The 134,118-nt window shown below is 40.3% G+C and overlaps 1 protein-coding gene across 1 annotated transcript; it reads left to right on the top strand.

Annotated features, from left to right (window-relative positions):
• Positions 1 to 36,491: 36,491 nt before the first annotated feature.
• Positions 36,492 to 132,262, top strand: ALDH1A2 (aldehyde dehydrogenase 1 family member A2). The gene is made up of 13 exons (XM_025999348.2): positions 36,492 to 36,865; positions 76,573 to 76,677; positions 76,862 to 77,002; positions 79,904 to 80,033; positions 92,360 to 92,421; positions 94,456 to 94,584; positions 94,713 to 94,826; positions 118,243 to 118,345; positions 120,070 to 120,254; positions 121,635 to 121,799; positions 122,468 to 122,625; positions 122,999 to 123,073; positions 130,429 to 132,262. The coding sequence occupies exons 1-13, from the start codon at positions 36,749 to 36,751 to the stop codon at positions 130,499 to 130,501; spliced, it is 1,557 nt and encodes a 518-aa protein (XP_025855133.1). The 5' UTR covers positions 36,492 to 36,748; the 3' UTR covers positions 130,502 to 132,262.
• Positions 132,263 to 134,118: the final 1,856 nt, after the last annotated feature.

Here is a 134,118-nt window from a genome sequence, read left to right as displayed (position 1 = left end):
CCCATAGAACAGGCTTGTAACTGGGGCCCATGGTTGCCAGAGTGCTTGGCTCCAGAAGTCCCAGGGAGACGAGGTTTGGCCACTGGCAGCTGACAAAATCCAATGGCAGAGAGATGAGTGGTGGCGAAACCAGATAAAGGAATTTCTTTCAGTGAGGCCAGCATGGGGAAGACAGCAGGCTAGATCCCAAAGACAGTCTCCAAAGTTCTGAAAACACTTCTGGGGTCATGTAAGGAGAATGTTGGACAGAAGTCGGTGGGCACATGCAGGTGGACAGTCCAGGTCAGGTACATCCTGGTCTTGGCGTCAATTTTTCGGGCTCTTGTTGGCTCAGGGCAGTCTTTATCATCTGCGGGGAGAGTTTCGGTTCCCCTCAGGGGATGCTTTGCCCACCGCAGGGTCTTTTGCCTGAATTAAGAGATAAGCTAGAAAGAAGAACTTACTTAATCAGTTAGAAAGTACAGACCGAGGTCAGAATGGAGGTAGTTGAAGTCCTCTTTCAGGCTCTGTATCATGGGTGTTCCCCCATAACTTTTCCCAGAAAACTTTCTTGTCTTTCCACTTTCTCCATTTCTTGTTAACATTCTCTTGGTCTCACAGATTTACACACCTTCGATGTGTGTCTGTCCTTAGACTGCATGCTTAGCCTTTTACCCCAGTTACTCACACATTTATGTCATCTTTTCCTACCTCATTGTCATAGCCCTAAGCCTTTTCATTATGTGTATTAAAATAATCTGTGAGCTCCAGATTTTTTAACCTAAGAACCAAACACCCCTTACAAAGTCAGTACATGAGCTTTAATGGGTCTGTAAAACCCCTGAAATTATTATTTTTTTTAATGGTGATGTGCTGGTGTACATACATGCATTTTCCCTTTTTTTTCAAGTTTTTATTTTAATTCCAGTTAGTTAATATACAGTGTAATTAGTTTCAGGTTTAGAATTTAGTGATTCATCACTTACATACAACACCAGGTACTCATCACATGAAGTGCCCCCCTCTATCATCCATCTAGCCCATCCTCTGCCCACCTCCCTCCATTAACCCTTAGTTTGTTAACAGTCTATAGTTAAGAGTCTGTTTCTTGGTTTGCCTTTCTCTTTTTCCCCCTGCCCTCATTTATTTTGTTTCTTAAATTCAACATGAGTGAAATCATACAGTATTTGTCTTTCTCTGACTTACTTATTATATTCTTTAGCTTTATCCACATCATTGCAAATGGCAAGATTTCATTCTTTTCCATAGCTAAGTAATATTCCAGTGTGTATATGTGTGTGTGTGTGTGTGTGTGTGTGCCACATCTTCTTTATCCATTCATTAGTCTATGGGACATTTGTGCTCTTTCCGTAATTTGGCTACTGTTGATAATTATGCTATAAACATCAGGGTGCATGTAATCCCTTTAAATCAGTATTTTTGTATCCTTTGGGTAAATACCTAGTAGTACAATTGCTGGATCATAAGATAGTTCTATTTTTAACTTTTTGAGGAAACTTCTTACTGTTTTCCAAAGTGACTACACCAGTTTGCATTTCCACCAACAGTGTAAAGAGTTCTCCATTCTCCATATCCTTGCCAATACCGGTTGTATCCTGTGTTGTTAATATTAGCCATTGTGACTAGTGTTCGTATTTTCCTGATGATGGGTGATGTTAAGGATCTTTTCATGGGCTCTATTAGCCATCTGGACGTCTTCTTTGGAAGACATGTCTATTAGTGTCTTCTGCCCATTTTTTAATTGGATTATTTATTTTGGGGGTGTTGATTATTTATTTTGGATACCAACCAACCCTTTATCAGATATGTCGTTTGCAAATATCTTCTCCCATTCCATAGGTTGCCTTTCAGTTTTTTTTATTGTTTCCTTCACTGTGCAGAAGCTTTTATTTGATGAAGTCCCAATAGTTTATTTTTGCTTTTATTTCCTTTGCCTCTAGAGAGATATCTAGGAAGAAGTTGCTATGACCTCAAAGAGGTTGCTTGCTGCCTATCTTCTCCTCTAGGATTTTGATGATTTCCTGTCTCACATTTAGGTCTTTCATCCATTTTGAATTTATTTTTGTGTATGGTATAAGAATGTGGTCCAGTTTCATTCCTTTGCATGTTGCTGTCCAGTTTTCCCAATACCATATGTTGAGGAACTATCTTTTTTCCATTGGATATTCTTTTCTACTTTGTCAAAGATTAATTGATCATAAAGTGTGGGTTCATTTCTAGGTTTTCTATTCTATTCAATTGATCTATGTGTCTGTTTTTGTGCCAGTACCATACTGTCTTGATCACCACAGCTTTGTAATATAACTGAAGTCTGGAATTGTGATGCCTCCAGCTTTGCTTTTCTTTTTCAAGATTGTTTTGGCTATTCAGGTCTTTTGTGGTTTCATACTAATTTTAGCATTGTTTGTTCTAGCTCTGTGAAAAATGCTGGTGGTATTTTGATAGGGATTACACTAAATGTATAGATTGCTTTGGTTAATGTAGACATTTTTACAATGTTTGTTCTTCCAATGCATGAGCATGGAAAGCTCTTCCATTTTTGTGTATATGTATATACGCTCTTCATTTTCTTACATCAGTGTTTTATAGTTTTCAGAGTACAGATCTTTTATCTCTTTAGTTAGGTTTACTCCTAGGTATCTTACGGTTTTTTGGTGCAATTATAAGTGGTACTGATTCCTCGATTTCTCTTTTTGCTGCCTCAGTATTTGTGGATAGAAACGCAACAGATTTTGTATGTTGATTTTATATTCTGAGACTTTACTGAATTTGTGTATCAAGTCTAGCAATTTTTTGGTGGAGTCTTTTGAGTTTTCTACATAAACTATCATGTCATCTGCAAATAGTGAAAGTTCTACTTCTTCCTTACAGATCTGGATGACTTTTATTTCCTTTTGTTGTCTGATTGCTGAGGCTAGGAGTTCTAGTACTATGTTAAATAACAATCATGAGATTGGACATCCTTGTCTTATTCCTGATCACAGAGGAAAAGCTCTCAGTTGCTCCCCATTGAGGATGATATTAGCTGTGAGTTTTTCATATACGGTCTTTACGACATTGTTTGTTGAGAGTTTTTATCATGAATGGATGTTGTACTTTGTCAAATGCTTTTTCTTCTCTATTGAAAGGATCATATGGTTCTTATCCTTTCTTTTATTAATATGGTGTATCACATTGATTAATTTGCAAGTACTGAACTACGCTTGCAGCCCAGGAATAAATTCCACTTGAGCGTGTTGAATGATTCTTTTAATGTACTGTTGGATTCAATTTGCTAGTATTTTATTGAGAATTTTTGCATCCATATTCATCAGGGATATTGGCCCGTAGTTCTCCTTTTTGGTGGAGTTTTTGTCTGGTTTTGGCATTGGGGTAATACTGGCCTCATAGATTGAATCTGCAAGTTTTCCTTCCATTTCTATTTTTTGGAATAGTTTGAGAAGAATAGGTATTAATTCTTCTTTAAATGTTGGAAGAATTCCCCTGTGAAGCCATCTAGTCCTGGACTTTTGTTTGTTGGGAGATTTTTGATTACTGATTCAATTTCTTTGCTGGTTATGGGTCTGTTCAAGTTTTCTATTTCTTTCTGTTTCAGTTTTGGTAGTTTATGTTTCTAAGAATTTATCCATTTCTTCCAGGTTGTCCAATTTGTTGGCACAGAATTTTTCATAATATTCTTTTACAGCTGTTTGTATTTCCTTGGTGTTGATTGTTATCTCTCCTCTCTCATTTGTGATTTAATTTATTTGGGCCCTTCCTCTTTTCTTTTTAATAAGTCTGATTAAGGGTTTATCAACTTTATTAATTTTTCAAAGAACCAGCTCCTGGCTTCATTGATCTGTTCTATTGCTTTTTTAGTTTCTGTATCACTTATTTCTGTTCTACTCTTTATTATTTCCCTTCTTCTGCCAGCTTTGGGCTTCATTTGTTGTTCTTTTTCTAGTTCCTTTAGGTGTAAGGTTAGGTTGTTTGAGATTTTTTTTTTCTTCTTGAGGTAGCTCTGTATTGCTATATACTTCCCTCTTATGACTGCTTTTACTGCATCCCAAAGGTTTTGGACTGTCATGTTTCCATTTTAATTTGTTTCCATGTATTTTTTTTTTTTACTTCTTTGATTTCCTGATTGATCCATTCATTCTTTAGAAGTATGTTATTTAGCCTTCATGTATTTGTGATCTTCCCAAATTTTTTCTTGTGGTTGACTTCAAGTTTTATCGTGTGTGGTCAGAAAATATGCATGATATAATCTCAATCTTTTCATACTTTTGAGGTCTGATTTGTGACCTAGTATGTGATCTGTTCTTGAGAATGTCCCATATGCACTCGAGAAGAATGTTTATTTGGGGCACCTGAGCGGCTTAGTTGGTTAAGCATCCAACTCAATTTCAGCTTAGGTCATGATCTCCAGGTCGTGAGATCGAGCCTGGGGTTGGGCTCTGCACCCAATGGGTAATCTTCTGGAGATTTGTTCTCTCCCTCTCTCTCTGTCCCTCCCTCTGATCTCTCTCTCTCTCTCTCTCTTTCTCTTTCCCAAATAAATAAATAAATATTTTTTAAAAAGGAAAGAATTGTATTCTGCTTTAGTACATACATGCATTTTTCTATGTACGATGATAGTTTTCATCAGTCTCTCAAAGGGAAACATTTTGATAATAGGTTTGCATGACAAATAATAATTTGTCATGACAAATTATTATTTACAGGCCTAAAAACCCGAAAATTTATTCTCTTACAGTTCTGGAATGACAAGTCTAAAATCAAAGCATTGGCAGGGCTGCCTTCTTTCTGAAGGCTATGTTCTGGTGGTTTTTTGGTTTTTGGTTTTTTGCTTTATTTCTATAGGCCACCTGCATCCTGTGGCTTGTGGCCCTTTCCTTGCACCTTTCCAACCTCTCGTTTCTGTTGCAATATCTGCTATTACTCAAATTCATCTTCTGCCTCCATTTTAGAATAACTCATTATTACATTGAGCCCACTCAGGTAATCCAGTATACTCTCTCCCCACTAAAGATCCTTAACTTAATCACATTTGCAAAGTCCCTTTTGCCATATAAAATAACATTTATAGGTTCTGGGGATTCGAATATGGACATCTTTGTGGGGGAACATTATTCAATTTACCACAGGGATTAGTGCTCCAAATATGCTATCTTAATTGGCTTCTTTAATAACTCCACAAATATTTCTCAAACATCACTCTTATCTTGTTATCTTCTGCATAAGTTTACAAATTTACGTGTGATTATCTATCGGATTAATGCACTCTCTGAGCCCAGCATTCAAGGCTGTTAGCGGATGAGCCCCAATTATCTCTCTAATCTCCTCCCTAATGTTCCCCAGGACAAGACACTCAAAGTCATTCCCTTAAGAATGCATTCTTATTCCCAGCTCTGCCCCTGTTCACCTGTCACACATAACCTCTTGACTGACTCCTCTCTACCACTGTAATTTCCTTCCTTTTTTATCCAAGACTTTCCTTCATATCATTTATCATCCATAATGTTTTCCTTTATGAAGCCTTAGAATCATTGCTGATCAAAATATAATCATGTATTATCTCTAGCTGAGGATGAGCAAATATTCTAAGGACAGAAGTTTCTTTTACATTCCTCAAAACAACTAGAAGAGCTTATAAATGAAGAGCTCCTTCTGTCTCTTCCACCTCTCCCCAGAAAACAACTCTATACTCCAAAATTACACTGTGTCCTTCTTTCTGGTTCTTTCTCCACTATCCAACAATAACTATTGTGAAATATGGTCCACCATGTGACTTACACAAAGGACAAAAGCTTGATGGATAAGAATTTTAAAAAGATTTTTTTTCAACTAATAAAACCATTTTTTTATTTCAACCTCTGATATTTAAAAGCCCAAGAGATGTTTTGCAGGTTTTTCCCCACTATAAGGGATGGAGAAAAGGTACAATTTAGAAAAGTTCGAAGGGGGATTCTTTTAATTTTACTACAAAATAATGTGTTGTTTATCTATAGTGAGTTGAAAACACACTCAGTCTATCTTTCCCTCTTCCCACCAATTGGAGATAGGCTTGGTCAAAGTGCTTGGACAGCTTCTTGAAAAATTCTCTTTAGAATCCTGAGCAAATCCCCTGGTCGATAACAGGACTCCTACACATTCACCTTCTCTATTTGCTTCTCTTCTTGGCTCTAAATGCAAATTGTCTTACATCTAAGAACCCAGTTACCTTTGTGATTCTATTTCCAATGCCTCATTCTTTTATTCCTTTCCTGTCTACATCTTCCTCTAACCTCATTCCACTGAGTTCCAAATTCTTTAGCCACATTATGTCCTAAAAACATGCAAATTCTCCATGCCCCGAACCAAACTGACTCTGCCCTATAAATCTTCTTCTCTCTTTTGTGCCCCCATCTCCATGAATTGTATCATCATTCACCCAATCACTTCATCCAGAAACATCCTTAAACTCGTGCTCTCCTATAAACTCTGTTTGCAATCCATCATCATGTTGCCTTCAATCCTGTCCCCTTTATGTTTCTAGAATTTGTTCCCTCCCATTGCCACAGATCTAATCTAAAATGATATATTTTCTTGTGTGGAATACCACAAGAGTTTTCTAATGGAACTGGCTTTTCCTCTGGTCTTGTTCTGCTCCAGTCCATCCTCCACACTGCCATAAGAGTGACTCTCCAAAATGCAGAGTAGAACATATAATTCTCCTATTGTCAACCCTCCACTGGTTCAATCAGTCTGTGTCTCATTTGAAGGATCAGGCCAAGTGGGATGAAGTAGAGTCTATGGGTGATTTTTCTAGGGAGCATTTCCTGGCCTTTTCCAGGTGGAATACACTCCTTCCTGCTTTGTACCTTGTCTCTCACACATACTCTGTATGTTCTTCTACCACAACACTCATTACACTACAACACAATTGTTCATATGCCTATCTTTTCCTATGCAAAGAAACCCTCTTGAAAGCAAAGACGATGTAGCAGACGATGCTGATGCCCTGCTTTATGACCCTTTTGCTGATTCTGAGCTTCCCTACAGCTACAGCGGATAGCTACTGGGCACACTGACACCTTCCTAGCTCAGGTGTTATGTTGCTCTATTTTGCTGCTTGAGGGCTTTCTCCTGTGCCATTAGAATTTGCTCTGTTTTGCTCTGGAGAGCAGTTCAGAAATGCCAAGGATGTATTGCTTTCAAGAGAGAAACCTTAGCCAACAGGTGAAAGAAATCTATGGAGAAATGCCCCACCTTCCTGGCCCTTCATAGGACAGTTCTGAAGCATGTTCTACATAGTTCCCAAGAGGATTCACAGAGGAACAGAAGACCTTTTTTATTTTTATTTTATTTATTTTTTTCAGAAGACTTTTTAAAAAAATCACTTTATTTCCAAAATATTATTGTCATTTACAACTTCGTAAAATGCCCATTGTTACAAAAGAACTTGACAGCATGTTTTGAGTCTCTCATATAATACTTTTAAATTATCTTGAAGAATGTAAATCATTCACACTTTGAGCCCTTACTTTTACTTTTGGTTTCTTCTTTAATTTTCAACTGAATGAGTGAGTGTGCCAGAGCACAGAGAATTAAAAGGATTAGAAGAAACACAAGGGTCCTGATAAAAAACAAAACAACAAAAGCCATTTCAAATTCCAAATCAAGAAGAGCAGGTCCATGGCAATTTTACATGTGTACATCCAAATTCTTATTTTTGGCCAACACTCATGTTCATACACCTGGCAGGAAATTCCATCTCTGACCCAGGAAACGTATGTTTCTAAACGTTTTATATTGATTTTCCTTAAGTAACTACCCAAATATTATCAACAGAGAGAGAGAGAGAGAGAGAGACAACTGATTGAATTGAGTAGAACCAACAACAAGGTCCTGAAATACTTAGATTTATAGCACAAGTGAATAATGAAACAAATAAACAAACCCCATAATGGAACCATGTTTGGAGACTAAACCAAAGGCCAACAACCTCTCTCCAGCATGAACTGAAAGGAGGAACTGATCTAGAAACTGACAAAATTTAAGTGTCTGTAGGGGAAGGTGACCTGAAAATTGTCAACAGAGTCTGACGAACTGCCCAGGTTCATTCTGGAGAAAAGAATAGGGTGGGACATAATAACTATCTTTGAAGGTATAAAGGACTTTGATGTGGAAGACAAAGCAGATGGCTCCAGAGGCAGGACTAGGATCAAGGGATGGAATTAATAAGGATGCATATGAGTTAATTATTAGGAATGGAACATTTATTTGTTCATCTCATGCCTGTCTTAGGCTTAATAGGAAAGATATGGGACTCAGCCTACTTAGGAGTCACAGAAGGGTCTATGACCCTTCTTCCCAGCGGGTTTGGAGGCAGCTTGCTCTTGTTACCCTCATCACCACTTCCCCCACTAGCACTACATGTACTCCAAAGCTGTCTCTTTCTGTTGCTACTGCTATCAGTGGAGGCACTTCTTTGCCATAACTTCCTTGCGGACTCTGCTCTGTCTTATAATCTAGGGTAGAATTCTGTCCCCAAGTGATTACAACTCTTTTGACCAATTTTACTGTTAAGTCTTTGAAAGACCTGAGAGCTGACTGCTGGTTTTTACATGAGGAAAACCAAAGATCGACCCTAGCTGAATCTATTCCAATATAAACAATAATTAGCAAAAATGTCCCTACAATACCTAATATTTGAATGCCACCTTTATAAGTTTCTAGCGCTGATTTATTTTATAAGATTTATATCCCGTGGACCATCAAGATTTATATCCTGTGGACCGTCAAGGACCATCCAATCACTATCTTACCAGGAGTTCACTTTATTTACCTTTGAATTATTTTTGTCCAACATAAAACCAGGCTCTTGGGCTTATAAATGCTGAGGGAATGAATGAAGTCTACAGGCAAATCTGAGGTGCTAACAGGAAAAGAAGAAATGAAAGATACCACGAGTACTCACTTTTCACTGTTTCTCATTGTTTCATGGTCCTGTTTTTGTAAAAATTCCACTCAGCCTTAAAGATTCAGGTTTTTTGTTGTTGTTTCTTTTTTGAATTAAAAGGGAACTTCTAAATCTTTTTCAAATAGATAAATGACTAGACTGAAAAGGGCACTTTGATGCAAATCGATAAAATACTCACCCAGTGGTGAGGACTGAGGTGAATGTGTATACCATGGGTCAGCTCGGGGAGCCTAAAGACAGTCTAGCTTCAGCTTGGAGCAAGTACCTGGAAGGAGTAGGTGGCAACACTTTTTATTAACTAAGCTTGGCTTGGCCTGCTTCATTCTTGGCTCCCATAGCAAAGCTTTCTTCTGGAATGCATCGGGCGCCAGCTCTTTTCCTACCTCTGCTAGGTTGCTGTATATTTAGAGTAATAAAGAGAAAAGATGAAAATTTAAAATTCTTTATCCTTCCTTTCTCTGGGTTTTGAAAAGATGCTTGGGGACCAATATCAGTCTCTGTCCAACATAGCTCATCTTAAAAGTTGGGAATCAATATAGCCATCTTTAAGGATAACGGAAAACAAAATAAAATCTTCAGGCATGTGAAAAGATTCTGCTCTTAAAAAAAAAAAATCACTCTACGTAATAGGAGCAAATGTCTTCTTATAAAAGATTAGCTTCTTATTTTAAAAAAAGATAACATTGGAAAATTTCTAATTCATGATTTCAAGATGATGTAAGGGCAAAAGAAGGAATTCCTGTGATCAAGAAATACATTCATGGAGGGGCAGCCCTAGTGGCCCAGCGGTTTAGCACTGCCCTCAGCCCAGGGTGTGATCCTGGAGACCCTGGATCGAGTCCCACGTCAGGCTCCTTGCATGGAGCCTGCTTCTCCCTCTGCCTGTGTCTCTGCCTCTCTCTCTGTGTGTGTCTCTCATGAATGAATGAATAAATAAAATCTTAAAAAAAAAAGAAAGAAATTGATGGAGATGAAAACTTAAAAATCACAGTGGAAGACTTCCAGGTAAACCTGGTGGTCTCGAGTAAGATCACTGATTTTTCCTCCCCCACCCACTTTCTTAGGAAATTTACTAAAAATAAAGAGTGAAAGAATCCTGAGCAGCAACCAGTCAAGAAAGGAGTAGGACATTCCACAAACGATCCTGAAGAAAAAAAAACATGGAGAATATGAGTCTGAGGCAGTCCAGTGTGGCACCTAACACAGCCCCAACTCTCAGAGGCCGAGTGGAGGGAGAAGGTGAGGGAACTCAATCCTGAGGATTCTCAGAACATTCTCCAATACTATAGCACCAAGTCAGGAACCTTTGTAAAAGGTAAGCGGAAGCCCTAAGAGCAGATGCTCTACCAAGTCACCGTGGAACCCTAGCGAAGGCTGGAGGGATTGCAGGACTTGCCATCATCTGGGGCATGTTGCTGGCTTGGGGGTAGTCATCTGGGATCCATGGAAGCGGTGCTTATGCCAGCCAGGAGGATGGAAGCTGATGGACGATGCATGCATTCGTTTCCCATAGCTGCTGTAACAAATCACCACAAGCTTAATGGCATGAAACAACATAAATTTATTATATTACAGCTCTGGAGATCAGAAGTCTTGAGCTATTCAGAATAAACCAAAAAGAAACATACAAGAAGGGGAAAAAAATGAGGGAAAGAGATTAAAGCAATTAGAGAGAAGGGAACAGAGGAAACATTCCAACATAAGGGCAACCCCTCTCTCTATTGCAGAAAGCCCAAAAATGAGACAGAGAGAAAAAAAGTTTTCAGAGAACGTTTTAAATGTCTCTAAAGTAAATGAAAAACTGAATCTTCAAATTGAAAAGACAAACCATACATACCAATAAAAATAATACAGAATGATAAGTAAGGGCATTGCTAGTTAATGAGGAATTCTTCAAAGCAAACAGGCAGAAAATGAGACCTATATTCATATACACAACACGAATATCCAATTAGTTGTTTATGTAAAGTATAAGGACGGATACTATGAAGTCTAAAATGTCACATAGTTGTTGAGGCTTCTGGGGGCATCCATGTGAGGAATATAAGACTTCAGAGGTTGACGTCACATGGTTTTTACCTTTGAGAGTTTGATGGAATCTGTAGGTGGGCAAGTTTTTATAACTGTGTACTAACTTATACCTGGAGAGGGACAGCGCAGCCTTAAAAAGTGCACGTAGTATGTGAACCTTGTTATGACCTAGGTAGGTGTAACTTTGACCTAAACAAATTCAGTTTAGCTTCAGCCTGGTTGAAGCAGGGAATAAGTCATTGGGAACTATGTCCTATAATTCCAGGAAAATTTTACCTCAAAATAGAGCTTCAAGGTACAAGTGTTTTAGGCGTTGGTTTGAGGAACAATTTTCATTGCTTTTATTTGGCTTATCAACAGAGTTAGCAACTCTTTAGTCTATAAAGACAGGCCAGTTCTACTTGGGCTATAAAGCACTAACACGTGAGTTTCTTGCCAGGCCCATTTAGGAAGAACCAGATAAGCCCCTTTCTGTTTGAGCTGTTGCTAGAGCCTAGCGAAGTAGTGGTGAATGAATTAGCCTTTTAGAATTACATCGTTTGTTCATAGGCTCAAGTGCTCTCTCAACCTGGCCCTGGTTCTGTTAACTTTGTCACTTATGGCTATGCTTTGGGATCTGTTTTCTTCTACAAAGTTATCCATCATTTAATTGTCTTCATGAACAAATCAAAATAGGACAAACATTATATGGTTTCACTCATATGGGGAATATAAATAATAGTGAAAGGGATTATAGGGGAAAGGAGAGAAAATGAGAGGGGAAAAATCAGATAGAGGGACAGAACATGAGAGACTCCTAACTTTGGGGGTAGTGGAAGGGGAGGTGTGTGGGGGGATGGGGTGACTGGGTGACAGGCACTGAGGGGGGCACTTGACAGAATGAGCATTGGGTATTATGCTATATGTTGGCAAATTGAACTCCAATAAAAAAAATCCAAAAAAAAAATAGAACTTTTATTATAAAGAGACTATAGTATCCTTCTTGGGTTACAGAAGAGAAATTTCTTAATGAAATTATTACAAACACAAAAGTAAAGAAGAAAACAGAAAAGGCCTATATCTAGGATATTGTCTTTGGAAATAAAGTATGTTTAGGAAATAAAGAAGGTATTGTTTGAAAGGACTAGATGTGGATGTGGGCTTGTGAAGAATGAAGATCTACAATTTGGGCGCCTTCTTTAAGAAAAAGAATACAGGGACGCCTGGGTGGCTCAGTGGTTGAGCATCTGCCTTTGGCTCAGGTCATGATCTTGGGCTCCCCACAGGAAGCCTATTTCTCCCTCTATGTCTCTGCCTCTCTGTCTCTCATGAATAAATAAATAAAATCTTAAAAAAAAGAAAAAGAATACAATATTTTAAAGCAAAATTAATGACTAAACATTCTTAAGTTTAAATGTAATCCAATTTATTAGTTTTTTGTAGTTTTTCATATCTTATTTTTTAAATCCTTCCCCTCAAAAAACAAACAAATAGATAAATGAATAAATAAATCCTTCCCAAATCCTAAGGTCACCAAGGTATTCTCTATAAGCTTCTTAGAGATTTCTAATTTTGCCTTTTATATCAGATTTTTAATTATCTAGTATCGATATTTCTGTATAGTGTCAGGTAGAAATCTAACTTCATTTTTCCTCATTTGGACAGGCAACTATTTCAGCCCTATTTGTTTAAAAAATCTTTTTTTTCCCCCTACTGCCCTGTAGCACCTGACAGTCAGTACTCATATAGATCTGTTTCTGGGCTCTCTATTCATTCCGGTTTTCTATTTCTTTATCTCTGAGCAAATGTCACACTAACTTAATTACGATAGCTTTAATATAAATCTTGATATATGGTAGGGTAAGTTCTACCATCTTGTTCATTTTTAAAAGTATCTTTGATCTTCTGGGTATTTTGTATTTCTACATACCTTTTAGACCCAGTCTGTTAAGTTCCATAAAAATTTCTATTAGGATTTTTACTGGAATTGCATTAAATATGTTAATCGTGTGGGCCAAATTGGCATATTTATAATATTAAGTCTTCTAAGCCATAAATATTAAATATCTCTCATTTGTATAAGTGTGATGTTAATATTAGATAAAGACCAGTTTCTCTTTGGTATTTGCCAGATGATTTTTTTAAAGATTTTGTTTATTTATTCATGAGAGACACAGAGGTAGACAGAGACATAGACAGAGGGAGAAGTGGGCTCCATGCAGGAAGCCTATTGTGGGACTCCATCCTGGGACTCCAGGATCACGCCCTGAGCCAAAGGCAGACACTCAACCACTGGGCCACCCAGGCATCTCTTGCCAGATGATTTTTCATTTTTTTTTTTTTTTGACAACTGTTGATTTTCTTTGAACAATTCTGGGAAAATTCTCAACCTCATGGCTCTTCAAATACTGACTCTTCCTCTCTGACACTATTATTCCTCTCTGAAACTCCCAATGACACATTCATTAGTCCTTCATAACCTAGACTCTGTGGCTCTTTACCTCTTTCATATTTTCTATCCTTTTACCTTTTTGGGCTACACTCTGGAAATCTTCTTTGACTCTATCTTCAAGTTCACTAGCTATCTCTTGAATTATGTCTAATCTTTAATATCAAACTTAAATTTTTTACTTTCAGTCATATTTTTATTTCCTAGAATTTCTATTTGACTCTTTTTTAAGTCCTCTTGGTTGTTTTTATAGTCTCCTGTATATGTTCAAATCTTTTTTTTTACCTCTTAAAGTATGTTAAACATATTTTAAATACATATTAAGCATGAATTTTATATTTTTCGCTAATTCAAATATCTGAAGTCTTTATGACTCTAATTCTGCTATGTATTATTTCTGCTGGCTTTTCCTCACAACTTATTTTCTTGTGTTCTGAGATTCTATGACTTCTTAAGTGGGAATTCTTTGAGACTCAGGCTTAACTCTTGTTCCTTCAGGAAGGATTTGAGCTTACTTATGCAGGTTGCTGGGAGGATTATCTTTCCAGGCTCACTATATTTTCACTTCACAATGATACTTGTATTTATATTTTTTAAACAACCTCAAATTTGCAGAAAGTTGCAAGAATTACACAAAGAACTGTATCTCTGAACTATCTGAAAGTGAGTTGCCAGGTGATGTTCCATCACTTCCATTTATCCTAGTGTTGCCTACACACAGGGACATTCTCCCACATAGACATGATACAACCATCATTGATATATTACTATTATCTAATCCTCAGACCCCATTTATGTCTCAGCAATTGTTCCAATAATGTATTTGATAACAGACAAAACCCATCTAGAATCATGTGTTACATATAGTTATCACAGTAATTCTTCAGTCTCCTTCAATTAGGAAGGGTTCCTCAGTTTTTTCTGGACTGTCTTGATCTTGACACTTTTAATCATTACAGACCAATTACTTTGTAGAATGTCCCATAACTTGGATTTGTATGATGCTTCTTTATGATTAAACTGAGAAAGAACACAACAAGCCAGGCAAGATTCTGGGACTGAGAATAGAAAATAAGCTCAATAATGAAGCTATAAGGTAAGCCCTAGCCCAAAAGAATGGCCTTCTTTAGAAGTAACTAATATTAATGAGATGATTTTTAAAAATCAAATGGTGAAGCTGATTAGGGGGAAGTTGAAGCACTCGTGTCCTGTGGCCTCACTCTGTACCGCCAAATATCTTAAAAGGCAAGTCTGCTTCCACTTCCTCTTCACCCACTCACTTCAATCCCATCATTTCAGAGAAGAAATTCCCCTTTTAAAGGTCACCAGTGAACTTTTAATCATCAAGTTCTAAGGTCACCAACAAACTTTTAATCATCAAATTCTATAGCCTTACTCAGTATTCATTCTCCTTGACCTTCCTGCAAAAAGTGACACAATGGACCACTCCCTTTATTATTTTTTTCTTCAGCTAGACTGAGATAATTCACAAACCATGCAATTCATTCAAATAAAGTATACAATTCAGTGGTTCTTATTGTGTTTACAGACTTGGCATTGATCACAATCCATTTTAAAATACTTCATTACCCTAAAAGAAACTCCACTCCCTCCAATCCTTCCACTTGCCCCCAGGCCTAATAACCACTAACCTGCTTTCTGTCTCTATGGATTTGTCTATTTCAGATAGTTTATACAAATAAAATCTCATATGTAGTCCTTTGTGACTGGCTTCTTTCACTTAGCATGTTTTCAAGGTTCATTCATATGTAATATGTAACAGTCCTCTATTCCCTTTTATGGGTGAACAATATTCCATTGTACAGATATATCACATGTGTTTATCCATTCATTGGTTGATGAGCATTTGAGTTGTTTCCATTTTTGTCTTTTGTGAATAATGGTGCTTCTCTTCACCTTAAAACCCTTCCTTCTTTTGTCTTTGACACCACTGTATGTCATAAATAGTTTTTCTGTTACCTTCTGAAGAAGGAAGGAAGGATGCGAGAGGGAGAGAGAAAGAAAAAGGAAGGAAGGAAGGAAGGGAGGGGGGGGAGGGTGGAAGAAAGGTATAGATTTGTTTTTCTGTCTCAAACTCTGCTCATCTCTTTTTTTGTTTAAAGATTTATTTATTTTTAGACAGAGCATGAGTAGGGGGCAGGGCAGAGGGAAAGGGAGGAGAAGAGAAGCAGATTCCTCACTGAGCGCAGAGTTCAATGAGAAGGTTGATCTCACAACCCCTGAGATCATGACTCAAGCCAAAATCAAGAATTGGATGCTTAACCGACTAAGCCACACAGGCACCCCTCGGCTCATCTTTTTTAACTGCAGGGAAACCATATCCAGTGATTTTAAGCCTGGATTTTTAGATGCTTTTTCATATGTTCCATTCCTGCCAAAGCCATCATTTTCTATCTTTCAAGGACCAAACAAAACCTTCCAAATCAAACAACAACAACAAAAAAAACTTCAAAATATTCAAAGTTCATCTCAAATGCCACCAGAAACTTTTCCATAACCCAATTTTTAAGCTAAATTTTTGCATGCTTTGTTTTTTGCCACTCTTCCAACACATTCTTCACATTATGACTATTTGTGTACTCACTACCTTCCCTACCAAACTTAGTCCTTGAGGGCAGAAACTAAGTCTTATCTTGTAGCACCTTGCAAACTTGACTTATTCAAAGTAGGATTTGATAAATATTTACTTGTGAAGCTACTTGAGGGAAATCATGTGAATTGTCTCAATATTTCAAAAGAATATATAGACATTTGGGGGAGAGCTATTTTGTGATTCTAAATTATTCAGAATTCAAAAAAATAAAAAAATAAAAAATAAATAAATAAATTATCCAGAATCCAAAACTTCAGTTATTTTTAATTTGAGGCATGACCACAGAGAAGACAGTTGTCTTCTGACTAATTCCTATCATATTTTTAAAAGATTTTACTTATTTATTTATTTGAGAGAGAGAGAAAGAGCATGAGTGAGAGGAAGAGCAGAGGTGGAGAAAAGCAGACTCTGTGCTGAGTGTGGAACCCACCAAAAGGCTCAATCCCAGGACCCTAAGATCATGACCTGAGTCGAAATCAAGGGTCAGACACTCAAACAATTGAGCCATCCAGGCACCCCTTCCTATAATATTCAATTTGAGACAATGACTCATTTTTAAAAATATACTGTGATTCGACACTACTTATAATTAAATATCTATGTATATAAAATGAATGGTGAGTGACTTACAAAAGTAGTTGATTCACTAGACGTAGGGGGATAATAGTTTCTAAAACAGTACTAGATTACAGCCTTTTATTAAAAAAAAAAAAACACACAAAAAACCAAACAACAACAAATGCTACAGCCACATTCAATGGCAATGTAAGTTAAAGAAGTTCTGTCGTCAGCTGAATGGAACTACCACCATGGCCATTATATGCCTGGATTTGTGGCAGAGGAAGACTTTTGAAATTGATTGTAAAATAGTGAAAAAGACATCATTAATCATTCTCAAAATTCACCCTTTATGAAGCATTCTTGTCTATACAATTTGGACATGAACATCCAACCACCCATTTACAGGAAATGTAGGAGATAGGTGAACAAGCTGAATAACACCATGAATCCAGAACAACAGCTGAATCCAGAATGTGAATAATTCTATGACACAAATAACATGTTTGTTTTTAACAAATCAGTGGCATAAAGTAAAAAATATTTTTTTAAAAAGAAGAAACTGCATTTATTAAAAGACATAATGAATGCAGTTTGTGGGGCTTGTCTGAATCCTTATTCCAACAAATTGACTAAAAATAGTCACTTGAAGATAATGAAGAACATTTGCATATCAACCAGGATATAGATGATATTAAAGAATCACTCTTAATTCTGTTAGGTATAATAACAATATGGGGGCAAGCTAGAGATGTGTACTAAAGTATTTACGTGTAACAGAACAGAAAGTGTTGAGATATAAAAGGAGTTTGACAAACTGTTGACATGTGTTGAACAGTGGGTAGTGGGTACACAGGGGTTTGGTATAATTCTTCTTTTTCCTTCTGTATGTTTGAAAATTTCCACAATAAAAATATTTTTTTAAAAATCCTAACACAACGGACTTGGATTTAATGAAGATATGCCATGCACTTTCTATAGGTACGGCCCTGTGCTAGGCGTAGCGTTGTTATAAGCTAGACTCTATGTAATTCTCAGTATAATCCTGAGAGAGCTATTCCTCTCCCCATTTTATATATGAGGAAGCAGAGACTCAGAGAAAGTAAAGAATGACATGGCCTCGCAGGGTTGGTAAAGAGCAGAATCAGAATGTAAATCTAAATCCTATGACTGTAAATTCAAAACTTTTCCACAGCTCTATTACAGCCATTTCATTATCTTATCACTAACTTTAACATGATTTTTTTGCCACATAAGTTAAATTGATCATTCTTTTATGTTATTTATTTTTTCTTTTTTTTTTCTTTTATGTTATTTATGATGGGAAGACAGAACAGAAGAGAAGGCTATGAAAAAATTCAGAGGTTCATTTCTTTCTTATAGGGGATAAAATCTTAAAAAGAAGGTGCGGAAGTGTTGAGTACTACTGATCAAATGAGAATCTACTTTAGGAGAAGGAGAACAAGAATGAGTGATCAATGCATTCTGGGAAAATGGGAAATCAGACAAGACAATTTTGAAGATCTCTCATACTGAACTGCACTGACTCCATTCCCCATTGCCCTGGTTGTACCTCCTCCCCTTAAGATAACGGTATTTTAGTGAGATAAACCACTTGCAAATGAGCAACAGGATGATTAGAGCTATTTGATTATGCCCATCCATTTAGGAGCATGTCCCTTCACGTCAATCTCCCGATGCCTCCAGGGATGACTGATACAGGAGATGTGAACCTACAGTTTTCTTGTCCTGCCAGCACATGCTTAGTTAGCTGCTTCCTCCAACCTCTGTCCTTTCTTTCTGTTCTTTACTGATTGCCTCCTTGAGAAAGCCAAGTCACAGCTATTTTCAAATTAAATGATCAAAAACCTTCAAAGTAAACCCACAGAAAATACTCTGATCAACCTTGGCATTTCCCAGCAGATCCACTTTCTGGGGCCCACCTGGTCCTGTGTCACACAAGCATAGCAGCACCTGGCAGGTCAATGGCAAGTCACACAAGGGGCTCACAGGGGTGGCTTATTCTTCTCACTTACCCTCCCTTAGAACTCAGCAATCCAGCCAAATGCCCAAGAGGATTTTAAAAGCTCTCATACTTCAACTGCCTATACAGGTCTACAGGTCTTCAACGGCCAGGGACAATATCCTCGGGAAATTCTGGGGATTTACATAATACTAGTAACAGACCACAGCTCCTATCCAGTAGATGTGTTCATGTAAAATAATCTAAGTAGTCACGCTATGCTTCCCCCCATCCCTGCCCCATTCATATGTTGAAGTCCTAACCCCCGCTGAGAATGTAACCATATTTAGAGATAAGGCCTTTTAAGAGGTGATTAAGTTAAAATGAGAAACTAATCCAATCCGATTGGTGTCCTTAGAAGAGGAAATTTGGACACACAAATTCATACCAGGGATGTGCTCACACAGAGAGAAGACTGTATGAAGAGACAACCAGAGGGTAGCTACCTTCAGGCCACAGGGAGAGGGACCTCAGGAAAAACGAGACCTTTTGGGACCTCGATGTTGGACTCCCAGCCTCCAAATCTGTTAGAAAATACATTTCTATGTGTAAGCCATCGATGGCATTTTGTTATGGCAGCCCTAGCAAACTAATACAAGTCATCACTTATTTTGTCTAGATACCAGGACGACTGAAGAAAGAGAGATTTTTCAAGTTCCAGACAATGGAATTCTTAAATTTTGGTTGGAAAATTAGACAGTGAAAGGAAAAAAACAACACAGCTATATACATATCCACACATAACCACACATAAATGTGTGCTATTAAATTGTCATACTGATTCCATACTGATTCCTTTACATTCCTGGAATTGTAATAATAGTAGTAGTAGTAGTAGTAGTAGTAATAGTAGTAATGTATAAATAGCATTTACGGGATCCCTGGGTGGCTCAGCGGCTTAGCACTGTCTTTGGCCCAGGGCGCAATCCTGGGGTCCCGGGATCGAGTCCCACATCGGGCTCCTGGCATGGAGCCTGCTTCTCCCTCCTCCTGTGTCTCTGCCTCTCTCTCTCTGTGTCTATCATAAATAAATAAATAAATAAATTAATTAATTAATTAATTAATAGCATTTACTATGTTTCAGGCAATGTTCTAAGACCTTTATCTACATTCACTCATTTAACACTAACCACAAACTCACAAGACACATACACTGCTTATTATCTACATTTCAAAGGCAAAGTCACTAAGGCACAGGAAGGTTACATAATTCTTCAAGGTCAGAGAACTAACAAGGGGCAGAGTTAGGATCTGAATCCAAAGACTTGGCTACAGAGTATGAGTTTTTAAGAACCAGAAATGTCTACAAATGCTCACAATTGAATGGAAAGTGATTGAGTGACAGGACAGTTGCTCACACAGCGCTAGTGAAACTGGCCACATATTTAGAGGCTTAGCAACCCAGATCTGAACATCTAACCAAGCATTTGGGTATGACCTGTCGGCCTGTCACTATGTGAATAAAAACAAATTAAATGATCATAACTGACAAAAGCAGTTTACCTCCAGTTACAGCCGCTGTAAAGATATGGCCTCAGCCCATCATACTTTCGGGTACAGAGTAAGAAGAATTTTGAATTTGAAAGCTAAAATACCTAACATCAGGGCCCTGCATTATTATTGAGAACCATTTAACCTTGAGCATGTCATTTAACTTAGAAACAGGAAAGTTTTCCTAACTATTAAATAGAGATAAAACACTACTTTGTGGACTTAATGTGACAATTGAGTAAGGTCATAAATATGAAAGATCCCGGCAGGAAAAAAAAAAATTGCTCAATAGGGGAATTCTGAAGAAGTTGAATAAAAAATTCTAACAAAATGAATAAAATTGCATGACAGCTCATGTAAGATATTACTGCCAACTACTTCCAGATAAATTTAGAGATGAATCTAATATTTAGTAGGAAGAATGAAGCATAAATGAAGTACAGGAAAAAATTTAGTTCATTTTATTTTGGGTCTGTATTGCTTTTCTAAATATCTCTTAGACTTTTACATTCTACTATATATACTTGACAGCTGGTAACAGTTAAAGAGTCTTTTTATAAGTGGTAAGTGATATTATACTGTGAACACACTATGACCAAATTATGTATATTAAGAAACACATCATTACTCCTTCGGTATTTACAATCCTCTTTGGCGTCAAAATGGTACTCAATAGTATAAATCATATAAGTCTCAGGATTATCGTTATTTTACTCATCTATATTGAAAAAGCCAGGATCTACCTCCCCAACAGTGGAGATCCTCTTTCCCTCAAACATGTCCTCCCACGCCCCCTACAGATCTCCATGACTAAGGTTTCCTCTGAACCCAGAAGCCCATGAGCTAGAGGCAACAGAAACTCTAGACTGTAAGACTGGCACCATGACCTTCTTACTTGGAGAGAAGGCAAGGAAAAGACACCAGCCAGGTGAAAAGATTCCTCAGCTAGGAGGAATGTGCATTGGCCACAAGACATCATTAGGAAGGAATGAGGGCACCATGAACATAGACCCTCAAAGTCTAGGATCTGTATATAAGAGCAGAGAGGAAGGCAGGAATCAGAGAGTGAAAGAGAATCAGCTCAAGTATTTTGCTATCTTTATTGACTGTCACTATTTGGGTACATAAAAGTAAGAGAATTCCCAAACCAAACTAAAATTAAGAAAGTTTGTCTAAAAAATAAAAAATGCTTTCCCTACCATTCCCTCTGGCCTGGATAACTGCAATAGCCTCCTAACTGTTTTCCCAGCCTCCAAACCATCCTTCCCCGGCCATCCTATTTCCATTTCACACCAGGGCTATCTTTCTAATTTGCAATTCTTATGCTACCTCCTTGATGAAAACACCTTCACTGGCTTAAAACCAAGTGGCTTAAAACTAAAGTAATCATTTATTGTTTCTCAGGGTCACCGTGGGCAGAAATTCAGGCACCATGAATATAATATACCCGGAATATAACAGGGATGGTTTGTTATTGCTTTGCAATGTCTGGGGCCCTGCAAGAAGAGTCACTGGCCAGTGTCATCTGAGGGCCTGTTCCTCCCAGGTCTGGGGTCTAACTCGGGCCAAGGGCCAGGCTTCTCCATTTGACCTGGCCTTCCTTACAACATACTGACTTCCAAAGACAAGGGTCCAGGAAGCAAGGGATGGAGGCAGGAGGAGAAGATAAAGAGAGAGGGAGGGTGGGTGGGGTGGAAGCACAGCGGGTGGAAGCCATATTTTATTCTATGAGCAAGCCTTAGAAGAAGCCTTAGAAGTCATGCTGCAGCACTCCTGCCACATCCTATTGGTCAGGGAGGTTACAGAGGTAGCCAGGTTCAAGGAGTGGGAACAGAGACCTCACCTCTGGATGGAGGATTATAGATCCTGTGGGATGGGATATATATTGATGAAGTCATTTTGAAAAATGATATCACTTGAAAAATACAGTCTGCCATATGGTAGACCCTTCACTTCCCATCTACCCCTTCAGGATCACTTCCTTCTACTCTTTGTCACTCACTCTAGATTTTCCATACTGAAATTCTGTTTGGCTTAGTTTTTTTCTTTGAACGTGACAAAGTTTTCTGTGCCTCTGTACCGTTGTGTATGCTGTTCCTTATACTTGGAATGTCCTTCCTTCTCCATGTTAACTCCCTAGTAAAAACCTTCCCATGCTTCAAGTCCAAATTCAAGTGTAGCATCTCTATAAAGCCTTCTTGTTTCAGCCCAAAGAAGGTTAACTATTCAGTTCTCTAGGATGCTGTGTATGTTACACATATCTCTGGCAGTATTCTCTGGTTGGCTTTTCATCCTCACTAGACTGTGAGCAAGTCAAAGAAAAAGACCAAGCCCTGTTATTTGTTATTATTATTATTATTATTTTATTAATAATATATCTCCCCGTTCTCTTCTGGTTGCTAAATATTCAACATAGTCCTTACTTAACACAAGGTCCCCACTCACTAAATATGAACTAATGGCTGAAGAAAAATTTAAGGCAACCTTTGGAAAATTATCATTTCAAGGGCAAGGTGACTTCCTTGACTTTCTGTCGCATTTTTTTTCTATTTCTACTACTGTCTGAAATAATTTACTTTTTTAAGTCTTACAGAGATAGAGAGAAAGCTGGATGGTACAAATGCCTGGTCTAAAGCAAAACAGTGCCTCAGTCAAAGTATGGCTGATGACAACAAAGCCATTTCTATGTATCTGGAGAAGAAAGGGTTGAGAACAAGGACTCACTGAGGGGATGAAGAGGTGAGGACACTAACAAGCCAGAAAAGGAAGCAAAAAGGGAAGGCTAGAAACGCCAGCAACAGATTCTGCTGCACTCACAATTTTGCCCTCAGTCAAATCTTGTGTACTTTCAGCTGTCTCTGAACAACTAGAAGCTGGGGGCAAAAGCTGAGGGTGTTGCTGTCACAGCCCCATGGGACTGATGGGAGTGGGAGAAAGGCCCCTCTCAGCCAGGATCATATACTGCTGAGAGCCCCAAGGTGGGCTTTAGATTAGGCTCTGGCACGGACACTCAGCTAACATTATCATGAGGTCTGCAGTCTCATTCACAACTCTCCTGCTTTCAGGTCCCTCCATTCTGGAATATGGCCTATCCTCATCTGTCAAACAAGGTCATGGACTCTCTCACTGTTTCCCCAAACCACCTGAACATAAGAATACTCTGGTAGAGCTCCAGTTGTTAAACACACACACTCCTGGGCCCTTTCTTCGGAGACTGATCCAGTGGGCCTGGGAGGACTCTGGGAGTCTATGATACTCACAAGTGATGAGGGGAGTTTAGGAAAGCTCAGACTGGGTGGCCTTGAGTTCTCTTGTCAGGCTTGAATGAATGGTCTACTTCTCTCAACATGGTTATACAATGGACCCTCCAAAGTCATAGCTCTGATCATTTTCTGCCACATCAAGGAATTTGGGTTTCATCCTGTGGGCACTGAGAAGGCGCTATGCCGAAGAGTAGCAGGTTCATAGTCGAGATCAAAAGGACACTCTATCAGTTGCGTGAAGGGTAGGACAAGACCAGAAGCGGTAAGGACAGAATTATTATAATAGTCCAGGAATCCTCTTCTCTTATCAGTGGCTCAAAGCATTCCTGCTTCCGACATCCCACAGGAACTGACCTGGTGTCACTTAATTTCAACTGAAATTCATTCTTGTCAATGTAAAACTTTGCAGAGCTACCTGTGCTATTCAGGACATGGGGAAGAGCAGGACCAAAGCAGTGGAACAGAGCTGGAGAGAAAGGGCTGGACAGGAGAATGGTAGTGAGCTAGAAGATAAAGAGTTTGGTGACGAGACGGTTAACACAGAGACCAGCCTGTACCTTGCAAGGTACTGTAGCCAGTGAGGTGGGAGTGACTCTTACCTCCTTAGCAACACCTCCAGGCATCTCACAACCCTTTCTTCATCACCTTGCCTCCTTTTCCTATGACCCTAGGAATTTCCCTCATTCCTGGGAATCCTTTGATTCATAGACCTTTTGGACCTTTTTCTGGTTTCACCTGGCTATTTACACTGTTGAATGGCAATAGCTTACACATTACACTTCTCTACCATCTATCTAACTCATTATATCCTCATGTAAAGACGTGTATGTGTGTGTGTGTGTGTGTGTGTGTGTGCATGTGAGAGAGAGAGAGAAAGAGACAGACAGAGACAGACAGACCGACAGAGACAGAAATAGAGACAAATAGACACTTTACTTGAGCTCCCTGTTCTAACCAATCATTTCTTAGCTTATCATCTAGGTTATGTCCTTACCATTGGTCTGCAGGTATGTTATACTTTTCTTTTCCAAAATTTGTTCCAGTCTTCCTACCATCATACTAGTCTTGCCTGTGTGCCCTACCTTGTAGGTACAGCTCAAATGCCATCTTCTGGTTGCCATGGAGATATAATTACTTTCTCTTCTGATCTCTGTAGCACTGCACACCTGTTAGAGCACCACTATGCTCCCTGCTGGTTTGAACACAGACCTCTTTCACCTGAGGCAATGGTTTATGCATCTTTATAGCCCTGAGTTCCTAATAGTGCTGTAGGTATATTTGTTGGATTATAAAGAAATATGTAATAATCATATTTCACATATACCATAACTTGTTTAGCTCAACCACATCTTAATTCTCTATTCCACAGTTTTGAGAGTGGCTTTGTACTATAGAAAATTGGCATTGTTTGCCTTTGTAGTTTAAAAAAAAATGCAGATCGCCTAATACAAACTTTGACACTTTCCCATGAGGATATACTCACATTAGCATAAACATTTTCTACTGAGGGAACCAGGGGATGTTTCAATGGCTAAAGCATAGTGAGTAAGGGAATATTCAGGAATGGAATTTAGGTTTCCTGAATCCTGATCCAGTGCCCTTTCCATATTGATATAGGGTAAACAAACAAAAAATTATCATGAAAATAAACAACAAATTTGCTTTTGCACAGCAAAGGAAACCATCAATGAAACAACAATGCAACCTAAAGAATGAGAGAAAATATCTGCAAATGATATATCTGAAAGAGGTTACTATCCAGAATTTATGAATAATTTGTACTGAAAACCCAAAAACCTACAAATAATCTGATTTTAAAATGGGCTGAGGACTTGAATATTTTTTTTCAAAGAAGACATACCGCTGGCCAACAGACAAATGTAAAGATGACTAGTGACAAATTTGACTATGTTTCATTAGAAATGTGAATTAAATAAAACTAGAAACTGGGTGATGGGCACTGAGGGGGGCACTTGATGGGATGAGCACTGGGTGTTATTCTATATGTTGGCAAATTGAACTCCAATAAAAAATAAATTTATTTAAAAAACTAGAAACAGTAAAATATTTCTCATAGATGCTTTCAAAAGTTATTTTTTCTAAACTATTTAAAATTTTCTATTAAAAAGGCAAAAGAGAAATTAAAATTAACGACTATCAAACTTAAATAAAATTACCCAGTTTTTAAAAATATAATTATATCTCATAAAGTACTTTTATAAAAATAAAACTGTTAGACTCTACATAATAAAGGTCCCATATGAAAAACCCATGGCTAACACCATACTCAATGGAAAAGAACTGAGAGCTTTTCCTCTAATGAGAGAAATAAGACAGTCCACTCTCATCACTTTATCCAAATAGTTCTGGAAGTCCTAGCCACAGCAATCAGTCAACAAAAAGAAATAAAAAGCATCCAAATTCTTAAGGAAGAATTAAAACTTTCACTATTTGCAGATGACATGATATTATTTATGCAAAACCCTAAAGATTCCACCAAAAAAACTACTACAACTGATAATGAATTCAGTAAGGTTGCAGGATACAAAAATCAACGTGCAGAAATCTGTTGCATTTCTATACACTAAGAATGAAGCAGCAGAAAGAAATTAAGAAAACAATCCCATTTACAATTTCACCAAAAATAGTAAGATACCTAGGAATAAACCAAACCAAAATTGTGAAAGATCTGTACTCTGAAAACTATAAAACATTGACAAAAGAAATTGAAGATGATATAAAGAAATGGAAAGACATTCCATGCTTGTGGATTGGAAGAACAAATATTGTTAAAATGTTTATACTACCCAAAGCAATCTACAAATTTAATTTAATCCCTAACAAAATACCAACACCATTTTTCACAATACTAGAACAAAAAAATCCTAAAATTTATATGGAACCACAAAACACCCCAAATTGCCAAAGCAATTTTTTAAAAGATTTTATTTATTTATTCATGAGAGACACAGAGATGCAGAGACACTGGCAGAGGGAGAAGCTGGCTCCCTTCTGGGAACCTGATGTGGGACACAATCCCAGGACCCTGGGATCACAACCTGAGCCAAAGGTAGATGCTCAACCACTTAGCCACCCAGGCGCCCCATCCAAAATAATTTTGAAAAAGAAGAGCAAAGCTAGAGGTATCGTAATTCCAGACTTCAAGTTATATTACAAGGCTATAGTAATAAAAAGACTATGTACTGGCACAAAAATAGACACCTGGATCAGTGGAACAGAATATAAAACTCAGAAAAAAAGCCCACAATAATATGGTCAATTGATCTTTGACAAAGCAGAAAGAACATCTAATGGGAAAAAGACAGTCTCGGGGATCCCTGGGTGGCTCAGTGGTTTAGCGCCTGCCTTTGGCCCAGGGCGTGATCCTGGAGTCCCGGGATTGAGTCCCACGTCAGGCTCCCGGCATGGAGCCTGCTTCTCCCTCTGCCTGTGTCTCTGCCTCTCTCTCTCTCTCTCTCTGTCTATCATGAATAAATAAATAAAATCTTTAAAAAAAGAAAAGAAAAAGTCTCTTCAACAAATGGTGTTGGGAAAACTGGACAGTTATGTGCAAAAGAGTGAAATGAAAATAATGCTACCTGGAAAATAATGAAATGGGACCACTTTCTTACGCCACACACAAAAATAAATTCAAAATGGATTAAAGACCTAAGTATGAGACCTGAAACAATAAAAATCCTAGAAGAGTGTACAGGCAGTAATGTCTCTCACATCATCTGTAGTAACATTTTTCTAGATATGTCTCCCGAGACAAGGGAAATAAAAGCAAAAGTAAACTATTGGGACTACATCAAAATAAAAAGCTGCACAGCTAAGGAAATAATCAGCAAAACTGAAAAGCAACCTATGAAATGGGAGAAGTTATTTGCAAATGACATATTCAAATAAGGGTTAGTGTTCAAAATCTAAAAAGAACTTACAAAACTCAACACTGGAAAAACAAATAATCCAATTTAAAAAAATAGGTAGAAGAAACAAATAGACATTTCTCCAGAGAAGACATACAGAGCGCCAACAGACACATGAAAAAATGCTCAACATCACTCATCATCAGGGATATGCAAATTAAAACTACAATGAGATACCACCTCAGATATATCAGTATGGCTAAGATCAAGAACACAGGAAACAACATATGTTGGTGAGGTGGTGGAGAAAAGGAAATTCTTCTACACTGTTGGTGGGATAGCAAACTGGTATAGTCACTGTGGAAAACAGCGTGGAGATGCCTCAGAAAGTTAAAAATAGACCTACCCTATGATCTAGTAATCATGCTACTGGATATTTACCTCCCAAATACAAAAACAGTAATTTAAAGGGATATGTGTGCTTCTGTGTTTATAACAGCATTATTTACAATAGCCATATTATGGAAGCAGCCCAAGTGTCCATCAGTAGATGAATGGTTAAAGAAGATGTGGTATATATGCAATGGAATATTATTCAGCCATTAAAAAGAATGAAATCTTGCCATTTGCAATGACATAGATGGAGCTAGGAAGTATTACCCTAAATGAAACAGAGAAAGATAAATGCCATATGATTTCACTCCTATGTGGAATTTAAGAAACAAAACAAATGAACAAAGGAAAAGAAAGAGAGAATGAGAGACAAACCAAGAAACAGACTCTTAACTATAGAGAACAAACTGATGGTTACCAGGGGTGGGGGCGAGGGGGGAGATGGATGAAATAGGTGAAGGGGATTAAGGAGGGCATGAGTTGTGATGAGTACTGGGTGTTGTATGGAAGTGTTGAATCACTGTATTATACTCCTGAAACTAATATCACACTGTATGTTAACTATACCAGAATTAAAAATTTAAAAAGTAAAACTATTAGAAATTCTTGAGTTCAATATCTGTCTAGTTGCCAAGATAAAGAATCAATATCGCACTTAATGCATGTAATGTCTAGACATACATATATATATGTTTTAGAGTATTACAAATTATTTAATATTGCAAAATATTCCTCAGTTAATTTACACAACTGGCAAGAACACCGTGTTAATTTGTGACTACTGCAAAAACCATCTACTGGAATACAAAGAGAAGCAAGAAAATGGATACTCGGCATTCTTGGGCAACGATGCTTCCACTTTGGGAGCCTATTGCATTCATGCTGTCTGGGGAGAGGACGTGATGAGGTAGCTCACTTATTCTCTATCTCACCTCCACTCTCGCACGGCTCAGACCCTTCCTGTACACTAACGAGGACCATGCTTAAACACACTAACCTTCCAGCACTTGAATATTGTCTTTTGTTTTCAGGAAAAAAGACAATAGAGATGAAGAAGAGCCTTTCCCAGAGGCCTGAACCGTGATCAAGGGTGACCGTGGATGTTCAGGACTCACTAGCACTGGAACGCCAGATCTTGACCCACCTAGGTGCCTGGTTTTTTTTTTTTTTTTTTTTACTAAATTGGCTCCTTTTGCATTTGTAACTTCAGGGACCTCTGTAGCAAGGGTACCAGGGCAGGCTTCCCTCTGACTCAAGTATTACGTGTTCTTCAAGGCCACCTGAGCCGACCAGGAGCCTTTTTTTTTTTTTTTTCTTGTATTTCCTTTTTTTCCTTCTGTTTCTTCCACTGGGAGTAGCATGGAGAAGATTTACTCACACAGGCACTATTTTTCAGACACCGAACAGGATAAACCACCTTTGAAACCCAGTAAATCCTGTGGGCCTGGGTATATGTGTTGTCAATTATAGAGATTTTTTTTATGAGGATCAAATTATTAATCCCTTGAGGTGTGACCAGAATTTATATTTTTCTTTATCATACTCCCAAGGAGTATGGCCAGTGCTAAGCACATAAGAGGCCATCAGTAATAGACATAATGAGTATCATAGTAATTCATTTTAAAAATACTTAACAAATATGCACTGGATACTACAGCAAGGATATTGGGACTATGCAATTCTATAATTAAAAGTAAGAAATGTGGCCTTTGCATGATTCAAATGTTAGCTTGAATGTAAGGAGTATAAAATGAAAAAAAGAATAAAAAACTTATAATCACTCAATATGGTAGGATGCACATGTCCTCAATTACTCATTACTGTCACATCACAGACACAAGTCCAAAGTCACTTGTTTAACTCTTGCTCCGACGTGGGACCTATCACATGCTTGGGAGGGAATCTGATTATTTTCCTCACAATCTTGCCATCTCTAAAAAGAGTCTTTCACATGAATTCTAGCTTCCAGCTGCCTTTCCTGAAACTCATGACTTTTTCATGATTACTAAAAATGTCTGTTTTTCATAGCCAAAGAAATAAAAAAAAAACCCAGAATTTCAATAATTGAAAATATTGTGGAAATTCATTTTAGACCCCTGAATTATCTAGACTCCCAAAATAACAGATTACTGAAATATCCAGTTCCTAAAATAACGTCTGGTCCTATTTTTAAATCTATAAAATCACCTGAGCTTGGAATGATCCTAAACTTTAACAGTAAGTTAAAGATTCTGTTTAATTTGTGACATTAGTTTTTCCATTGAATTTATTTTCTTAAGCAGTTTTCATGAAAAATGCAGGTTAGAAAAACCTCAATAATTTGAAGTGAAAATCTAGACCTGTATGGGTTTTATATCACAAAGGGTCTGTACATGTGTACTTCTCTCGCAATTCTGATTCTCATATTTCTCTGGAAAGGCAGTTATCTCTGGAGAACATATTGTCTTTCCTATGTCAGCAGACCCCTAAAACTCCTTCCGGGCATTATAGTAGCAGAAATGGGAAAACTGAAAGTTCAAGCTGTTTTAGTTATGTAACAGATTTTTCTTCTTTCATAGCAGAAAAGTTTGAGTCCTTTCAACTGGCAAGCAGATGTTGCCCTAGTGCTGCCTCCATATTCATTAGCCCATAATGAATCTATTAATTGAATATGTAAGTTTGGCTAATTAGATGTAAGACATTTCTTCAGTTTTAAAGGGTAATAATAAAAAATTTAAACTGCAACACCAGATCGAGCATTTAAGAGTTGATAAATGTGAACTGGAAAGTGCACGATTCCAATATAAATTAGTTAATTGCCTCCGTTAATTTAGGTGAAATACATTAGCAGAAAGGTCAATCCATTTGAGGCTTGATGTGTTTTTCAAATAGTAAATTAAAAATAGCAAATCAAAGAGCACTACAGAGTAGGAAGCATGGAATCCACTTTTCCAACCCAGAGGCTGCAGAGTGGACTCAAGTAACTCCAGAGCTAACCTCCCGTGGGTTAACCGGTTGGTTCTCCAAACAGGCTGTGTCTTATAGGCACCAAGAAGCTTTGTTAAAAGGAGTGCCTTGGGTGCTAAAAAGCAGTGTCTGCCTACCTTAGACTAACTGGTATCTTCGGAGGTGAAAGCAGGCCTCCATATTTTTTAAGGCTCCCAAAATGAGTATCATCGGAAGCTGGGTTGAAAACCACTGGACTATTCCATGCCTGTCTGATCCCCTCAGCTCAGCAGGAAGGAGTAAAGTGGCAATGTCAATCCATAGTAGGTATGTCAGCATTAGAAATATGACTTAATGTCATACTTAATGCTTTCTTTTCTCCTAACCTAATGAGGAAAAAAAAATCGGCTGCCCTTGGTCTTCTACTTTCTCTTCCGGCCAGGTCTGTACCGAAAGGTCTCATACTTGAACACATTTAACTCAGATTTGGGAACTGGGAGGAATCTCAGCTCTGAGTATTTGCTTTTGGGAATTGCCATTTTACAGAGTTAAGCTCTCCAATCACATTAGCTAGCTTTCCACCAAAAGCTATCAAAGGGGCTCTTTGGGGGCATGTTTTGGGGGATGCTGTCTTTACCACTTGTGTCTTATGTTCCCCATGGCACCAAGGATTACAAGGCCTGGGGATAGGCCGACAGAGGTATTTGCCAACAGCCTGTCCCCTGTCTGCCACTGCCTTTCGCTGTCGTTGTACACCGCATCTTCTGGCTTCTTTCCTGTCCCTTCCAGCCCTTGAATAGCTTCGCAGATGCAGCTCCTGCCATCCCACACACTCCTATTTTGTTCTCCATAGACTCCACGTCAATGCTTGGCTCATAAGGTACTGTCAGGGAATATTTGCTCACTCGGAGCTATCTGACCGGTAGAGGGAGGACAAAGTCTGTGTTTAGCACCAGTAGTCAAGGAGTCACAGATGCCCTGGAAGGGAGAAGATGTATGCCTGAAGCAGGAGATCGGCCTCTGCCATTTGGGGCAGGAGGTGTACCTTGGAAGTCAGTGTTCTGGCTCTGAATGTCTCCCATGTGTGCCCCGTGGCTTTCACAGATTGAACTGTGCTGCTGAGAAGAAAGGAGCGGCATTCCCCTTCTGTTGTCAAGACATCTACCGTGAAAAGATCTTCAGTGGCTCATTCTAGCATGTAAAAGAAGGGGACAGTGACTGTTCAATTAGCCTCGCTTTCTAGTGAACATGGATACGGATCCCAGTCCCAAATATCACCAAAGTTCATGTGACAATTCCACAAGGAGAAGGACCCTTTGGATGACTGACTGCCTAAGGGCAGAGGCACCTGGAGAAAGAGCTATGTTTAAGAATGGGAGAGCCCGAAAGTAAGGAGTAGCAGTTAAGAGTTACATGTATATGTGACGCATTTTAAAAGTAAAAGGAAAACTGCAAATTAAGGAACATGAAAGGAAAACAGAAAAGCAAACTTAACTTAGTTACATGCCAAAGAGTTCTTTTTTTTTCTTTCTTTATTTATTTATTATTTTTTTTAGGAACCCTTCCTCACCCACCATGATAAAAATAGTTGCTTCCAATATGAGACACACTCATGTGATTTTCTCAGGGATACCACATGTTCTGAACTACTGTGTGAGCAGTACTGGGGGCGGGGGGGTGAGTATTTTACTTTCTATGCTATCCTAAAAGCCAAAACCTTTTTAAATGAAAGCCCCTCTCCTAAATTAACTGTAGTTTGAAATAGGTCTGCATTCTGAGTTGCACCCCCCACCAGCCTGATTCAAATGAAAACTGTAACATCTCCATATATTTCTCATCAATGGTGGATAAAATACACTAAATTCAAACTATTGCCTTTTGACATTTCGCCTTCGTTTGCACATACATGCCATCAACTGCAGAGGGAGCTAATGCCTTTTTCCTGGGGCCTGGCAGAGAGGGTTGTAGAGCTGGGATTTTAATTTCTCCCTGTGCCTGTTAAGTATGACTATTGATAAAGTGCTGAGCTCATCCCTGCCCCTAGATTGATGCCTCTAAAACATATATGAGGTGGAACTGGGCTTTATAACAAAGACAAATCTAGTTTCCACTTTTAAAATAGTCTCTCGAGGCTCCCTAAAGGTAGAGGATATATTTTAAAAGGAAAGAACTGTGTTTTGTATCAAAACATTATTTTTGGAGTCATAACCAATTAGGAATCTAATCCCTGCAACCATAAATACCCCTTTTCATAGAATACAGTGACCAGAGGCCACACTGGGGTAGGAGGGACTTAATATATAGAGAATTTTTATGGTTAATAAATGCCACAATCTCAGCCTCTTTTCTTCTAGATGTTGGAAGGAACAGGATAATTAAATGAGTGTTTAGATCCCAAATAAAAAGTTAATATTCACGTTAAATAAAAATATAAGTATATTTGTTTTATAGAAGTTTTCAGAATGGATCCAAAATACTTCATTAAGCATTTCTGGATAAAAACATGCAACGCTCTTTACAAGCTTTTGTTAATAAATTAAATACCATCTCTCTATAAATATACTTCGCATTAAGCTTTCCTGTTAGAATTTTCAGGAAACATTTTAAATGAAGTAGCTGAGCATATCCCGTTTGAGATGAATGAGATCATTAGGAAACACTTATATCTGAAATAAGCACTGAGATCATTCTGCATACAACCCAAGGGCCCTAATTTTTTAAATATTTCAAACAATGTGCTCCTTTTAAATCACTAGACTTAGAGACATTTAAGGAACTGATTCAATTAACCCGGAAGAGAGAAATGCCATAACGTGTGATTTATTTTTGCAGATAAATTAAAATGCGAGTGTATCTGTTAGAAAAGGTAGGCTGTCAGCATGGTTAGTAATGGGAACAGGAAGGCAATTAAGCAGAGCCACCTGAGGCTGACACAGCCCCTGAACATAGAAGCTTGAAGTTCAAGCTGGACATTGTTGTTGTCAAAACCAGAAGCGTTCCTTGGTTGGGAGGAGGAATCTTTGTGCTCCGTTCAGTTTCCTTCATTGATTTTCTAAAGCATGTTTCTCAATTTGTTTCCCCATAACTGCCAACTAAAAATAAGCCCAGACTGCTATGGTTTCATTTTTTTTTTTTTTAAAAATCAAACTTCATATAAAGCGGATGCCTTAAAATTACAACTTTGCATTCTGTTATTTAGGTGAGGAAATATGAGGCAAGAATTTATTTTTCTCCTCTACAACTCCAGGATATTGGCTCCATCAGGCCTAATAAATTGTTTTCACAAGGAAATAGAGCATGCTGTAGCTTGTGTTCCCTGGTGCAAGGGGTTTTATAAACATGATGTATCCTAAACAATAAATAATTACAGATGGGAGGGGGTGGGAGAAGGAAACATTATAAGGGTGGGGGAAAATGTTTCTTAACCAAATCACGGAAAAGAGTGATTTTTAAAATGCTACAAATCTGAAGGTAGTTGTGGGGAAGATGGCCTCTTTAATGGTGGTGAAATCTACAGAGGAAATGAGAAAGTAATAGAACAAGAGAGTAAAAGAAAGAGAAAAAAGGCAAAGACTGAGAATGTGAGAAGAGAGGTTATGGCAGCCTTACAAGTAAGTAGCAGAGTTAAGTCCTATGAGCAGAAAGGAAGAAAAATGTACACTGAAGAAGTAATTATAATCCACTATTCTTTTCTGCAAAATCTTGTCTCTCATCTTGAATTGGACAAAGAACACAAAAAACAAAAACCAAAATAACAGACCTTTTGGAGTGGCTTAGGACAAAAAGCTAAGAGAGCCTCCTTTTCCTGCCTGGGAAGAGGGACTCTCTTTATTTGTTCCCCATCACTGTGCAACCAATGCTAGTGATTCCATCATACTTCCCTGGGAGAGATTTTCCAGCCGCGGTGCTAGAACCAGAGTCAGCAAGCAAGAAGTGAGGTCAAGGGTGAACCATCCTGTCTCATACTTTGCGAAGAAGATAGCTCAATGGTTTCTAGTTTGTGAGTCTTTCCTGACAATATTCATTCATCAGTCCAATTTATACAGATTACCCTTTTTCTCATCCTCAGAATCTTCTGATGGCATCTCAGTGTCTCGAGAACTGAGGTCCTTACACCCTGAGTCAACTGCCTTGGCAGCCTCATCCGCTGCTCCCCCAGCCACATTAATCCTACCCCCTCCCCCTGAGTTTATATACCTTTGCTATTGTGGACTCTACTGCCTATTCTCTCCTCTCCTCTGCTGGGGGTGTCTCAACTCTCCTTTTCAGGCCCAGCTCAAAGGCCGTGGTTCCCAGAGATCAGGCCTCTTCCTTAGCGGAGCCCCAGATCATATGGGTGATGCTCTGTTCTAAGTTTCCCCACAGACACAGTCAGTGATCCTATCTCCCTGTGGAGAAGGGATTCCAGCTCAACGATGGCAAAGGCTACTCATCTTGCTTGAAACCCAGCCTCCAGCCTCCTGCCTTGCAAAACATGTTGGCAGAATGAGCACCATTGGTTGATTCCTCCTTGTTTCTATCTTCTCCTTCTCTCCTCAACTAACTCTGGGACCTTTTTCTTTATTCCTCCATTGTATCTCCGACTCTCTCCAAGTCTTTAAAAAAAAAATCTGTATCTCACCAACATATACAGTTTACTAAAGCACAATTTCTGACCCTAGTGATCCCCTGTGAATTGAGATCTTTCTTTTGCCTAAGCTCAGGTAATTCACTCAGGTAGCCTCGGGTAGTTAACTTTGGGTTCTGAGGGGCTGGAATTTATTTCTACAGCCCTAAAACCAAAATGAAATATTTTTGTCTATTTCTGCTCTTGGTTAGCATCCAGGCACTGAGACTGTTAGGCACTTTTAGTTAGGGAAAGTACCTGAGGCGAGATCTCTTCTGTCTGTCCCTTAACATCCAAAGAAATGAGGTTCAAGGGACCCTGAAAACGGCATCCAAGATTAAGAATCAGTAGGCCCTTGTCACGCTCACACTGGAAATCTAGAAAGGTCTAGATTTTTTACCTGAAGCCCAGATTTGGCCCACCCAGCCCAAAGCCCATCCTGGGATGGGGTCTCTGGGCTCTTGATGTACATCTATATGCTGACCTCTAGGATCCCACAAACTAGAAGAAGGCCTTTTGGAGCTACGTCCATACCTAAGTGGGGGGCGGGGATGTATAGATGCGGCAGCTCAACACCAAAGGAGCAGCCTAAGTCAGGAACCCGCTCCAGTGCCTGTCGGGATCGTAGCTGTTGTGAGAAACAACAGAAAAAGCAAAACAAGCATATCCTTGTATTATTTGGGGCGAGGAGGTAAGGATTGGAAGGGGGGATCCAAGAAGCAAGATGCAAGACGACTCCGGAGCGCCCGTGAGGACCAACGCCCGCATCCCGGGGCGCAGCCCCGAGCGCCCGGGGTGGTCCCCGCCGGCAGAGGGCAGCAGCCCGGCGGCAGCAGCCCGGCCACGGCCGCCTTGCGGGGACACTCAATTTTGAGCGTCGGGCGAGGGACTCGCACTCGTCACTCCCCGGGCGGGATCCCGCGGCCGCCGCGCACCCGGGGCTCCGGCACCGCAGGGGCGACGCGGGTTGGGCTGGCCCCGGGACGCGGGCGGGCGGGCGGGCGGGCGGGCGGGTGGGAGGGGCCCTGGGTGCGCCCCGGCCCCTGCCCGGCCCGCTCGGCGCCCCAGGAGCCGCCCTCCGCCCGCGCCGCGTCCGCCCCGCCCGCTGTGCTTCTGGGGCCGCGACCTGCGCGGGACAGCGGCCGAGGTGCGCCCCGCGGCCCCCGCCCCCGCCCCCGCCCCCGCCCCCGCCGCCCGGGCCGAGCGAGGCCGGTGCAGCTCTCGGAGCGCCGCGGGTTCCGACTCTGGCCGTCGGGGCGGCGGCGGCGGCGGCGGCGGCGGCGGGGGCGGGCGCGGGGCCGGGGCGGGGGCGGGGGCGGGGGCTGCCCCGCGGCCGGGCGGGGGCGGGGCGGGGGCGGGGCGGGGGGGCCGCCGGGCGCCCTTGCCCGTGGGCGCCGCGAGAACCGGCCGCGCAGCGCGGGCTTTATGTAAATCGGGGCTGCGCCCGGGGCGTCCTAGGTAGGATGGACCAGCCCCCCGCGCCTCGGCCCTCACGTCCAATAAGAAAAGCCCCAGCTTGACACCTGCCTATATACAGGCGAGCGCGCCCCCGGCCCGCGGACCGCGCGCGCAGCCCCACAGCCCACGCCGCGGGCCCGCCAGCATGACTTCCAGCAAGATCGAGATGCCCGGCGAGGTGAAGGCCGACCCCGCCGCCCTCATGGCCTCCCTGCACCTCTTGCCGTCCCCCACGCCCAACCTCGAAATCAAGTACACCAAGGTAAGCGGCGGCGAGGACCTGCCGTCCGCCGGCGCTTTCCAGAACCTTCCTCCCTGGCCAGGGTCCGTTAGGGGGCGAGGGCGGCGTGTCGGGGTCGGGGACCGGCGGGGCGGAGGGTGCGCGCGTGTGCGCGTGGCCGGCTCCAGGCTGTCATCCCTGCGCAGCCGAGGGACGCCCCGTCCTGGGGCTGGAGCATCCCGAGGCCCGGAGGGTCGCTGTCAACGGCTCCTTGGGAGGCGCGCCCGCCGCCGCCTTCCGAGCGCCTCGGGGTGCGCGCGGCGTCGGCCCGCTTGCACCCTCCCCTGCAGGTGGGAGCCGGGGTCGCCGCCAGGTGGGCCGCGCGGCGCGGCCGCTCTTCGCCGCCGCCTGCGCCCCCGCCCCCGCCCCGGAGGGAGCGACCCTGCGCAGCGCGGAGACCTGGCCGCGGGCGCCCCGCCGCTCCGGGATCCGCATTTCGTTCGCGCGCTGGCGGCAGTTCTCCTGCAAGCTTCGGAAACTCTCTCAATTCGTGCAAAACGAACGGGGCTCGCCTTCGGACTGCAAAAAAATAAAATAAAATAAAATAAAAAAGGGGGCATTTCTTAGAACGAACTCTGACGTCTTGGGTTTGCCAAGCAGGATTTGTTGTTGCTGTTGTTGTTGCTTTTGCACCACATTAAAAAAAAAAAAAAAAAAAAAAAAAAGACTGTGCCATTCGCTGCCTTCGTGTAAATTGAATTGACTTCTTACGAATTTCACGTAGAGAAAAATAAATTGATTAGACACACGAGGGTGATGATAACGTTATAGCATGATGGAGGGGGGGGGGAGAGGAGGGAGATGGATGGGACTGAAAGGCATGTTGCTTGGGGGCTCATCTTAACAGTTCTCTTGATTTTCTGCCCTTTCAGTTGATTCCAACCTCAGATTTCTCCCGGTTAACTAAAACACGCGCTGTGCGCACACAATAGGGTTAAAGTTGTTTTCCGTCGTGCTGATTACAAGGTAAACCAGATCCGTTAAGGAAATTGTTTGGTTCCCGGCTTGATGGTTTAAAAGAGAAAGTTTTTTTTTAAAAGATCCGAATATTGAAATTTGACTTGCATTGGTTTAGGATACCAACCAAGACGGTTCTTGTTCTGAATGCCCAATTTATGACGGCTCTGATGTACCTGTTAGCTTTCCTTTTCTTTTTTTTTTTTTTTTTTTAAGATGGTGTGACAAAGTTTGGAAGGCCATTTTAATGGGAGGTCGTTAATGGTTACAGCCATTGAGACACGGTTTGCATAACAATAGTGCCAATGCGGGACCCATCGCTGGGTTGGGACGCAAGCAGGGAAAGTACACAGCCTAAACGTTTTGTTTTATGAGGGTCCCTAACCTCTTCAGCTTCTCCTGAAAGCTCTTAAGATCCAAGATCTACCGGGGAGACAGGACCAAACTCTCACGTTTGGGAGGGTTTGATTTTAGTCTTAACTTTTGTTTGGATTTTCTTCACAGCCCCGGAAAGGAGTTTTAGGTATGCAGTAGGTATCCCGGAATTTAATTTGGAGGCTCTTCCAGTTCTCTTTTTTTCTCCAACTACCCCCGCTCTCTTTTTCTCTTGTTCTCCCCCAGTAGGAAAGACAACTGATTTATAGCTAATTGAAGCCTTTAATGTGGAGTCTTTTAGCTCGGGAGAGACTTTTATCCAGGATCCACTTTCCCACTTATTACAAAGAAAAACAATCAGAAATGAAATAATGGATTGTAACTTGACTCTTTAATTTGTGGGGAGGAGGCACCTGATTTTTGGCTTGACAAACAACCCTCATAAACATTGAGTAATGCTAATCCGAAGGCAGGCTCTTTGCACAGAACCTTGTTAAATCAGGTATCTGTGAACGTTCCCAGCAGCTTTCCTCCTCAGCTTTTTAGCGAGACTTCTAAATTTTCTGAGACAAGCGTCATGGGCGAGCAGCTCTTTTAACACGAAGAGCAGAAGCTGCTCTTTTGGTAGCTGAGGGTAATGGGTAATGATCTTTTACTTACAAGAAAAAGATTAGTGGAAAGGTTTCTGAAAGTTCATTTCTGATCCGCAGTGCGGGATATTAGTAATTTTAAACAGGAGAATGAAAAAGGGAGAATGGACAGCTCGTCCTTTCGGACAGTAGTACCACACTCATCAGGAATTTTTAAAAGAGTAATGGCTTAGAAATTACTGTGCTGGAAGGCTGGAGGAATAGCATAAACAAATACGGTGTTTGTGTCACAAAGTGGTATAAGGCAAACAAGACGGATCCGTCATCCTTTTTGTCTTCTTAAACGAATACATCTTTAGGGAAGGCTGGTACGACAGGATTTTTAAATGTGTTCTGGGGACCAACATGAAGTTACTACCTATGGGTAAATGGTCAGAGTATGAGGATTTCAAGTAGCATGCATTTAGAAAACTTTGCCTTTGTGATCTTGTATTTCCTGTATTTTTCATCATTCTTCTAAAAGTATTTTGCATTTTTTTTAATAAAAGGGGGAGTGGAGGAGATCATCAGAAATAAAAGTTACAGCTTTGTCTGTCAACGGTCCAGTGAAAATGCTCCAGCATTACAGCTCAGTCCCCGTGGATGCTGAAGGGGCTAAGGCTGTGCTCCTATGTTGACTTTCATGGAGTTAAATTTAGTTTTTAATATAAACCTGCCTCTGTGAAGTTCTAATACCCAACTTAGACTAAGGATCAATGGCAGTACCGCTTTTGGTATATGTCTAATTTTATTTCCTTAGTGCGGTGAGCTAGATCGCAAGAATTAAAAATGATTCCTTATTAAGGAATATGGTGGTGGTTGTTGGGTTTTTTAAAAATTATTTTATTTTAAGACTGCGTTAGTCAAGAAAGTGCTGACTCCATCAACAAGAAGCAGCAAGGGGACCACTTGGAGGCCGAGAGAGTGTGTACTCCCTTGCTTGTATCCTGAGAAGCCTGCTTATCAACTGTCACAGGAATCTGATTGCTTTTAGCATGTTTTTATGAATTAAAGCTTTTCTGAATTGTTTCTCTTTCTTCAGGCTGGCTTAAAACTTTGTATGACTGAATATATTATAGGAGCTCACGCATTGTCAAATGGTAGCTAGCCCTTCACTGACTGACCCTAACTGCAGGGGAGATTTCTTCCAGATTCCCGAAGGTCTTTGGAATCTTCCTGTCTTTATCCCGGCCCTACCTTCTCTATTGTCTCTATCATCTTTTCTGGCACCACTAGTTCCTCCCCGCTGCCACATCCCCCTTCCACGTACACACACACACACACACACACACACACACACACACACACACACACATTGTGCTGTCTCTGTGTTGAGCATTTTCTCAGGGACAGTTTATGCCTATAACTAATAGTAATGCAAAGGGTGTGTTTTATTGCAGCATCTGATGCTGTGGGGAGCTAGAACAGGGGGAGGGAGGGAACATTTACAGAGTACTGACCTACTGAACTAGAAGAGAAAAAAGTAAAAGACAGCTGAAAATCAGCGCTTATGTGTGTTGGGTAACTACTATTTATTTATTTATTTTAAAACTTCTTATTGATCATCTGTTCTTTTCTAGAGTCCATTTCGATTCAGTCCAAAGGATGTTTGGGTGGTCGTTGAGTGTCGTTCGTGTTCTGAACAACAGTGCTTTCCATTATGTAGTTGGGCTTAGGGTCTTCTCAGAAAGACTGGGTGCCAAAAATTAATTGTCAGCATGGCAGGAGTTCAGTCGATCGATGTAGTAACAATAGTGATAATAAAATGTATAATGCCACTTACATAGTTTATAGGGCCTAATGGTTTACTTAGCACTTTCATTGTGTCTTATTTGATCCTTCCAAAACCTTTTGAAGGAGAGAGGATAGAAAGAAGTAGAAATAATTGGTAAGGAAGACCTCGGCCTTGACTTTTAAAAAAACTGCCAGAAGGGCCCCTGGGTGGCTCAGTGGTTGAGCCCATCTATGCCTTTGGCTCAGGTTGTGATCCCGAAGTCCTGAGATCGAGTCCTGAGTCGGGCTTTCCACAGGGAGCCTGCTTCTTCCTATGCTATGTCTCTCCTTCTCTCTGTCCCTTATAAATAAATAAATAAATAAATAAATAAATAAATAAATAAATAAATAAAATCTTAAAAAAAAAAAAAAAAACTGCGGGAACTTGCCTCGCCATACACTTTGTTTTTTCTAGCAGTCACATAGTTGCTTGTTTTGTTTTGGGATTTTTGTTTTGTTTTGGTTGTTTTTTTGTGAGAAAGAATTTAAATCTTTATTCTTTCTGTTGTTTCTATTGCAAACACGGAGAGACCAGGTACTGGCCCACTCCTTTTAAGAAGCAGCTGCATCTGTGGCTTTTTCGTTCTCTGACTTTAAATTACTAATTTTTGATGTGCCTTTGAGTTTTGTTGTTGTTGTTGGGTCTAGGGCAAGATTCTTGCCTGTCCTAGGGATTATTTCTTAAAAGATGGGGTGGGTCTAGTTCTTTCCAAACCTCTAACCAAGGCTCTCTTGATGGTAAATTGTGACTCACACACTTCCTTGTTTATAGAAACATCAGATTTTCGAAAGTATACTTTTTCATAATTGTACAGTTTTTTTGAAGTTTGTGTCATCTCCATTTAAGCTAGAGAAGCTAGCCATCTTAATTGTATGGCTTGAATTAGATAACTCTCCTGGGGTCCTACCCTGATGCCTTCTACTGTACAGGTGTATGCTACCATATGGAATCATCATTTGCTGAGACAATTCTGACTCCCACTTCTATAAAATGAGGAATGACAGAGTTTTTTGATAATTTTTGTATTAGAGGGCAGAAGATTCTCTGAGGAGCCTATTCTATAAGGTCTTATTTCCTTGTAGCAAGGCTTAGGAGAAGCCAGGATACGTAGTAAGTTCTCTGTTGCATTACCCAAGCACAGTGACCAAACCATGACCACACCAAAAAACATCTCAGAGTACCAACATTGGTAGTTCTGTCTCAAATCTTGCTCAGCTGGACAATGAAACAAATACTGATGTATATTTTTGTCTTTTTCACTTATCTTAGTGACATCTTGCAGTGGTTAGCAAACTCCAGACTATCTGCCTGATTTTGTAAATAAAAGTTTATCCAGCTACGTGTTAGCTGGAGCTACTTGCGCACTGCAGTGGTAGAGTCAGGTAGTCACAACAGAGATCATATGGCCTACATTTTAGAAAAAGTTTATAAGCCCTTGATTCAGAAAAAGAAAGGCTCGGAGTTAAACTAGGACTTTATTCAAACCTTAGTCAGACATGTACTTATTAGTTATGTGGGCAGTTAACATGGATTCAGCACCCAGGGCCACCTATGCATGCCTCCAGGCTCTGGAGATGCACAGTAAACGAGGTATGGATGTTGTCTCCTGTTGGGAGTTTCTTCACTGAGTGCCAGTTTCTACATCTGCCAAATGCCAGGTAATAGTAGCTACCCTATGGGGTTGTTGTCAGGACTAAATGAACAACTATGTGAAAGTACATAGTATGGCAATCAGCCAAGGGCTAATTCCATTTCATTTTTTCATTTGGAGCTATGGATTAACTGAGGCCCATTTTAAGAAAGATCAAAACAGTATGGTCAATAAAGTTTTATAAAACAAGCCACTGTTTACTGTTTTAATTAGTCATAGGAGTTTAATCTTATGGGTAGCTATGGATCCCTTACAGTTTTACACTGGATTTTCATCAAATGAGATATCTTGGAGGTTTCCCTACCAAGGGTCTTCTCTTTATTAAAAAGTCACTAAATCAAACAGTTTCCCAGCCAGTATTTTAATAAGCAAATCAGATGTCTTATTAGGTATTAATATGCCTCAGTATACCCAAGTGGCTGGTCCTAAGTGAAGATGGCAAACAGCCATTTCTGGCATTTTAAGTTGTTTGGGCAAAGATGTTCCCTTGTCTTTGGCACATAAACCTGGGAGGTACAGCAGCATTTGAGGACATTCTCAGAAGTAGAAGTGGGAAGGTATCTCAGTTCATATGATTTAAAACTAGAGAGACTTTGACTGATCCTGACTGCCCAATTTTGAGGCACTTCACCTTCCAGAAAGTAAAACCACCGTGCAGTGACTCTTTTGAAAGCCCTTCTAGCATTTCACTAGTTTCTTTATTCACTGTGACAGACCATTTCAAAGCCAGTCATTTCCCCTCAGACACCAAATCGGATGCATATAAAGGTGATTGCCACAATGTCACTTGGCACAATTTTTCCAAAGATTTTATTTGTTTATTTTGAGAGCGTGAGAGAGAACAGGGGTGAGAGGCAGAAGGAAGGAGAGAATCTCAAGCAGACTTCATGCTGAGCGTGGAGCCAGACGCAGGGCTCAATCTCATGACCCTGAGATCATGACTTGAGCCAAAATCAAGAGGCAGATGCTTAACCGCTTGAGCCTCTCAGGCCCCCCACTTTGGATAATTGTTAATTGCCTTTTCATACATCTTTGAGCTCCATTCCATTTTATCTTTCAGACACATGAGATTATCCACATTTGAGAATTTCTAACCTCTGGCATTTCTCCATTGCTCATTTGTTGGCCTTTATGATGAAGTTATGTTTAAATTGTTTCCCTTCAAAATCTTAGGTCTTAATGAGTTTATTTACAGCACGTCTCTGTTGTGTCACATGATTTGGAAATACTTCCAACCTTTGAAAATTCCAGTTGGAGTAATTGGGTGCTTTCACCACCTAGACTTTTGCTGGGCTCTCAACAAAATTTCCCTGGGGCTAAACACGGGGGTTTATTGACCTCTATAGAATGTGGTTAAAAATTAGAACGTCTGTGAGTGAACATTCAAATTTTTATTATAGAAGGAAGCTTTCTCCTTACTTCAGTTCAGCTCTGTTACCTCCGAAAGTAGTTAGCTGCTCTGCTTCCTTTCCTCCATCACAGGCTGACCTTTGGAGAGCCAGAGAAGCAATTGCTTTAGCCCTAGATCTCTGGAAATATAAAACTTACTGTCCAGCTAAAACTGGACACACCTGTCTCTTATTGGCGAAGAATTTAGGATATCACAGGTACTCATACACTTTTGAGTCTTGATTATAAAATACAGAAGGGAAATTTCAAAATAGTTAAAGATTATATTTTTATACATTTTATTGTACATTTTTTTCATTCCTCTAGTCTACATCTTCTGACTTCAAGTCCAGTGACTCACAAGAGTTTTTTGTTTTGTTTTGTTTTGTTTGCCCCAGGTCACTTCTAGAGATTTCTCAAAGATTAAACTTAGTCAAAAATGGTGGCTCTTCCAATAGTAAGTGGATCTTACAAAATATTGTGGGTTAAGTAAACCAAGAAATAGGCAAAAATAACCTAGTTCTTTCCCTAGTCCCCACAGCCAATACATACACCCATTCTGTGAGCTGACTGATAGGTGTGTAATGATGGAGTGTTTATGGTCGGAAGGAAAAGAGGACATAGGAAGGCCTTGCCTGATAAGACAAAATTATGAAATGTCTGTAGAAATCTATAGAGGATAACTGAAGTCATACTTCCCTACATGTGAAAATTGGACTTTTGCATAGAAGAGATTTTGGGGAGGAGATCAGGAATCAATATAACTGGTTAAATTCCCAAGCAAACCGAAGCCAGTGAATTTTGGTTTATTGTGTATGTTTTAGAGTCTGATACTCACTATACCAATATACCTTGATTTTCATAGGAAAGGGTATCTAACTGTAATCTCTTGAGGTCATTTTTAACTACAGCCAAAGCTACCCTTTGGCTTACCTGAAGTTATTAATTTGTTCATTCATTTGACATTTATTTGGGCCAGTTGTGTACAAAGCATTGTTCATCACTGTGAACACTGTGGCATGAAAAGTTACGCAGATGTGGGCCCTGCCCTCAAGAGGCTGGGGAGAATTTCCACTTGGATGCGGGGGTAAGGACATGCGCACAACTATGGTGCATAATAGAAGATGCAGATGCTTGAGATGAATGCACCGAAAGCACCATGAGCATCAGAAGGTAAAGAGATGCTTCAGGCTCGGCCAACCAACTGCACACTGTGTTGTTAGACCTACTTGACAGGAGATGTTTCAATCCTATAGAAGATTATAGACAATAATATAACTAGCATGTCCTGGCATGTCCTGTACCTGTACCCTGTACCCAGACTTGTTAGTTCTTAACATTTGGCAATCCTTGCTTCTATTTTTTTAAAAGAAATGCATTGAAACTCCACCTATGAACTTCTTCCATTCCTCTCTTCTTCTCCGTTCTTTCCTCAGAGACATTTATCTCTACCTTGGGTTATGTATCTCTACATCTATTTGTATTCATAAACAATATATACTCTTATTTTGCATGCTAATTCTATTTTTTTATTTAAAGGGTACCATGCTACAGTTTGCTTTGTTTGCATAGCATAATATTTTGAAGATTCCTCCCTGTTACTGGATGTATTTGCAATTCATTCATCATCATTCATTGATTCATTCGTTCATCGTCAGATCCGATTCTTTGAGTATATTACATTTTTTTATTCATTCTACTAGTGACTTTTTTTCACTTTTTAAACTTGATTTGTTCATTCTACTAGTGACTTTTAAGATACTTCCAGCATTTTGCTATTACAGTAAAGCTGCATTAAATATTCTAAGCATATCTCCTTATGTGCCTGGGTGAGAAACTTTTCTAGGATGTGTACTGAGAAGTGATATTGCTGGCTCATGGAGTATGTGGATCTAGATCTTAATTAGGGATTGCCAAATTTCCAACACTGTTAAACTGGTTTCCCCCTGCCACCAGCAGTATATCAAAGTACCTGCTACTCTATTTCCTCACCCATACTTGGAGTTCTCATACTTCTTACATTTTGCCAGTCTATGTGAAATGATATTTCATTGTTGATTTAATTTGCATTGCATCAATTTCTTGTGAGGTTTAGTATCTTTCCATATCTTCATTGGCCATTTGGCTGTTCTTCTTTATGAGTTGTTTAGTATATCATTTGCTCATTTCTGCTTGCATATGTGTGTATTTTAACTGACTTGTAGCAATTTTTATGTACTTGGGATTATAATTTTTTGACAGTTATGTACCACATGAAAATTTTCTACCCCTTTGTCCTTTTTCTTCTTCCTCCTTTCCTCCTTCAACCATAATGCCATATGGTTTTAAATACAAATAGAGAGGAATATTTCTTTTCTTTATGTTTAGTGCTTTTGGTGTCTTTTTAAAGAAATCTATCCTTATTCTGGGTTTTTCAAGATATTCTTTTATATAGTCTTCTGAATCTTTTTTTTTTTTAAGATTTTATTCATTTGGGAGAGAGAGAGACAGAGCACAAGCAGGGGGAGAGGCAGCGGGAGAGGGAGAAGCAGACTCCCTGTTGAGCAGGGAGCCTGATGTGGAATTCGATCCCAGGACCCTGAGATCATGACCTGAGCCGAAGGCAGACGCTTAACCATCTGAGCCATCCACGCGCCCCTGAAAGTTTTTTATTACTAAAAAATGTATCTTTCTCATTGTGTCTTAGGGCATCTGTAATTGGTATTTGTACGTGTATAACAACACAGGTAGATGTTAAAGACAAGTGATGTAACATATGGGAAAATAAAATGATACTAATATGTAAAGAATTTTTCAAAATTGCATTCCAGGCAATTTTTGAGATTAGGAGGTTCAGAATGTGTGGTATTCCTAGTCTGTAGTTTCCTACAGAGAAACCTAGTCTTCTCTGTAACAGGAAAATATTAGAAACTAATCCTACTTCCATGGATGATTTTAGTACATATTGGTTTTAAACTAAGAACAGTAGTACATTCTATAAACCTACCTCTAAGGACTCATTGTATGAAACTTTAAGATAATATGATCATTATAAGTTTTTCATGTCAAAACTTTTCCCCTCACTTTTCTTGTATTCCCTAGAACAGAATACATGCTCATCTTAGCTACTGTTCTCGCTCTCGCTCTCTCTCTCTCTTTCTTTTTTTTTTAAATAATATTTTAATGCAGTATCTTTTTTTTTTTTAAAGATTTATTTATTTATTGAGAGAGAGAGAGAGAGAGAGAGGCAGAGACACAGGCAGAGGGAGAAGCAGGCTCCATGCAAGAAGCCCGATGTGGGACTCGATCCCAGGTCTCCAGGATCACACCCCAGGCTGCAGGCGGTGCTAAACCGCTGCGCCACCAGGGCTGCCCTCTCTCTCTCTTTCACACACACACACACACACACACACACCCCTCACTCATTTATTGAAGGAGTATTACCAGGTAAATAGGCAAATTCCTCACCATGTGCTATTTGTTTATATGACTGGAGAAAAACTAGAGGGATGACAACTAATAAAATGTGAAAAAGAACTTCTATCTACTTTTCTCTTGAATGACTAATTCAATACTGTGCTTCATCCTGTTAGTTTAGAGAATTTAAATTATTCCATAGCACCCAGCTTGAAAATAACACTACTTTGTATTTCATTAATGTTTTAACTCCTTGTGTTTTAAGCTTAAAGCTGTATTACACATTCACATTCACTTTTGTGTTTGGATTTCGTAAATTATTGAATGTGTGCTTGTGTACCTCTAGCTCTAAAGAAGCTACCGAGGAAGAATGAAATTCTCCAACCATAAAATTGAATCTAGCCCTTTTGTGCATATTACTGATGTAACACCTGACGCTTGGCCCCACACTTTTTTTTGGGGGGGGGAACCCATTTTCTCCGAATGCCTAATATTAATTGTTTGCACTACTCAATAGTACGATTTTTTGCATGATGATTACATTTTCTTCATAACTCCCTACTCCTAACCTGTACTAGATTATAAACTCTTGCTCATCTTGGTATTGCTGAAGCTTCTAGCTCAGTGCCTTACAGGGAAATGCTTAGGAAATGTTTGTTGAATGAATACTTGTTATATTGTATTGTCATTACTGGCTACACATATTTCTTTTTAATATTATTACTGTAATATCCAAAGTGCTACGTGCATATGATTACATTTTATAATTGCAGCCAGCAGTCCTATGACATGGATATTACGTTAATAGTCTCACTTTATAAGTGAGAAAGTCAAGCGTATTGAAGTTAAAAACATTCTTCCTAATGGCTAGGAAGTGGCCATCCTGACTCGGTCTTCTTTCTCTGCTCATAACAACAGGAGCAAGCACGAGAACCACAACAAAGCCAATAAAATTGGAAATATTAGCCTCAAGCTCTGCCAAGTATTGCATAGGACAATCCCAAGCCCAGCTCTCTGACTACAGATCCCAAACTTAATTATAGGAGGCACTGTAGTAGCTACCATTAGCAACAATTTCAATTTCATATAAAGATGAGAGAGTTCATTGAAAAAAAAAACCCACAATAAAGTATTGATATAATCTTTCAGGTGGGTGTAATTCTTTGGGCTACGGTAAAGAACTGTTTTTGGATTCCTACTGGTTGGGTGCCTCATACTGCCCTTACCAACACCTGCTTGTTTGTTTGTTTTTCCATGCAGAAAGTGCTTTTCTTTGTTATGTGTTCTTTAGATTTACCTGGAAATAAGTATTTATGAGACCATTGAGAGTAAGTAGATTTCACATTCTTTCTAGTGCATCCTCTCTCCATAGGCCATCGTTTTTTGAGTAACTTGACTATAACGTATGTGGAAGAGATACTTGCCAGAAAGAGTCGGGGGGGTATGTTCCACCCTGACTTTTATAAGCCATCATTTCTCACTAAGGTTTAACCACATTAGATTCATCTGTTGCCTGCAGCCTCAGTGGGAATGCAGAATAGAGAAATAGAGAGTGGGCCCCAGAAATTCATCCAATATCTATCCTTTAACAGAGCTTCAGTGCCAGGAGGGTAGTAGTCGGGATGCACGATTAATGTTTCATTGTAAATGGCTTCAAAAATCCTACCTAAGGAATCTGCTAACAAGTTGTTTCCTTGAAGCCAGATCTCATAGTCTTCAGATTTCTGTCTTCACTTCAGGACATTTTTCTTTCTTCTCTACTTCTCAATCAGAGTTACTCTTTCTCACCTTTTCCATTTTTTTCTCTTCTCTTCCTTGTCTTTCTTCTGCTTCTCTTCCACCTCCCTAAGTGTTTCTGTCAGGCGGGTCTTTGAGGACCCTCATTCCTTGGTCAGATTCATTTACCTGTTTTCATAAAATGTCTAGTTACGCCTGGGAATCTTTGTAGTCAGCTCTTCCAGCTGTTGGCCTGAATGCTCCTTTGGGAGACCAGAAGCAATGAACCTGGAATAACCACATTTGACTTCTGTGAGCCCTCCTGAGAATTTAGTAATTACTTAATGGATTGAATTGGTGACATATACTATTCCAGATAACAGCCTGGGTTGCATTAAATTAACCTTCACAAATGGGTATTTATTGGTGTGCTCTTAAAAGACTACATGTGTTGGCCGTAATTGCTCTTCCATGTTTCTCCATGCTGATAGGTATTTGTACTGAGTGAAAAATTTCTCAGATTAGAGCCTGGGTGGTAGTTTCAGCCATTTAGTGATGTGTGTCATTGTGTTCAGCACATTGAGCATAAATCCTGTCTTGTAAACAGCAGGGAGACTAATGAGGTTTGCCCACATTCTGGTATCATTAACAGGAATTCCAGCAGAGAAAAAGAGAAGGCTTGGAAAAGAAGTACACAAATCGGTGATTTTAGGAGCTCTTGATGATCTGAATTAAGGAGAGAGATTATTGCTCAATATATAGTGTAGACGTGTATGTACAAATATGGGTACATAAACTATATTTAGCTAAAAAAAGAAACCAGACATTTGCTTTTAATGAACATTTGCAGAGTCACCAACTTAGTTCTACAGAGAGCTAATGAGGGGCTTATTTATGAGTGTCTCTAATTGTGAGTGGTATAAAGGAGAAGGCTATTGAAATAATGCAGCTGTTAAAATGATAGCACACTCTTCTTTCTGAGGGCTCTTCATCATTTCAGCCAGCTAAAGTTTCATACTAATTTTAGTCTTACAAGTCTTGGAATGGTTTGGTTGTTATTTTTATAATAAATGGCTTCTGAACTTGTTGCAAGAAGCCTTTCGAATGTATTTTTTTAGGTTTGTTTCAGATCTTTATTTTTCTTATTACTGTTGAATAACTTGCATCTCTTATAATAGCAAAACAAGGGATCCAATTATTGCTTAATGCCTAGACTGGTTTTCTTCCTGGACTCAAATTCTCATAGAACCAAGTTATCATGGTGGTCTTGACACAGAGTGTGGTCCACCCATCTTCATGTTTGAATAAATGAGTAAATGAATGAGTACTAGGAAAGAAAATTGTCTGGTTTCATTTGCATGGTTACTAATTGAAAAAATCCCAGGACTAGAAAGTGAATTCCGGCTAAAGTATTTTGCAAGGAATAGCTCTCTTCTGAGAATAACACACACGCACACGCACACACACACGCTTTAGGATGAAAAACTGCCCCCCTTCAGTCCCATTCACCTACCCTAGCTTTGAAATAGAAAATCTTTAGGGTGCCTGTAGAGTCGTGAACAAGGCAGCAGACTGGTCCTACCTCTGCCACTGACGCATGCTTTTTAGCAGTTCTTTGTACATGGAGGCACACAATAAATATTCTTGGAATTAATGAATGAACAGATTCTTTGGTAACTTTTTTTAGATTATATATCTATTTATTCATGAGAAACACACAGGGAGAGGCAGAGACATAGGCAGAGGGAGAAGCAGGCTCCCTGTGGGGAGCCCCATGCATGACCTGAGCTAAAGGCAGACTCTCAACCACTGAGCCACCCAGGTGCCCCGATTCTTTGATAACTTACGGAGTCCTTTCTTCTATAATTGGCTCTGGGGATATGAAAATGCTTTATAATACTAGGTTAGTTACTCAAATTCCCTGGACATCAGTTTTATTACTTATAAAATGATAAAGCAGAATGAGAGGCTTATTTTTTTAAAAGATTTTATTTATTTATTCATGAGAGACCCAGAGGCTTATTTATTAACCCACATACTTATAGAAAGAACTGGATTAGAAGAACTATAAGATTTCTTTGCCCCTACCTTGACTCTTGAGAACTCTTCCATTTCTGGAGCCCAAACCTGGGATGATGAGAATCAGAAGGAAAATACTGAACTTGTTTGTACCTCTTCGCAGTCTTTTCGGAACCCCAAATTTTTATTCAAAGCAGTGTTTGAAATATTTGCCTAATGATGTCCTTATAATGACCAGAGAGCAGTCCACAAAAATCTGTTAAGGATTCTCTTTACGTGAGTGAGTGATTTAGCAGTGTCCTGACAATCCACCAGAAATTTAAAACAAAAACAAAAACAAAAACAAAAACTGTGTTCCTTAAAGACTTATAGCACTAGAAATTAGAGCAGTGACACCCCCCCCCCCCAAGAGAGTTCCTTCTTTAAATTTTAGGGAAAATTTTAGTACCGGTAACAGTGGTAGAAAGAAAAAGCCTATTGGCATTTTTCCTGCAACCCATCTCAGCAGCTTTTCTGTTAGCCGAAGCTCGTGGAAACCACGGTGGGCCTGGTGAACTCCGCGGTGAGGGAGCTTGTCAGAAGCCTAGGGCTTTTCACTTGAGTCTAATAGAGACTTAGCACTTTGCAGGTCAGTGCCACTGCTATTTGTCTCTGACCCAAGAGATCTGGAGTTCTTCACATCAAAACCACATCTTGCTGAGCAGAGATCAAACGTAGGAAGGTAAGGATCCTGCCAGTGATTTATCATGCCAGTGAGGGCGATCAGGCCATATGGGGCCACTGCAAATGAAGTTGACATTCTGGCAGTTTCTCATATAAGGTCTCACATGTAGTTATGGCTAGTTTTTCTTGTAGAGGAATTCCGGGTCAAGTGGCAGTTTTAGGTGGCATTTCTTAGCAAGACTTAACCTCTAGCATGAGGTTATTTCAAAATCAAGTCCTAGCAAGATTTTTCTAATATTTTGTTTAAATGGCAAACAGGGATTTTTCGCTCAGATATTTGAAGGTTAATTTGAGCCTTTCATTCGACGTCTCCTTTCCTTTTCCCTTTGTTGTTAAGGTGCCTATTTTAAAAAGAAAGGAAGAAAAGAAGAAAAATTCAGGTGATCTGAGGTCTGCAAAAAAAACCCTTTCTTCCTAAATATTAGATGTGACTTTAGGGTGATGAAATTGGCTCCATAAGCTATGCACAATTAGGCTTTTTAGTTCATCACATTTTATGAACTGAGGGGTGTTAGGAATGAATTGCTATAAATATTCCATTCCAATTCCCGGGTAGAGGAAGGCATCACACAGATTTTTTTTTTTTTTTTTTTTGCATATTTGTAATGGCAGGAAGCAAGGAGGAAGAATTTAATCATTTACAACATAGATATAATTATGTTTAACAGTATTTGCTCAGATTTGAGTCAAGGGCAATAATTTTAATTTTAATTGAAAGAAAAAAACAATAATCCTTCTCTTTAACTATATCAGCAGATACTTGGAAATGATTGTGCTGTGTGAAATCATGGAAATGATTGTGCTTGCTTTTTGTTTACTCTCACAAGCAAATGTTTAGTCTTCTGTGGAGAAATCACTTATTTATTGTTTCGAAGGCCTCTTCAACCTTAGGATATGCACTGGGATGTTCAGCCTCTCTCTTTGCACAGGATGTTTGCTTTGTAACATAAATGAAAGATGACGTTGGCATTTAAATGTAGTAGTTCATGACATGAAGTTCTAATTCAACCAAAGATACCAGTTGTCCCTTGTGTGTTTTCCTTTTTCGTAATGAGAAAAATTGAAATAAATGAATGGGTTTTGGTGGTTAGAAGTAGGCCTCCTTAAAAAAAAAAAAAAAAGTAGGCCTCCTCCTGTAGTGAAAATTCATTTGGTTTCCCAAGGTTATCTGTTTATCTCTTCATAAACTGGGAGTATTATTCTGACTAATGAAGTACTTCAACTCTGCAAGAAGCCAGTTTAAGTAGGATAATGAAATAATGAAATGGAATTTCTCCTAGTTTCCACTTGGCATTCTTGGAGCGAGTACAACATCCGTGAAAACCCAGTAGGGTTGCCAGATAAAATACACAACGTCTAGTTAAATTTGAATTTTAGGTAAATAACGGATACTTTTTAAATATAAGAACGCCCCATGATTTGCCAGTGGTTTGGGATATATTCATACTGAAATTCAATTAATTGTTTTTCTGAGGTGCATATTTTACTGGGCATCTTGGGTTTTCGTTTGCTAGACTGGCAACTCTAAACCGTGAGGCACATGGTTTGTGATTTTTATCTGTGACCAGCAAATAAATATCACTTTAAGGTAAAATTAATTGGCAATAAAAATCAAAGACTCAAGGAATTTTTAAAAAATCCCTGCACTAGAATAACAAAGAGTGTAGTAGAAAGACTTCTCTAGCAATACCAGTGAACAAATAGGGCAACTGGGCCCATTGTAAAGACAACTTAATCTCCTAAATGAATTGCTCCAACCTTTTAATTCAAAATCATACAAACAAAAACATTGAGATAAGCTGGGTGCTTTTTCAAATGGGGACCCCTGTGGCTTTGAAAATAAACACTTCAGCCTTCTCCCCCCAGCAACACCTACACCCACAGTCACTAGCCTTTCTGATGTCTGCCATTTGCAAATGAACAGACTGAATTCTGAGAAAGACAGAAGACTAATTAAACCTAGGGAAGATAGGCAGAGGAACATTTGTTTCCGAGCAGAAGACCAAAGAAATCATGTTACACTCCCGCTCTCTCAAGACTGACGGGAGCGCCTTAAAGCCCTTTGCAGAACTTCCTCCTCTCAGGGCACATTTCCCACACCGCTGCTCAGACCCTCTCAGGGCCCGGCAATCAGCCTACCTCAGCCTCCCTCAGGGGAGAGTCAGAAGAGGGCAGCGGTCAGAAATTCCCAGAGACCAGTTAATGTGTCGGGTGGCCTTCACCATTGTTAACCTTCTTCCCTTCTTCCTCCATCCTTTTGCCCTGTTTGTCTCTGAGAGTTTGTCAAAGTTGCCTCAGTTACTAGCAATGGGAAGAAGAATAAAATGAACGAGCGAACAAACAGAACAAGCAGTGGCTAGTTTATTTTTTCTTTTAAAGATTTCATTTATTTACTAATGAGAGACACAGAGAGAGAGAGAGAGAGGCAGAGACACAGGCTGAGGGAGAAGCAGGCTCCATGCAGGGAGCCTGACATGGGATTTGATCCCAGGACTCCAGAATCACATCCTGGGCCGAAGGCGGCGCTAAACCGCTGAGCCACCCAGGGATCCCTGAGAGACTAGCTAGTCACTCAGGGGCCAATAAATTGGGGGCCAATAAATTGCCTTAGGTTGGTCATTTACATTCAGAATCTGAATCAGTTAAAAGCTTGAGTGCATGCTACTCCAGGCTTTTTGGCAATCCAATTAATTCTTACATCCACTGGTCGAGGTAGTTTTGTTATCTGACTTTACGAATGAGAAAATTGAGCCACAGAAAGTTTATTTTACATTATTTATTTTGTTTTTAAAAGATTATTTATTTATTCTTGAGAGACACAGAGACACAGGCAGAGGGAGAAGCAGGCTCCCCACAGGGAGCCTGATGCAGGTCTCGATCCCAGGACCCCAGGATCACACCCTGAGCCAAAGGCAGATGCTCAACCACTGAACCACCCAGGTGCCCTGAGCCACAGGAAGTTTAAACGACATACCAAGTCACACTATCTAGTAATCTTTTTTACACATAGAAGTACACCCATTATATATATATGCTGTGAGAGCAACGGGGAGGCAGAACTTGATTTTAGGACACCTTTGTCCATTTTTGCGATTAAAGGAGACCAAAAGGACATCCGTGAGATTCAACCTGGGTGCCCATCAGATACTCATACAATCAAGATCTGGGAAAATTGGACCGTCTCAGTCTGTGGCAGAAAAACCCTGCCTGCCTCGTGGAATTCTGAGTCAAATGGAACACTAGGTCTTCCCTGATCTGGATCACAGGTCCCTGGAATGACCCCAAAGCCCTTTAATCTGGAAGATTCAGGCAGCCTCCTTCAGGGAAAGAGGCCAGCCTCCCCCACCCCTTACCTCACCTCCCAGTTCATTCGGAGCTAGCCTTGTTCCCCGAAGGCTGCCCAAACTGAACTGTCCTCTGGGAACATGACTAATGAATGACCTTTTGTCTCTGGACTCTCATCAGTGTCCTTTCACTTTCAGAAACAGACCTTGAGGTTAGATGGATACGGGAAAAGCCGCGAGGATCTTTGCTACCTAGAACTGCTAAGGTCATAACTTATTTCTGTTTACAGCACTAACACAAGTCGCGTAAGCATTGTACATTAGTGTCATGTGTTGGGCAGACAACCTTCATTTTTAAATACTCTGGCACAATTGCTTTGAATTAATATTTTACAGCTATTTAAGAATGTTGCCTCTCTTTTCTCAGTTCTTTTGACCTTGTGCTATTTGCATACTTTGAAAGCCTAGTTTGTAGTCTTTCCGAGTGAAGACTTTTCCCTTTTCCTACCTTTCAGCCTAAGACTCAAGATAAGTGGCATTCAGAGTATGTAATATCGGTTCCATTATTTAAAAATGGCTAATTGATTTAAAATTAGAATTGGTGAGTTAGTCCTTGTCAAAGCAAGCTTTATAAAGCCCTGCTTTTGCCAGTAAGAGATTACACCTATTGAACCAAAGCCATGTCTCTATAATATCAAAACACTGACTTTAAAGTGAAAAATGCAATCAATCATCTAGGTGTTTTCCTATACATTGCCATTTGGGTGTTTTTTCACTTTTTAGCCAGATGTTTTGGCGTGAAGCAAAGCAAAGAATGGAAGTCAACAGATTCACTTCTGCTCTAACTACCTAGATATTTCAACAGGAGGCTTCTCTCCTCCCAGGAATGATCTGAACATTTGCTTGATTATTTTACTTTATATAGATAGCCTCTTAATTAGAAGTAAAGTAAGGTAGGGATTTTTTTCATTAAAGTTAAAAATAACCTTTTTACCTTTGATTATAATAATCAAAGTCTCCCAGCTTTACAGAGTAGCACACTGAGGTGATCAGTACGGCTCCTTATTACAATAGAAACCTAATTTTGTATAGTTAAATGATAGTGCTGTGTGTTCTCTTTTGTCCACAGATCTTTTTAAAGTGCAGTATATCAGTAGAAACAATGGAGCAATCACGTAAAAGGAGATAACGGATATATGACAAGTCCTTAAACTACTTCTTTGTACTGCTTAATTAAAAGTAATTGAACTTTTTTCTGTAGATAGATCAGTCTGGTTATTGATTTTGCTATCTGCTACTCTCCTTTGATGAGCCAAAAGCAGTTTAAAGTGGCAAGCTGAGTAAAATTCAACTCTCCAAGGCACAATCTACTGCAGGGTTTAATACAAATCATTTGAAGCATTTACTATTAAAAAAAACAAAACATTTTATTACTGAAATAAAACGTGGCAGCTTTATGTTAAAGATTCATTGAGGATAGGAAATTATTTACACCTAACTCCTATTAATGCCTGCTGCTTTGGAATTTCGCGGGGGGTTTAGAGTCCCCAATTAGAAAATTCATGGCAGCCTCTCTGTATTATCACAGTCACTTTGCTGTGGGCTGGAAAGTGTGGCAAATCTGATTTATCCTCGATTATCTTCCTGCTGCAAAAGTGACCAAGTAATGTGGCTTGCCTTGCGTGGCTAAATTTACTGTTTTGAGTCTTTATCCAGGTAACTGCTAAAATTTATGAAACAACGTAAAGGACTTCTAGGTGCATCGGATCCCCGTGGACAGTCAATCTGGATTCCTTATCCCATCTTCACTTCTTTCCACAGTGATAGGATTTGTTATATCCCTTGAATGCTGAGTGCATGTTAAGTGCTATTTAGTATATGGAGGAAGCCAAACGAAGCCAAGCGAGCTTTTCTCAAGTAACTTAGAGAAGGAAGAAACTTCTGTTTTAGCCAGCTAAGCCTTAGGCACAGTCACATTTTATCTCACTTAAATGTACAACAGCCCTGCAAGGTAGATGGGCCTTATTTCTGTTCTTACAGAGAAGGGAACAAAGCTCAGAGAGTTTGAGAGTCTATTTGAGATGGCTCAGGATTGCATAAGTGATAAAAGGCAGGTGTACATGGAGATCTTTCAGCTCTTGTATCTCCACTCTGGTTGGTTCTATAAGGAAGATAAAGGAATATGCGCAAGATTAATCACCTCTTCTTCACTGAATTTTCTTATTTCTCTACTCTGTTTTACATTCACATGCAACTCTCATAACACTTAATCATGGTGATTGATACATTAAGCAACATCAGTCTCTCCCCTTGTCCTGGGGAGAACAGACTTTATGTTGCTTTGTTATCCTGATGGTTTCATTTGGAAAAACAAAACAAAACAAAACAAAATTGTATAAACCAGCCCAGGCACCTTGAGTTGGCTTTCAAAAAACCTGTCATACTCCATTCACATTTCAGATCACCTCTCTTGGATCCTGAGATACTGTTCCTTTCAGATTTGGGAAAGCACAGGTCTGTTTGGCGGAAGCCTTTGTTGCAATAGAGAGTTGTACTTGTTAGATTTCTTAAACATACTCCATCAGGAAGGGGTAATATTTCTGAGATAGGGAAAAACATGACGTTTCCTGCCCAGAATCTAGGATGCCATGAAATATTTACAGGAGAAAATTATACTTACAGATTTTTTCCTCCAAATACCTGTGTATTCTTAACAGAGTGCCCTAATGAGTTTATACTTTAATTCCTTTATCCAAGAAAAGGAACCACGAGCCCAACAGCTATGAGCATATTATAAAAACTTCAGCATTTGATGCCCTTTTCTTTCTTTTTTTTTTTAAGATTTTATTTATTTATTTATTCATGAGAGACACACAGAAAGAGAGAGAGACAGAGACACAGGCAGAGGGAGAAGCAGGCTCCATGCAGGGAGCCCGATGTGGGACTCTATCCCGGGTCTCCAGGATCAAGTCCTGGGCTGAAGGCAGTACTAAACCACTGATCCACCCCAGGGATCCCTGATGCCGGTTTTCTTCTTCAGTCTTGGATGCTTAGATTCTATTGAGAAAGAACATATGGAAAAGGAATCACTTTGATGCAGTGAAATTGTTACCAGCTCCTAAATGAGTCAAGGTTGGTCATTCCCATTCTGCTCTGTTTATCCAAGACCACCTGTCCTGTGGGAAGTCATTAGGGTGATTTCGAAGTACCCTTCCTGGGTCCTTAAAGATAGCCCCATGGTTGTAAGAGCACAAAGCTGTTCTTTAATAAGTCCAATAAATAATTTTCTACCAGCATATCACAGTAGTCAGACTGCTGCCTGTCCTCTGGCAGAAATTCATGCTTCCACACTTGGGGGGACTGCAGAAAATATCCCAGGACCTCATCTCTAAGCAGAATCACATCAGGAATGAAAATCACCACTGTTTCCCTAACACATTTTGCTTTCAAAAAAGGAAATGAAAAATTATTTTGCTGTCACCTGTGTTGATTGTGTTGAAGAAAAAAGGGACTCAAGCAACATTGCTTGTGCAGAGTAATTGTTTAGAGACACTGTGAAAGAAATGCAGTGAGGATTGCTCTTATGACCCAGGAAGCCATCACATCTGCTTTCCAGAGGAACATCAGCGAAGATTAAATTTAGAGAAGGCACTAGAATGGGAATTAGGATGGGGGATTCCAGTCCCTACTCTGCCACTGGCGGGGGTGGAGGGGTGGGGGGCGGGGGGGGGGCGGGGCGGTGTAATCTTAGGCAAGTCATTGGACTCCTTTTGAGAAGTTTATTTAGTAACATTTCTCATTTGCATGGAGTATAACTCAGGCCCTTTCCAGCCTTGTGAATCTATCTCTTCCTGACCTGAGCAGACTCCGCTAACTATATTTAGGTCAAGAAAAAGATATTCATTCATTAATTAGTGTATTTTAAAATAGTGCTTTAATTAAGATTTGGCTGCTAACGTATGATTGTGGCATACCACATAGTTTCACAACAATACAATACAACCAGTTCTTTGGGGGAGGTGGGCAATTTCCAGTTGTGCTCGGTGTTGACCTTGCACGAGTTTTAAAATGTTTGTTGTGGGACTCATTTCAGCCTAAATTTCGCTTTTTCAGAATGGTGTCTTTCTAGTATATCAGTTGCATGTTCAAGTACTAGACATAATTGGAAGAGGAGACCTTCTGAACCCAGAGCACTGACTCTGGGCACTGATGTGGGTACAGAAATAAGTTGTTGAAATGGTTGTAGAAACATCAACATGCACTTGGAGAAGGAGCAAGACAAGGCTGTGGGGGTAACAGAACTGATAAACTCCTATTGAGCGCCCACTGGTGGCCATGTGTGTTGGACACCCAGTAATTCAGATGAACCCAGTCATTAGAACTTGTAAGCCACTGGGGAAGACATCTTCCATTCAGGTGGCAGTAGCTTTCTAACATGCCATGTTGAAAAGTATCCAGAAGTTCAGCTGGAAGATATTGTGATCAATTATGATATCTGTCAAGGGGCTGGACAGGAGACTATCACAAGTACCCTAGATTAGCCTGTCCTCAGTTACCGGGGATGGTACCGTCATAGACACAGAAGCTGAGGGCTGGGGAAGCTGGGAGACTTGCCACACAGTTGGTGTGAAGCCAAGAGCAAAACGTTAGCACTCTGCCTCCTTCACCTCCTTTTACTGTAGAAGAAAATTAGACTGCTGAAGTGATGTCACATTATAGATAAACCCCTCGGCGTAGTCAGTTGAAATAATGAACCACATTACATAATTGGTAGTGGTCAGATGAGGAGACTACAATTCCAGTTTGGCTTTGCAGATTGCAGATCACTCAAGGGAGCTCAGGTGTCAATGTCCAGGGCCCCAGAAGAAAGGGGTTCCTTCTGAACCAGCTTTATCCTAAAGAGACTTAGCAAGGTACTGTGGCTCCTGCAATCTTTTTAGGTAAGTAAATAACTCCATTATCTTGTTGTCACAGTGTCTATCTAGAACCATGTCCTAGATGAACACTGATTGTCGTAATCTCCGTCCAGACAAGAAGAGGTAGGGAGCATTCAGCGTTAGTGGGATAGTATTCAGTGTCGAGTGGGAGCCTGCTTCTCTGGATGGATGAAAATGGTTCTAGGAGTCCAGAGACCTGGCTCCTGGAATTAAAAGACATATAGTTTTGGTTTTTGTTGAAAAAAAGCAACGTCTAAATGTTGAGCAACTACCATTTCACGGTGCCTTTTGTAGGTACTGGAGATACAAAAACAAGGATGACATAGGGACATGGTATTTGTCCTTAAGGAGCAAACAGTCTAGGGGGGACCTAGGTAAAGTATTACAGGAGAATATGACACACAGGCAGAAGTCAGAGAACAGCAGTTAGCTTTGAAGGGATTTGGGAAGACATTCTCAAGTATTTGAACTGAGTTTTGAAGGATGACCACATTCTAATGTCATGTCAGGTAAAGAAGGGAGGGAAGGACAACAGGCTCAAAGACCCTTATTTATGACAATTCATGGCATGTTTGGTGTGATTTCAGTATGGGAGGCATAGAGAGGAATTTAGATGCACAGATTTTGTATCATTGTGCTCCTCACTTTATGGCACACTCTATGTAAGAGGAGTCTTATTTTTTTTTTCCACAGGCACCCACCCCATTCTGTATTTTTAAGTATAAGCATATCCTTGATGGGAAGCACAGTTTTACTTTGTCATGATCTGTTTTTCGCTTACATGCATGGTGCTGTGCTATAGATGTCAGTCCAGCTTAGATACTTGGTGAGGACTGGCTAGGGATGAGGCTAGAAAGGCTGGTTGGGACCAGATTATGAAGGAACCCACCCCTTGGGAAGAAATCTGCATATTTATTTTGGAACAGTACAAGTGTCCCCTTGAAGGTCATGCAGTAGTGAAGGAAACTGCCTGCCCCAGGGCACTCATCAGGGTCCAGGGCTGAGGGATGAAGGTGCCAGACTATGTAGGTTTTTTTTTTTTTTAAGATTTTATTTATTTATTTATTTGAGGGAGCAAGAGAGAGAATGGGTGGGGGGAGCAGAGGGAGAGGCAGAAGCAGACCTCCAGCTGAGCAGGGAGCCCGGTGTTGGGGCTCGATCACAGGACTCTGGGGTCATGACCTGAGCCAAAGGCAGACTGAGCCAGCCAGGTTTTGAGTTCCAGTTCCACTAAATGCCTAGCTGTAGGCAAGCTCCTTTACATCTCTGAGTTTCAGCTTCCTCCTCTATAAAACAGAGATAATAATAGTGCCTGCTGCATGTGATAGTTTTGAGGATTACAAGAAGTTAATACGTGTAAAGTGTGTAGAACAGCGCCTGGAAAATAGTAAGCACTCATATATTAATTTTTATCATCATTCTCTTGATTGGCTCGGTTTTCGATTCTGACTTTGCGGGAAATGTTCTAATTATATTCTTTCTGTTGCTTTTGGCCAAACTGAACATAAATCTTTAACTTAAGGTTATAGTTTAGCAGAGACGGGGAGCGGGCTAGGGTGGGGAGGGGACCAGTAATGTGGAAAGGAATGGAAAAGCTCTGTACTTAGCATTTAGAGACCTACACTCAGGTTTTTGCCCTGTAAATTATTCTCAGGATAAACTTGCACTTGTAACGTGAGCCTTCATTTATACATCTGGAAGGAAAATACCTACATCGCACGTTTGTGACATAGATGAAATGAAATAGTGAAAATGCTCCAGGATACCATAGGCATCTAATACTGTTAACAACCTGAATTATTCATTGACTGAGTGTTATGCATGTACTTTGGGTTAAAATAAATTCCTCTCCCAGGTTCTCTTTCTGCAGGTGGTTTTCCTCTTCACGGTGTAGTGAGGCATGGGTAGATGGTTCTCTGTTAGCGGGACTCTCAGAGAAGGCCTGATTTAGCAGACAGTCCTGTCTTTTTAAGCTGTGGGTCCACAGAACCAGGGCTTTTTCTGAGGTCACCTGTGTCTCATCCTCATAAGGATGTTCTCCAGGCTTCCGCCGGGCAGGTGTGGCTCTTTGGTTGGATTTCTCTGAGGCCCACCAATGACCAGTCTGGCGTTTTAGAAAATTGGAATATAGAGGATATTACCTTTGAATGGTATTCAGAGTGAGTGATCCGTAAATACTTGTGACTTGTTGCCAAGTCGTGTTCTCAGAGCTTGTACGGTGACAGTCTTCCCTCTGCAGAGCAGGACACTTGCTCCAAGGGCAGGTGCTGATGCTCCCGTATTTCTGTCCCTGCCATGCCTAGCACAGAGCCTCGAGGGAGGTAGGTGCAGACTGAGTGATCATGGCCAGAAGAGGTAAGGACTTGAAGGGACACAGAGAGAAGATGCCAGCTGCTTCCCCTTTCCCACACAGCTCCCCTCCCCTGTCCTCCTCTTCCCTCTCTCATTCCAGCTCCTCCCTCCCCATAACCAGTGTGGTGACTCGCTTCCTAGTCTGAATTCCCCTCTTTAGGAGATAGTACAGTATTTCTTTCGTGTCCTCTCCTCTCAGAAATGAAAGGAGACTTTTCTTCGTTTATAAAGAAACGGCCCTGGCCACCTCTGGAAAAACTAGTGGTTAATCAGTGACTTTGAATGTAAATACATATGCTTAATACAGAATTACATTGTAAAATTCCCAGGCTGATTTATGGCCTCCGTCCGCCTTCATTAACGTCGATTCTGGGGGAATAGTAAATGGGAATGGCCTTCACAATTGAGGCTGAACAATGGACGCTCTGGGTGTTGTCCACTTTGTAACATGATTTACATGGAAGCAAACCCTTCCTTTCCCAGGGTCACCCCTTTTTCATCTGGAGTGTAGGACGGGTTATATATAATCCAGAGATAGGAACATTTGCTGTCAAATACTTGTGCTGATTTAGAGCTGGGCCACGAAATGGTCACTATTAATAAAGAAGGAGAAAAAAACCTAAGCTGAGGCTTTGCAGGGATTCCAGGTTCTTGCTATGTGTCATCGCTTGTCCAGTCTCTGGCGTTTTTACGAAGTGGCCATAATGAAAGTCAGATTAAATGCACAGGATATATACATTTAATCAACAGCCCTTGGAGTCTGTGGTGCTGGAAGAGTTATAAGAGCCCCGTGAATGCAAATTTATTGCAAAAGAATCCAAGGGGTGGGGGAATGAATGTCTGCTGAATGGTACTACCTGACACGGGACACCAAAAAACCTTCCAGTGTGAGTGATTTAAGTGTAAGGTTTGGCTTGTAAAGCTGCCAGCTGCTTGGTTTCAAAACTTGAAACATTTCCAAAACATTGGATGAGGCACTTTATATGTGCACTAGAGTAAATACTCTGGTTTTACTGCCAATTTAAATGTGCTCAGTTTACAGTAATGAGCTTGTATAGGCATTACCTTGTTTATAGAAAGTGGAACAGGAAGAAATGAACATTAACCATTACCAGTAGCAATTCCCATTGCCTTCTACCACAACACTGACGGCAAGTATAGTTCCTTCTAATTTGGGAACATGTCACAACTGACATTGGTGCGTACTTGGCTTTAAGGCCATGTTGCTTCAACAGAGTAACAAATGCTGTAATTCAACGTGACTCTGATAAAGCTGCTCAGACCAGTTGGCTGTTTCTTACTATTTTTCCTAAAACAGATGTCAAGAGCATTCTCAGATATGGGAATCGTGGGGCCGTAGAGTAGGTAGGACTGATTATACATAATTGAGTTTGTTTTAGCCAAATCTGTTCTCTACGAGTGAATCAGTCATGGGAATGATTTATTTTCTCTTTAAAAAATTACTTGAGTGTGTTTTGATGCACTCCATGGAAGCAGTGGCCTTTGTCTTTTGGGATAACTGGCACCAGAACCCCTCTGGCCCTCCTGTACTTTTGAGATCCTATACTGGAGACAGGCAGACATATATAGCCTGAAAGACATAATTTGCTCAGCCTAGAAAAGAAAGAAAATCTAGAAATCTAAGGAGATACTAGCAAGCACAATGCCTAGAAGAGAGTAGGTGCTTCATAAAAACTGTGGAAGGAGATAAGGGAACAACGGATGGGAGGATGTTAATAGGAAGAGAGCATGGAAATTCGTATCGTAAGAGACTTAACGTCATGAGTTCTGCTGTGTTTAGACTAGACTTTTTATAACAAAATTGTCCCTACTGATTGCCTGGGACTCCCTGTCTTTATTTCTGCATTTGTTTACATGGCTTCTGAGAACCTTTTGGCCCAAGTACATGTACTTAGGATAGCAGGATTATGCTACCCAAGAATACCACACTTCCCCCACAGTGTAATCCCTTCTCCATTGTGTGGGCTACCAACAAAATGCAGATGTTGACCAAAACCACGAACATGATACATGTCTGCCAAGAGCAAGATTCCGATGACACAAGTCTACGGCTATCACATTGTTCTTCTACTATGAGCTGTGTATGTTTTCTGGCCAGTCTGGCTTTAATGCTTTTTCTGATTGTATTTGCAGGGCAAAAAAGGAAAGAAAGCTAGTTACCCAGTATTGAATAGTTCAGAATGCTCTCAGACCCTCTCCTTTTCCCTCTTACCCCCCGCCCCCCTGCCCCATTTCTCTTCCTCTTTGGTCAGTAGGAAATCCATAAGGCTTATTTTTCTCAGTCTCTTCTCTTTTAACAACTGTATTTAACAAATATATTTGTTTTCTAACACTATTTTTTCAGTGTTTAGTTTTCTTATCTTCTCTAAGTCTCTTCCTATTTTCTCTGCCATATTTTTCACTCCTTTTAATTGCAGCTTATTCTAAATATATCAATTTATAACATTTAAAAGAATCCCTCCCTTCTTTCTGTGACTGTGACTAGTTTGATGAGTCTGACCTCTGTACTCTATGGGTTTTGGTGGTTTGGGGGCCCTGCTTGCCCAAAGGCACCCTGCTTCCTCTGAAGACAGTGCTGCAGCAGAGGCTGGGGCCAGGATTCCAGGGCTGCTCAACCACCAGAGCTGCTTGGTAGGGTTCGGTGACTGCTGGAGGGAAGGAGAGCAGCTAAACTTCCATTTCTTCCTTCTCTGTCACCCTCCTTAAACCAGGGTATCGGATCATCTTCAAAGAGGAACTGAAGTCAGGGAGGAGGGGCTGATCTGGCCAGCTGAATCATTTTATTAGGGATAGAGTTTCTTTCTTCTACTTTATCCCTGGGTCATACTCCCTCATTATTTCTTGTTTTCCTGAAGTGTTCTGCTAACATGTCAGCCCACACTGATGTCTCTCTTCTCTCAGGCAGACTCCTTCAGTGGTTATCTCTATCATTCATCTTGACACTAAATCATAGAATACCTTACAGTATTTAACTTTTCTGAAAGTAATCTTGTCTTTGAAACATAATAAGCTCAGGACAGCAGCGAGTAGAGTATGTGTCTTCTATGGGTCTTCAGTAATACCTGCAAACAACTCAGTGTTTAGAATTGGCTTTTTGGTTTTTGTAAAGATTTAATTTTAGGGAATCTGCACAACCATTCTGCAGCTTGAACACACAATCTCGAGATCAAGAGTTGCATGCTCCATTGACTGATCCAGCCAGGCACCGCATAGTAGGCTTTTAATAAATATTTGTCCATTTTTTCTGTGAACCCAGATTTCTGCTCAACTGTTCCTTTCTTTCTTAGTTCCAACTCATGCTTTTTTTTTTTTTTTCTATCGAAACCTGTTTCTACAGAGGAGGTTTGGGAGGGTGAGAGTTTTGCAGGTCCCTCAGTTTTGTGAAGTGGTTACATGGCACCTAGGAGTCATAACTCTTCTTTAGACTTGTTTTTTTATTATTATTTTTAAAATTCACATAATTTAAAGGATTAATAGTTGCTCCCCAGTATTTCCTCTTCTGGCATTAAAGTAAACTATATGTTCTAAATAGAAAGGACTTTCTTTAGCGTTCACAGAGATCTAGTTCACAGTAAACTAGATCTTGCATGAACTAATGTGTGTGAATAAATATATGCATTTAAATTTCAATTTCCAATGATTTGTTAGTAATATATTGATCTTGAATCTTGAGATTTTGCTAAATTATACCTTTGGTTTTGTGTTTTGTTTTTTGTTTTTGTATATTTCTTAGGAATTTCTACACAGTCATGTTTGAAAAGCAAGACAATATTACATTTTCAACCTTTTTTGCCTTTCATTTCTTTTTCTTGCTTTATTACATGGTATAACATGAAATATTACAATATGAAACCAAAACAACTATCCATGCATACTTTAATTTTAATGCATTGATTAATTGAAAGAACATTGATCTTAAAATGATTTGGGGACAGAAAGAAAATGGAAAAGCTGGCTTTTCCATAAAATCATGCTAATATCAGCTTTAAGAATAGTAAAGTAAACCTCCATCAAACAGCAGCAGAATATGCATTCTTCTCAAGTTCACATGGAGCATTCACTAAGATAGACCACATTCTGGACTAGAACACACACTTTAACAAATTTAAAAGGGTAGGAATAATATTAAAAAAACACTCTCAGATCACAATAGAATTAAGCCATAAATTAGTAACAGAAAGATAGCTAGAAAATTCTGAAATATTTGGAGATTAAATAGCACATCTATCAAAGAGTAAGTCTTGAGAGAAATTAAAAACATTTTGAATGAAATGAAAATAAAACTGTTCAAAATTTGTGGAATGCAGTGAAAATACTACTTAGAGGAAAATTTATAGCATTGAGTTATATATGAAAAAATAACAAATAGTCTAAGCTTCTACCTTAGGAAACTAGAAAAAGAAGAGTAATGTAAATATCAAGCAAGCAGAAGAAAAATTTTAAAAATTATGGCAGAGATCAGTGAGATTGAAAGCAGGAAAACAGTAGGGAAAATCAATGAAACCATGGGCTGGTTGTTTGAAAAGGTCAATAAAATTGATAAATATCCAGCCTGTCTAACAAAGAGAAAAAGAGGGATGACATAAATTACTAGTAACAGAAATGAAAGAGGGATCATCATGGACATTAAAAGGATAATAAAGGAATACTGTGAACAGCTTCATGCCCACAGATTTGATAACTAATGGGCCAATTTCCTGAGAGACACATTCTACCAAAACTCACATGAGGAGAAATAGATAACTTGAATAGCCCTATATTTATTAAAGAAATTGAGTTTATAGCTGGAAAACCTTCTCCCAAAGAAAACTCCAAGACCAGATACCTTAACTGGTGAATTCTATCAAATATTTGAGGACAAAATAATACTACTTCTACACAGATCCCTCCAGAAAAATGAAGAGAATACTTTCCATATTACTCTTTGAAATCAGCATTATTCAGATACCAATTCTAAAGACATTTTAAAAATACAGAAATTCTTAAAATCTCAATACCTGTTTAAGTTGGCACCCACTCCTGAGATATTTATCACTTGTTGCCTGCCCCTCCACAGTTCTTTTGAAAAGAAAGTATTCTGACCCAGGACTTGGCCCTTTAATATAAGCCTCAAACTAAACTACATGATCTTCTTCTTACTGGTTTCATATATTTGGACCTAAGAGCAGTCATTTAATTTACAACTGGAGGTGCTTGAAAAAAATGTGCTGGAACCAATCAGATGCTCTTCTCAGGAGGTTGACCTAAGAGACACACACAAAAGGAATAAATAGTTGATGATGAGAGCTGAGAATGGAAACTCATATTTGCTAACCATAGATGGGCCCATATAAATTTAAGAAATTGAATTACGGGATCCCTGGGTGGCTCAGCAGTTTAGCACCGCCTTTGGCCCAGGGTGTGATCCTGGAGACCCTGGAACGAGTCCCACGTCAGGCTCCCTGGATGGAGCCTGCTTCTCCCTCTGCCTGTGTCTCTGCTTCTCTCTCTCTCTCTGTGTGTGTCTCTCATGAATAAATAAATACAATCTTTTTTTAAAAAGAAAGAAATTGAATTAATAATGAATAATATTCCAAAAAAAGGAGCACTGGTCCAGATGGTTTCAGTGGTGACTTCTACCAAACACACCAATTATCTGCAATTTTTGCCAGAAAACAAAAGCAAAAGGAACACTTTATAACTCATTTTATATGGCCAGCATTACTCTGATACTACTACCAGATAGACATTTATAGGAAGATAAAACTACAGACCAATACCTCTTACTAACATACATGTAAAAACTCTAAAGAATATTGGCACATAAAATCCAACAATATTTTATACACCACAACTAAGTGGATCTATTCCAGGTATACAAGACTGGTTCAAAATTCAAAAATTGTTTATTACAATCTGTCAGTCACATCAACAGGCTACTGAAAAAAATCACATGATAGTATATATACATCTAGAATTAGCATATGACAAAATCTAACATCCATTCATGGCAAAAAAAAAAGAAAAGAAAAGAAAAGAAAACTCTTAAAATAAAAACAAAGGGGAATTTCCTCAACTCAGTAATTAACATCTACATAAAACCTATAGCCAACATCATGCCTAATGATGAGAAATTAGATGCTTTCTGTCTATGAGAACAAAAAACTGCATTTTGTGACTCTTGCTTAGCATTGTGCTGGAAGTCCTAACACAGACCAGAAAAGGAAATAAACTGAGAAGGAAGAAATAAAACTGTCTTTGTTCATAGATGACATGATTGTCTAGGTAGAAAATCCCTAAGAATTCACTAAAAACAAAACAAAAAACTCAGAAAAAAAACCCTTCTGGGACTAATAAATGATTGCAGGATATGAGGTTAATGTACAAAAGTCATTTGCTTTTCTGTATATCAGCAATGAACAATTGGAATTTGAAATAAAATACACAATACCATTTACATTACCACAAAAAGAGAAATATTTACGTATAAGTCTAACAAAACATGTATAAGATCTGTATGAGTAAAATTGATGAAATTAATCAAAAGAGAGCTAGATAAGTGGAGAGATAGTCCATGGTTTGGAAGACTCAATATTTTTTAAGATGTTAGTTCTTTCCAATTTGATTTGTAGATTCAGGCAATCCCAATCAAAATCCTGCTAAGTTATTTTGTAGACATAAACAAACTAATTCTAAGGTTTATATGGAAAAGCAAGAGACTCAACAATATTGAAGGAGTAGAAAAAAGTTGTAGGACCTGCAATACTCAACCTCAGGACTTACTGTGAAGCTATAATAATCAAGACTGCGCTGTTGGCAAAAGAATAGACCGATTAATAGAGAGCCCAAAAATAAGTGCACACAAATATAGTTAGTTGATCTTTGACAAAGGAACAAAGGCAATAATGGACAAAGAATAGCCTTTTTGACAAGTGGTACTGGAAAAACTAGACATTTACATGCAGACACTGAATTTAGATACTGACTTTACACCTTTCATAAAAATTAACTCAAAATTGGTATAGTAAATGTAAAATGTAAAACTATAAACCCCTGAAAGATAACATAAGAGAGTGTATAGATGATCTTGAGTTTGGCAATAAGTTTTTAGATACAACACCAAAAGCATGATCCATGAAAGGAAAAATTGATATATTGGATTTTCCTAAAAATGAAGAGCTTTTTTATCTGCTAAGACACTGTGAAATAGAAGAAAAGACAAGCCACAAACTGAGAGAAAATATTTGTAAAACACATATCTGATGAAGAACTTGTATCCAAAATATACAAACAATTCTTAAAATTCAACACTAAGAAAACAACTCAATTAAACAGTGGGCAAAAGATCTAAGACACCTCACCAAAGAAGATATATAGACAGCAAATAAGCATATGAAACCATTTTTAGCATCATATGTCATTAGGGAATTTCAAACTAAAACAACAAGATGCCACTACACTCATGTTAGAATGGCTAAAGTCCAAAAACTGAAAATACCAAATGTTGATGAGAATGTGAAGCAACAAGAGCTCTCTCATTCATTGTAGTGGGAATGCAAAATGACACTCACTTTTGGAAAACAGTCTGGTAGTTTCTTACAGATCTAAGAATAGTCTTACTATTTAATCTAGTTATCCTGCTCCTAGGCATTTACTTACATCAGTTGAAAATTTATGTTTGCACAAAAACTTGCACGTAATAGCAATTTTATCCATAATTTCCCCCATTTTGGAAACAATAAAATATCTTTTAGAAGGTGAATAGATAAACTGTGGAACATCCATACAAAAGAATATTATTCAGCCTTAAAAAAAATCCAACAAGCCATGAAAAAATATGAAGTAAAATTAAATGCATATTGCTAAGTGAAAAAAGCCAACTTGAAGAGGCTACCAGCTATGTGATTCCAATTATATGTCATTGTGGAAAAGGTAAATTGATGGAAAAAAAAAAAGATGAGTGTTTATGAGGGGTTTATAGGAAGGGGATGAGATGAATTCGTGGAGCACAGTATTTTTATGGCAGCGAAGAAACTACCTGTATTACACTTTAATGATGGATACATGATATTATGCATTTTTCAAAACCCATAGAAGTATACAATTCAAAGAGTAAAGCCTAATGTAAATTATAGACTTTAGTTAATAATGTATCAGTACTAGTCCATAAATTGGGACAAATGTACCACTCTATGCAAGATATTAAAAAGAGAAGAACCTGAGGAGGGGAATATGGCATATGGAACATCTCTGTAACTATCTGCTCAGTTTTCTACAAACTCAAAACTGTTCTAAAAATTAAAGTATCAGTTTTGAAAACCAAGACAGCATGACCAAGCAGATTTGAAAAAAAGCACAGCAAAACTCTTAGAAATAAAAATATAAACATTAAAATGAGCAGATTAGACCCAGGTAAAGAGAATTGGATAACAGGACTGAAGAAATAGCTCAACTGCAACACAAAGGAAAAAGGAGATGAATGGAAATAATTAAGCATTCTTCAGTAGAAGATTGAGGAGGGAATAAATTCAGCTACACACATACATGCACATGTATAACCTGCACAGTCACCTATATACGTAAACCTACACATTGAGATACAAATAAACCATTAAAAATGTCTATAGCATATTGTTAAATTTTCAAAAACAAGTTATAAAGCTCATGTAGATGGGATATCTTGTTTTATAAAATTATGTGTGTATGTATGTATTGGGCCTAGAGATATGAATATATGACCTTTGGTTATCTGTGGGTGATGAAATTTGAGGTGAAATTTTACTTTCTTCTCTGTTTTTTTTTTTGTATGGTTTAAATTATTTAGAAGAATATATCCCACATTTACAAAAACAATAAAGCTATTTTTACATAAAATATTTTTAAAGAGGGGGAAAATATGAGTAGTTACTGGACATTGAGTGTAGATTACAATGGTGTAACTCTTGAAGTTCCAGAAGGAGTCGGTACAGAGAATGGTGTTCAAGGAAATGATGATAATGATGAAGAATACACCAGAATTTATGAGACAATTTCAGACACTATAAGCACAATGCTTTACTGTTGAGATAAAGAAATTGATACTTGGACATACCGTGATGAAACTTAACACCAAGTCAAAGACAAGATCTGAAAAGCAACCAGACAGAAAAGGCTAATCATAAACAGGAAGTTATAATCAGAAATTTACGGCAGACTTCTTATAAGCACCATTGCAAGATAGAAAATATAAGAATAATAGATATACCCAAAGTGTTGTGAAAAAATATTTGTCTATTTAGAATTGTCTAACCTTCTTGGGATATCTGCTGAGAATGAGGGTGCAGTAAATATGTGTTCAGAATTGAGACTTTATTCCCCAAAAATCTTGACTAAATGAAAATCTAAGCAATCGTGAGAATGAAAATCTTTAAAAATCGCAAATATAAGAAGATGTTTGCTGTATAAAATAATAATTTACAACAAATAAACCCCTGGAGGAGAGCAATTAGATTTAGTGTTCTAAAACTCAAAAAATTTTGGGAGGAATGTTAAGATATATTAACTTTAAATTTGAAGTTGTTAAATATGCATGATAAAATATCATGGATAACCAATGAAAGAATAGAAATATAGTGTACAACTTCCAAACCAATAAAATGAGGAAATTGAATTGTAAAGCCAACAACAACAATTACTTAACTAAAAAAAAAAAACAGGCAAGAGGAAGTAAAATAAACCAAGACAAATTGAAAGCATACAGCCCGAATATCACACGGTATAAAACACAAAATATAAATACAATAAATACAAATGTATTAAATTTGTCAGTTAAAAGACAGAAATTTTTATATTGACTAAAATAAAATTTAGCCATACATCATTTGATGACACTCAGCAAGATAATAAAGACATAGTTGAGAGTAAAACGATGGGGAAGATCTATCAGGGAAATGTTACAGAAATACACAAAAGCTTAGGTAGCTTTACTAATATTAAACAAAATAGGCTTTAAGACACAAAGCTTTGTTAGTAATCAGGAGGACTACTTCATATTGATAAAGGGTTCTGTTTACCAGAGAATTTAATAGTTATGCACTTCTATTCGCTAACAAAATAACCTAAAATTTATAAACCTAAAAATGATGACTCTAAGGGATATGTTGACAAATGCACCACCAAAGCAAGAGATTTCATCACAGTTTTCTAATTATTGTTAGGACAAACAGATAAAATGTCAATAACAATTAATTTGTTCCATTACTGGCAGTGTTAACATGTATCACTTGATTAACGTGCCATCTGCCAAGTTTCTCCAAAAGTTCCTGTTTTCTCTTTGTAAATCAATAAGTATCTGGAGGGAAGATACTTTGAGACTACACAAACTATCCAATCTTTCATTGTGCTTTTATCCGCTGATTTTGCCATCCGTTGATGATTTTTGCCTCTAGCAATTACTACTGTGTTATTTGAAAAATGATTATTATCTAATTTAATCATTCTTTCACAGCTATTAGTTGGAACTCTGCTATGAAGCAGAGCTTTACCTTATCCCCCATTTAGATATTCTTTTAAAAACTTGTATCATTTTGGGCTCTTGAATGTCTTTTTCATTCTATGGGTGATAATTGATTGCTATCATTATTTTGTTGCTTAAATTATCCCTGTATTGGTCATCGGAAACCCCTTCACTTTGGCTTCTGTGGGTTTTTTTTGGTAATGTCTCCATCAGTTTTTGAGTATGTACTTGATTTCCAGCACTACGATAGTCCAGGATCATCTTGTGTTTTCCCTGATTGATACAGCCCTCAAATAAACTATTTCTCCAATGATCCCTGGTCAGAGAAGAACACTTTAGATAGTACTCAAAACTTTTAAAATTGAGAAGTTGAAAACCTGCAAATATTGTAGGTATTTGCTAGCCTGTGTACCAACAAAGTTATCAGTACAAGTTTTTTAAATGTCGTATTATAAGGTTAGGTCTACAAAAAAGAATAACCAATAAAAATACCAAATATTTTAACCTTCAGCATACCAGGAAAAATAGTCATTACATTTACTGTCTGGGTCCAATCAACTCTTTATATTTTTAAAAATTTAAGTTATTTTATGAAAAATTTACAGAAGTAAGAATAGATAAACGAAACAAGAATTTAAACATAACAAACCAGATTTTTCTTCCATATTTTCCTGGGTCTTTGGAGGTATTGCCCTGAAATGGGCAAGAGCCTTTGAATCTGCTCATCAGTCATAATGTATGAAATAGGAAATACTCACATCATAAATATTGATTGCAGATTTTAAACACATCTCTAAAAGGTTATAGCTTATCATTACTTCTGGTTTCTTCTTGCGTGTGTATTTTCACAATGTAATAGTATTGGAAAGTTTGAGTGCTCATAATTTTGTATAAAAGAGGATGGCTATCTTTCTACTCCATTATAACAAAATGTTTCTATTTTTAGTTTTATAAACAAATTAAATTGATCAATCCAGTGAAATTTTCTATTTCTACATAATATTTGTTCTTCCGGTCACCTTTGTAAATACACCTACCTTCAGCATTCGTCCATTTATGAACCATATCAAGTAAATTTTGCCTACAAATATAAAAGTTAAAAGAATTGTCACATTTGCTTTTGGCTAAGCAAGATGGTCCAGGTTTTTGTTGCAAAATAGTAAATAATTAACTCTCCTATTGAATGAGTTAGAATATCATATTTTCTTTGTGTATTTATAAATATCTTTTTTTTTTTGCTTTTTGATTCTTGAGTTTGAGAAAATTTACTTAGTTATCCTAAAGACTTGTAGTCCAAGATTTTCCTGAGTCAACTTCACTGTCTTCAGTAGTTTCCAGTGTTTCTGTCTCTTTGCCTTCATCTTCTTCTCATCTACAATTGCAAAAGATTCACCTTTCTTTGTAAATCTTCTCTATATCATCATGGGCTGAGATGAAAAATTCTGAATTCCTAGCTTTTCAGTGAAAGCTAAAAGAATATGACAAAGATGGTGTCTCCGGACTTCTTGTATGTGCTTTCAAAAGATGCTGCATTTGTTTGGATAGCACAATAAGAAAACAGAAGAATGATAAGATAGTTGTAATGTATTTATTTATTCCTTATTGGGCAGTCCCATAATTTTTTGTTTTGTTCTTTTTAGCATGGTTGGAAATAAATGATGAGTGATAATGGAAATTCCTAGGATGATGAAATAGCAAATGGTTTCAAGATACAGAGAAAGGTCACTAAGATCCTATAATGTATCTTAAATTTATAATATGACTGTGTACCTTAAAGTATCTTAAAATTATAATATGACCGTGTACCTAAAGGAAAACAGAGATTAAGTTTTATTCCCTTAAAAAGTAAGTAATTTTTCTCTTTCATCTTTGGAAGACCTCTAAGAATCAGTAAAAGTTGTGAAATATCAACTCTTACATATAATTAGAACTGCTCAGTGAAGAAATTAAAAATTAAAATTGGATTAAAAAGGTTAAGAAGTTTCAGTCAAATAGTGAATAAAGAGAATAAGGAATATTGGCAAGACCCCTCTTCCTTAAACCTGATAATAGTTTTCACTCTAGAAGTGAAACTGATCTCTTAATTTTTTTCCATTTGTTTCCTTGGAGATCATATTGTGTTTCAAAGAATATGCAGATCTGATGAGCTGGGAACTGTTAGGAATTTTGTTAAATGGAGTAGGAAGAGAACTAGACCAGGAGTCCAAGAACTATGATCTGATTAAGGCTTGGACACTAACTAGTTGTGTTTCTTTGGGCTGAGCAGTCCTGCAAATTCTAATGTGGTAGAAGGAGCAGTTGACTGACCCAGAACCACAACAAGAATGTGCTCCACCAGACTCTTAATCTGCCATCCTCCCAACTTTCTCATCTTTAGTAGAAATAATAAAATTCTGCCATTAGAATTGTTGTGAATATCTAATGAACTAGTAGAGACTGGAAGACCCTGGAGGGCTGGAACTGCTAGTCATCTTTGCCTGTCATATGTCTAGAAGTATCTATTTATTAAATAAATGCATATATTACATTAAGCATGTTTATAAATTGTACATTTAAAATGTCATGCAATTACAAGGTCATTGTGTTTGTGCTTGTTATATATGAATTAAATGCTTATGCAGATTTAAGGTTTTTTTTCACTTGATCTTAAAAGCCTTCAAGGGGGCTCCTAGATGGCTCAGTTATTTGAACATCCAACTCTGATCTCAGCTCAGGTTATGATCTCAGGGTCCTGGGATTGAGCCCTGTATCAGGCTCCATGCTCAGCAGGGAGTCTGCTTGAGATCCTCTCCTTCTGCCCTCCCCCCACTCCCCCATCTTGCTCTCAATAAATAAATAAATCTTTTTTTTTTTTTAAACCTTCAGGAAAAGAAATCTTCTTCAACACAGGCTCCTTGTTTTATCAAATCAAAGAAAAATAAAGCTTTGGAATAATCTAGAACTAGATATTTAAAATTGTAGATCTATCCTCATTAGCCTCATCTGTGACTATTAAAATGGCAGTCAATAACAAATCAGTTTATCATTGTGCTTATTTTAAACTGACTGATGGCTCATAAGTTCAGAAATTTTCGTTGTCACACTATAAATTTTATAGAGTAAAATATCTTTGTATATTCTTTGAGCTTTCATAGTCTAAAAATATCTGTTTGGGTTTCCCAGTATCAATAAAAATTTTTATATTTCTTTACCCGCATTTTCTTTTTCGTCAACTCATTTCTTACAAATCTTCTAAGATATTAACTTGAATATCTTTTAAACTATTAGTCTCTTTGCTATTTTAATAGAATCTCCATTTCCTTTATAAGGAAACCAAAGGTCTTAAGAAATCCTTGAGAGACCAGTTTGAAAGACAGGCCTTTTCCCTTTGTTGAGCTGTGTAGCCTACTCAGCAAAAGGAAAGAAATCTAACTTGGATTTACACATGTAACTTGTTTAACTCACTGATTAGTTTGCTCAAAGTCATTGCTCAGTTTAGGATCTGACTCTAAATTAAGTGAATGCTTACTTATTCCAGGCTTCTTTGAGTTCCCCTGGGAAATTACTTATGCCTCTGACAAAGAAACTAGGATCTCAAGCTTGATGACTATCCATTTGTTCTATGATTTACTCCTTTTGGATAGTGGCCAGAGTTTGGACAATCAGTAAATGTATTCTCAGCCTTAGTGTATCATTTGTATGTATGTGGCACTCTGTCCTTCCATCTTTGACTCTTTCACTGGTTGGCAGGTTCACTAAAGGTAAGAAATATGTTTAATCTTCAGATGACCTTGGGGTAAAAAATATCATGGAAGAAATTCCTGAATTCCAGAAGAGGCTGGACTGCATGCTGTTGGAGGGTCTCTGGTAATGCTTCGAATTCTCTGCTTCCCTTAGATGCCAGCAAGCATGGAGAACAAATACTACTACCGTGGTACTTCCATAATACTTCACCGTTGGATGGCTTCCTCTCACCCGTCTCACCAACCTTTTTCTCTTGTTTGCTCCCTCAGATTTTTATTAACAACGAGTGGCAGAATTCAGAGAGCGGGAGAGTGTTCCCTGTCTATAATCCAGCCACAGGAGAGCAGGTGTGTGAAGTTCAAGAAGCAGACAAGGTATGTCTTTCTTAGAAGAAGGTTCCCTATGAAATAACTGCCTTCAGACAGCAAAGCACTAAGCTTGTGTTCTCCCAATGCCAGCACTGACGTTCATTCATCACCTCTTCTGGGAAAGCAGGTGGTGTTTTTCCTTGATCTGGAACATTCTCTCTCTTCAGTTGTGCCTCTTCCTCTCTCACAGGCAGACATAGACAAAGCGGTGCAGGCAGCCCGCCTGGCTTTCTCTCTTGGTTCCGTGTGGAGAAGGATGGATGCTTCAGAAAGAGGCCGCCTGTTGGATAAGCTTGCAGACTTGGTGGAACGAGACAGGGCAGTTCTTGCAGTAAGTAGTCAAAAAAAAAAAAAAAAAATCAAGGCTTGACCCTAAGTTTACCATTCCAGTGAAATGTAGATTCCTCAGTTTTCCCACAAGTGTGATGTGAAGCCGACCTGGGAACGAGATGAGTACGTCATATATGTGAGAAAGGCGAGGTGCGTGGCTTGTGGGAGCAGGCGGGGAAGTGCAAGAGCAGCTCAGTGTCTCTTCTAACTGAATTTTGGAGAACAAAACCATAGCCTCCCATGGCCGGGAAGGAACTTCCTGCCTTCCTTTCCAGCCTTACTCTACCCTCGTCAGACAAAACCCAACAAAAACAGTTAAGTGGCAGGAGAGTCACCACGAAGCTTGCAGAAAGCCAATCCCAGATGATTCATTTGAGAATCAAATAGGACTGGTCTTTTTTGTTTTTGTTTTTGTTTTACCCCCCGAGAGCTAACCTCTCCTGACTAAAGGAGAATCCTTCAGAAGCAGAAGGCCTCTCAGACACTTCTGCTCCCTTTGTTCTTCTGCCACTTTCTAGAACCAATAAAAAGGAGAGAGAGGAGGGGGACGGCAACTTTCTTTCCCTAAATCATGTTCTCACCGAAGGAATTCCTCTCTCCCAGTGGTTCGTGTGTGTGTTTTTGCTATTTTTTTAATTTTTTTTATTTTTTGTGGGTTTTTTTGTTTGTTTCCTATTTTTTTTTTTTAAATAAAAGTCAATTTCTTAGAGAATACACACGGCCTGGAAGCTGGAACCGTTTGGGAATGCCTGTGTCGTATGCCAGGGACCTCCACCCCCATAAGCCACAGTTGGTTAGTTACTGTTTAGGAGTGATCCTTGTGCCCTCCACGTGGGAAATCAGGGCACCATTGGGCTTGCTTTGGGAGAGGGAAGTCTGAGTGTCTTTCCTCACTGTCCCCTCTAGTATGGCTCTTCCCTCCCACTGTCCCCGTCAAGGGTCTGCTCATAGGATGGGAACAAAAATGAATCCTTTACAGAGATGACTTAGAACTGTGACTGTATACAACATTTATTTTTCTATAAAAACACTTTCTAATCTGGTACATCAAGGAAAACTGTTCTAATGAGGTGTTCTCTGCACTGTGTGAAAAAGGTGTTCCATGCTAAAGTAGCTTCTTCTCAGATATTCGCAAGACACTGAGCCTCTGAAAAGCCCTGCTCACTGTTTCTCAAACTTCCTTAAGCCTCAGCACTGCACTATTTTGCAGTTCATCTGTCAGTATTGTGCAAAACTGAATTCTTTGGAACCCTTGAGGGGAATGCTGGTCTGCATGCTTATTATCTTTCCACTGGATTATGATTTCTTTGTGATGAAAACTGTATTTTACTTCTTTTGTGACCTCAGCACAGTTCCTGGCACATAAGTGGTCGGGGGGAGCACATTGATGGTCTGTGTCTATTTACTTGAGTGCAATCTATATAATATTTACAACATTCCATTAACAGTGTGTACTAGATAATGATATAGTTCATTTCTGCAGTTATATTTTCGTATCATAAAATTCAGATGCCATCCTTTTTCTGACATATGTCTCACTGGGATCAATTCCCTTTTGCCATTACATTAAATGAGATTTCTCCTTTTAAACATTTCCCAAGCTGTGGAAGGACTGTGTTTTAATAAGAGGTAGCCTCTAGAATATAGGGGAGTTTCTGGCCAGAGAGTGGGGTTAATACCTCATCCAAGTAAACGTAATTAATTGAAAATAAACACAGGTGAATTTGGCTGATGTCAACAGTTTATTGGGACCATATAGGTGGCCCAGATTTTGGTTATTGACTCGACTTTGGTCAGTGCTCTGTAGAACTTGGTTGTGTGCTGGCTGCATGGAATAATAAATTTCCTAAAAAGTACTGGGAAATAATTTGATTCCCTTTAATAAAAGGTGAGCCAATATACAGTGATAAGCAATGTGATCTTTTAAAATGAGTCCCATCTTCTACATATAGTAAGTGGGTAAATTGCACTGTAAGTAATTGTATTTTTATATCATTGGATGGAGAATATTTCCATTTTAATTTTGTCAGCACTGAAGTCATTCTCGTGCCAGTATGTTATAAAATGTGCTTACAGAGAAGGACGTGAGATTATAAACATATGTTATTGCTTATTTAATTTGTTAAACTTGTAACACCTTTAATATTTCTCAAGTTGAAATACTCTTCTCATTTCAGTGTGTTCATTTGGATCTTTTTTGTTGTTGCTACAGATTTAAGCAGTTTAGGAATATGTCATTCAAATAGTAACATTTATAATCTAGAACTGCTCGATATGTCTATTTTTATTAAATGGACCAGATACTTTACTATTAATGGGTAATGGTTGTTAACATAAATATTTACCAAAAACCTAGCCCTAAAGTTGTTAAAGTGTGAGCTTCCCTAGAGGAGATCTTGTTTATTTGATGGTAATAAATAAACTCGCTGTGCACTGTGGATATTCCATTTCTCAGCAGGGGTCTTGGCAGCGATGAAGAACGTTTTATATTCTCATCAGTTGCATAAAAGCCCAAGTCCCTGCTCCTCTTTATGGATTCAGATTACTGGTGTAGACTCCAGAAAAATCCCCACGCATTCTGATCATTAATATGACAGAAGCTGGTTTGACAAGCAGAACATTTCTTTATCATCAGTTGAAATGTTGCATTTATGTATGATTTGGATAGTGGTTCCTGGAGACACGCAGGCATAAGAACATGCTGATATGTATTCATTGTGGTTTTTATTGGAAGCTAAACTAAACTGGCAGTACTAAAAACCTGTTTATTTGGGAAATCAGAGTTGACCAGGTATGCATCATTATTCACATTCATTCATACTCTCTCTCTTCATTTTTTCCTTCTGCTCCAGAAATTATGTAGTAGATCACTGGAAAGTTCTCTCCATTTCTTTTCCTACAGACCATGGAATCCCTAAATGGCGGCAAACCGTTCCTGCAAGCTTTTTACGTGGATTTGCAGGGGGTCATCAAAACCCTTCGATATTATGCTGGCTGGGCTGATAAAATTCATGGGATGACCATTCCTGTAGGTACGTGACATCTCAGTACACTGAAAGGGTAACCTGAGGCTCCACCAGAAACACGCTTTCACCATCAAACACAAACAACAGGCACAGATCGCAGAGAGGAGCACACTCACGGCAGCTTGAACTGAAGATCTGAACAGACCATGTCCCTAACTCTGACAGCATCTTTAATTCTGTACATGGACAGTCCACACCTAAGTGCAGGGGAAGCCGCTTCCATCAGCACAGCAGTCAGCTAAGGCCCAGGTGGAGTTGTCAGCTGCTGAATGCTCAGCACTCTGCTTTGTGAGGTGCTGGGCGTGTGGAGAGGTGTCGGATGTGGGGAAATCAGGGCAGATTCCAAGAACATTAAGACTTGGTCCTTTGCCTCCTGAAACATGAGATCTACATGTTTGGAAGAAAGTACTCTAAAATGTTAACAGTTGTCTCTTAGTGGTGAGATTGTGGATGATTTATGTCTCTTTTTCATACTTCTCTGTATTTTCTATAATGAGCATGAATCACTATCACAGTCGGTAAAAACAACAACCATCCTTTCTTTTAAGATCCAAGTTAGGAGATAGAACCAACAACACAAATGCAGATCTCTGTGGGAGAGTGACAATCAGGTGCTGAGCCATGTGGCTTGGCCTGTCAGTGCCATAGTCCTATAAAGGGGAGGGAAAGTGTCCAAACCAGGTTTGCCGGTGGACAGGTCCTAATCTGTGCATCACATGCTAACCATAGCTAACACCTGATTGAGGGCTTTCACAGCAACCCCAAAGGGCAGGCAGCATTATTAGCATCCTCACTGACAAAGGGAGAAACTGAGGCCTAGTGAAGTTAAGTTGTGTTCCAAATTCGCCAGCAAGTAACTTGTAGAGCTGAAATCCTGACATTAGAGTCCGGTGAATCACTTCAGTAGCTGATCCATTTTAGATCCTGGGAAGAAGAAAGAACACAAGAGGAAATGAGCAACTGAAGGAGATACGAAGGTGAATAGACATAAGGAAAGGAAATAATGTTCATTGAGTGGCTCCTGGTGGCTGCTAAGTGCTGCACCAGGTACTCTTGCCTGTGTTCTCCGGAAAACAGCCTGCTTTCTGTGGGTATGCTAGGAGGAGTAGAAAGTAGGGCTGGGCACTTTGTGGTGCCTCATGAGGAACTTCCTAGGCCAAGTGTTGGTTTATCGGGAAAGGGAGTGGCTGGCTGGTAGTGCAGATGCCTTGGAGCGGTGCTACTCAAACTTTGATGCATGTATGTATTGCCTGGGGGCAGTTTCTGATGGAATAGGTCTGATGGGGGCTGAGATTCTGCATTCCTAAGCAGCTGCCAGATGATGCCTCTGCAGGTGGTTCTCTGCCTTGAGCAGTGAGTAAAGGATAGAGACCAGCACCAGCCAAGTGGCTGTTGTGGTGCTTCATTCAGGGATGGGGCAGGAAGTCACAGTGAGAGTGGAGAAGGCACAGAGGTGAGACTTGAAAGGTCTGGACCTCCACAGGGGCACCTGGTTAGCTCAGTGGTTGAGCGTCTGCCTTTAGCTCAGGTCGTGATCCCGGGGTCCTGGGATTGAGTCCCGCATCAGGCTCCCCTCTTCCTCTGCCTGTGTCTCTGCCTCTCTCTCTCTGTGGCTCTCATGACTAAATAAATAAAATAATAAATAAATAAATAAATAAATAAGCCTGATGAATGATGGCCGCATGTAGAATGTTAGTCTTTAGAAAATGGGTTTGCAGTTATAGGCACTCTTCCTTGTCGTCCAGAGGTTTTACTTGTTCAGCAGACTCAGGATGGAGAGGATTGCTCCTAGGAAACATCAGACTCTTTGTGCAGTCCTGCCTCTGAGGATATTCCAGAATACCTGTTCTCTAGCAATACCAGCAGGACTTATGAATGGCCTAGGTGGAGCAAGGTTATTATGTGGTATGAGCAAACCTATTGGAGGACTTGAGAATTAAAAGCTTTGTTAAAAACAGAACATGTGTCAGCCTTCTTAGGTTGGCATCTCCTATTTCAGTGTAGAAAGGTAAATTAACAAGACCAAGGCCCTGGGTCCCCTCCACCACCACCACCACCAGCACCATTTCACTATTAAATACATAATGGGCATTTAAATATCTTTTCCAGTGATTTACAAACATCTTAAGAAATAAGGTGAAACAGAAGGCTGAACACATAAATCTTTATTTGGCCTAACAATATCTTAGTGTTCTTTTGCTTTCTTAGAAGACCCTAATTAGATAAAGATTTACTGGAGTCTCTGATGTTTGATGCTTGATTTTACTTTATCTGAAAAGAGGCCTCACTGTTTTCATCTGCTGCTCTTTGGATCTCCTGAGGACATTGAGTAGGAGTTAGAAACGGCTGTCACAGTAGTCTCTCTTACCTTTCTTTACTCAAGAACTGGTGTTCTGTCTTTGGAGGAAAAAGTGAGGAATTCTCTTAAATCCTAAATCATTTTTAGTTTCCCTAAAATTTTTTCTTAAAGTTCATTTAGGGGGCTACCAGGTGAGGGACCCTCGGGAGATTCAGGAGGTTGGGCGGTGATCCTAGGACTCTGGGGACTTGAGATGCAAGAGCCCTCCTGGAGTACCTCACGCAGATGAGGGAAGGATGGAGGCTCATGGGAACTTGGCAGCTTTTCTCTCTGTTCTGGGTTTAGGTACATTTGCACTTGCCCATAGGTTACTGAGAATTCAGCTCATAGGCCCCTCTGGGGCTAGTGTAGTGCTTAGGGAACCTAGCTGGACTGAACTGGGGTGAGGCGGTGTAGGGGAAGATCAGAGAAAGGGGGGGTCATTATTATTCACTTATTTATTCTCACATGTGTTCAGTCAATCCATTTGTGTTTGTCATTGTAAATCCATAATTTAACATCAGCTTCATTTTGTCCCTCATTCTTGACTTTTCCAACTGAACTCTGGAATATAAGAAGGTTATTTATTAGTCTTTAACCATGCGGCCTTTATTGTGTTACATACATTTCTTTGCGAAATACCCTAATTTTACATTTGGAATTATAAAGGAATAATGTAGTTTATATTTGCATAGTAGTTGATCTTGTAAAATGTTCTTACAGCCACAGGACCTCTGTGATTCTTTGGGTGATCCTGTGAAGCAGGTTGGGTTTTTAAAAGTATTGTGGGCAGCCCGGGTGGCTCAGCAGTTTAGCGCTGCCTTCAGCCCAGGGCGAGATCCTGGAGGCCTGGGATCGAGTCCCATGTCAGGCTCCCTGCATGGAGCCTGCTTCTTCCTCTGCCTTGTGTTTCTGCCTCTCTCTTTCTCTGTGTGTCTCTCATGAATAAATAAATAAAATCTTTTTAAAAAATGTATTGTACCCATTTTACAGATAAGAAAATGAGACAGCCAGGGTTTAGTGTCTTGAACAAGATTACGTGGCTAGTAGGTGGCAGGCCTGAGAGTCTCGTTCTGCCTGAACCGTTATAGACCTTCTTACGGGGATTGATTGGTTCAGCAGGATGGGAAGATGAAGAGGCCAGTCACCCTGGTGAACTCTCTAACACTGCAGATTTTTAGATTAATACACTTTTGATTCTTGTTATTCCATGGTAGTTATATTCTGTAAAGTTGGCTTGGACACTGAATCAGCAAATACCGAACCGTTGCTTCTAGAGGAAATGCGGGAATGAAGGATATCCTATGGTTCGCCCAGCTTAGTATCTGTGGCAGTAAAGGGTAAGAACCAAGAAGAGTAAGAAGAATCGAATCATTGTCTCCTTTACTCCTTCCCAGTTAAAGAGGCAGGAGAGCTGTCATATCTTGGGAAGAACTTTTCCTTCATCTCCTCTCACAGGCATCGTCTTTAGTCTCTGTCATTCACTCTTTCCTCCATGCATTCATTCATTCAACAGTTTTGTTTTGTTGTGTTTTCTTTGCTTGTTCGTTTTTGAGCATCTGCTGTGTTTCATGTCCTGTGTTTGCACTAGAGATACAAAGGTGAGTAAGTGAGATGCTTAACGAGTAGTAAAACAAGTAAGTAGATAAGCAATTGAGGTACTGTGTGGCACATTCACGTATGGAAGCATGAAGTTCGATGGGGCTCCATAGGAGAGGCGTCTCGTCCAATATTAAGGCTTCCTGGAGAAGACAGTGGGATGAACAAGGTAACGTCTAAGAGGGCAGTTAAGTGAAGATGGAAGTAGGGCCATCATGGGTGGTGATAGTAGCCTGTGCAGAGTATGGAGGGAGGACAGTGCAGTGTGGTAGTGGGCATGACGGTATAGCCAGGTGGAGAAGATAGTGAGGCTCTGGGGCCTGGTAAACCACGCTACAGCAGTGGTGAATCACTGAATTATTTTAAATAGACAAATGCCTTGATCAAAATTGCATTGTACAGAGAGCGCTTTACTTAGAGCAAGGACCTGCTTTTTTACCCTCCCCCCTGAAGGGTACCTTACCTTTAGAGTATTTGAGAACACGAGAAACAGGTTATGGCAAGAGCACTTTGAACCTTCCACTGGACAGCTGTTTCTCCCTCCAAATTGAAAGCTTCTCCCATCCATCCCCATTGCCTCTCACACAAGGCCCACAGTGGAAGAACATCACGGAGTCATGCAGCATCAGTGTGATTCACAAGGGTCTCAATGTTGTTCACTTGTCAACACTGGTTTTTATTTCCTGCCATGGTATTCAATGGAGCTATTCTTTCTGACCATAAATCCTAAGTTTGATCCTTTTACTATGGCGCCTCCTAATTATGCTGATAAATAATAATCATTACTATGATTTATTGATCACTTCGTGCCCACTATATTATCTCTCATCTCATAGCAGTCCTGCAGGGGGAATACTATTTTACCCATTTTGATTATTTTTATCCTATATCAAAATCCTCTGCTGCTTCTCATGCCCACAGACTCCTTATGATGGAGAAAGAATCCAAGCTTGTTTTCCGTTTACCGAGGGAGAAATGCAGGTTAATCTATTTGCATGACTTAAGATTTTTTTTCTGTAACACGTGTTGATTTTATTGATTTTGTGATATGTAAGCAGGGAAATGTCCATGCTTTAAGCTGAATTCTGAGACAAAGATGGCCTTGTGATACATTAGCAGAGGCTAAAAAATCTACCCAGACCATATGTGATTATTTATCCACTATACCCTCTTTCCGTTTAACCTTTTAAACTACGGTATGGGCTGAAAATGTGCAGACATTGACTCAAATCATAAGGTATTGCCTTCAGCAGCTCAATCTAGTTTAGTGCTGTCGACAGAGAATGTGTATGGTCAGGTATTCTGTTCACTCGGGCTGAGATTAAGGAGCTGTTTACTCTGCCCACCCAAAGAGAAGAAGCTGAGGTCCTCAGTGGGACCTGAATTGCTAGTGACAGGAAGTTGTGAAGTCTGGCTCACATGTAACTTCTTTGAGAAGTTAAGGTTAAGAAAGACCTGAGGCCAGTCTACTCATTTTTCGGACAAACAAACTGAGGTCGAGAAGTCACTTTTTTTCACAACCACTTAACAGAGTGGTGGTGAAACTAAGATATCTTCATGACTCAGGAGTATGTAATTTAACTTCTGAGAAGCTACTAGCAGACTCCTGCGAAGAATAGTGTTAACACCACTATATGCTAACACCAAGTCTCAGTGTTTCCATAGGCATTTATAGGGTTTATCATTATAGCTGTAAATGTTTAGTGAGGTCTGTGCAGTGTCAAAATACATAGATATTTGCTAGGGGACATAATGGGAGAGCTCAGTGGAGTTGGTCTAATTGTTCAAAACTGGGGTCACCAAAAGAGTTATTTACTCCTTGAAACACAGGTTAGAGAGTCCATTCACTGAATTGTGTTTAACAGATTTTTATGCTATTAAATAAACTCACTTTTAGTGAGTATATAAAATTTGCTGCAGTTCTTAAAATACTCTTAGTATTATAATCGGAAGCTATTTCTTGAGGTCTGTGTTAGATAAATTTCTCCTCAATTTCTGGCACATTTCACATTTTACTGATTTTATTGACATATTGTCTAAATATACTCTAGTTCATACAGAGTGTGCCTGTGGCAGATATTCCTATGAGAATAAAAATTCTGTAAAATAATTATTTCAAGCAACAATAAAATTTGCCTTAGCAAGGATAACTCTGCAGGAATAATTCAAATAATTCAGTTCTGATTAACTAAATAATTTCTGTCTCTCCTATATAATTTGACAAGTTCCCATCAAAGAACATAGAACAGTGGCTTACCATTTCCCAAATACAGGTGAGGTTTGCTCTATTACTCAAGGCTTTTCTCAATATAATTCTAGAAATGGCTCAATCTACACATAGTCAATAAAATTTGATCCATAGGTCAACCAGATTCTTGGTATAATAAAATACTTAATTGTAAGATTTTTATATTCTTCAGGAATTGTAAAAATTCAAATATAAAAACATCTCAGAGAAGTTGTCTCTGGATGCATCTTAAACTCCTTTCAAGAGCAGTATCCATTACTCTGTATTTTTTACTTTTTCAAGTGAAAGAAATAGGAGGCTGAGAGATAAAATTCCTACATGTATGATTTTGTATTTCTAGTTTGGTATCTCATCTCTTCTGTAGTTTTCTCCACCATAGTTATGTTCTAACTTGTTGGCTCAGAATTTGGCATCCAGAACATTCTTCTGGTATTCTCATCAAATACAGTCTTTCTTGCAGAGTCTGAGCTCTCCCTGTAATACTTATTTAGTAAGAAGACCTAAAATTATCATAACCTTAAAACAGAGTATCTGAGTTTGGGTGGAGATTTTTCTTTTCTTTTCCTTTTTTTTCCAGAGAAGTGTGCAGAGGGAAAGAGAGGAGCTTAAGCAGGCTCCGCACCCAGCACAGAGCCCAACACATGGCTGGTCTCACAACCCCGAGATCATGATCTGAGCTGAAATCAAGAGTCAGCCACTTAACTGACTAAGACACCCAGGCGCCCTGAGATTGTTTTCTACATGGAGCTGAAGCACTTCTATATAGCACAAAGCTAGAGAAATGAAGGGAAGACCCTTTAAGTCATCTTGCCATATTTAGAGAACATTATTAACATTAACTATGGGAAGATGGGCTGTAAGTTTCTCTTAGGCAGAGAAGAGTACTCATTATGTAGCATCTTAGGTATATGAGAAAGAGTTGACTCTGCTTCCATGAAGAGGAGAGAGGCACTCAGTCCTGCGCTGCCCCATCTGAGGGGAGGAGGTGTTACTCTGCAGTGTTCCCTTTGTTTCTTAGATAGTGGGGTTTATGTGAGTTCTCTGCGTCCACAATAACAAACGCTCAAAAAATCATCTTCAGTCATCACAAAAAGGTTATCATTTTTCCCTTATTTGCACAGCTAGACATCATGCTGTCATTATGTGCTTTGTGATATCCACCTAAATCCAACCTCTCTTCACAGAAGAGTCTTTAATATATTTCTAAGGGGAATGAACTTGAAATCTGATGACCTAGTTTCAAGTCCAGAAGCCACAGTAACTAAGTTAAATCACTTTAGACTTAACCTTTCTGTGCCATTTTTTCTCTACTTACAAAATACTCATAATAACTATTGCCCTATATTTTTTTCATACAGTTGAGTATGAAATGAGATAAGAATGTGAAAATAGTTTGTAAAGCTCTATAGAAGTACACATTTTTGTTCTTGTTTTAGTATTTTTAAAATATTAAGATTGATGAGATTCTCCTACACTTCAGCTCACTTCAGGCAAATTAGTAGAGTTATCAGAGAGGCAAACAGTAAATAAACACACATGAAGTCAGCAGCTGTGGGTCATCATGATACCCATGGACCCTCTTTGCTCTTTTGGTTCCTATGAACCTCACTACTTGGAGTGGGATCTGTTGATCAGAAGCACCGTAATTGGCTGGGAGCTTGTAGAAATGCAGACTCTCAGGTCCTACCCCAGACTTACTAATTCAAAATCTTCATTTTAACAAGCTCTCCGGGTGCTTCATATACACATTTAAATTTGAGAAGTACAGTAGCATACCACATGGCACTGGAGCATCAAGATTATTCTACACAGTAAAGTAGTGAACATCTTTCATTTTAATTATTAGGTTTGAAGAAAATATTGCTAGTTCACAAAACCTCTTGTTTCATAGATTTTTTCAAGGTGAGGCTAATTTACATATTTCTAAAAGATTATTTAACAAATTATTAAGTAACAGTGATACACTTGGATGAGATAAAAATTATGAAGGTGTCTCTTGAGTGATTGGCCTTTGGTAACGTTAGCGTACAAGCTTGGTGGGATATAGGGCAGTCCAAGTAGCTTGAAGGGACCTCTGTGGTGCGGTTGGCCCTAGCCAAGGGTATGTGTAGAAGGCATAGCTCTCATGTTTGCCAAGCATCTCTAGTCAGTCTCACGGTGTCCAGAATCATCTTCCAATAACCAGATGACTCAAGCTCAGGAACCTTTATCTCTTTTACCCAGATTCTTTGGGGAAGAGTTCAAGCACCCAAAATGTCCTTGATATCTTTATTTCCTACTTAGAGGAGCTGTAGGGATAGAAGACTCTTCAGTCCATTCTTTGTGCCAACTGTTCGCTGAGCGTCAGATCTATGGACAGTTCATCCAAGGAAGTGTTCATTCCTCATAGTTCAGTTTCTCTTGGGACACAACTGTGGAGTCAGGTTCAATTCCTTACAAGGTCAGCTTTGTCAGATTTCGCCTACATTTGTTTTCTCTTTCATTTCTTCAGCAACTTTCAAAGTGATGCAAGTGATACAACTAAATTCTTCAGCTCTTAGAATATACAGGGGTGGGAGGGGGACATGCTTCACCTGAACTGCTTCAGTTCCCACGTGTGCTGTCACAGGGAATGCCTGTGGTGTTCTTCAGTTCAGATTCCCATCTTTTTCTCAGCCCATTTGCTCCCCTTCTTGCCATTATACTCTGGTTCTGTCGTCTGTGATTATCCATCCGTAGCCGGCGCCATAGCCAAGTTACAGTTTAGTTGGGAAGAATTTCCATGTAAATGAAACCATCTCCTCTTGATCAGGATTATTGCTCCTTTTGAAAAATCTTCCAAGAATAGCCTGATACCACATTTGTATCTCACACACATACAGAAAAGTGAAGCAGTAAAAGATACTGATATTAAAATTAAAAAAAATTCTCCAGAGATTGTAAATTGAAAAGGGTAGTGACTTAGTGACTTATACTTTTATAAAGAACAAAGCTAAATAGTTGATTTGGTTTTTTAAAAATATTTTAATTATTCATGAGAGACACAGAGAGAAAGGCAGAGACATAGAGAGAGAAGCAGGCTCCCTGTGAGGATCCCAATGTGGAACTCAATCCCAGGACCCCAGGATCATGCCCTGAGCCGAAGGCAGAAACTCAACCACTGAGCCACCCAGGCATCCTTTGATTTGATTTTTAAAGTATTACTCAGACTTCTTATTGTAATTCTATGGAGTTTCCACATTTGGGTTTTTTGTTTTAATGGAGATATGGGCTAAAATAATTCCCTCCCAACAGTTGTTCCCTAATTTCTTCCATTTAAAGCAATGCCATATAACAAAATACGCACAAATTAGGAAAAAACCTCATATATACATATTACAAAGACCTGATTTCCTTAATATATATACGTAGAGTTCCTCAAATGACTAGAAAGTTGAATAACCCTATAGAAAAAAGACAAAAGATACAAATCTGAAGAAAATAATTGCAAATGGCCAGCAAACATGAGAAGATACTCATGCCATGTATCTCTCATGAAACTCAAATCAAAACAAGGTGTCATTTTCCACCTGTCACGTTTACTGAAATTAAAATGTTTGAAAAGCCCCAGTGTTGGGACGCCTGGGTGGCTCAGTGGTTGAGCATCTGCCTTTGGCTCAGGTTGTGATCCCAGGGTCCTTGGATCGAGTCCCGCACCAGACTCCCCACAGGAAGACTGCTTCTCTTTCTGCCTATGTCTCTGCTTCTCTCTCTCTCTGTGTCTCTCATGAATAAATAAAATCTTTAAAAAAGAAAAGAAAAGCCCCAGTGTCAAAGGATAGGAAAAAATACTTTGTTGTTGGAATTATAAATTGTGTAACTTCTCTGAAGGATAATTTGGCAGTAGTTATCAAAATGTGAAATGCACGTACATATACACTTTGACCATGAAATTCCCCAGATATGCAAAGATAATGTAAAATGATCATGTTTAAAACATTATTTATAATAGCCTAAACTGAAAGCAATCTCTCTGTCCCTCAGGACAGTTTATAGTAGTACAAGTATTTATTGAGCCAGTAGAATAGCATTCAGCAATTTAAAAAATGTGTAAGCCATATATGAAAAAAAGGTGAGAAAAAATATAGAAGACTGTGAATAATACGATCACATTTATATTTTTTAAAGCCTGAGGGAGAAATAAAAGTATGCTACATATACTTGTATGTGAAGGGGAAAATAAAGGTTCTTTGAAAAGATGCACCGCAACAGATATTCCGAATTCTGTGAATTCTGGGAAGAATTCCAGGAGAGAGAGAGAGAGAGAGAGAGAGACCTTTCATTATTTTAAAATGCCTAGTATTGAATTTAATTAAAACAGTTCTGTGTGATAAATAGGAGTGGTTTAGTCGTGTTGAGAGACAAGGATAAACAATCACTTCCTTTCTCTTCCCCCAACCGACACACTCCTTCTGTCCCTACTTCATCCTCATCTTTAATATTAATGTTCTTCAGGAGAATTAACTGAAGGTCTTCACTTTCCCTGCAGGACAGCTTTTGAGACAGAAAACAAATATGAGTGAAGTGGTTGGAGGTTGAGGGAAAAACACTTTGTCCAGTACTGACATTGTAGTGTCTTATGCTAAATTCAGCTAAGATGTGATATATATATATCCATCATGTGTATGAATGAAATATTATCCAGCCATCAAAAAGAATAAAATCTTGCCATGTGCAACTATGTGGATGGAGCTAGAGTATATTATGCTAAGTGAAATAAGAAATAATATGCTAGAGTATATTAAGCTCAGAGAAAGACAAATACCATATGATCTCACTCACATGTCGAATTTGAGAAAGAAAACATGAACCTATGGGAAGGAGGAAAAGAAAGAGAGGGAAACGAGCCATAAGTGACTCTTAATGACAGAGAACAAACTCAGGGTGGATGGAGGAAGGTAGGTGGGGAATGAGTATTGAAGAGGACACTTGTGGGCATGAGCGCTGGGTGTTGTATGGAAGTGATGAATCATTGAATTCTACTCCAGAAACCAGAATTGCACTATATGTTCACTAACAAAATTTAAATAAATGAAAAAATAATAGTGTTTGACACAGAATCTATTAGGCATCATTGATGGCTGTACAAGTTGATACAACATCTAGGGAGGTCAAGTCAAAAGATTTATTACTGTTTAATATGAACATATGCTTGCTTTCAGCAATTCCACCTCAAGGAATTGATCAAACACATGTGTACATGTACATAAAGATGAAATAGTTCATTGCAGCATTGTTCATACTAGCAAAAGACTGGAAATAATCTAAATATTCATTAACAATAGACTGTTTCAATAAATAATACATATATAAACAAATTTAAAAATAAAATAATTCACATAAACATAATGGCATTTCCCTAAAGAAAAATTTGGTTTGGATTTCCTGGGTAATTATTCCAATTGCTCCTCTAGTGAAAGTAAGGTTATTAAATCGTCCTCATTTCCATGACTAATTTGAGGGTGGAGTCTTTGGGTTTTTGAAAGAATCTTTTTTGAGATAGACTTTTGCCTTCTTGAAAAAGGCCTGGACATATCTGTGTTCCCTCCAGTGCCCAGAAAGTGTGTTCTGAAGCCTGGATTCAATTATTAAAAAAATCTTTCTTCTTTTACTACTCACCTTTTCTAGTTGACTCCCATTTAAAATTTACCCAGTAGCATTTTACTTAGATTTTTTTTATTACTTCAGAAAGTTATTTAAAATGTTGAGGTACCTTTTATTTATTTTTTTTAAATTTTTTTGAGGTACCTTTTAAATAACTGTTTCACCTTTAAGTATCCTTTTAATACTTGACATAAAATTTAGTATTTACCATGTTCTGGTTCCCGGCCCCTCTACTCCCATCACCTGTCCCCTGCCCCCACGTCCCTGGAAGACTGCTTCTAGTGTCATCAACTTGTCCTTCATTTCACCTTTGAGGCACCTTCATCAGTAGTCTGGGTGTCCAGAAGCCATAGCTGGAAACACCCTGTGCCACGTGATAAGCTCTTCTATGACTTTCCTTCACGGTTGAGTAGGATGTTTTCTCAACTTTATTTATGATTTTTTTCATCACCACCCAAATTCTCCCTCTACATATTTTTCTTCTAACCCAACTTCTCTGGTAGTGACCATGTTCCTTTCTTTCAGATGGAGATTATTTTACCTTTACCAGACATGAACCCATTGGAGTGTGTGGACAGATCATTCCGGTGAGTGAATCTCCTCACGCCTCCTATTTATTTTCATTTGAACCAATTCTCTTAAAGACACATAAAACATGGACCTCGGCGAGGTATGCTTTCCATTACTGGGGGAAAAAACTGAGCTCATGTTGTTGACATATCTTTAACAGCCTCCCCGCAAATGCTTATTTGAACAGGTTAATAGGTTTTCGGCTCCGTTACCAGGAGTTGAGTTCTCAAGCCATGGAATTCTCATGATTAAAATAAGCAAAGCAAAGCCCAGTGTATTAATAACCTGCCCTTGGTTATGGATGTTCATTCTGCTTATGGAAAATTAATGCTTTGTTATATTTGCTTGTTTATTTTTTAGGACTATGACTCACCATCTTTCCAGGCATATTGTTTTATATGGTCTTTTAATCCCATTCTTTCCCACTGTTTCTTTTCACAAGAATCTAGATAGAAGACTCTACAGAAGACACAGCAGTACAATTAACGTCACGGTCATAATTGAAACCATGCCGGGCTGTTGTATGTCTTGTAAAGGGAAATAGATGTAGTGCTTAGTGTTTGGATTGGAACATTAAACATTGTCTTTTTTTTCCCCTCTCTCTCATACACAGCCTTGGCACTGTATAAAACATCATCGAATCTTCCAACAGTACTAGCTAATCATTCTGGCAAGGATTTCAGGGGAGGCTCAAATTAAACGCTTACAGTAGAGACAAGAAGTCTTCTCTTTCCAAAATATAGAAGAAAGTGATCTTTGGCCTGGCGGGGGGGCGGGGGGGCAAAGATTTTTGAGAGCTTTTAGTTTTTTTTTTTTTTTAAGAGTTCCACAAGCTGCAGGTTTCTGTGAATTTGATTAGAAAATGAAACAGAAAATGAGAGGTTGGTTTAAGGTCTGCGGCTCCTAAACCACCCAGGGAAATCCCACGTGGATCAGGACAGGGGTGAGGTCTGTCACCTTAATTGCGGGCACTCAAACCTGCTCTTCTCGCCCTTCTCCAGGCTCTCGGAGCTTCAGCTTTCTCTGACAGGACAAGAGCCGCTTGTCAGCCAGCTCCAGCTCAATTACCGCACTCCAAGATTTATATACTGTAGATGGAATTAAAACATCACTGTGGACTCCCAAGTTTATAAACAACTAAGGGGAAAAGAAATTGGGTGTTTGGTGAAGGCAAGACACTTGTATATTTTTGCAAGCTTGCCAGGGCCAGTGAGAATCTTTCAAGGGTGGCAGCTGAGATGCTTCAGGCAGAAACACATTGTGGTCAAGGGCTGAAGCCAGGGGACCAGGATTTCTGTTTTCTTTCTTAATGAAATTATCAATGACACCTGATAGTACTGAGGTTCATCCCTGATCTTATGACAATACAAGCTTAATATCCTTCTTAAAAAAGCAGTTTAAACTGTTTGAGGTCTCCAATTCAGATACTCACATGTAGTTCTCTGCCTCCCATTAGTTTATTTTGCAAGGGAAAGAAGACAAATGAGCATTTTTGCATACTCACCAGTCAATAGGGCTTCTTTTCTGTCCTTGCATGCTTTGTGACAATACCTGTATCTAAAGAAAAGGCACCACCTTGAAGTGCACAGTTGACTTAACAACCAGTTTTCTTTTCTAGCTCTTCCGCACCGAAGAGCCCTCCATCCAGTCTGAAATTCCTGATATAAAATCACAAATGCAAGAAAAAAGCTTTCATACACAAGAACTTACGGGAACCAGAGTCTCATTTTTAAAAAACCTATAAAACGATAACAGTGAAAAACCAAACAAAAACAAAGAAAAAACAAAGACTCCCTTTTCACCATGAGATTTCCTTTGGTGGGTCGTTGGGCTATAGTAATTTGCTGAACAGAGAGAAAAGGAGAGATTTTCAAGGTCACTCCTATTCTCTTCTTAATGAAGTCATTAAAATACCCAAACATCTATACTTTGTGGTGGGACAAGATTTATGTTGAGGACCAGTCTGAGAAATCCGAGCAGTCACAGCTTGAAAACGCAGTCGTAGAGGAATATTTTTTCATTTATCAACCTTGAGTTTTTTTTCCTTTCAGTGGAACTTCCCCCTGCTGATGTTTGCTTGGAAAATTGCTCCCGCTCTTTGCTGTGGCAATACAGTAGTTATTAAACCAGCAGAACAAACACCACTCAGCGCGCTCTACATGGGAGCCCTCATCAAAGAGGTAAGAGAAGCCGACTTTAGGAGTGGCTCCCACTCCCCTCGTAGTTGGGGCCTCTACTGGAGCATATCCGATTTAATGTGCTTCCTCAGCTCTCACAGGCCACATTTCCTCCGATTCTGTTTTGTTAGGCTGGCTTTCCGCCGGGAGTCATCAATATTTTGCCAGGATACGGGCCAACGGCTGGGGCAGCCATAGCTTCTCACATTGGCATCGACAAGATTGCGTTCACAGGGTCAACCGAGGTAGGTAGCTGAGAAGCCATGGGTTGAGGGACAGTCCTGCAAATGAGGAGAGGGTTTGAAAGAAGACGTTATGTGTTACCTATAGGTGGGACACGAAAGGGCAGGGAGTGTCCAAGCCCTCAAAGGGTGGTGGGGGTACTTGCTGGAAGGCCTGAGAGTGGCAAAGTAAAGCTGTGCGTTGACCTTCCGGTGGTGCGGCTCTTGGGGCCTTTTTTGTGATGCCATCTGTGTAAAACCTGTCCCAGAAAACACAAAAACACCCTGTTATATTTCAAAAGGAAAAGAACACTTCTCAGAGGCAAAAAGAAGCAAACAAACAAAAATCTATCCCAGAAGCTGAGATTCTAAACACTTTTCTGAGTCAAGGACATTAACGGCAGAAGCAGGTTAAGAAACTGGAAGTCCAAACGAATCTCCAGTAGAGATTAAAATGGAAACACAGTGCTCTTTCTCTTCACTATTTCACCAAACCCTGTAGATGCAGTTGGCATCTATGCCCATGAGCCGTAAGGGATGGTGAAGAGCAGGAGTCAGCAAACATTTCCAGTAAAAGGCCGGATAGCAACTATTAGAGACCTTGCAGGTAATGTGGTTTCTGTTGGGACTACTCACTCTGCCCTCGTAAAGCTTGAAGCAGCAGGCATAGGTAATGGCCAAGCTGAGCATGACCTCAGGCCCAGAAAGCTGTATTTATAGATACTGAAATTTGAATATCATATAATTTTTACACATCCCAAAATAATAATCTTCTTTTGATTCTTCCCCGCCTGCCCCCAACCATTTAAAAAACACAAAAACTGTTTTTAGTTCGCAGGCCATGCTAAATGAGGCAGTAGGCTGAATTCGGCTCGCGGGCCATAGTTTGTGCTTAGAAAGATTTATTACAAAATGTTACTCTAAATGTCTTGGTTCAGGTATCAGAGATGATAAGAAAGAAAGTCTGATTGATTGTTTCAATAGAACTTCACAGATGACATCCCCATTCAACAAAAGATGCGTGCAGATCTGGAACAGTGCTGCCTAACAGAAATACAATGACAGTAACATTTGTAATTTAAAATTTGCTATTAGCCCCATGAAAAAAGTTTAAAACAAGTGAAATTAATTATAACAAAATATTTTATTTAATCCAGTATTTCCAAAATATTATCATTTCCACTTATGATCAATATAAAAAGTCACTGTCACAGTATTTTGCATTCTCTTTCTGGCATGTGTTTTACATTTACAGCACATCTCAATGCACACTAGCCCCTTTGTGGGTGCTCTGTAGCCACATGTGGCTAGTGACTACCACACTGAACAGCACCGGCATAGGCGCTTGACTCTATCAGTGGATGCATTGAATGATACTTGGTTAAATTGACTCATGTTAAAAATTTTCCTGAGAGATTGGTTAATAAACCTGTTAATTTATAGTTAGAGATTCTTGAGTTTTAGGTTTGTAAAGAGTTAACCTTGTTTCCAAACCTCATATTCTAGTTGTACTTGTTACAGTAGTTTGCAGTTTTAATGAAATATATAAACCAAAATTGTGGACGTGAAAGGAAATTAGAGTTCCTATTTAAACTAAGTCCAGTGCTTTGAAAAGCTTTGCTAAGGGCTAGATGCCTTAAAAACTGCAATCAACTAGGAGTGGGCAAGACAATTATAAAAAGTTGGGGGAAAATATAAAGCTAGATAGAATGTGCACCTGGCTTGCTTTGCAAATATTTTTAAGTCTTCGATCCACTTTAAAGAAACTGAAACCAGAAATCCTAAACAGTATTTTAGGGGTATAGTTTCATCAGAAAGGAAAGGTAAACCCATAATTAAAGAAAAGTCCTTGGTTCCATATCCAAAGACTAGAGAATGAATGTACATATTTTTTAAATTAAAATGAAATATCTAAAGACCTTTCCCTGCTTTAACCTTTTTAAAAATTAACCAGTCATAGGGCATCTGGGTGGTTCAGCCGGTGAAGCATCCGAATCTTGATTGTGGCTAAGATCATGATCTCAGGGTGGTGAGATGAGCCCCATGTCTGGCTCCAAGCTGGACATGGAGTCTGTGTAAGATTTTCTCTCTCCCTCTCTTTCTGCCCCTCCTTGCATTTGCATGCTTGCATGCTCACGCAGACGTACTCTCTCTCTCTCAAAAATCAATCAATTAATTAGTTAACCAGTCAGTGGTCCAGATTGAGTCAGTTTAGGGCTTTCTACTGTATAATATTTCTTTAATAATACGAGATCATAATATATAAAATGAGATATAGCAGCTTATATGCAGTAGTTACAGATCTCCTTCATTCATTTTAACAGCTGAGTGGCATACTCTTGCGTCAGTGTATCATCATAGTTCAATTAATCCTTACTAATATACACTTCAGGGTTTTAGGAGGCTTTTTTTCACTTTTTTTTTGCTATCACACAGATCACTGAAATGAAAATCTTTGGAGATCTAAGATAAATTTTGTTTACATACATTTTAGACATTCTGCTAGATACAGTTTAGAAATGGAATTGTAAAATAAAAGGATGTTTATGTTTTAATTTGCTTATTACCAAGAATGCATTAGAGTGATGGTTTCATTTATAAAATCTCATTATGTATTAAGTATGCTAATTCTGTGTTCCTTGTAGGATTTGCAAATACTCTCAGTTCTTTGCTTTTTAACTTTTCAAAAACAGAATTATTTGCCATGCACAAGTTTTAAATTTGTGTGTAGTCTTTTCTTTTATTCTTTTCATGGCTTCTGGGTTTCCTGTCATCCTTAAAGAAATCCTTTTAAGATGATACAGATGGTACTTAACATTTTCTTTCAGTATCTTTATAGTTTTGTTTTGTTTAATTCTTTAATCTGGTTGGAGTTTATTTGCTTGTGTAAAGAAAGGTGAGACCTAAATTTATTTTTTATTTTTATAAGTTTTCATTTAAATTCCAGTTAACATACACTGTAATACTTGCTTCAAGTTGTACAATGTAGTGATACAACACTTCCATACCATACCCAGTCCTCATCACAAGTGCACTCCTTAATCCCCATCACCTATCACCTATTCCACCCATCCCACCCCTGCCCCTACCCCTACCCCTACCCCCACCCCAGTAACCATCAGTGTGTCATCTACAGTTAAGAGTTTGTTTCTTGGTTTGCCTCTCTCTCTCTCTCTGTCTCTTTTCCCTTTGCTCATTTGTTCTGTTTCTTAAATTCCACACATGAGTGAAATCATATGGTATTTGTCTTTGACTTACTTATTTCACTTAGCATTATACTCTCTAGATCTATCCACGTCATTATAAATGGCAAGATTTCATTCTTTTATGGCTGAGTAATATTCCGTTGTATATATACACCACATCTTTATCCATTCATCAATTGATGGATGTTAGGGCTGTTTCCATAGTTTGACTACTGTAGATAATGCTACTATAAACATCGGGGTGCATGTTTCCCTTCAAATCAGTATTTTTTTATTCTTTGGGTAAATACCTAGTAGTGAAAATCCTGGGTTGTAGGGTAGTTCTATTTTTAACCTTTTGAGGAACCTTCATACTGTTTTCCAGAGTGGCTGCACCAGTTTGCTTTCCCAACAGTGCAGAAATGTTCCCCTTTCTCTGCATCCTTCCCAACACCTGTTGTTTCCTGCGTTGTTGATTTTAGCCATTTAGACAGGTGTGAAGTGATATCTCGTTGTAGTTTGATTTGTATTTCCCTGCTGATCAGTGATTTTGACTAAGTTTATTTTTTATAACTGAGTATTCTGTTACTCCAACACCATTTATTATACAACCTATCCTTTTGCAGCTAATTTGAATACAACAGTAACATTATATGATAAATTTCTACATATACATGTTTCTGTTTTAGGACTCAAAATTTTATTTGTCTGTTCTTTCACTAGTACCAGATTGCTTTAATTACTAGGTTTTAAAAGATGTTGCAATAGGGGCTCCTGGGTGGTTCAGTTGGTTAAGTGTCCAGCTCTTGATTTTGGCTCAGGTCATGACCTCAGGGTCTTGGGATCCGGCCCCACCTTCAACTCTCTTTCCCCCTGCCCCCCCAAATAAATCTTAAAAAAATATGTTGCTGTATAGCAGACAAGATACCCTCTTGTTTTTTCAAAACCTCTTAGCTATTCTTGCCCATTCTTTCAGATAAAATTTCAAATTGAATTTCTTTGCCTTCTCCCTAAAAACTCTCATTGGAATGTTGACTGGTGTTACCTATCTACTAAATTGAGGTTGCATGCTTTCTGCACAAGACTTACTTCTCTTCTAGGAGCACCATGCAAATCTTTTCATTTTACATGTCAGTCATGTAGATTTTTAAAGTCACAATATCATGTATTGGCAAGTAACATCGATGGATGACCCAATCTTTCAGGCTAGATAAGAAGTGGCATAGAGAGGGGCACCTCGGTGGCTCAGTTGGTTAAGCATCTGCCTTTGGCTCAGGTCATGATCCCAGGTTCCTGGGATCGAGCTCCCTGCTTCTCTCTCTTCCCACTCTCCTCCCCTCCTCTTTCTCATATTCTCTCTCTCAAATAAATAAATGAAATCTTAAAAACAAAAAAGTAGCATAGTGAATCAGTAAGACCATAAGTACTTGTTTCCGGGATGCTTGGGTTCAAATCTCTGTCTTGCCATCTCTTGTCTTTAAGAATTTTTTCCAACTTTTTAAAAGACTTCATTGAAGTATAAAGCACATACAATAAAATGCCTAATACCAGAAGTACACAAAATTATTCATATAATCATTGCCCAAATAAAGATACAGAACATTTCCATACCCTAAAAAGATGTTTCATGCCTCTTTATGGGTAGTATCCTTGGCCCCAAGCAACCACTGATCCTTTTTGTATTTTTGCCCATTCTAGAATTTTACATAAATAGAGTAATGCAATACGTACTCTCCTGTGTTTTTTTTTTTATTGTCGTTTAATATTAAAGAATTACTGATGTGGTTGGATGTAAATCTCCCATCCTGGTTTTTGTTTTCTACTTGTCCCATCTGTTTTTTTGTTCCTCTTTTCCTCCTTTTTCTACCTTCTTTTGGGTGAAGTGAGTACTCCATTTTATCTCCTATTTTGGATTATTAGGTTTACTTCTTTCTAAAGTGTTTGCTTTAAAAAAAAATAAATAAAATAAAGTGTTTGCTTTTAGTAATTACAATATGCATGTTAATCATAGTCTATCATTAAATATGGTGATTACTTCATATATAATATAGTGGCTGTACAAGAGAATTCTATTTTTCATCCCATCCTTTATCCTGTTGCCCTGTAATTTACTACTATATATGCTATGTACCCTTTTTGGCAAGTCAGCTATCTTTTAAGAAAATTGAAAGTGAGAAAACAAAATTATTTTACATTTACTCACAAACTTGCCATTTCTGTCCTTCTTCTTTTGTTGGTTGTAGACCCAGGTGTCTTTCCAAATACCAATTTCCCTGCATTACCATCTTTCTTTAACATTTAGAGTGCAGCTTGTTAGCAGCAACTTGTCTTGGATTTTGTCTGAAAATGTATTTTGTTTTCTTTTTTTTAAGATTTTTTTCTGAATATAGAATTCTGATTTGACAGTTTTTGTTTTATTTTGCTCTCAACACTTTATAAAAATAACCATTCTGTTTTCTGGCTTGTACTGTTTCTGATGAGAACTTAGCAGTCATTATCTTTGTTTTTACCACATGTAGTATTTTTTTCTCTGGATGCTTTTAAGATACTCTCTTTTCACTAGTTTTAAATAATTTGAGTTTTATATGCTTCGGTGTAGTTTTCTTTGTTTTTTCCCTTTAATTGAGGTTCATTGAAAATTTTTGGATCTATGAGTTCATAGCTGGATCTGTAAATTTATAGTTTTCATCAAATTTGGAAAACTTTGAACACTATGTTTTCAAATGTATATATAGTTTTCAAATATATATGTATTTTTTCTATATATATATATGTAGTTTGTTTTCATGTCTGTTAATTTTGGGAAGGATTGTTACCATGTGGATTATGTTGTCTTTATTTAAAAAGTGCTGGGTTTGTTTGTGTTTGACAGATGGTTAAGTCACTTGTAGACAGCTTGACCCTTTTGACACTAAATTTTAAGCTTTGTCGGGACTAGTTTATTTTTTACTGAATATTACAATTTACTGGGACACCTGGGAGGCTCAGCAGTTGAATGTCTGCCTTCGGGTTAGGGTGTGATTCCAGAGTTCTGGGATCAAGTCCCACATTGGGCTTTCTGCCTGCTTCTTCCTCTTCCTATGTCTCTGCCTTCTCTCTGTGTCTCTCATGAATAAATAAAATCTTTTCCAAAAATTAAAATAAAATTTACTAAGATAACTAAGTTCCTCCTGGAGCTTCTGCTGAGTGCTCCCAGTGTTTAACAAGGTCTTTCCACTCTGTTTGGTCCAAACTCACATGTCACCCAGCCCTATATGAGCTCTAGGAATTATCAGCATACAGATGACCTGGTCTTGATTCTTTATCCAGTTTCCTGGAGTCTCACCCTATGTATTCCCAGCTTAGCAATCGATTTTTAGACCTCATTCTCTCCCTCCGGTACTAAGCCCCTCACCTTTTGGCCACTAAACTCTGATCTTTTTCTTTTTTCTTTTTTAATAAATTAATTTTTATTGGTGTTCAATTTACCAACATACAGAAAAACACCCAGTGCTCATCCCGTCAAGTGTCCCCCTCAGTGCCTGTCACCCATTCTTCCCCACCCCCCGCCCTCCTCCCCTTCCACCACCCCTAGTTCATTTCCCAGAGTTAGGAGTCTTTATGTTCTGTCTCCCTTCCAACTCTGATCTTTTTCATCAGTTTAGTGAGACCACCCTGTTCTACTTGGTCTCCCCATCCCATGCTGCAGTCGAGAAAGTCTTTTGGTGGAGAAGTCTTCCCTTACTCGTTTCTCTCACTTATATGATCACAGTCCCAAACTGCCTGCTGGCCAGTTTGAAGACAGCGGTTTTATATACTTTTTTAGTTGTTTATAGTGGGAAGACAAGTCCATTGCCATTAATCCATTATGAACAGAAGCAAAAGCTTCTGTGGCATCTTTTGATTAATTTTGATACTGTTCTTGGATTTCTTTCTTCATATTTTAGGGAGATCACTTATCCTCAGTTTCTTCTTGTCTTCATTGCCTCAAATTGGATATATCATAATCAGTGAGGTTATAAACGTATTTACTTCTTGGCCACATATGCAGATTCTTGGGGTGGCATTCTCTTTGGAGCCTATCTTAGACATTCTCATCACTTCAGGTAGTATCTGATGTGTAGTTAACAGGCATCATAAATATCCACTAGCTCTGTAAAGGAGGAAGGACTGAATTTGAGGGTGGAAAAAAGCTTAATCTCAGAGCTAAAGGGTAATGATTATGCTACGCTCACCGTAAGTGTAGCTCCCATCTGCCACCATAAAACACTATCACTATATCAGTAGTTCAAAATATTCAAGTTTAAATGAAAATCTACCTCATTCAAAGATAATATTTAAGAAAAAGACAATTCTACCTCTTAATTCCACAGTTGTTCATATTCACAGCTGGGAAAAGTGTAGGCCTATCTTCCTCTTCTCTTGGAGGAAAATGAAATGGTAGTGCTCTTGGGACCAATGGACAAAAAGGCCTTGGAGGAAAGTAACTCCCACTTTTGGGGCCCTTGTGAGTGATGTGTTGCTGGACACTAGCAGATAATCAACAAGTACTGGGAACCATTCAATTCTTAGAATCATTTCCCAAGCCTGATATTAAGGACCAGCACTTTGAAAAGCTCGATAACGTGTTTTGCTGGGATGTGAAATGGAAGATGAGGTTTCAGTATTTGCCTCTCAAAAGCAAATGTAGTTTTCATTTTTCTGTCATTTCAGACAGCTCTACTTCTAACAGGCATTTAAACTTGAGTGCTGTAGATTCTGTACTACATCAGTGTGTATCCTTAACAGTCTCTTCTGGAAGTGAGAAGCCTCATAGGGGTGGGAGGAAAAAAAAACAAACCTGGCCCTAAGAACCTAAATCCTGACACACGAGACATCTTGAGGTGTCTTTAATTTTCTAGCACCCCAAACACTTGATAGAGTGAACCAACACTGGACAGCAGAAGTTCAGTGACGGCTACAACAGAATCCTATTGTTCTAGTGGAAATATTTAATATTCAGAGGACACAGAAATGGGCCAAAGTTAGGTAGAAAATTAGGTTTTATCCTACACTTATTTTTCATAAATCAACTTTCTTTTCCTTGGATTATATCACCCTCCCCTATTTTCAGGCCGGGTTAATCTTCATCTGCAAAGCTATCCAGTGGCTTATCATAACCAAATTTAGTCACTGAGCCAAACCTTTAGTAATCAATCCAATCAGTCTGATGATAACAAAGACCTGACCTCCTCATAGAATCTCACATAAGTTTGGGAATTTTAGAGCTTTAATGTCATTAAACTTAAGTTAATTTCTTTCAATCCTTTATTGAGAGCCTCTTAAAGGAAAATAAAGTTCCTTTTGCTAAATGAAAGCTTGAAAGAGCACTGCATCACAACACCACACTTTGCCTCTTTAAAAACAAAAACAAAAAACGGAGAGGGCTGGAAAAAAAAAAAAAAAGAGGAAATCACGTTTTCAGTAAGAAATTCCAAGCACAGTTTTCAAGTCATACTAAAAGAAATCAAGTTTAAATAAGCTATATCAGATCCCTCTGAAAAAACTAGATATAATTTAAACCTCTAAAATGGTGGTGTGATTTGTTCACAGTACGTGTTATTATTTTATCCTTCCAGCCCTCAGATGCCTATCTGTAGATAAGGGATGAAGGTATCTAATTCTAATCCATGGATTTTGAAGCTATAATAAGCTAATGTAACATGTTTAAGACGAGGGCCTGGTTCTCTTAGTAAAGCAGCAGTGAATATTAGCTATCATTGTTTTCTATTAATTTTCAAATAAAATTTATAGAATAATTTATGCTTGAGGAAGTGGGGGAGAATAGAAGGGGGCTGGATTCAGCCAACCTGGGACCTGCTGTGTGACCTTTGGCAAATTATTTAGTCTTTCGGACTTCTCATTTCTTCATCTATTAAGAGAGGCTATGAATAACTCCTAATTCCTGCTGTCCTCTGGCAGTTTTACTTTCCGTTTGTTTGTCTTATGGCTCTTATAAATAGTTTACAAATATTTTTGTCTTCTAATAAATGTGGGGTGTCTTTGTTTTTGCTGTTCTATTTTACTTTTTTGAAAGATCACTTAGGTACTCGCTTGGATTAATTGATTTTGAATCCTTTTTTCCTTTTAACTGGAATAGTGTACTTGATTTAGAGAGCCTGCTAGAAGAGGACACTTGGTACCTATTAAGGAACTTGTGTATGATTCCACTGTGGCCTAGAGCAGGGGCCACTCCCACAGCCTGTATTTGCCAGAACCAAATCCCGAACCAGGGAGAATTTCTTTGTGGCAAAGTGTAAAGTGGTTACCGTGTTTTCCAATAATTTTTCAGGGACTCTCTCACCTACAGGGACTGGAGCGGGGGGAGACTCGCAGAGGGCAGAGGGGCTTGTTTAAATGCAGATTCCTAGGCATCACCACTCAGGAGCCTCTAAGTCAAAACACTAGGAAATAAGGTCCAGGAATTCTCATTTGAATAAGCTTTTCTAGTGATTCTTATGTTCATTAACTTTCAGGAATCACTAGTTCATACATAATTGGACTAGTTGAATCATACCCCAGGACTTGTTCCTAGGCCCATTTAAGAAAACAACTACAAGTCTTGAGTTTGTTAACCTGTGCCAAAGAAAACATCTATGCGAATGGACAGCTGCCACTCACAACGTCCGCTCTGTCTGTAACTTCATCACAGGGATACTAGCTCTTCTCAGTGCCAGAAGGGGAAAAAAAATGAATTCAAAATCAATTTAGTACAACAAGGACTTCCCAAGCATTCCCTCTACCCTTCATAATTTCTCAAAAGAGAAACAGCAAAAAGGGCCTATGTTTTATTTAGAAGTTGACAGACTTTTCACATACTACAAACCTATGCAGTATTGGTAATCAGGGAAAACGCTGACTGAACACAGGGGAGCTCGTTGTCCCGGGGGCAGACTTCTGCAGTGGTTATATTTCTCAGAAGGAGCTGTAACTCATGCAGTGCAACTGTAAAGTGCCAAGGCTCTTTCCTTATTTCCATAAGCTGCACCTCTTGAACAAGAACTGTAGCAACTCCTTTGCCACTTCTCAGTCTGTGTACAGCTAATGACGTATGTCTCCTTCCTGCTCCGCATGTACTGGAGCAGCCCCAGAGCCCCGAAGGGCCCAGACGGACTTGCCAGCCGCCACTGAGAGAGGACTTTGAGACTCTGAGTCCTTTTTCATCCAGTAGACATTTGGACTCCCCCTGTATGCCAGGCACTGCTAAATGCCCTTAATCACTTCTTGTTTTACAAATGACCTTGGGCCTTCCCTGGCTCACAGAGCATAGAACGGACACTCTGGAAGGTCACCTGAGTTCTTCGTGAGCTTTCACCTCCCTCTCTTTGGTAGTTCCTTTGTGCTTCAGGCCTGTTTCTCAGAAGGTTCTCCAGGCTTAGCATAGCTCTAAGGCTGTGGCACCGTTGTGTGCCCCCTGCAGAGGCCGTTCAAGGGAGCCCAGAGAATCAGCTGGTGAATTCATAGAAAATTTTACACTCCAGGCTTAGCTGCTCAGATTTTCTTCTTACAAGCCATCTTTGTTGCCTTAGCCCTTAACCTGCAAAAAAGCGTTATTCCTAAGGGAAGGTATAAGGTTCATTTCAGTCATAACTCTTGGTTTCTGAACTTGGGAATAAACCACCATTTCCCATTCCAACTCTTCCTTCCCAGAAGACCATCAGTAAAAAAGATTTTTCACCTATAGTAACTTAACAGGCTCTTTTTAATTTTTAATTTGTCAATATGAGATAATACAGTGAGGGAGTCAACACAGTATGTCATTTAGGATATTTCCTTAAAGTAGTTCACTGTAGTTATTACCCTCTTTTTTGAGCTTTCGACTTCTGCTTCTCACTGCAGAGTGGATGTCCGAGCTCCTCCAGGTAACAGACAAGTCGGTTCCTGACCTGGCCCTGCCTCTTCCCCTTTCTCCAGCCTTCCCAGACTGTTTGCACCACGGCATGGGCCATGCCTTTCGGTTGTGTGCCCTCCTCTCCATTATATGCCCCTTGACCCCTAGCACAGTGGTTTTGTTATGTCTTCTGTGCAGGTGAATGAGAACTGGTCTACTTCTGTAGTGAGTGTGGTGCTTCATTCTTACTGAGACTGATTATCTCAAATGTTGCCTCTTTCTAGTTCTAACCATAATTGCTTCTTTTGCCCTCTAATCTGTTCTTTCTTTTCAGCACCTTTGGCTTTCCTGTAAGTTTTTTTTTCCCCATCACTTCTTTCTCCCTGTCAAGCTTAAATTATCTTAACATTTGACTTATACCTACCGCATTTGACTTTAATACTGGATGGTTTTAATTAAAACCATCCGGGGCACCACTGGGTGGCTCAGTGGTTGAGCGTCTGCCTTTGGCTCCAGACGTGATCCCAGGGTCCTGGGATTGAGTTCCACATCAGGCTCCCCACAAGGAGCCTGCTTCTCCCTCTGCCTGTGTCTCTGCCTCTCTCTCTGTGTCTCTCGTGAATTAAAAAACAAAAACAAACACAAAGCCACCAGGTCATATATAAATACTCAAGTAAATTCAATATAATTTCCCGATCAACAGACCACTAAATCCAAACAAACACATCTATTTGTTGTGTCTAATAAAGTAATGTGTATTCCATTGTTTAATGTATCTTTATTGACAGCTTTATTGGGGTGTAATTGATATACAGTATATTACACATAAATGTACAATTTGATACGTCTTAATGTATGTATTTACCCTTGGAACCCTCACCACCGTTCAGAGAGCAGACACCTCCATCACCTTGGGAAGTTTTCTGCTGGCCCTTTGTGATCTCCTCTCTCCCTTCACCCCCCTTCCCATTCCTAGGCACTGATCTGCTTTTTGCGACTGCAGTTTGTTTGTGTTTTTTTAATTTCATATAACTAGAAGAAACACACTGTATGTACTCTTCTGTCTAACTGCTCTTACTTACACAGTAATGTTAAAATCCATCTTTGTTGTGTATTTTAGTAATTCATTCCTTCTTGTTGCTGAGTTTCATTGCTGAGTTGCATGAGTTCCAGTGAGTTCCATTTTATGGATATATCACAATTTGTTCATCCAGTCATCTGTTGGTGGACATTTATGTCGCTTCTAGTTTGGAACTACTGTCAGTAAAAGTTCCTATGAACATTTAATGTGCAAGTGTTTGTGCATCTGTGTGTGTGTGTGTGTGTGTGTGTGTGTGTGTATTTCTGTTAGTCTTGGGTTAAATACCTAGAAATGGAATCGCTGGATCGTAAGGTAGATTAAGAAACTGCCAAACTATTTTCCAAAGTAATCGTACCATCTTACATTCCTCCCAGCAATGTGTAAGATTTCCAACTTCCCTACCTCTTCTCCAGCATTTGGTATGGTTGGTCTTTTTAATTTTGGCCATTCTGATAAATGTATAGTGTTATCTCAACAGAGTGTTTTAAATATGTATATATAGACTGTGAGAGAGAGAGGTTGGGAACTTTTGACTATGCACCACATTCATTTAAAGTTTTTTAAAATTACAGAAGCCCATTTGAAAACATTTTGCTATAAATTTATTTCATAAATACATAATTAATGCCAAATTCCACCTGATTATACGTTAGCTTTCTGAGTTTATTTTCTGTGAAATGGGGAGTGACTCCTTAGTTTGTGAAGTGGTTGTGAGCATTAAACTAGACAACATCTGCAGAAGATCCCATTACTGGCTTATAACCGATTCTTCTGGGCTATGAGTTGAAATCACACATTGTACATATTAGTTATCCTTAACCATTTTTGAAATTAGGTAATAATCAGTCCAAACCTTATCATGAGACAGATCAACATAATGTACCTAATGTGGCATAATTGAAAGTCAGTTCTCATCATTTAAAAAAAAACGCTTATTAAAATAGTTTACAGGTGATTTTGGTATATCAGTTGGAGATCCTTTCCCCTTATTTCTAGAATCCTATCACTTATGCATTTATGTGCATGATATATAGGTAGTTGATTTTATGTGGTGTTTCCATTGCACATTTTTTACTTTTGGAAGCTGGCCCTCCTCACTGCAACGTTAGTTTCTGAAGCACAGGAGCTAAAATTCTGAGTGCATACATACTGACAGTTGTGGTCCTGGAAGAGAGTAAAGCACCTGCTTTGTAGATGGAGAACCTGCAAGACAGGCTGTCTCCCATACTTACTGTTTTTATGTTAGCCCCCATTCAAAGAATTTGGTTTATTTAAACTAAAACAAAAGCAATTCACCCTTTTCTCCCACTTCCCATCCCCTGCGTCTGGCAACCCACCAGTCTGAGCTCTGGATCTATGAACTTATTTTATATGTGTATAAATATATATACATACATATAATATTTCTCTCTCTAGACAAGTTTGCACGTAAATAAATGTATATATGTGTAATATATATGTGTATATTATACATATATGTATTATAGATACATGTATACATATATAAAATATATCTTAGATTCCACTATAAGAGAATTCATACAGTATTAGTCTTTCTCTGATTTATTTCACTTAACATAATGCCCTTGAGGTTCACCCATATTGTCACAGAGGGCAACAGTTTAATATTTTTATGACTGAATAATATCTTATTGTTTACATATATCACAATTTCTTTATCTAGTCACCCATTAATGGACATAGTTTCTTTTTTCCATATCTTGGCTATTGTAAATAATGCTGCAATAAACATGTGTGTTTAGATATCTTTTTGAATTTGTGTTTTTGTTTTCTTCAGATAAGTATCCAGAAGTTGGATTGATTGTTGGATCATATGATAGTTCTATCTTTAATATTTTTAGCAACATCCATACTATTTTTCATAATGGTTGCACTGTTCCCACCAAGAGTACCTAAGGGTTCCTTTCTCCATGTCCTTGCCAACACTTGCTGTTTCTAGTATTTTTGATTCTAGCCATTCTGGGAGGTGTGAGGTGATATCTCATTGTGGATTTGATTTGCATTTCCCTGCTGATGAGTGATGTTGAGCATCTTTCCATGTGTATGTTGGTCATCTGTATATTTTCTTTGATGAAGTATATTTTAATATTCCCCACTTCACTGTATTATTGTTATTTTATTTGTTTTATTGTTGAATTTTAAAAATTCTTCATGTATTTTGGGTACAGGTTCATTGTACTTTGCAAGTATTTTCTCCTACTCTGTGGCTTATCTTTTCATTCTCTCAACAGTGTCTTCTGTAGAGCAGAAGTTCTTAATTTTCATGACATCCAGTTTATTGATTCATTAATTTTTCAATTTTGTGGATAGGCTTTTGGTGTCACACTTGAGGAATTTTCACCTGATTTAACATCACAAAGATCTTTTCTTATGTTTCTTCTAGAAATTTTACAGTTTCATATGTAACATTTAGGTCTGTGATCTCTTTTTAGTTAGTTTTTGTGAGGAACTAAGTTCTTTAAGAAAAAAAAAAAGTTGATACTAAGAGTTCCAGCACCATTTCTTGAAAAGGCTTTTTTTTTTCCCTATAGAATTGACTTTGTGCCTTTCCCATGCAGCAGTTGTCCATATTTGTAGGAGTATTTTTTTTAGACTCTGTTCTCTTCCACTGATTCATGTGTGTGTCCATTTACCAATACCATACATTTTTTATTACTGTACCTTTACATAACATGGGAAATTCTTTACCTTAACAGAAAGAACATTAAAAACTAAATATGTAATCTTCAAAGGTGCAGATCTTAAGTAGAGGGATCTAAGTAAGAAAGAGAGAAGGGAGAATTTGAGAAAGAGAATGAGGTGGAAGGTGGTCCTATGAAGAGTTTTGCTCTTAGAAATTCTCACAACAGTGAGCGAGCCTGTTGCAGTGTGCAGAGAGCAAATTTAAACCTACTTTTTCTGACACAGTCTGTATGTGATGTTTCTCTCTCCAGAAGGGCCTGCATTCACATGGAGGGAACCCCTCTGATGGCCTTTAGAGTATCTCCTTGTTTCTTCCCTGGAACGATATCATTGACATAGAAGACCCAAGGGAGAAGCATCTGTCTGGAATATGAAAGCCAGCTTATAATTATTCATGTTCATGGTGGTGGGTAGAGAATTTTCACAGGCAAATCCAGTGATCACATAATCCCCAAAGGCCTTTCCACCCTGTTCTCATTGGTCTTTTACTTCTTTATCCATCTGTTCTCTTAACTTTATAGGCTGCTTGGGAAGTTGCATAGACTCTTCCAGAGAGAACATGTCACTTAGATGTGGATTTGAGCATGGCTTCAGGTCTGATGACCCTAGGCAGAGGAGACTTACTGCTACATCACAGAATGTCTGCAACAGTGACAAGAAGCTTGTTTGAGGTGGCTCCTTTCCATTTCACTGGAGCAAAAGGCCTTTGAAAAACAAACAGAGTTACTCAGATTAAAGATAGGATTAATTTCTCCTTATACAGCTAAATACATAAGCAATGCATGTAAATATTTAATAAGTGAATATAAAAGGGCCTTATAAACACAGAGTCAATAAACAACCTCAGCCCAGTACAGGAAAGCAGTTTGCACTTTGCTTGGTGTGGTGTTTTCTTTATTCAGTTAGATTAACAAACCGTGATTTCATCATCAGTCAACAAGATAGTAGAGAGACCATCAAAGCAAACTACAGGAGAGTCCAGATCGATCCGTGCCAAACAAATGTTTGTAGCTAACAGCTGTATTAGCACTGACTCTAATTGACGCAGCCGGGGTTCTCCTCTCACTTCCTAAGTGAGAGGGACGTCCTGTTGCATGGTCCGGACCCCCTCACTGCTGCTGGAGGCCATTCCCTCCTCTTGTAGAGTCACCACCTCTTTATAGGTGGGGGAGGCAGCCTACTAGTGTTGTAGCTATTTTTTGTTTTTAAAGGCTAGTGGGCCTCTCCCTCAGGGTGTCAGTCCACAAGTAAACCATCCAGCACTTGAATAAAAAATACCAGTTTGATGTGTCAAAGCTTTTGGATATACAGGTCTTAAATTCTTTTTTTCCCCCTTTCTTAACACTTAAATCAAAACTGGAGTACTGAAGAACAAGAAGAGGTCTGCTGTGGCCTCTGCCTGCTAGCGGAGATTGTTGATTTGTTCTGCAGCAGGTCTCTCTCTGTGAAGCTCTGGAAGATAATGAACAGGTCCTAAGATGCCCAACCCTTGAGTTAGTTCATCTGGCTGGTGGGAAATGTAGTACCATTGAGTTGTGTACTCTAGGAGTCTTCCTATCAAAGCAAACCAAAACATCAAACTCTTTTGCCTTTTTTATTTATCTGAAATATGAAAGGGAGGGTCCTATGTAGTTAACAAAAGAATGCTTAAGTGTACCAGCTAGCCAATCTACAATATCTGTTAGCTGCAGATAGTGTGTTTTGCTGTTGGGATTCTTGTCCTAGCAGAGGAGACCTAATCCCCAGGAGGGCATCTGGTGAAGAGAAACTGTAGTGGAGCAGAAGAACTGGAGGCTGGGGATAGACATTTGGAGTCCCATCCTGGCTCTGCCTCTCGGTGGGTGCCTATCAGCAAGTCATTTCTTGATCTCTCGGAGTCACATTTTTTTCTTTACTATAAAATGGGGGGTGATTTCACCTCACTGAAACAGCATGAAGATTAAATGAAGTCCTGTTTATGAGAGCAAGCAGCACAGAATGCGAGCTCAGCAGACAGTAATGTGGCGCAGCTAGGAAGGAGAAGCAGTGATGCAAGGTGAGAGACAAGTGTGGGAGAAATGCCCTTAAAAGTTCTTTGATCTCCTGGTTCTTAATCCTAGCGGTACATTAAAATGTTCTGGGGAACTTTTAAAAATAATCTAGAGTAAAATAATCAATCTCTGAAGGCAGAGTCCAGCCATAGGAAAAGTATATAAGGGCCCCAGGAGCTCTACAGCCAGAAGTAGATGAAGTCCTCCCCCTCATTAAAAAGAGGAAATTTAAACCAAAGATAAGTGAGGGAAGCCCAAGGCTATTCTTGTAGCTGTGGCAAAGTACAACTATGTTGGACATAGGCATCCTGTATTCTAGTCTCCCACTTGTTTCCCTAAAGCCCTCCCAGTCTCTGATTTCCAGAGACCTCAAGAGCAGGTGGAGTGACCCAACAAATCTCTTATATGTATGTCAGATGGATGAATGGATGGATGGATGGATGGATGGATGGATAGATACAGAATCTATCTGCTCACAAATTGAGTCTAGAAGACAGCTATTAAATAAGAATGGTGTAAGAGGTTTTTTGGATCAGAGGATCAGGACCACCAGATTTCTAGGGAGGGTGGTTTCACAGAGGTAATGGCAGAAGTAGGTATGGAAAAATTAATTTATCAGCAAGCAAGGGGAGGAAAGGCATTTTAGGCAGATGAAACAGCATTTACAAAGACATAGAAGTACGTTCAGGGAAAGACAAATGGTTTCATGTGGCTGAAAGGACAAATGTGATGGTGGTTAGTGGCTATATTGGTTTTCATAATCAGAATTTGACAAAGTTTGGAAATTGTTGTTACCACTGAAATTAAAGGAACTGCTTAAATATCTTAGTCTTTTTATTTTCTGGTGGAAAATCTGAACAGACTGATTTGGGCTATCGTTTCTAGGTATTTCAGAAAATCAAGAAATATCGAATTACACATATTTTCAGCATTTCTATTTCTATCATAGGCAGTAAGCGCAACAGTGAAAAATAAGAAAGGAGAGGAGGGAAAAAGCATAGAGTCAGTCTGTTTGATGTTTAAGAAACGAAAATATACTCCAAAAAACAGGCATCTTCAACCAGTTTACTGAAATTTTTGTGTTTTCTTTTAAAGGTGGCATATTTCTGAGAAAGAATCCACCCTTATTAATATATGTAATTAGCTAATTAATAAAAAGAAATACTTCTGAGAAAGAACCTATCCTAATATGGACAATTCAGTAATTAACAAAAGGAAAAATTTTTACCTAATATCAGAAACTCTGTCCAGGGAGCAACAGCCTTAAATTCAGAGCACAGAGTGCATGGGGAGGCCTTTTTTTATTCTGTATAACAAATCCTTTCCCTTGCAAAGCACCAAATTGCGTTTCCCTACCCTGCTGTATTGCAATGAACGTAGTCTGGTACACTGTGGCTCTTCCAGGGATACTCCTAATATCAATCTTGAAGCCTATTCAAAGCAAGGATGGGAGTCACAGTTCTCTGTGCCAACATTCCTGCTGAGAATTAGCCCAGTTCCATTATGCGTGGGGGAGCCCCCACTTCGCACCCTTATGCCTGTTTGGGGTACACAGATACAGCTGACTACAGGGAATGCAGAGTTAAGAAACCACATGGCAGGAACACTATCACTTACTCTTTCATAATGAGCTCCGTGCGGGGCAGGGAACTAAAAAATTAAATTAAATTAAATTTTAATTTTCTATCCTTCAGTGCAGCTGGGTACTTCAACAAAAAGCTACTTCTCCATAAGCAAGAAAAAATGCAGGGGAATTGTGGACTCTCAGAACAAGCAGGGGCTCCAGGAGCCCTATGTGTCTTTTATTTTATTTTATTTTATTTTATTTTATTTTATTTATTTATGATAGTCACACAGAGAGAGAGAGAGGCAGAGACACAGGCAGAGGGAGAAGCAGTCTCCATGCACCGGGAGCCCGATGTGGGATTCGATCCCGGGTCTCCAGGATCGCACCCTGGGCCAAAGACAGGCGCTAAACCGCTGCGCCACCCAGGGATCCCCCTATGTGTCTTTTAAAACTCTTCCAACTGGAGTACTCCAGGCGTTAACTGCTTGGCTTGTGCCTTCATTCGGCACATGAAGAAACTGAGGCCCGAGGAGCCTATCCCCTGTTTCCCACATTGAAACAGGGGTTTAGGAGCCAAGCCACCGTTTGTAGTACCTGGATCTCCTGACTCCTGTGGGCCAAACTGCAGTCTCTAAACCTGAGTATTGTTATCATTAGCCATCTCGTTAGCAATAGGTTAGGACAGGTTGCCTATTTTATCAGAATAGGAATTGGTTTTATGAATCCATCCCTATGGACTTGACCTTTAATCACTCACAAGGCCTGTGTGTCTTGCAGCCCCATTTGGGTCTTCATGCCCCTCCACCTCCTGACAAGAGCTGCACTTACCCCCAAGGGACGCTGCTCACTACTTCCCCATCTCGGAAGGGCCAGTTAATCCCAGGCCTTGGTGTGGTGTCTGTATTTTGATCTTCCTGAAATTGTCTAACTCTGTAGATTTTCGTTTCAGAAACTTTAGCATGAGGTTTGTACAAGTAGTATTTTAGGTTAGTTTGTACAGGACCTATCATGTTTTGTAAGTGGACATGGAGTCAGTTCTCACTTGAACTCTGTTTTTATGCATTACTTTTCCCTCTAAAAATCTCCTGCTTGGGGTGCCTGGGTGGCTCAGTTGGCTAAGCGTCTGCCTTCAGCCCAGGTCATGATCCCGGGGTCTTGGGATAGAGCCCTGTGTCAGGCTACATGCTTAGCAGGGGGTCTACTTCTCCTTCTCCTTCTGTCCTTCCCCCCTGCTTGTGATCTCTCTCTCTCTCTCTCTCTCTCTCTCTCTCTCTCTCCCTAATAAATAAAACCTTAAAAAAAATCTGTTGCTTTGGAGTTGTATCTGTTCTCCTGTCCATCATCTCTTTTCCCTTTTTGGTAATGTTAATGAGGAGTGCCTCCCATTTGGGGTCATTTACCCTCTCTCTCTCAGAGAGAATTCGTGAGTAATAGTACATCTCCAAAGTGCAGTTCTGTACATAAGGACAAGAGTGCTCTGACTGGCTTATAACAAACTACTGCAGAACCATAATCCCATCTGCTCAGATCTAATATTAAATCTGACTCAGATATTTCTCCAAGTGAACCTCAAAGCTGCACTTAACTGAGCACCTACTAGGTTTATACGGCAGTCCTCTTAGCTGTGAGTTCCTTCCTGGTACAGGACTGTGCCCCACACTGCACCTGGCACAAAGTAGAACAGGAATATGTGTTGAATGAAGGGAACCAGTGAAAACTGGGTTTTCTCAGAGTGTCCTGTCCTGAGGCTATTCTAGTGGGAATGGTTCTCCCATGGCCTAACACATCCAGTTGTTTCTTGAGGCTGAGCTGCAACTTGACCTTCTTCCAAAGATGAAGAGGAAAGGCATTATTCATCTGAGATTTGCCTTGCAATGTTTAGCACAAATTTGGTTTCTAAGGAAAGGCTGGCAAAGCACTGACACAGGAAAAATTATTCTTAGGTATTCTCTGATGACCATACACTGAGCGAGGTTTTTGTATAGTTACTGTAGCCATGAAAATAATCACTGGACAACATTTGTAGTCACAAATAACACCAACCCCTAGAACTTTTTGATTAATGTCAGGGAGTAGGGCTAACAGAAGTGTGATGCCAGCTGGGCCAGCATGCCCTTTACCAGCCTCAGACATTTATTCAGTGAATAGATGTGTGTGTGGAACCCGTGATCTCTCCTTGCTTTTGCTTGTTTTTTAATGTCAGTCTGAAGGCAAAATACAGGCTTTGCAACTGATGGTTTGTGACCATCATTTGTAGCTACAAAAGGTGCTGTTCCTCTTCACTTTAAAATCAATTTGGGGTTCACGGACAGGTTTTCGGTGGCATGCGGCACAATTTAGATGCTCGGTAAGTACAGAAAGGAAAGCAGAAAGGGCAGAAAGTTGAAGGAGAGGGAGGCGCATAGAGGGAGTCATCCGCTCTGTGTGTGTCCTGGCATAGTCTGCCTGGGGTCTGACAGGCTCTGCAGCCACCTGCTAGGTAACCTGGTGACATCCATTGACTTCTGACTCTTAAGTTTGGTCATTGATAAAATGAGATAGTACCTACTGTGAAAGGTTTTTGAGAGACTTATACATGTAAATGTCTGACAGAATGACTCAGTAAATGTTAGTTTTTTATTATAATTCATAATCAGTTTGTGAATTCCAGTGATCGCTTTCTTTGAGAAAACACTTGCCTGTTTACCTTCCTGGACTTCAGGATGAGTCCCCAGCAGTGAATATGGATTCCTCAGCGCAGAGAGAACCAAGAACCCTAGAATTCCTCGGGAGAACAGGTGGTCACAGAGGATAGCCCAGCCAGGGACTCCCCGTGGCTGCTGTCCCAGCTGCCCTACATACAGGTTTCCCCTCTCGCTGGGGCTCTCAGGCATCAGTCATAACTGTCACCTGATTGCTGCTCTCTTGCCAGAACGGAGCTCTAGATTCTCCTTTCCATTGTATACCTGTATTTTCTTCCTGAACGAGAGGGAGAGGGAGCTTGTTTGCCTGAGAACAGGGCCTTTATTCACCTGTCTTCCCAGGGACCTTACCTTGAGGTAGAAGACAGACAAGCTGGCAAGACGGGAGAAGGGCCATCTGGCTGGTGGGCTCATGCCCCCCCCCCCCCCAGTAATCTTTAGGGCCACATGTTAGTACTTTTTAACCCTTTAGAGACTAGCATTATCCTGCAATGAAAACTCTAGTTCCAGCTTTTTCAAAGACATCACTATTTTTCCCCCCATGGTTAGGTTTCCTCAGAATGAAAGTATATTTTCTACATTTTTTTTTTTGCCATGAGGGAGGGTAATAATAAAAACATAAAAGCATTTAATCCAGTGAATGAGTAATATTGGAGACTGAGGGAAGTCAGATCCTTTCCCCAGGATTTTCTTGTAGTAGTTGATTTGCAGAGGCAGTTTGAGGGGTGTGGGGGAGACCTGCTTCGGAAAGTCTAGCAGCAGTAACTCCTTTTTAACAGTGACCTCCATTTCTCTGCATCGAATGCGAAAGAGAGGCCCTGGCTTCTCCTGCCCACGTGTAGTTATCATGTGTGGCTACTTACTGTGTACCAGGCTCAGTCTTAAGGGCCAAATTTCTTCTCTTAATCCTAAGGACAACTGGATTCTTGAGGTAGATACAAATTTGAGTCCCATTTACAGAGGAGGGAACTGAGGCTCAGAGAAGTTAAATAAATTTCCCAGGGTCAAACAGCTGGTAGGTGATAAAATCCATAAAACTTTCAGGCCCCAGAGCCTTTTCTCTCAACCAGGACTATACTACCTGAGGAGTTACAGTCCTACTAGAGGATTTCAACAGGGGCAGGAGGGACTGAAGTGTAGCATTTCTCTTCTCCAGGCTTTTAAGATATTTTACATTTGTAGGATTCTAGGCAAAAGCAGAATTTTTCATCTCAACAAGAGCCAACCACCCATGTGGGCTGTATGGCATTTTCCATAATGTGACCTCTGCCCCATAGTCGAGCAGCACGCCATTACAAGTCAGGTTCTCCGGAAGTGGTTGCTGAGATGGAGTTTGCCATGCAGATTATTTACTGGGGATCGCTGCTGAAGGGGAGTAGGCACAAGGGGAAACTGAGCTGCAGTGCTGGCCCAGCAGCTTCTGCCAACAACATGCAGCATGGAGAAGCATAGATGGTCCTCTGGAGCTATCCTGTGGTGAGCTGAAAGGGCCTTTATACCCTGCCACCGGTGGATAGGCCACCCCGGGAAGGATATGCTCTTGGGCAAGGAAACACTCTTCCTCTGAGGCAGACTCTGAAGGAGTTGACAGCACTTCTACTCACCGAGGCAATCAATGTGTTCTTCCTTGAAGGGAGGCTGTAGGTGGTACGCTACGGTTTCCATTTCAACACTTGCAATTTCATTAGAAATGTGAGTTTACACAGTAGTAAATGCTGTCTCCAACCCAGCCTATTGTTTGCTTGGCTTCTAAGTAAATAGGCAGTGCACTCATATAGACAGATGCTCAGCTGTCTGGAATCCTTTTACTTATAGACCCAGGGAGAGGCAAAGGTGTAGTAACATCTATATTTTCTTTGAACCATGTGATTAAAGACATACCTGGCATTTTTGTAAATGCATGAAGAGTTTGTTTTATATTCATCATGTCTTTCATGTGGAGCCAGTTGGCTTTTTTTTGGAGATTAGAGTCCAAAGCCACAAGCCACAGTGCAGTGGTGGAAAACCTCTAGTCACATTTTGCCTGCCAGTTGCCTTTAGAAAAATCATTCGATGATTAAGATTCCAGATTAAACCCCTTTTCAGTGCTCTTTCCATCATGAAACTAAAGCAGTCTTCCAAATCACTTCACCACAGACATTAAACTGCATCCCAGCTGACTTGTATCTTGTCCACCCACCTTGGCCAAGTTGACCACAGGAACTATTCCTGTGTCATCCATGGGGCTGGTTTGCCTTGCAGAATCCATCACCACTGCCTCCCACTACTGCTCATAGTTGACTTTGGCCATTGACTGTCTCAGCTGCAAGGTGTACAAAATCCCCCTCTATTTCCTTTGTTTCAGGTTGGAAAGCTTATTCAAGAAGCAGCTGGAAGAAGTAACTTGAAGCGAGTAACTCTGGAACTTGGAGGGAAAAGTCCCAATATTATTTTTGCTGATGCTGATTGTAAGTCAACCATGGATCTCATACATATCCCAGTACACTCCTTCGGTGCTCTTTTGAATCTCTAGTTTTGACAGGACACTAAGAGAAAGATCCATGAAGCTAAGAAGCTTCAAGTAGAAGAATCTAGACCCTTCCTCCTCAGGGGCAAAGAATTTAGTATTGGGAAAGAGCATTTGCTAGTTGACAGCTGGCCAGAGTTTGTTTTCTAGACGCTACTGAGTTGCTTTGGCTCCGAGACACTGTAGAGAAGGGTAGAAGACGTGAAGGCTTACATAGTGCTGTGTAGTGGAAAGAGCAATGGTCTAAGCCTCTGAACACCTGAAATATACCCTCTCTGCCTGGATTCAAGAAATCTGAAACTTCTCAACTGTGTCTGGTGGCTTTGTAGATCATTAAGTAAAGTTCTAGTTCACTAGCCCTGCCAACATTTTCCCAGAGCCACAGCCCCTCCTCTGTTTAGTCCTTCCATCCTCTGCTGCTTCCATGACTTCCAGCCAGAATGACTAGCACTTTGGTCAGTTCTGTATGAATGGGCCTAAATTGGAGGTGGTCAAGCCTTGAAGGTAGGACTTTATGGCAGCATGGAGCAGTCACTTAGGAAAGCCCATGTCTCCAGGCAGGAGGCCCTCTAGGCCACTCTGCATAGGTGTGGTCTTTCTGTTTAGAAAAGCTTTCCAAGGAATAAAAATTCAAAATCTCTCTCAACACCTCTTTTTCTTCCTTCTCCTCCCACCAGGCAGGGCTGCTTACTTTTTCACCTCTGGAGAGGTCAGAAAGCAGAAAGCAGATTGCTTGACTTTCAGCCCCAGCTCAGAGTCCGTGAAAAGTTCAGCATCAGTTTCATGCTAGTTGTCAGAAGGATCGGAACTGTCACACCTAAATTTCTCTTGGGCAGTAGGCCCTCTATTGACACGATTGATTGATTGATGAGTGACTGATGGATTCAGTCAGTCATTTAGCAACCAGCACACACCAGATTAGTCCTCTCTTGAAGTATAAGCTCTGAGATGAAAGAATTATGTGCTGCTATACAATTCCATGTAAATGTAGAGGAAATTTGGTGTGTTTCAAGAAGATCCATTACTGTTACAGTTTAATTCAGCACAATACTAGTTAAACATACAGCTGCAAGGTTCTATAGATCAAGGATTGCAAGCTGGCAGTCCCCAGACCAAAAGCAGGGCATACGTACGTTTACCTGTTTAAATGTCACACAGCATTTTAAAAAATAAAAACTACACATTAAAAATCTTGATTTCTGTTTTCTCTTAAAATTGGATATCTGGCACCCAGTGGTGTACAGTCATGCATAGCAACAGCCAGAGGCAGTGGCTTTCCTTCTGAGTCTCCATCAGATTCTTTTACTAGCTGGCAGATTCATACCATTACATTATCTGCTTAGCCTCTTGGCATATGGGGACTTGGGACTCCTGTTCTAGATGCTGTGGTCCAGCCCCCCTTTTTACAGAAGAAAGAGACTCAGAGAAGTGAAGCTGTCCAGGTTCCAAGTTCACATAGCAAGTAATGTCAGGATCTAGTTAGAACTTCCAACTACACTGTGTTCTCAATCCAGGCCTTTCCCCTGTGCTGCCAACTTACCGTTACGCTCTGTGGTGAGCGTGGCATTATACCCGGGGCTCTGGGAGAGGGAAGGGAGGCAACTCCAGAGACGGACCCCTCTGCAGGTGAACTAGAGCTGAGGACGCGGCTGTTTCCTCTTGCAGTGGACTACGCTGTGGAGCAGGCTCACCAGGGGGTGTTCTTCAACCAAGGCCAGTGCTGCACCGCGGGGTCTCGCATCTTTGTGGAGGAGTCCATCTATGAGGAGTTTGTCAGAAGAAGTGTGGAGCGGGCCAAGAGGCGCATAGTGGGGAGTCCCTTTGATCCCACCACTGAGCAGGGACCCCAGGTAGAGAAATCATAAACATTCCCTTTCTTTTCTTAATCCCTGGCGAGCACCGGACACTCTAGTGGGACCCCAGAAACAACTTCTTTCTCCACTCCCTGCTTACTCTTCCACCCCGTCTTCATGACTGGAAATGTCACTGGGGAGGCATTGCTTATCCTAATGCTTCCCTTGCCCTTTCTAAACTTTCTCTCTGAAGCGTCAAGGGATTAAGATTTCCTCAAGGATACTTTGAACTTTGGGGGTAAACTGGAGTCTCTTAGTTCTAAAGAAAGTCCTGAGCATGACAAAATGGATGTTGGCCTGAGACCCCAGTCCCGGGCCTAACCACTGGCCTTCAAGACATCCCTACAGATGCCACAGTCATGGAGAGCGACTGTCTGCCTTTCTCAGAGCCCTTTACCCTTTCATCAGTGGCTCAGGAATCTCTCTGCCAACCTGACCTACTTTGGGGAGGTCACTTGTGGCTTGTGAATGTGTAGGAACTAGAGGGCTGTCTACTTACCCCTCTGCTGTGTGGTTATCTCTTACTCTGAATGCTTCTTGCGATGGGGTGGGGAGGGCCCCATAAGTCCCCGCAGTCCATACTGTTTGGCTCTGCAGGTTCTCCACAGTCATCAAAGCATATTTCCAGGCAGAATTCTGGTTTAATTTTAAACTGTAGATCTGTCTACAGTTAAAGGATATTTGGATCAGATTGCATCTGGATCTCTAGCATATGGGTCTTCCCGATAAGAAACAACATCTAGGTTTGGGGACCATTTGAAAGAGGCTTGATGTTCTAGTGGAGCAATTCAAACTCAAATGAATTTAGGTTTTTGTATTTACCATAATAATGGACTGATGACTATGACTTGGTGGAGGGCAAGACTAACCTTATTTTATGAAATAGGAAGCTAGTCCTTGCTTTTTCTACTTAACCTTTTCCTCTAAATGTGTAATAGGAGCTCCATTAAAAATAGACCCCAATAGGATTTGGAGCACCATATAGTTTACCTATTGTTTTCATTTTTTTAGTATCAGTACTTGTTGAACTGTTCATTTGGTTATAGTTGTCAGTCTTTCCCCATTTAGAAGCTGCAAATAATCAATTAGCCAGTTTCTCCATCATTTAGAAACATTGTCTAAATCTTCATCTGGTCCTTCTGATTTGGCAGGATCATCAGGGCAGTACATTTATTGGAATTCTCAATACATTAGGTTGACCTATACAAAGTCACCATTTTTTTCCCCTTAAAAAAATGGCTAAATGGCAGCAATTCCACATAACCGAACAAGATATAATGGAGCTTTGAAAAAAATCACAAATGAGAGATCCTTGAGTACACATTTCTGTTTTCATAGAAGACTTTACACAGAGTCATTAGAAAATTTCTTTTGTAGATTGATAAGAAACAGTACAACAAGATCCTGGAACTCATCCAGAGTGGTGTGGCTGAGGGTGCCAAGCTGGAATGTGGCGGCAAAGGCCTGGGCCGAAAGGGGTTTTTCATCGAGCCCACAGTGTTTTCCAACGTCACCGATGATATGCGCATTGCCAAGGAGGAGGTATCAAAAATGGGGATCTAACAAAAGCCACACCTTTCTTGGGACAGCTTCCAGAGCATTTCCTGCAGATGATATTATGGTTTGGGCTCTTTATGTTTTATATACATTCTGTAACAGCACTAAACATGGCTGTGAAAATCCTGTTTTCAAGAAAATGTTAAATCAGAAGGCAAACAAGCTAGATGGAGGCCGAGTGACATGCTATACGATTGCAATTATTATTAGCCGAGAGGACAATCATAATAGCCCATCATTCGCCCTAGCAATGTGCTGGCAACAGTTCAGTTCCTTCAAACGTGGGTTACTAAGTTGTTCATCAGAAGAAGAAAGCATCCAAGCAGCCTCACGTTTGTGCGAGAGAGGGACCAGGAACACACCAGCCAGCAGTCTAGAGCAGTGGTCCTGAGTTCTGGAGCAGTGTCTGGGGAATCACAGAGAAGGCAGCGTTGTCAGGGAGGGTGGTGGAGAAGGGCGTTAAATGGACCCTAAGGTTAGACTCCTGTGTAATCCCGTTCTGGCCAGTTTGAGATCTTTTACAGTTCTGTGCTGCTACAACTTAAATGTCATTTAAATAATGAAGGCAGGGCAAACTTGCTTTGAAATGCGGAAAGCAAGTAAGTAAAGGATGGCAGAGCAACCCCATGTTGGGTCCCATGATTTTGTTGCAGATCTTTGGCCCTGTTCAGGAAATTCTGAGGTTTAAGACTATGGATGAAGTTATCGAAAGAGCCAATAACTCAGACTTTGGACTTGTAGCAGCCGTCTTCACTAACGACATCAACAAGGCCCTCACAGTGTCTTCTGCAATGCAAGCTGGGACTGTTTGGTAAGAGCAGAGTCAGCCTCATGGCTCTGGCCATAATGCAAGCCATTGGTAGCGTAGGGCGTAGGGCGCAGGGGCCTCATAATCTCTGGAATGTGGGTGAAATAAGCATATCCTCCCAGGGGGAGGGAAAGAAGGAAGGCAGCCAGCCTTCACCCTGAGAAGGGATATACACTCCTTACCAGCTAGGTCAGGAAATGACAGCAAATTTTAAATTATAAATATTTCGTATGCAAAAAAAGGGAATTAAAAAATAAAACTTTTAAAAGAAATATTATGCTGTGGCATATATATTTAACTATACTTAGTAATTATATAAATAACTACTTCTGAGCAAGCAGATTCATACTAACGGTACTATGTTTCCTTCTCTTAGGATCAATTGTTACAATGCCTTAAATGCCCAGAGCCCCTTTGGGGGATTCAAGATGTCTGGAAATGGGAGAGAAATGTAAGTGGCCAAAGTTGGTGGCGCCTGCAGAGAAACAGGGATTGCGCAAATATCAGCCTAGAGGAGTTTGCAAACAATTGTTTAATTCTCTTACTCTCATCCATTCACTAAACAAACATTTTGTTGAGTGCACACTTCTATAAACGAAGCACTGCACTCCATATCACAAAGGTCAATAACACACAAGTCACTTCTCTTACATGGGGATGGCTAAAAATTAATATACCATCTAGTTCATAAAGTCGGGGCTACTTTCTTGATGGGAATGTGCCAGACATCTTGCAAGTACAGAGGAAACAATCCATTGATTTTGCCTGATGGGGTCAGAGAAGACTTCACAGAGCAAATCCCGTTTCAGTGTTTGGGGGTCAGTCCTTCCATGTAGAGGGAGTCGCAGGAACAAAGGCATGAAGGCACAGCAAATACAGAACATCAGGGAGTTTGGTGTTTCAAACATAGGTCACCCACTGCCAGCCCAAGGACAAATCTGGCCTGCAGAAACTTTTCGTTTTGCCTCACAACATTTTAAAATCCTTAACTGACATTCAAAAATGAAGAGGCTTTCCGTAAAATCAGGATTTCTTGCTTATTCTCATTCCCCCATAGCAAAATTGCTGCAGCTGTGAGCTCTAGAACACGCCTTATTCCCCCCACCATTCCTGCTGCTTCTGGGCTGAATATTGGTTACCATTGACTTCCCAAGCCCCTCACTTTTGTCCCCCGTTCTGCTCCGGTAGGTTGTCTGAAGCTGGGACCACAGGACTTTGGATGTAGGATGGCTGGGGGGGGGACTTGCCGAAGGCACAAGTGGGAAGGTGGTTTTAAACTCAGTCTCAGAGGGCTTAGACATTCTGTGGGAGCTGAGGAGATCCCAGAGGTTTTAAGGCAGAGATCCCTGGCCAGTAGAGGATGTCCTGGCAAAGACTAGAGGAAGAAGACCTGCCCCAAGGATCACAGTAACAATGATAGATACCATTAAATGCCTGCTCTGTGTATGGCTTTATGTTAGCTTCTTTCCTGATGTCTCATTTGATTGTCACGACGACAGAGTGGGATAGATACACTTACCTTCCCACCCACCGTGGTTCGGGTGGGGAACTGAGGCTTACACTAGCTAAGCAGCTTGCCCAGGTCACACAGCCAGTAAGTGGCCCATGTGGAGTTTGAATGTCGGTTTCAGTGACTCCTGTGATATCCAGCCAAGGAAGCAGGGGGGCCAGGTGCACAGACTCTTCAAGGAAGAGATCAGAGCTGGGAAGAGTCCTGAGAGGCAGAGGACCTGGAAAATGGGATAGTAGTGGAGGTAAATTACACTCAAGGGGATTTTATTTGCAGCCTTCATATATAAATGGATTTTTTAAGTGACATTCAGAGGCTGACCCAGGTCAGCCAGGGTCTTCCTGAACTGACACGTCCCTCCCCATAATAAAAAATTTTTTTTTAAATTTCCCCCTGGGGTGCCTGGGTGGTCCATTCAGTTAAGTGTCCGACTCAGCCCACATCATGATCTCAGGGTTGTCAGATCGAGCCTCGTATTGGGTTCTGAGCTGAGCGTGGATTCTGCTTGAGATTTTCTCTCTCTCTCCCTCTTCCTCCGCCCCTTCTGCCCCAGCTCACACACTCACTCTTTCTCAAAAACAAAACAAAAAGAAAAAACAAAGACCTCACCATTTTCCTTCCTCTTCAAAGGAGGCTGATTCCATGTTTCTTAAATCCTGTGACTCCCAAAAGGAAACATCCTCATGTCTGTTCACTCCGCCGTTATAGAATGTATCCTTGCATGAGCCAGTGCCAGTTCATGGTCAGTCTGCTGTAGTATTGAGTGCTTGGCTCGTGGGGGAAGATGTGGCTCATCAAAGCACTTGACATTTTGCTGGATAAATGAAATATACAACATTAAAAGAGTCAGAAAAATTCCAGGGAAGACCGTGAAGTCATAAAGGAGTTCAGGGATAGGGGAGATCATTGTGAACTATAGAAGCCTGGAAAACCTTTAAGTAGGATCAAATATAGGGATTTGAATTGGCCTTTAACGGAGAGCAACATTGGGGTAGATGGAGAGGAATAATTTGCAGGGTTGGTGGGCAAAGCGAGGTAGGAGTGGGGGAAGAGTGAGTAGAGGTATTGTGGGAGAAATAATTATGGTGTTGGGACAAAGTACAGTGAACCCCTAAGACCGGCACAGAGGATTTACATACGATTCAGATACTTCAGCTGGTAATTTCTAGCTCTTAGCCATTAAACTATAAGTTAAGCATAGCTGTAAGGCTAAGAGCAGAGTTTCTAGAATCACATTGCTAAAGATATATATCCTGGCTCTATTGCTTAATACCTGTGCAACCTTAGACAATTTACTTAATCTCACTAAGCCTCTGTTTTCTCATCTCTAAAATGGGAATATTTATAGAACCTACCCTACCTGCATTTATCTTGGTATTCTGTGTGCTTTCCTGGTCTCTGAAATGTTAGGACAATCACTGGCTCTGGGAATGCTGCTCACACTGACTGCTTTATTACAGATCATTAAGAGGGTGAATCATGGGCATAAAATATAATCAATAATTGCTGGTTGATAGAGCTTGTCCCAGGCTAGCCCTGGACCCTCAGCATGGACAGGATTCAGGCTTGTGACATTGTCCAGGTCCAGTCTCTTCCCATTAGAAACCTTACCCTTGCCTGGAATGGCCCAGGAGATAGTTTGACTATGTCAGGCCCATATGGAGAGCAGTGGCCCAAGAGACTGAAAAGCAGCCTTTCTCAACTTACCTCCTTGGTGCCATAGTCATTTGGCCTTCCCAGTACAGTTAAAAAATAACAGTTCTCTTTGATGAGACTCACTTCATCTTGTCTAAACGATATGGTTCTTTGTCCCTACTTGCTCCCAAAACATGTTTTTTTTCTTCCTTAAATGACTTAGAATGGTCTCAAAGTCTTCAAATAAAAAAACCTTCCCTATCCTGGTTCCCCACTCTTCCTCCTCACGGCCATCCCAGAAATTCCTCTTACCTTCCTTCGGACAGTATTGTTCATCTCATGGCCTCACAAATCCCATGTGGCTCTGGTCCCTGGCACTCCTTTGCCCATCTCTCGGAGGCATAGAGACGAGAAGTAGCCCTTTGTGCAAACAAGCTCCAAGGTGGGCTATGGGCGGGTGGGCTGTGGGAGCCCCTGAGGCTGCCATCTGCAGATTACCTGATGGGCCCATCTCTGATTCCCAGGGTCACAGAAGGGGCTCGCTAACCTCAGGCCCGCCCTTCAGCCAGTTCCCCCTGTTTCACTCTCCCTGCCCCCTCCCTTACTCCTCTTTTAAGCTTCCCCGAGCCAAGCTGTAAATACATGTCACAAACTGGGAGCATGGAAAGAAAGCTGTGGACCTCAGCATTTTAAAAACTAAGGACACAGGCCTTGAAGATGAGAAGCTTATTAGGATATTCTAAATAAGGGCTTCCCAAGTTTGCATGTCTGCATGCATGCATGTGTGCCCATAGATACATACATGCATGCGTGTGCACAGAAAGTCACATGCAGTCTGGGCGAAGGGGTTTGCTGAGACTGCTTATCTGGGGACCAACTCTCAGAAATTTTTTGCTTCAGTAAATCTGGGCTAAGACTGAGGATCTATGCTACTAACAAGCTTCTGGAATGATTCCGGTGCAGGTGGTCTGGAGACCTCGCTCTGAGAAATGTTGCTGTAAGGCAAAGAAAAGAGCAGGGATGTATACATCCTACGTAGAAATCCCTCTTTGTTTTAGGAGTGATTTCCTAAAATAGCTGGCTCAGAGACCCCCAAATCTAACATCTTACCTTACTTGTAGGTATGCCAGGTTTGGTTCATGGTAGGGAATATAAGCCAGTCTGGCTCAGAAGCGGGAATACAGGCGTCGGAGCGTGCGTCTGCCCAGGCGCACTGTGGGGCTGTGGAGGTGACCGGACCAAGAGATCGGGGTGCAGCAAGAGCAGTGTGTATGCTTTTGCACTGTAGTGCTGTTCTTCCATAACTGTGGAATTTAACCGGATTAAGTTAGATTTGAGAGAAAGCCCCCGGAATGAGATGGCGAAATAGCTGAGGAATCTGAATATGGGGCCTTCGGAGACTTTCCAGCAGCGCTTCTCAAAGGGTGGCCCAAATAACCACCTGCATCATAATCTCCTGGGCTCTTCCCCAGACCTACTGGGACAGAGTCTTTGGTGGGGATGGTCAGGAATCCACAATGTAAGCAAGCTCCAAGGGTGATCCTTGTGTTTCCGTAAGTCTGAGAGATGACCGGGTGCCAAGGGGACGGGGTGGCTCGCCTGGAGCCACACAGCCAGCCAGTGGCAGAGCTGAGCCGACATTCCTGCCTGTTGCCCCCCAGCCCCAGGGTTGTTTCTGTGGCAGACCTGAGTCCACTCCTCATCCTCGGAGCACCGTGGTGGCACAAGGCTGCCCGGGACCCAGGGGAGGAGCTCATCCAGTCCTCGATGATTTCCCATTGCACCCAGGGATTAGGGGACCCTGTCGTCCCACCTGAAAGCCACCATGCCACCACACTCTGACTCTGCAGGCTTCCTTACACTTCTCACAACCGACTTAGAGATCTGAGTGGGAGGAGATGATTTGGGGTCTGCCCCATGTGCGTGCACAAGCTGGGAAAAAAGAAGGGAGTGACCTCACTTCAAACAGGAGGCAGATGATGTCCATGATGAAGAGGCACTTTGAGAATTGCCCAAGGGCAGGAAAAAAGTCCCGAGAGAGCCAAAGCTGAGCTGGTAATAAAGACTCAGGGCCTGGAAGGAGCTCATGAGGGAAGCTGATACTGAGTGGGACAATCCCAAATTTATTCTCATTCCCGTGAGCAAGAACGGTGGTCGCCACAGATGAGAGAAGAGCACAGGTGCCCCGGTCCCTCCGAAGCTGCCTCTCCTATCCTGGTGGGGAGGGCACAGGTGCAACGACTCAGGTGACCTCGGTGCTCAGAGGTGCTGCTGCTGTTGGCAAAGTGACTGGAGCCTTGTGCAAGGCAGGGGGTTTCTGGAAGGAAGAATGAATCATTTACAGCAGGTCTTGATTGTAAAGACCAGTTACGGTAACACCCTATCTTTCATACATGACTCCTTTTTTAAAGATTTTTTTTTAAAGATCTTATTTACTCATGAGAGACACAGAGAGAGAGAGGCAGAGACACAGGCAGAGGGAGAAGCAGGCTCCATGCAGGGAGCCCGACGTGGGACTCGATCCCGGGTCTCAAGGATCACGCGCTGGGCTGAAGGCGGCGCCAAATCGCTGAGCCCCCCCCCCCTCGGGCTGCCCAAGATTTATTTATTTATTGAGAGAGCAGGGGAGGGACACAGGAGGAGAGATTCCCAAGCGGACTCCATGCTGAGCACAGAGAGCGACAGAGAGTCTCCATCTCACGCCCCTGAGACCAGGAACCTACCTAAAACCAAGAGTTGGCCGCTTAACCAACTGCCCCCCCAGGCACCCCATCTGTGACTCTTTTTTAAAAACAGCCCTTATTAATATTTTCTTGTTCAGATATATCTCTAAGTGTTCTTCTGTTCATTCCTGGCAGAGGTGGTATATCAACAGGCTAAAACTGGGGATGGGGGAGTGTGGGAAGGAGAGCCTCCCTCCCTTCCTTCCTTCCACGGGTGCCACTGGAGCGTGATGCTGCAGGCTGCCTACTGGGTTCGGTGAGGGCAGAAAGCAGGGGCAGCAAACTCCAAGTCCCTGGGAGGAGACAGGCTTGGGCAGCCCTTCCCGCAGATAGAGGCCAGCCGTAGCAGGGGTGCGCACAAGGTGCTCTGTGAACGTGGAGGGAGGAGCACCTCCTACCTAGAGAGCCAGGAAAAGCCCCACTTAGGACTGACTTTAAAAAGGATGGAGGTGGGGGCACCTACCTGGGTGGTTCAGCAGTTGAGTGTCTGCCTTCGGCTCAGGGTGTGATCCTGGGGTCCTGGGATTGAGTCCTACATCGGGCTCCCCGCAGGGAGCCTGCTTCCCCCTCTGCCTGTGTCTCTGCCTCTCTCTGTCTCATGAATACATAAATAAAATCTTTTTAAAAAAAAAAAAGGAAAAAAGTTCAGTTTTTAAAAGAAAAAAGGAGAAGAATGTTCTTGATTTTACGATGAAATAACGAAAAGCGGAAAAGGGCACTGAAAATGTGAAATGAGAAGAGGACAGAGGGGAAGAGAAGGAGCATGAGGCGGGGCCCCACCCCGGCACCCCGAGGGCAGGGCTCAGAGACCTGGTGCGGAGTGTCCCGAGGGCCCCATGGAGACAGGGAGCCTAGCTCCCACCTTCGAAACCATTACCCAGTGTCTGGGGGCGCCCAGCTCACTACTTCCCTTACAGTCAGTTATTCTGATTTCTTCTCTCTTCCCCCGACTGGGGGGTGGGGGGGCCTGCGGGCAGCACATGGCAGGATTGTTTGTAAGGCATTGCTGGCGATCTGCGCTCTTCCCTGCTAGGCCTTGGGGTCTTCACTTCCATTTGTTAAGTCTAAGGACCAGTGAAAGGAAATCCAGAGCATCGAAAAGGGGGCGTCGCAGCCTGGAAATCTCTGTTTCTTTCAGCCCAGGTGGATTAGGTGTCTAGGGAGAGACTGGGACGCAGCCACGCCGGGGGGCGCCCAGCAGCAGGAGTGGGTCTGAGAGGAGGAAAGCACCCATCGTCCTCGAGGGCCCTTGCTGCCCGCGGTAGAGACGCAGTGGCGTGGTTGGGAATGCTGCACCCTCCCGCGCAGTGCTGTGAAGACAGATCGGCCTCTGCCTTTAAGAACCGGTCACTGCGGGCAGCGCAGGTGGCTTAGTGGTTTAGCGCCGCCTTCAGCCCAGGGCCTGATCCTGGAGACCCGGGATCGAGTCCCACATCCTGCTCCCTGCATGGAGCCTGTTTCTACCTCTGCCTGTGTCTCTGCCTCTCTCTCTCTCTCTCTCTCTCTCTCTCTCTCTCAGGAAAAAATAAATAAAACCTTTAAAAAAAAAAAATCCTGGGCAGCCTGGGTGGCTCAGCAGTTTAGCGCCTGCCTTCAGCCCAGGGTGTGATCCTGGAGTCCCAGGATCGAGTCCTGTGTCGGGCTCCCTGCATGGAGCCTGCTTCTCCCTCTGCCTGCCTGTGTCTCTGCCCCACCCCCGCCATGAATAAATAAAAAATATTAAAAATAATAATAATAATAATAAATTGGTAAAAAAAAAAAAAAAGAACCAGTCACTGCTCGTGACATGACGGCTCTCCACTCCTCAGAGGAGGGCTGGGCTGGCCACTCGTTAGACGTTTCTCCCTGGACCCCCAGGGCTGCTGCCAGCAGGTGCTGAAGGGCCACGCCAGGCTGCCGGGGCCCTGGTGCCTGACGCTGCCTGTTTCTGCCTTTCAGGGGGGAGTTCGGCTTGCGAGAGTACTCCGAGGTGAAGACGGTGACAGTAAAGATCCCCCAGAAGAACTCCTAAGAAGGCCAAGGAGGACGGTGGAGGCCAGCCCGCAGGACTCTCCCTCTCTGCTCTCCCTGGGGGGCCCGGCTCTCAGGAATCCAAAGTCCATACTCGGTCCTTATTTAAAGATTTAAATAACGACACGTAGGCCAGGCCGTCATCGCATAACGAAAGCCGACCGTGTGGGCACGGTTTCCTGGCACTCTGTAAGGGATCACCTTCATGATACCAAATATTGGGGAGAGTGGGGCGGAGGCAGGAGGCGTCACTGTCGGGTACCTCCAGTCCCCCTTTCCGTCGTGATGGGCAGTTCCTTTTAATCCCAAGGAACTTTCCTCCTGAGGAGAGGTCATCTTTCCATTGTCTCCCTTTATCCCCTTCCAGCCTCTCCCCACTCACCCACTCCTCCCACCCGTCCAAGGAGATCTCTCAACTGAGCTCATTTGGGGCAGATGTTTGGGCCGGGAACAATTTTCCAAGGTTTTGCAGCCAAATTACCATTTCATGTTATCCACTTCTTCAAAGCAAAACATGAAATGGTTTTAGTTAGAGCCAGACCAGACTGAGACTGCCAGGAGCTGGTACGCTGCAGATGTACCAAGAACTGAGACCTTGGGGTGCTCCTTGACCCAGTCTGGCTTTCTCACATCCGTACAAGACTGGAGTGAAAGATCAGGAAGATGGAGATCCAGAGATCGTCACGTGCAGCTCACGGCTTCTGAGCTTGCTGCTTGGGTTTTAGGGTGTGTGGGTGTGCGTGTGTGTTTACTTCCTTCCGGGTGATTCTGGAATAAGGCAGGGGGGCGGGTTGTTTTTCATAAATTGATAAGATCTTTTTCCAAAGCCTCTCTTACCAATCAACCCCAAAACGAATCGGGGAGGCTCAAGAATTTGGTAAAAGGTGATGCTGGGGGCCTTGCAGAAATAAGTTCATTTTCAATACAAGCTGACAGTTCTCATGAAGTGAATTGTCTCTGCGGAGGGACTCCACTGGCTGCTTCTGCCCCCTGCTCTCCCTCCCGCCCCCCTGCACCTACACCGCTACTCCCAGTGCTCTGGGTGTCACTCCGGCCTATCGTGCCCTAAATCCACTGGCAGTAACCTTGGAAAATCCGGCCAAGCCCGGAGGTTCCCATTTCCATTTGCAGAGCTGCAGCGTGCCACGATGACCACGCTCCACCAGAGCTCAGCCGTCACGCGCTGTGCCTCGTCCACGCGTGCTTTTCCCTCCTGGCAAAGCAGTCCCTCTCCCTCTCCCCCAGCCGCGCACTTCCTCTTCCACTCTCCAGCTCACCCACCCGTTGACAGACAGTGTCGCCTTCCTCTCCTCCTTCCCTTTTCCCGGTTGCTGAACCCAATCCAGTCTGTAACCTAGATGAAGATCATTTATTTAAAAGTACCAAACATAACCTAGAGTACACGGAATATGGACCGCACGTAGGTAGCCTTCTGTATGTAATGGGTTTCTGCTTTCTCACCAGACCAGTTTTCTATTTATAAGTCTCGTCTATTCATGATGTTTAAAAGGAAGCTCCATTTGCTGTTCTCTACAAACGACAGTGCATTCAGTGGCCCGATGCCTCGAGAGATGCCATGCTTCTGAATCCTTCCATGTGAATGTCATGCTCTCCTCCTATAGCCTGTTTCCAAGTGAACATACCCATTAACCAGCTAGTTACCTTTTCGACTGCAATATAGAATGTGAAAATGAAGATTTATTTCTTTTAATTTACTTAAAAAGAAACCTCTGTGCTAGCAATAAAGCATTTATATTGTGTACTCCTTGGGATTATGTGGTTGTGTTTATAAATCTTTGTGTTATACTGAGTACACTTGGGTCCTTCTCTCAGCTGCTGGGTTTTTCAGCTGTGTTGTTTTCTCTGGTTACTGAGCAGAAGTCTGCAAGAGTGTATTTTACCAGAATGCAGCAGAGTAAACAAGGCCCTTGTTTTCTGACACTATTTAAGATCTGTAAATACATACAGTTTTGTGTGGCAAACAAGTGCAATCAGGTATGAGATCTATGAGATGACTGTTTTCATTCAAAACAGCCTCTGTGAAAGCTAAAACGTAAAGGAGTGTTTAGGGCCTAGTCCTGAGAGTCGTGGGCTACACGGCAGAGCTCGCATTGCTGATGGCACTTGGCAGTAGCTTTATTTTTATTTACCGTGGTGAGATGAAGTCAAAAGCTGACAACCTGCTGCGCTATTTTTGCAGCTGTATTACCAACCAGAGCTTGTTTGCTTTCTCCACGTTCTCAGAGTAGAGCTTTTGGGGAGTGGTTTCCACTCTCCAGACCTCACGTCCCCTCCTTCCAATCCTTAGAATCTCCACCCGAGTCCTGGTCGAGTGAGACAAAACAAAAACTGATGAGTTAGTTGTCCACAAAGGGAATCAGACTTGGGGAGACATGTGCTGCTCTGACCGCTGATATCTTGTTCCTCAGATGAACAAACTGAGGCTGGGGTACGTGGTGCCCAGGGCACTGGGATAGACTCAGATAGACGATGTGGGCTTCCCATGGATCTACCCCATGTCCGTTATCTTGGGCCCTCAGGAAGAAAACGAGAATGCGTTGGGCATAGAGGAATCATTGAAAGGTCATCTGGAAGGTGGCATTGTAGAATTTATAAATAACAGGAATCCAGAATAAGATAGATAAAATTTGATGGTTCTTCAAAGCATAAAATTCCTCAAACCTCATCCCTTTATGGTACCAACAAAAAGGCAAAAGAAGACCGTGTTAAAAGTGTCACTAATGAAACTAACACGGAGACATTGATCATTTGCCATCAGCCCTATATATTCACGTTTTTTTTTTTTTTTTACTGTAACCGCTGAGATTCCCACTATACCTTTTCCTCCAAAACACCTTCAGTGCCTTCATATTGATGATCTCATGCTTTTTCATGACCTTTTAGATAATAAAGGACAAGAATATTACAATGTAGGGACTAAGGAACCTAGAGAAACAGTAAATACGACTGTACTGTGTGGTAAAACAGGAAGATGCCCAAGAAAAGAGGACAATGCAAGAAGCTGGCAGACGATGTGGGTTTTGAACTGAGCTTGAGGAAGGATTGTAATTCTAACAGGCAAGGTAGCAGGAAGAAGGTGCTCTTGTGAAACAGTATTGTGCAGAGATGCAGAGGTGAGGTGAGGCATGCTCATGTGATCATGAGATGTGTCAGGCACCACGTGCCCGCAGTTGTTCCGATTGTTCCCTGGGGGTCAGCCAGAGCTTCATGGTACTCTAATGAAAAATGGGGGGTCCATGGTGCTTTTGGGGCCAGAGAATGACAAGGAAGTGTTGAAAGCATACTGTTCAGGAGCGGTATGGATGTGGATGGCAGGAGAAGCAGACCCGATTGCAGGATGAGTTTGGTGTGGTCCTGACTCAGTCATGGGATGGAAAGGAAGGAATCAAATCAGTGGGGAAGTCACCAGAACTCAGTGAATGAATTTGAAAGGATGAAAAGTGAATGAGTATGTCTTTAAGCCTGAGAAGGAAATGGCAGTGCCACTGTCCAAGAAGTCAAACACATGTAAAGAGGTTTTGGGAAGAGATCTTGACTTTTGACTTTGGATGAACAATTGTGGGATTGATGAAGGAATATCCAGACAGACCTGAAGGC

The sequence above is a fragment of the Vulpes vulpes genome, chromosome 15, assembly GCF_048418805.1.
Source record: "Vulpes vulpes isolate BD-2025 chromosome 15, VulVul3, whole genome shotgun sequence".
Classification (NCBI taxonomy): Eukaryota; Metazoa; Chordata; class Mammalia; order Carnivora; family Canidae; genus Vulpes; species Vulpes vulpes.
The sequence above is the reverse complement of the archived record's forward strand: the minus strand, read 5'-3'. Positions and strand labels throughout refer to the sequence as shown.

Bases quoted from the DNA above. Each gene is read 5' to 3' on its own strand.
- ALDH1A2 (XM_025999348.2), top strand. From the start codon at position 36,749: ATGACTTCCAGCAAGATCGAGATGCCCGGCGAGGTGAAGGCCGACCCC. The intron at 92,422-94,455 runs GTGAGTGAATCT...TTTTCCTTTCAG, and splicing joins TGTGTGGACAGATCATTCCG to TGGAACTTCCCCCTGCTGAT. The intron at 122,626-122,998 runs GTAAGAGCAGAG...TCCTTCTCTTAG, and splicing joins ATGCAAGCTGGGACTGTTTG to GATCAATTGTTACAATGCCT.